The following is a 144,179-nucleotide window of genomic DNA, read 5'->3' on the forward strand; positions in this document are numbered from 1 at the left end:
AACTTCTTTCAGTTTTGGAGAATGAAAGGAGTTCAGTGAGAGAAAATACTCTGCCAGCTACCTCATTTCAATTAGGCAAGCTTTCAGCAATGAGTTGCTGTGGCTTATTGCACAGGGTTATTTATTCCTTCCTTATTAAGTAATCTGGAGAATGTGGTCTCAGGGTTGATGGGGCAGCTCTTCAAGGTCATTTCCATCTCTGCTTACATGTTGTCCTCATGTGTAGCTCTGTCACCATGATGACATGATGGCTCCAGGCATTAGGCTTTTACATCATTGTCCCAAGCAGAAAGGGCAGAAGGCACCAAAAGCCTGGCTCCTCCCAAGCCTCTACTTGTCTGGGAGGAGGTTATTTCAGAACCGCCCCCCCGCCCACCACTTCCCTACCATAGACTTCCTCCAACTGCTCATTGGCCATATCTATGTCTCACAGTCACCCTGAGCTACAGCAGGAGCTGGAAATGCAAGTATCACTTTTCCAGTCTCTACAGAGGGAGATAGATAAGAGAGAAGGGAGCTGCCAAGAGTGATTGCTGCAAATTTTTCTTTCCCCTTGATTTTCCCGTTAATTTAAGCAGCATTCTAGATGCCCCTTCTCTTTCCCTTGGGACACCCACTTTTGTCAGAAGTACATTAAATTGCCTTGGCTACTTTAGGGAAAAATGTTGAATTTGGTGTTGATTTCCACATGTGCTTACAGTTAATCTCCCTTTCTCAGCTGGATCAATCCTGATTCTTCTGGGCTGGATGTTGAAGTGTGAGCTGGTCCCACAGTGACTTGTGTACCACAGTGAGGTGAGATCACTCCCTGTACTCCCTGCCTTGGAAGAGAGCCAAAGTCTCATCATCCAAGGAAGGGTCAATTTCAGGCTGTTGAGTTCTTCACTTGTGCTTTCTTCCTCCTGTGACCCAACCCATGTGCTTGGGGAGAACAAGCCTAAGGATGTAATAAAACGAAAAGGTAATATGGGGCAGCAAGAATTTCTTTTTATGGTAATAAGGTAGGCCCTTGAATACTGACAGGACCAGCCTCTACCTCCTCCAGCCTAAAATGATTTGTGACAGAGCAAGGGCCCACTGCCCACTGTGCACAGAGGCCAGTACTATGACACTGGGATTTTGAGAAAAGAAAGAATTTTATTGCCAGGTCAACTAGCAAGGAGAGAGGAGGCAAGATGCAAATCTGGCTCACTGATCTGAGCACTAGGGAGATTTTATAGGAATGGGAAGTGAAAGATGGGGACATTAATGGGAGGTTTGACTTGGCATAGTCCACTTGGTTAATTTCAGAGTTGTCCATTTGTGGTAGAGTGGATTTTAGGCTGCATCATCCTTATTGAAGGAACCCTTGAATTTTATTTGCTTCTGATGTCTCTCTTTCATCATCTCTTGGTTCTATGGGAGATGACCTTTGTTCTTGATGTCCCAAAAGTCATCTAAAGGACAAGAGCTAGTGTTTCTGCTCAGGTTATATGACCTGCAGTTAAACAAGCTCAGAAGAAAAGGTTACAGGATTAGAGGACATCTCCATAAACTCGTTTGACCTGCCCATGATTTCAGATTGAGGGAGAGGTCCATTTTAGGGTCCTCTGACCTGGAAGATTGCTCAGTCTTCAGAGGATGCAGAGACTGAAGAACTGGGGTGCATCTTGATGGGAAACAAAGGGCAACTGGTGTAGAACAAAGTCATTTTCAGACATAACGAATGAATTAAAAAAATTTTAACTTGCTTGTGCTCCTTCTGAAGAAGCTATTGGATGATACACTTCAGCAAAATGAGGGAGTGAACCATAATAAAGAAAGATATGAAATCTTAAGAAAGAGGGTTCCAGGCCAGGAAAGTGGTAAGGGGAAGTTCAGGATGGCAGCTCAGCATTGGCCTAGAGGGTGCTGAACCTGCTGGGAGGTACAGCGTGATGTCTCCAGGGGGAAATGGATCTGATAGCAGGTCTGTAATTGTGTTTGGGGATATGAAAAAATTGATAAGTGTGGATGATAAGTCCCATGGAGCATTTTTTCAAAAAGGTAAGAAAGCTACAGGCAAATGAAAAAAAAAAGGTAGGACAAACAACTTAAAAAAAAAAAAAGACAATGTAATTATAATAATAGCCTACTTGGCTCAGTAGTGAAGACTAGTTATATAGTCATAATAATGCAAACATTAACTGGGATTTAATCCAAAATTGTAGTCTAAACTATATTGGCATGAAAGGAGAGTGGAAATGGGAAAGCTGTCTGTAAACTCACTAAATCCTGCACTATTACAATGTGAAGTTAAATGTGATATACAAAATTGATAATTCAAGAACCAGAAGCGTAAGCATGTTATTTATAAATACGGAGTAAATAGAAGAAATGGATTGACAGCAGGGCAGAGCGGTGGCTTCTCATTTTATATAAGTCTTTTAATACTATTTGATTTTAAAACTATGTGCAGGGGCAGGGAATGGGGAGTTATGCTTAAATGGTACAGAGTTTCTCTTCAGGGTGATGGAAAAGGTTTGGTAATGTATAGTGATGGGAGCACAATATTGTGAATAACACCACTGAATTATGTATTTGTGCTTAAAAGGTGAAAATTTAAGTTGTATATATTTTGCTAAAATAAAAATTTTAAAAAATCACAGTACTGTACAACACAATGAACCCTAATATAAACTATGCACTATAGTTAATAGTATAATTATAAAATTATTTCATCCATTATAACAAAGGGAACACCTAATGGCAAGTGCTAGTAATAGGGAAAACTGTGTAAGAAGGGGGTGGTATTTGGGAACTCTATTTTCTGCATGAGTTTTCTGTAAACTGACAACTTCCCTAATTAAAAAAAAAACCAAAAGCATATATATATATATACACACACACATATATATATAAAATCTAGGGAAAAAAATTTTTAATTGAAATTCATCCTTAAAACACATAAAAAGTTAGGCAAGTTTTTGTTTTTGTTTTAAGATTTATTTATTTTCCCCCCTTCCCCTCCTCCTGCCCTGCTATTTTTTTTTTTTTCTGTCTGTGTTGTCTTCTCATTTTCTTTCCTCTAGGATTCACCAGGATTCAATCCTGGAGACCCCTGATGTGGAGAGAGGTTCCATGTGAGCTGTGCCACCTCAGTTCCTGGTTTCTGCTCTGTGTCACCTCGACTCTCCCCTTGTCTCTCTTTGGATGAGTCATCATCTTGCTGCATGACTCATTTGCACCAGCACTGGCTCACCACGTGGGCACTTGTGCCCACATACGGGCACTCGCGTGGGCACTGGCTCACTGCCCGGGCACACTTTCTCTTTTTCTTTTTCACCAGGAGGGCCTAGAGTTTGAACCCGGGTCCTCCAATGTGGTAGGCGGAAGCTCTATCACTTGAACCACTTCTGCTTCTCAAGTTAGGCAAATTGTTGATTCACTTCCGAGGTGTATTCTGCTTCTTTGCTCTGAGGTGCCCACTCTCCCCCACCCTGTGGCCAGGCCTCACTAGAAAATTCCAATCCTTAATGAGCTGACCCAGCAGGCAGAAGTGAAGGAGCACGTCAGCATTTCAGGGCTTGTTTTGCCCTCTTGTTAAACAGAGCCAAGTTCTGAGGAGTTTTAATTAAACTCAAATTGGGAATGAAGGGGGGGGAAGGATGGGGAGAAGAGAGGAAAACCCCATTCCTTGTTACAGTCTGCCTTGTAGTACGCTATTGCTTACAAAGCAGGGACCTGTCCTACTCAGCCACCACTGGGGAAATTACCATATGTAAATACGAGGCTCGGGATTACAAAAGGTCCTTGAATGCTCCAAGTGATTAGTGTTCAATTTAATCTTCAGGGATTAGTATTTATGCCAAGTTAATAACTGAAAGGAATATTCTGTAGATGACTCATTCAGTCATAGAGTACATTTATGGTTTTACACAAATCATCCCTACAATTTATGGTGATTAGAGTATTAAGTTCAGTTTCCATGTATGTTTAGAGGCAGCTGTTTCTCTCAGGGTCCCTCAGGTTTAATACAGAAAGACTTATAGTGGATCATATGTTGTATCTGGGAAAGCTCCTCTGCCATTTATCTGAGAGAGACTCTATTGTGCTGATCGTGCAAAAGGATCTCTGGCTCCGAGTGGCACAAAACGCACCCGAGTCAGGGATTCTCCTACAGTCACAGAGCTCTTTCATTGGGAACTCGACTTTTAAATTTGGTCACAGGATGTTTATCCGTGACTAAATCAAGAAAACGTTTGAAAAAAGACTGAGAAAGACTTTCTGTTAAAATTGTGGTGATTTGTGAGAGGACTTAAAATCTTTTCTGAAAAGAGAAATCAACGAACCCACATTAAATTTTTTCAACGTTTTTGATACTTCTTTCTCTCATCAACACCAGGCTCATAAATGACAGGGAAAAATCAGCCATAGTGGAGAAGGGGGACAATGACGTTGAGTATACTGATTATAGGCATTTATGGCTGAGGGGAAACCATCCCTCCGCTTTCACCCCATGAGGAAGCCAGGTTTGAGGATCCTGACTTGTCCCAAATCAAACAGCAAGGCGGTGGCCAGGCAAGCCCAGAACCGGTCTAATTCCCAGGTCTCTACTATGCTCCCTCACACAGTCAGCTGTAATCGTCCCGTCTGCAGGCTTCCAGCAAAGCTCTTTTGATGACTGCAGCTCCTTCCCTACATTCTGGGGGTAATTTTCTTGAATGCTGATGTAAGTGAAGGCAGAATAGAATTGCGAATAATAAAAACTGGAGATTGTCATGTCAAGGTCATGTCAATGGATAGTCTGAACTTTTCTCCATTACTAGATTCTTTTCTTTTATCCTTTCCTCTTTTTCTTTATATAAACAAAAATTCCTTAAGAAAAAGATGGTTATTTACCAAGGAAAAGTTAAAGGAGCATATCCATGTGTTCTTGAAATAAGCTGGAGGAAAACAGTTCTGTGAGATGAAATGTCACATTTTTACAGATAATAAAATACCCTATTACTAACAGCCACCAGAATAAGGGAATTTGGAACAAAGGTGATAAAGGAAATCCTTTAAGAAACAAAATGTTTAATTCTTTGAAGTTCCATTTGCTTTTGTTTTGTTTTTCTAAGTGTAAAATAAGACATTTTTTTCCCAAATAAAGCATTGCCTCTATTTGAGTGGCGGCAAATTTCACTCTGTTTAATTTTGACGAAACTGCCTCTTGCTTAGCCATTGAACAGTCTGCTAAAATACAGCCTGCTTTAATGCTTTCCATTGTGGACCAACCACCTCCGCACTTGTCATCATGACAGGTTGTTATTTGTCTGGAATGGCAGCTTGTTCAGATCCTAAATGAAGCTGTAAGGAACAATTATAGCAACAATGTTCAAACATTTCAGGCAACAAAACTGGCTCAGGTACTAGTTTGTTTAGTCAAGGAAGAAAAGTAGATGCAGATTTCCTTTATTTTTTGACTTATCCACCTACCCAAGAGGACATGATTTCTGTTGATTTTAAGATAGTCACTTAAGTTAACAGCATGTAGCTTTAATGTGATTATTAGTATGGCTGTTACTGAGAAAAGCAGACTCATCTGATTCCTTCTGTGTGAGAATAAAATAAATTACTTCAAATCTAAAGTACCTTCCTGAAGTATTTTCATGGGCTGTGGTGGTTAATTTTATCTGTCAATTTGGCTAGGCTGTGGTGACCAGTTGTTTGGTCCAATACTGGCTTAGGTGCCACTTGGCGATATTTCATAGATGGGATTAACATCTACAGTCAGTTGATTTAAAAAAGATTACCCTTGATAATGTGGGTGGGCCTTGTCTAATCAGTTGGAGTTCTTCAGGGTAGGAACTGAGGGTTCCTGGGATCAGAAGTAATTCTTACTCAAGAATAGAGCCTCCATTCCTTCCTGAGTTTCCAGCCTAAGGAATTCAGAGCCAACACGTCAATCTCACTTAAACCCGAATTTCCAACCTCTGGCCTGTCCTATGGAATTTGGACTTGCCGGCCTCCACAACTGTGTGAGCAAATTTCTTATAAGAAAACTTTATATATATATATAATGTATTATTATAGAAATAATGTATTGAGTTGAATATTATATTAAACATATATATACACACACATAAAAATATACGTACATACGTGTACGTATATCCTGTTGGCTCTGTTTCTCTGGAGAAATCACGCTCATACTCCAGTCTTCTGTCACGTCCCGCTGGTAGACACGCGTCAGCTGGTAACTGGCCAGGTTAGGAGCACAGTCAGCAACCTCTGCTTCTATCTGCGTAAGTGAAAGAGTAAGTGAAGGTCAAGCCCATTTCACTGCTCGTAAACATCTAAGTATGAAGGTGACCCAGCTCCTTTGGTTTCCTGTTTCAGTGTCTGATCACTTAGTAGTGAAGGTGCTTTTATCACCCAAGTTTTCCAGGCACGTCTGTTCACAACTCTGAATCAAGTTTCTCAGAGGCAGGCAGAGACTGGGATTTGTTCCTCATAGATTGATGAACTTCCCATCATTTCTTTCTCTCAAGGGAGACAATACAACTTCCTGAAGCTTTCTCTTGTCCCTCAGATCACAAACGTTATTGAAGTGAAGAAAGACATATGGTTCATATGTATGTGCTGATTACTACTGTAGCAATTCTCTGAAAACGTAGTCACAATTTGTCCTCTTTTTGACAGTTATAAACTGATTGACGATGCCTGTGTCTTCCTGCCCTTGCTCACATCTTTCCTCAAATATTAGAGTCTTTGTCCCAACTACTTACAGGTTGTAGTAATCATAGGATATCAATTAAAAAGAAAAGAAAATTCTTAATTCTCTAAAAACAATTATTTTTGCAGACCTATACCATGGTTGGTTTTTATAAATATGCTGTAATGCCTATAAATGCATCATGTGAAGCCCCATTCATCTGATAAAACTATTTTTAAAAGTATTATAATTAAAAAGAAGCTATTTACAAAATGAGAGACACTTTTTAAAACCAATAAAATAATACATGCTTGTTGCAGAACCTTTTACAAAATGCAGAAAATTTAAATCACAGGTAATTCCCACCCTCCTACTGCAAGACTTTGTCCTCAAGATAAGCAGTCACCTTTGAAAGGAGAATCTCCCACGGTCATGCCTCCACCCTCACCTCCCCCTCCTTTCAACATTAGATTTTTAAATCACGAAGTGTACCCATTTTCATTAAAACCTGCCAAACGATTTCAGAAATACGTAAGGAAAAAAAAGGTGATTCTCTCTCCACCATCAGCTGCCCTTCCCGGGCTAACCATGTTTCTGAGTACCCTTCCCCTCCATTGTCATGGTCATATGCATGCCATATTTACATGGATAGGGGTTTTGTTTGCCTTAAAATTTTTTTTTGACCAAAATAGTATCATATGACTGCTCTTCAATGTCCTATTTATCATGTAGCAATTGATTACTGATCCATTGAGACCAATTTATATCAGTATAGCTCATTCCTTTAAAAACTACATAATTTACCATAATTAAATATCTTCCCTATTGATACACATTTTAATTAAAAAATTTTTTTTTGCCATTATAGTGTTTCAGGTAATATTTATTTATTTATTCCCACCCCCTTGTTGTTTTTCACTTGCTGAGTCTGTTCATCTTCCTTGCTTCTTTTGGAGGCACCGGAAGCCAAACACAGGACCTCTGCTATGGGAGAGAGGTGCCTAATCACTTGAGCCACATCTTCGTTGCGCCTCTCATGTTTTTCTTCCCCATGTCTCTTGTTGCGTCATCTTGTTGTGTCAGCTCTCCATGCCTGCCCGTCGTGCTGGCTCACTGTCTTCTATAGGAGGCACTGGGATCTGAATCAGCAACATCCCATGTGGTAGGTGGGAGCCCAGTTGCCTGAGCCACATCTGCTTCCCTCAAGTAACTTCTTGGTAACTGTGTCTTTACATATAGATGCTCTAATTCCTATAGATTCCCCAAACTGGGAATGCTGTGTTTTTAATAGATGGTACCAGATGACTTTCCCAAAATACTGTTGCAATGTATGCTCCCATGCCAGTATGAGAGCACCTGTATCCCTGCATCTTTTAGTTGCATTGGCAACTATTGCTCTTTTAAATTATTGTCATCCCCATGGGGAAAAACTTTCTCACTGTTGCTTTAAATGATATTTCCCTGAATGCTAGCAAGATTGGGAATGGCTTCACACATTTGGCGACTGTTTACATTTCCTTCTGTGAGAACTGCCCATTCCCAAGGCCAGCCAAACTTTGGGATGGGCTCTGGCTGTGCCTGAGATTGTACCTGGATTCATTGGACTGCATGGAGACGGAGATTGCAGGCCTCCAAATTTACTTCCAATCAAACTCGGGGCCAAACAATTGCTGGTTATTACTCTTGTTTCTCCTGTCCTCTGCCTGGGAGATTCCAAACCAGTCGGCATAGCTCACTGGCAAGGGGGACAATGACAAGGAACTGCCTGCCACTGGCAGTCTGGACACCTGCAGCATGCTGTGGTAATCATTCAAGAGTGGTGTTCTAAACCATCTCTCCCTACCACTTTTGGGACCAGGGATTGAACCCGGAACCTCGTATGTGCAAAGCCAGTGCTCACCCACTAGCCACATTGGCTCCCCTGAGTTGATTTTTCCGTTATTTACTTGTTGTTTGTTTTTAGGAGGCACCAGTAACTGAACCCAGGACCTCCCATGTGGGAAGCAGGTGCTCAACTGCTTGAGCCATATCTGCTCCCTTCTCACCAGCACTTTTAAATTATTTTCCTCAGGGCAGAAAATGTGGGTCCATGGGATATTTAATTATAAGTCTTTCAATCCATTGGACACCAGGAGGTTATAACCCTATTTTTTTTTTTAAACAGAAGAATAAAAGACTTGTCCTAAATTTTTAAATAAAGTGATTTTAAAACAGGGGTTTGCAGGTGGGAACGACTCTCCTCCCTGGCTGCAAATAAGAGGCTACTTTTCATAACAGGCACAGGGAATTGTCACACTTAACTTGGGAGCAATTGTTTCAGTCCATGAAGTCTGTTATCTTCTGCTATAAGAAGATGTTTTTCCATGGCCATACCCGGGTCTTACGTGCCCTAAGGCACATTTTTTTTTAATCCCATGAAACTTGTCTTAGTTTTGCTAGGCTGCTATCACAAACAACAGGAGGTTTTGTCTCATGTTTTCAAGGCTAGGAGAAGTCCAAAAGCGAGGCATCAGCAAGGCAGTGCTTTCTCCCTGAAGACAGTGGTGTGCTGATGCTGGCTGCCGGTGATCCTTGGGCTCCTTCGCTCTCCCGTTACACAGTGATGTCCTCTTCTTTCTCCCACAGGCTTCCAGCTTCTTGCTCCTCACCGTGGCTTTCTCTATAAGGCCTCCAGTATTGAATTAAGACCCATGCTGATTCAGTTGGCCATAGTTAATTAAAAATAACGCCTTTTATTTTTCACACGCACAGGAATGAGATTAAGAACATATTTTTCTGAGGTATGTAATTCAGCTTATCACAAAAGCCTTCCATAAAAGAACCTTTCCTGTTTACTATTGAGTTTTTATTTTTGTTATCCATTTGTCTTTGAATATTAGAGATACTATTATATGAGCTGGAACTTTTTTATTCCAAGTTTAACACTTGTCTTTTGTCTTTCCTCAAAATTATTACTTTTTATGCTATCTAATATGTTTGTATTTTCCTTAAGGATTCCTCTAATTCCTACCTGGCTGAAACATGTCATCACCCCTATCCCATGAATATTCTTTTATTAAGTCTCCTTTTGTTTATTTATTTATTTTTTTTATTTTGGTATTTAAACTTTTACTTTTATAATTTAGGTGGTGGAATAGAGGTATATTTTGCTTTTTGCCAGATGAATGACTACCTTTGCCAGAACCAGTTATTAAATCATTTCCCCATTGCCATTAGATATAAAATTAATATTCATAAGTATTTTAATCTATTTCAAATATATTTTTAATTTTTAAAGCAGTTTTATCAGGATAGAGTCACATACCAATGATCTACCCAAATTGTATAATCAATGACTTTTAGTATAATTACAATGTTGTGCACTCACCACTACAGAAAAATTCAGAACAATTTCATTACTGCCAAATGAAAAACTCTATTCCAAAAATAGATATTGGATTATGTTTGTAATCTGGTCTATTACTGGGCATTATTGAGTTATGATGAGGGTTTTGATTGGGCCACGTCATTAGGGCACTAATGGCACCACCAAGGGGTGGGGACTCACAGATAAATGGCATGGCAAAGAGAAGTTGAGGGTTTTTGGTGTTGGAGTTTTAATGTTTGAGTTTGATGCTGAAGCCTTAAGCTGGAGCCCTGGGAAGTAAGCTCACAGAGGAGACAGAAGCCAGCCCCAGAAAGAGAGAACACTTGAGCCCAGGAAAAAGAAGCCCGAGGAAGGGAGGAACCCAGGAAGCCCGAACCCTTGCAGATGTTGGCAGCCATCTTGCTCCAACATGTGGAAATAGACTTTGGTTCTGGAAGTAACTTATGTTTTATGGCCTAGTATCTGTAAGCCCCTACCCCAACTAAATACCTTTTATGAAAGCCAACCAATTTCTGTTATTTTGCATCAGCATCCCTTTGGCTGACTAATATACTTCCTTAGTCTTACACAAACACTAATCTAATTTTATTAATTGACTCATATTTTATATAAATGGAATCATACCAATAGGTAATATTTGTGTCTGACTTCTTTCCCTTACATCTTATAGTATTAACATACTCATAGATATTTTAATCCATTTTATTGCTATATTTGACTATTTCTGTACCTATAATATTATCTTTTGTATATAATAGTTATAAGCTTTATATCTCTCAAGGCAAATTCCTCTCCTCCTCCACTCAATATTCCTTTTAAAAATATCTTGGTGATTGGTATTAACTTTAAATAGATTATAAAAGATTAATGATGCATATGGTAATCCTTAGTAAAAAAAAAAAAAAAAAAAGCAAAGAGGCCCAATAATGAAGTTTACATGGAAGTCTAAACCTATTCAAATAATCTTAAATGAGGCAGGAAAGGGGAAGGAGAGGAACAAAACCCAGAAGGGACAAAGAGAAAACAAAAAATAAAATGGGAGATCTAAGTTCAATAATTATATTAAATTTTAAATAGTCTAGACACTCCAATTAAAAGGCAGAGATGATCAGAATGAATACAAACACAAGCAAGATCCAATTATACATTATGAATACAAAAGCAAGCAAGATCCAATTATACATTGTCTACAAGAGATATACTATAAAAATATAAAGACACAGTTAAAGGTAAGTGTGTGAGATGTAAAATGGTGAAGCAGGAAATTTTACAGATCATGTCCTCCACCAGAAAAATGAATGAGCTGGAAAAGAGATTGGTGGTGGCAGTCAGTGCCTAAATTCTGAAGCTTTAGAGGAGCCACAATGAAAATACCACCACTGTTTCCAGCATGCACAAGAAGGGTCGTCAGAGGCTTCTCAATTAAAAAAGATGATAGTACTGATAAACACTGCCCAGTGACAGTGAATCCTTGGCACATAAAGAGAGCTTGTAAACTTATGGACAATTAAGAAGTCAGAATTTGCTGTCTGATGTAACAATTGTGGCTGAAGACATGGAAATCTCTGTTCTTACAGAGTGGTGCTGGCTACCTATAGTTCTTATTTTCCCACCATGTTTGCAGGAGAGATGAGTGAGAGCCGAGCAGAGAGAGTTTGTATAAAAGAGGCAGAAGGCTGGCCCCTGAGGATGCTAATTGACTATGTTTTCACTGCAGAAATTCAGGTTACAGAAGAAAATGTATGGGTACTTCTCCCAGCAGGTGGTCTTGTTACAGTTAAAGGATGTGAAGAAGACTTGCTTTAAGTTTTTGGAATCCCAATTCACCCTGTCAACTGCTTAGGAAATCCGTGCTTCTGCTAATAAGCACACACGCACAGCTCTCCTAACCAAGGGCAACACCTTTGCAGAATAACATTCTGCAGATGTTGTACTAAGTGGAGAATTTCTCAATTTTGGCATAACACAAGTGTGCAGCTTAATCTCAAGTGATAAGCTTACCGATTCCTTAGAAGAGAAGCTGCAATAGCTTGGATGAACCATGACAAGGATGTAAGGCAAGTGTTTATGACCCTGCTGATGGAACATGTGTGGTTACCTTTGCTTTCTCAGGGGTATTTAGTTCAGCAGGTTGAAGAGCAAGCATTGGTAAAAAACCAGCAGTGCTTGCAAAGTTGTCCTCACTGAAGCTATCAAGTATCACTCGCTGTCAACAGATCAGCATATATTAATGAAGAGTGTCCAGACTTGACTGAGGACACCTATGAAACCTTCTCAGATTGGTGGTGGTGGTTGGCAGCTGAGCCCCAAAGGTATCTGCAGTGTGGAATGCCTCTGACTTTAAAGAAGAACGATGGCACCAAGTAGCAGGATTACCTCCCAGGAGGTCCAGAGCAGGGATGGTCTATGTGACAGAATTCGTGTTTGCAGTCGGTGGCCTTAAATGGCTCATCAAGAGTCCCACTGTAGATTCCTACAACCCTGTGAGGGATCAGAAGTCCAGCACCACTAACATGTGAGACTGGAGAGGCACTTTGGGAGGTGCTGTGTTAAATGGATTGTAATATGCTGTGGGAGGCTTTGCTGGGAGTACAGGTTTTTCTTCTGTGGAAGCATATAACATAAAGTCCAGTGAGTGGTTTCATCTAGTCCCAATGTACACAAGGAGCAGTGTTGGTGTAGGGGTTGTTGGATGTTTCTCTATGCTATAGGGGGTTATGATGGTGCTTCATGCCACTGTCTTAGCATGGTCAAATGCTACAAAAAATAAGTAGATCTGTATAGCAGAAATGAGCAGGGGTTTGTGCAGTTAATGGTCTGGAATATATAGTTGGAGGAGATGATGGTTCCTGTAACTTGGCATTGGTGGTGTATTATAACCCATCTCTAAAAGGACAATTGTGTCATCTTGTATGAGCACAGGGAGAAGTTATGCAGGGATCACAGTTATTGAAAAACCATTATGAGCCTGAAGAACATTTTTGGCACATTTATATATGAGAGACAGTCTTCAACCAGTATTTCTGAAGAAACTGAGTATCTAGCACTTCTCCACTTGTAGCTGCACTTTAAGTCTCAGCAGAAGATAAGATCATCTGCCTTTCTAGGCCTTGGATAATGAAGATTATTTTTGGTAGAAGAACCATGTAAGCTTTTTCTGCAATGAGCAGCAGCTGACTGAATTTTAATAAGAAGCCTGGACTGCAGTACATATTCTGCAGTCTTTTGACAGCAGTTGCTTTCATAAAGACTTTTATACAGCAAACTGGTTCTTATCAACTTTGAATGACTATGGATTATTTCTGGAAGGAGGATAAAGTAATGTGTGTTCTTGTAAAACTAAATTTATATCTATTCCTTCTGAAAATCTGTATACCCAGGAACTGAAAAATCTTTAAAGAGGTATTAAAATCTTTATTAAGTATAAAACTAGTTGAGGAAAAAACTACTTTTATAAAATATCTTTGATTACATGAGTATAATAAAATTGTGTATATGAATGTGTGTTTATAGGCTTTCCTTTAAATGTTTGAAAAGATGTTTGAAAGAATTATTCTATTTATAATTGGTACAGCACTTTGAATTATGCCAGTACTACATTGTAAGACAGAGTTGTATTTTTTGATATTTAAACAATGCTTAACACTTTAAAATGCCACTTCTGAGGAATGAACACAGTGTAACACACTTGAATATATACGATACCAAAATTTTAAAAGTAAAATATAAATTACACTTTAAAAAACCCAAAAAGTTTTAAAATCAGTGTTCTAAGTTTCCACTTTAAGAAGCTGGAAAAAGAGCAAAACATATCAAAAGTAAGTAGAAGGAAGAAATAATAAAGCTAAACATAAAAATCAATAAGATAGAAAACAGATAACAGAAAAAATTAACAGTAAAAAAAAAATTCAGCAAAACTGACAAACTCCCTAGATATAGTGATCAAGAGGAAAAAGAAAAAACACAAATCATTAATATCAAGGAAATGAAAGAGGGAAGCAGACTTGGCCCAGTGGTTAGGGCATCCGTTTACCACATGCGAGGTCTGCAGTTCAAACCCCGGGCCTCCATGACCCATGTGGAGCTGGCCCATGCGCAGTGCTGATGTGTGCAAGGAGTGTCGTGCCATGCAGGGGTGTTCCCACGTAGGGGAGCCTGACGCACAAGGAGTGTGCCCCGTAAGGAGAGCCGCCCAGTGTGAAAGAAGTTCAGCCTGCCCAAGAATGGTGCCACACACACAGAGAGCTGACACAACAAGATGATACAACAAAAAGAAACAGAGATTCCTGTGCTGCTGATAACAACAGAAGCGGACAAAGAAGAACACACAGCAAATAGACACAGAGAACAGACAACTGGGGTGGGTGGGAGAAGGGGAGAGAAAAAAAAAAGAATGAAAGAAAGGTTACCATTACAGATCCTACAGATATTAAGAGGATAAAACAAAAGATTATGAACAACTTTATGCCAATAAATGAGGCCTCACATGAAATTGACCAATTGCTTGAAAAATACAACCAAACAAAGTAGACGTAAGAAACTGAAAATGTGAATGGCTCTCTATCAATTATATTCACATAATGTAATCTGAAAGTTTCCCACAATGAAAACTCCAGGATTGTAGTGCTTTGGTGGTGAATTGTATCAAACATTCATGAAAAAAGAAAATCACCATGAACATAAATGTAAAAATGTTAGAATATAGAATCCAAAAACATATAAAAAGAACAATGGCTTATAACCAAGTAGGGTTAATCTCAGAAATGCAATGTTAGTCTAAATAAGAAAATCAATGTAATTAAATCATCATGTTAACAGAATAAAGGAGAAAAACTGAAGCAGGCTAGATAGGCAATCAATAGACAGATCTGGGACCTGGCAAAAAGTCCATGTGGACATCAATACCCCTGAGATGGCTGCCGGAAGACCCTTGTGAGAACTCCCACTCAGAACAAGATTTCCTCCAGAAGCCAGAAGAAGCCCCAGATATTCTCCAGGGGTCTTTTAACTGGGATCTTCTGGGGGATTGAGGGGTGGGGTAATCAATCAAAACAGCAAACAGCTGGAACTCTTCCCCCACCATTAGCAAAGGGGCGGAATAATTAATGGTTGAAAAGCTGAAAGCACAAAGAATTTTTCTCTCTTTTGCCTTCACCCTGTCCTGGTGCCTGTTCGTACCCTATTCTGGCCTTCTTTGCCTGCCTGGACCACTACGCAAGGGACCTATGATCTGTCATTTTCTCCCATTTCTCTTCTCACCATTCCTTAATAAGTTACTGGCCTAACTAAGCCGGCATGCTCTTGAAATTCATTTCTTGTAGTTTAGTCAAGAACCTAGACAAAATCCGGCTACAAAACACATCATTTCAGAAGTAGAATAAATATTTAACAAAATAAAAAGCCCATCCATGATACAATTTCAGTAAATTTGGGAGAGAAACCTTCCTCAATTGATGAAGGGCATCCATAAAATGCTACAGCAATCGTCATTTTTAATGGTGAATGACCAAATGTTTTCCTCCTGATTGGAGTAAGAAAGGTGTCACTCTCACCACTTCTGTTCAGCATTGTCCTGGAGGTCGAATCATCACTAGAATGTCAGAAAAAGTAGTAAAAGGCTTACAGGTAGAAAAGGAAGAAGTCAAGCTGTCTCTATAAATGACAAATACTTACAGAGAAAATCTCAAGGAATTTACAAAACAATATCATAAAATACTTGAATTTAGTAAGATCACAGGATTTAAGTTAATATACAAAAATCAACTGCATATCATATATTAGCAGAAAAACAGTTGGAAAATAAAATTAAACAATTCTATCCAAAATAATGTCTAAAGAAATAAAACATTTAGGAATAAAACAAAAGACATATGGGATCTACACTCTAAAAACCACAAAATATTGCTGAGATAAATGAAAGAGGCATAATAAACAAAGAAATTTAGCATGTTCATGGATTGGAAGACTTAGCATGGTTACGAGGTCAATTCTAAATTCCAAATAGGCATTTTTTTTGGTAGAAACTAAGAAGCTGTTACTAAAATTTAAATGGAAATTGCAAAAAAATAATTTTAAAAGGAAAGAACAAAGTTGGAGGACTTATACTACTTATTTTAAAATTTACTATAAAGCTACAATTTGATATTAGTGAAAAAATACATAGATTAACAAAAAAGAGTAGAAAATCTACAAAGATCTGATGTATAGATGTTACTTGCTTTAGACAAAGGTGTTAAGGCAATTCAACAAGGAAAGAAGTCTTTTTAACAAATGATGTTGGAACAACTGGATATTTGTATGGAAAGAAAATCAACATTGACCCCTACCTGACACCAAACACAATAATTAACTCATAATGGACCACAGACCTAAATATAAAAGCTAAAACTAAAAACTTCCAGAAGAAAACATTAGGAAAAATCTTTGTGACCTTGTGGTGATTTTTTTAGATAGGACGCAGAAAGTATGAACCAGAAAATAAAACAAACAAAAAACCCCAATAAATTGGACTTCATAAAAATTAAAAGCTTTTTCTTTTTGAAAAATATCAGAGAAAATGAGAAGGCAAGCCATGGACCAGGAGAAAAGATTCACAGCACAAATATCACATATATAACCATAACAAGAGTAAACAGACGTGTTATAACTCAATATTAAGAAGGTAAACAACCCAAATTTAAAAATAGTCAAAAAATTTTAAGAACTTTACAAAAGAAAATGAGTGGCTAATAAGCATGTAACAATGCTCAAAATCATTAATGATCAGAGAAATGTAAATTAAAAATTAGATACCACTTCACACTTATTAGAATGGCCCAAATTAAAAAGACTGACTGTACTAAATGTGAGCAAGGATATGGAGCAACTGAAATTGTCACACATTGCTGGTGGGAATGTTAAATGGTGGAAATTTGGCAGTGTCTTAAAACATTAAAGATACACCTACAATCCAGCTAACCTATTAAGTATTTACCAAAAAGAAATGAAAACGGGGGGTGGGAGGTGGGGAGTATACAGGAACCTCTAATATTTTTTCGTGTAACATTTTTTTGTGTGATGTATATATCTTAAAAAAAAATACAATTTACAAAAATGATGTGGTGGGGAGTGGGGAGTGGGTTATATGGGAATCTCTTATGTTTTTTATGTTTTTTAATGTAACATTCCTTTTGATCTATTTTAAAAAATTAAAAAAAAAGAAATGAAAACATGTTTACATGAAAACTTGCATGCAAATGTTCATAGCAGCTTTATTAGTAGTAGCTAAAATCTGGAAACAACCAAAAATATTGATCTACAGGTGAGTAGATTTTAAAAAATGTTATATCCACACAATGGAACATTGTTAAAAAAAAAAAAGAGGAACAAACTTTAACATATAAAACCACTTAGGTGAATATCAAAATCATTATGCTGAGTGAATTGTCAGTCAAAAAGACTACATATTGCAAAATAATGTAAAGAAAGTGTGAAATAAAAATAATAGTGAGAGAAAGTCAACTAGTGGTTGCCTGGGAATGGAGTGAAAGGATTTTTACCAAGGGGCACATGGAAACTTTTATGAGTGGGAGAAACTTTCAACATCTTGATTGTGGTGGTGGTTTCATAGGTGTGTACATGTATCTTGCAAAACTCATCAAATTGTGTACTTTTAAGTAAATTATACTAAACCTCAACTGTTCGGCATTTCTTTCCTAAGAACTTTAAGATCATTTTGTCCAGTTCAAATCAATCCCATTCCCAACCCAACTGGATTTCCAACTGAAATTACATTAAACAAATCTATGCACACATATATTTACATAGAAGTTTTACATTGTTGTTTTTTTTTTCCTAAGATTTATTTCTGCCTAGTCCCCTGGATTTAGGACTCGCTGTCTGCTTTTTCTGTCCATTTGCTGTGTGTTCTTCTGTGTCTGCGTATTTTCTCTTCAGGAGACACTGGAACTGATCCTGGGAACATCTGGAGAGGGAGAGAGAGGCTCAATCTCTTGAACCACCTCCTTGTCTCTTATTATCCTTTGTCTCTTTTTTTGTTGCGTCATCTTGCTGCTCTAGCTCACCACGCGGGCCAGCATGCCGTGCAGGTCAACATGCCACGTGGGCCAGCTCTTCACTCAGGCCAGCTCACTGTGCGGGCTAGCTTGACTCACCAGGAGCCCTGGGAATTGAAACCTGGATCTCCTATATGGTACATGAGAGCCCAATTACTTGAGCCACATCTACTTCCCATACATTGTTTTTTTAAATTTAGGAAAATGTTAAGTTTTACTGTTGTTCCGGTCTTATTACTAAGATTTCATAGGTTTCTTTGGCACTTTGTATTTCCTGTTAAATGTTTTCCTTGGTATTTTATAGTTTTATTGGTATTGTCAGTAGGACTTAAAAAACTTCATTTTTACTTCTGATTATTATGATAGAGAAAAGCTATGGACTTTGGCATATTTACATCAGATGCAGCCACTTTGTAAAATTTTCTTATTGTACTTAGTATTATGGGCTTTCTATATTCTACATCCTACAGATAAAGATAATATTGTTTCATAATTTCCAATGTTTACACTAATTATTCTATTGGGAGTGAACTTTTATCATGAGATAAAACATTCAGGAATGTTGAATGGTAGTGTGTCTCTGTCTTCAGATTATAATTAAAATGACAATTTTTCCTGTTTAATATGTTGTTGGTTTTTGGTGAGTGGTCTTTACCATTTGGGAAGTTCCATTTTAACCCTTCTATTTTATTTGTAAATATTATCAAAGGTCCTTTAGGCATTTATTGGCATAACTGTAGTTTCTCTTCTATAAATTAATATAATGAATTATGCTAATTTTACAAAAATGCTTCATTCCTGTTGGATGGCTTTTCACACCAATTATAGATCTATATCATATCTTTTATGAGATATATTGCATAGTTGTATTTATATATAATGATTTATTTAACCCTGATTAATGGCTATTTAGGTTTTTTTTTTTTTTTTTTGGCTCAATTCTGATACAGTATACTTGTAAAATGATTTCTGATTTCAACTTTATTTTCCATGCTCCCTCTATAGGGATGGGACTGATAGAAAAGGGTAAGTTCATATATTCAAAATCTGATTTTCTTATGTTCTGGTTTCCCTCCTAATACAAAGGCAGTTTGTTGGTTTTGCTCCCCCTCCTTTCCAGATCCCTTCATTGATCTAATATTTTGGGTTGCCTTTTCTTGGTTCTTGGAAGCTCTATCTCTGCATCTTTACTAATCTTAGCCCTAGACCCCCATGCCCTATCTTTTGTGGATCCTATGTTGGCAAGTTTTATCCTTTTCTGTTTTTAGCTTTCACAATATTAAATGGGTTAGGATATAGAAAATTTACAATCATAATACTCTATCTTCTCTATAGGGTAGGAAGTTCTCAAACTTGGCAGTGCCACAGAATTATTAGGTTGGTGCAAAAGTAATTGCGGGTTTGTTGACATTTGCTGTTTGATACTGGCATGCATTCTTTTTTTTTTTTTTTTCTAATACATTTACTTTGACTTCTTTTCAGGAATACATGGAGAGACCGACAATTGGTTATGTTAGTTTACAAGTTCCCTTGTTCTCAGTACATTAAACGTATCTGTAAGAAGGGTTTGCTTAGCATCCCCAGGGGGGAAAAAGTGTTCACATTCTTTAGGTCTGACCCCTGGTAAGGAAACATTAGAGAAAATCTACTACTGACCATATGGAAGTTTTGAACGATATAAATTCAGACTCAGACCAGCTGAATCAAAAGTAAAATGTACATGTAAAAAATGAGTTAGATAACGGGAGGGAGGACAGAGAGAGAGCCGGGAGAATGGGGAGTCGCGCTGAGGTGGGAGATGGTGGCATGTGGCATTCAGACTAGCATGTGGCGTTTCCTATGTAGGGCAAGATGGTCAGATCGGGAGAAGCTGCGGTCACAGTCCGGACACTGGAAAGGTTTGATTCCAGTATGTTTTCGGAAATGTCTTGTTAGTTCATCAGACCGAGCAAACTTCCATGTGCATCCTTCCCATGTACATTTGTAGGGTTTTTCTCCTGTGTGTGTTCTTCTGTGTGCTTTCAAGTGGGAGCTTTTAGTGTAGACTTTGTTGCATCCGTCATAATCGCATCTGTGTATCCTCCGTTTCCTTTGGGTATCTGGAGATTCCACAGGTAAAGGTCTCTTCCCAGGCTGTACAATGACTGAAGGGTGATTCTCTTGCAACAATGCTTGCGGGGGGGACACTGAGTTCATTAAAGGGGGTGACATTTCTTCAGGATAATAATCTGTCCTCTGTGGTTCGATCCCAGGTTCTATTTTAATTTTTTTCTGTAATATAGGCTTCAATTACAGGTACTTGCATGCTACTATTTGAATTCTCCATCTCCTCCGACAAGGAGACCATGAGGGGCTGCTGGAGGTGACTGGTGTACATAAATGGGACGGGCTGCACCACGACGGGCTGGATGACCGGCAGTATCCCTGGGCTCCGTATGCCGTGCCGGGAGAGCGCGGCAGCCACCACCGGGGGCAGCGGCACGCCGAAGGGCTGCACCCCAGGTGGAGGGGGAGAGTACTTCTTCATCGGGGGGCTGGAAGAGGGCATGCTCAGCCCCGGCGAGGCCCTCCGGTGCGATGACGGGAATTTCAGCGAGGAAGGGGGATTCCCAGCCGAAGGCGGTGAGCTCCACCGGCTCCATCTGTATTCCGTGCGAAAGGCCTTCCGAAGTCTGGAAGAACTTGTCCGGTAACGGCGTGGAGTAAATGACTCCCTATTTGTTGGGCTTCACCGGCTCCATGTAATTAGATGGGTATGACACCGAGACTGGGTCCATGGCCTCTTGCTTAACAGGGACTGGGTCAAACATGAGCATTCTTTTTAGTTAAACCTTCTAAGGTGCTCCGGTGTTTGGTTTTAAGAACCGCGGTGCTGAGCGCAGCAGCCAAGAAATAAAGGCCCGGCTCCGGGCTCTTCCTTGAACCCGGCGGATGCAGTAATGCCAGCGTTCCACTCGGGCGGCGGTGGCGGCCGCAGGGGACGGGAACGGGGACGGGCGCGCGCGCGACAGGCGCGGCACGGCTCGGCGGGCGCTCGCGCTGCGCTCCGGCTCGGGCCGACTCCGCGCGGCTCTGTTCCTGCTCCCCTCTGGCTCCTGGCACCAACTCCGGGCAGTCACATGACGCCGGCGCCGCTCGCTCTCTGGCATGCACTCTTAAATACGGTCATGTTATACATCACTTTAATGTGCATTTCTTGCTTTTTTTTAAAAAAAGATTTATTTTATTTATCGCCCCCCCCCACACACAGTTGTCTGTTCTCTGTGTCCATTTGCTGCCTGTTCTTGTTTTTGTCCTCCTCTGTTGTCAGTGGCACGGGAATCTGTTTCTTTTGGTTGCGTCATCTTACTGTGTCAACTCTCCTTGAGTGCGGCGCCATTCCTGGGCAGGCTGCACTTTCTTTCGCGCTGGGCGGCTCTCCTTACGGGCCGCACTCCTTGCGCGTGGGGCTCCCCTACGCGGGGGACACCACTGCATGGCACTCCTTGCCCGCATCAGCACTGCGCATGGGCCAGCTGCACACGGGCCAAGGAGGACTGGGGTTTGAACCGCCGACCTCCCATGTGGTAGACGGATGCCCTTACCACTGGGCCAAGTCCGCTTCTGCTTTATGTTTTTTTTTTTTTTTTTTTGCTAATGACTTATTACTGCTGTTTACTTTATATTTATTTTAGACTATGGAAATGATGTTAGACAAAAAGCAAATTTGAGCAATTTTATTTGAGTTCAAAATGGGTCATAAAGCAGTGTTAGAAACTCGCAACATCAACAATGCATTTGGCCCAGGAACTGCTAATGAACGTACAGTGCAGTGATGGCTCAAGAAGTTTTTGCAAAGGAGATAGAGCCTTGAAGGTGAGGAGCATAATGGCAAGCCATCAGAAGTTGACAATGACCAATTGAGGGCAATCATTTAAACTGATCCTCAGACTACACAAGAAGTTGCCGAAGAACTCAACATTGACCATTCTATGGTCATCTGGCATTTGAAGCAAATTGGAAAGGTGAAAAAGCTCCATGAGTGGGTGCCTCATGAGCTGACTAAAAATTTAAAAAATTGTCCTTTTGAAGTGTCGTCTTCTCTTATTCTACGCAACAACAATGAACCATTTCTTGATCGGATTGTGACATGTGATGGAAAGTCGATTTTATACAACTGGTGACAAGCTCATTGGTTGGACCAAGCAACAGCTCCAAAGCACTTCCCAAAGTCAAACTTGCACCAAAGACATGTCATGGTCACTGTTTGGTGGTCTGCTGCCGGTCTTATTCACTACAGCTTTCTGAATCCTGGCAAAACCATTACATGTGAGATGCTCAGCAAATCAATGAGATGCACTGAAAATTACAACACCTGCAGCCAGCATTGGTCAACGGAAAGGGCCCAATTCTCCACAACAATGCCCAACCACACATCACACAACCAACACTTCAAAAGTTGGATGAATTGGGCTACGAAGTTTTGCCTCATCCGCCATATTCACCTGAACTCTAACTCACTACCACTTCTTTGAGCATCTCAACAACTTTTTGAAGGGAAAATACTTGCACAACCAGCAGGATGCAGAAAATGCTTTTCAAGAGTTCGTTGAATCCCGAAGCACATATTTTTATGCTACAGGAATACACTAACTTATTTCTTGTTGACAAAAATGTGTTGGTTGTAATGGTTCCTATTTTGATTAATAAAGATGTGTTTGAGCCTAGTTATGAGAATTTAAAATTCATGGTCTGAAACCACAATTCCTTTTGCACCAACCTATTACTTGGGGAACTGCAAAAGAGTTTTATATTCCTGGGCTCTACTCTGCTATTGTCTTGAATTGGAATTTCTGAGATGGAGGCCAACAGAATTTTTAACAAAACAAATCTTTAAAGCCATAAAAATTTTCATCCATCTTCTTATCACCCTCTTAGTTTGCCGGGGCTGCTATGACAAACCACATACAATGAGTTGGCTTAAACAACAGAAATGTATTGTCTTCAAGTTTTGGAGACTAGAAGTCCAACATCAAGGTACTGGCAGGCCTTGCTTTCTTCCAGAGCCTGTTGTTTTCAGACATTCCATTATATGGAGATCGCTGTTTGCTCTGCTGATTTCCTCTGCTTATAAGGACTTCAGTCATATGGATTAAGGCCCACCCTGATTCAAGTTGGCCTCATCTAAATAAGATCTTTTAAGATCCTAAGTACAAATAAGTTTATTCTTTCATTAACAACATCCCCAAAGTTCCTATTTACAAATGGGTTCACACCTATGGGAACACAGATTAAGACTTACACATATTTTTATGGTGTGCATGATTCAATACTCGACACCCTCCTGCTGGGACTGTGCTTCAATACCATAAAATCCACTGGGTATCTTTGGAATACCCTATCAGGTCCTTCCCTAATTGCATGGATCCAGGGTGAAGGAGAACGTTCCTTCCATGGTTGGATGCTTGCTCCAACTGTTGATTCCAGGACAAAGGACACTTGGTTCCTGGCTTATCCAGCTGTCACATAGGATGCCTCTTTCCAAAGAAACATGACTAAAGTTTTCTCCCCTCCTGGTTTTTATTTTTAATGTACAAACAAAAAGAATTTCTAAAGGGAAAAATCACAATGCCAACATCTGAAGACATCAACCATTTTCATTTTTCTCTAATAGTCCTTCCTTTTTTGGAGTTGTTCCATTCAATGGAATTATTTTCCATTAGGTACTGACTGGGTTTTGTGAATAGGCTAAGAATTCTCACTCCCCACCTTTATTACATCTACAGGAAAATGAATTCCAAGTTCTAAATCAATTAAAATGAACTTTTTGTAGGGCCCAAGGCTCAGAAGACCTGGATTTGAAATGGAATTCACCATTTACTAGCTTAACACTGTTGAGCTTCTGAAATGGCTAACATTTAAGAAATGCCTGAAACTGTGTGTGTATGTGTATATAATTTTTTTAAGGTACTGGGGCTGGGGATTGAACACAGGATTTCCTATGTGGGAAGCCAGTGCTCAACCACTGAGCCACATTGGCTCCTGAGTTGGCTCATTTGTTTCCTTGCTGGTTTTGTGTTTTTAGAAGGTACTGAGGACTGAACCTAGGACCTCTCATGTGGGAGGCAGGCACTCAATCGCTTGAGCCTCATCTACTCTCTGAAACAGTATTCATTTAATAAATGTTATTTTTTCAATTATATTCTTTAAAATTTCACATTTCTAAGCATGATAAACATTTTTTTCTCTTTTTTGTTTTTTTCTTAATAGTTGAGATATCACAATGGGGGTGACTAAGGTCTGGTCAATGGATGTGAGCACAAGTGCATGCATGCATCTGTGGACTGTGCCTTATTAGGAAGTTGCGGGCACTGCCCTTACTCCTTTCCCCTTCCTCTGGCTAGAATGCAGAGTAGAATTGTCATATTACTTTGGACTTTTTTTTTACATGAGAAAGAAACAATTGTTACCATGTTTAAGCCATCATTTTGGGCAGCAACCAAACTTACATCCTAATTAATAGAAGGAGATCATGTACATTATCTGGAGAACTGAAACTATGGGTTTTTTTTTTTAAAGATTTATTTATTTCTCTCCCCTTCCCCCGCCCCCCCAGCCCCAGTTGTCTGTTCTCTGTCTATTTGCTGCGTTGTCTTTGTCCGCTTTTGTTGTTGTCAGCGGCACAGGAATCGGTGTTTCTTTTGGTTGTGTCATCTTGCTGGGTCAACTCTCCGTGTGTGCAGCACCATTCCTGGGCAGGCTGCACTTTCTTTCGCGCTGGGCGGCTCTCCTTACGGGGCACACTCCTTGCACATGGGGCTCCCCTACGCGGGTGACACCCCTGCGTGGCAGGGCACTCCCTGCGCGCATTAGCACTGCGCATAGGCCAGCTGCACACAGGTCAAGGAGGCCCGGGGTTTGAACAGCGGACTTCCCATGTGGTAGACGGACGCCCTAACCACTGGGCCAAGTCCACTTCCCTGGGATTTTCTGATAAGGATGAAAACAGAACTTTCAGTTTAAGCTAAGGAAATTTGTACCACTTTTTCAAGCCTCATATACATAAACTTTGGAATCAAGAATGGGAAGGTAACAATTATGTAATCAAATATGAGTTTTAATAAGAATTAAGATTGTTGTCTAATAATTTACCAATAGTATGAAGACTCAAATGTACAAAAATAGCTGTTTTTGTATGCATACAGATCCACCAATTTCATTTGTAGCTTCTAGAATAAAGGCAGGTTTCCAATCCTCAAAGAAATAAAATTTGTTTTAAAATTCTTATGGCACATGCAAAACAAACAAGAGTGGTACCAAGTTTTTCAAGTAAGACATGCATCACACTTTAGATGGTAATTAGACAAGGATGTTTGTAGCAAACTGATTAAAACCCAAAAGGTAGGTTCTAGGGAGTGATAAGGTAATGTCACCATTTATTCTTCAACCATAAAAGAACAGGTTTCTCTAGTTTGTAATCTGAATTTAGTAAATGAATCAAGGATTACCATAGTCATTTCTGGCATAACTAAAAAACAGCACCCGCAAATAAAAACAAGCAGTGAAAGATAACTTCACTTTGTAAATTTCCTTTGCTTTTCAGAAGATAAATATCCAGCATTTATTCTGTAATTTTCTGATGGTTTCAAAGCAATTATCCTGCTGCCATATGGCATCTATAAGATACCACTGACCATTAAATTACAGGATGAAGAATGCATTTTGCTATCTGCAAATTAAAAAGGACCATGAAACTCAAATAAAGGCAAATTTATGAGAAAAGCTTCATTGTTTTAAATGTTTTGGAAGGCCTAAGTTATTCATAAATTGTATCCTAATTAAAAAACAAAAAGCAGGACAAAGTAAAAAGCCAAAGCAAGCCTCACCATACCATTATTTGCATTTCCATTTTTGGCACACATCTTTCAGGTGAGGGGACAGTGGAATGAAGACACTCCATCTCCTCAATAAATGAATATGTGAAAGCTGAAGCACATCAGTACATGGTAAATATTTTAAAATACATTACAGTTCCTTAGTTTGCTAGGGTGGCTATAACAACCACAGACTGGTTGGCTTACATAACAAGAATTTGTCTTAGTTTTGTAGCTTACAAGTCCAAAATGAGACAGATCATGCTTTCTTCAGTATGTAGAATTCTGGTGGTGGCTCTTGGCAATCCATAACTCAGTCTCTGTCTCCATCAAGTGGTGATTTGTCTACTCTGTCCAAATTTCCTTTGTTTATGAGGACTCCTGTCCTGTCGGTGTAAGGCCCACGTTGATTCACTTTGGCTTTATCGCAATAGGTTCTTTGAAGATTCTATATACAAATGAGCTTATATTCACGGGACCTGGGGTCAGGACTTGAAAATGTCCCATGGGGGACACAATTCAACCCATAACAACAGCCAAGTTATTTAGAGCATAGACTTGGGTTTAGAAGACACACATGTGGGTCTCAATCTTGACACTGATGCCATTGAAAGAATGGCCACAGCCCAAATCTACTACCTACAAGCTACCTTATGTTCCCATTCCTTTGTTTGCCATACAATTTAAAGTTTTTCCTATTCATCTTCACATCATGGACTGACAGCAGTAAGAGTGCCCAGGCATGAGACTAGCCTATAATAGATGATGATGGAAAAGCAGATTCAGAAACAAGTCTCTTAACCTTTAGGAACCTGTTTTCCTATCTGTAAAATGGGAATACCACCTAACTACCATGTAAGTGAGATAGACTTGCAACTTGGCATCAGCAACACTATCACCTTGGCTTATGGTAGGGGTTCAATAAAAATCTGTTAAAGGAATGAGTAAATCAATAGATGATTTTACTAAAATGAAGAGAGTTCATACAAATGTATGTATATGTATAGTTGGTGAGGGGAGTAGGTTGATAAAGGAATGAAATACCTAATGTAACTTATAAATGTTAAAAGCATTTGATATAGAGAAAAATCAGTTTTCTATGTTAAGAGACACTTAGCCATGTATACAGTGTTGTATTTCATGCAACCCAGGCTTTGCTGAAACTGTGAATTTAAATTTAATGAAAATTTTAGAATTAGAGATGAGTCTCAACTGGCTGATCACCCAGCTACTCAAAAAGCATGATTATGGTATGACAGTGTTGAGTATTAGAAGAACACTAATATTTCAGTTTTTATTAGATACTGATAAGCACAATGCCTCTTGGCTTATTTATATATATAAATCATTCGCTGCTTTTATGTACAAACTTTGAAATACAATCTTAGTTTTATTAAAAACAAAATAAATCTAAAAAGCTTCCTTCAAGTACATGGTATACATAAGAATCTCTGCATTACATTATCTTACATTAAATGTTCTGAATGACATAGTAGAAACAGAACTTACTACATTTAAAGTGGAGAGAGGAGTTGACAGCTGAAAAACACACATGTACAGAAAGAAACAAGAATGCAGGTGAGGAGGGAAGGTCTGTGATCTCTGGTTTGAGGCTGAAGACTGAAACCAGGAATATGAAAGATACTTGATACTCTAAAATACTTCAGCAAAAATAAGCAAACAATTGTAAACAACTTTAAAACAATCTCTTCAATATGCTGAGTTGCTATAAGGTAAATAACTGTTCTTTTTTATTTGACTCAAAAAAAAATCTATTTTTATTGATGAGGAGTATTTCTCCCTAGATTAGTTAAAAGCTTTGTTCTCTTTCCCTGGAGACAAGAATAAAATGTACTTAAGGCTTGTTCAGGGACTGTTTGTGAATTTCTTAGATTTGGGCTCTTTAGACACTTGCTTGCCCGTTGCTATTTCCCTTCCAAAAGAGGTGTAGAGTAAATTATAAAACTAGAATTGATAATTAGATTGGCTCCTTGCTAACATCTTTATTTAAAGATGATGAAACTGATGAAACTGTCTGTGGCTTCTTCAATTATCCCTGGTATAATTTTCTCCCATCACAGTGAATCAGGATTTAAAGAGTATGAGGTTGGCAATGTAGCTACTTAAAAACAGAATGCAGTTGAGTTACACTCAATGGCAAGGACAAGTACAGTATGTAAAATTATAAGAACTTACTGTAAACAAACAAGCAACTGTTTAACAGCCTTTTTGCGTTTGGTATCATGACTTAAAACTACTATTTTCTTCCATTTACCTATTTTTATGAAGTAATTGCATGTAATAATAAAAATAACAAAATTCCCTTTTATGATACAGAATAAACACATTGATGACTAGAAAAAATCTGAAATCTATAAAGCTGAATCCTAACGAGAAGAATGTTAAGCCTTGGCAGCCAAGCCGGGATATCTCATGCTCTGAGATATTAGAAAACACTCTCAACACTGACTTAAGTCCCTTCTGGTGGAGTGCCACGTACATGCAGGAAAGCAATACTCTGGATGAGTTATGCTTTTTCTTAGTCTACAGTTATTTTCTGTGCCAATTTTATTTTACTATTAATATATTGAGCCCAATGTCAGTTTCAACTAGGTAATGAAATTATTTGGGAATAATAAAACTCCTTTGATTTAAATGAAGCAATGGAAGACATTTAGTTCCCAGAAGCTTTCTAATAACAGATTTTGAAGAAGCTAAAAATATTACAGTTTAATACAAACTGTCCTTTACCTTTATTGCTTGTATACACAAAGAGTACATTATAAAAACTCAGTGGGAGGAAGAAAAAATAATGGAAGAAAAAGTTACCTGCTTTAGCATTTTTAAGAAAGTTTTGGAACTTCTTAGACCAACTTACTTATCTGAAATAAAGCAAACTATAACACAATCATGATGTAATTCTAATAATCACAGCAACTATGCTTTCATTTTAAAATTTTCTTTTCATAAAACATTAATGCTGTAAAAACAAGATTGACGACATCCTTACTTAAAAGATAGCTTATACTGGTATCAAAATGTAATTTACTTTAATATCAACTGAAAAAATAGAGCTTATAATAAGTTCTATTATTTCAATGAAGTTTTATTACTTTTATTTTCAAGTTGGTAGCAAAGTTACTGTTAACAATATAAATTTTCTCTCTATATAAGTGCTGAAATGTTCTCTTACAAGTGGTGAAAGGCAGTAGGCAGTCTAGGATGGGCTTGCAAGTAATATCAATTATTCCAATATCTAGGATAAGTAGGATAATTGATGAATTTATATTTGATCTTTAACTTCCTTACTAGGTGTTTCTGATTCTCCACCTTTACTCCTCATTTGGTATTATGAGAAGAAATCTAAGCTCAAGCCTTTTAGCCAGACAATTAATTTTCCATTATTTCTCTTCAGTTTTCAAATATACGGTAAAACAATCCAATAATCATTACAGGAAGGAATGATCATTTAAGCTGGATCATGTTCATTTGCCTTTTAATTTCACTTAAGAGATATTAAAATTAAAGTCAAAAAAGCTTTATAGTTTCAACACACATACACACAATCACAGAATTAAAAATTTTTGCACCTTAAAAAAAAAAAGAGTTCCAATTTGTTTAATGTATCATAATTAAATTTTAGTCTAGTGAAACCAGGTAACATTACCTTCATTAAATACAGCAGCCACCACTTACCTTTAAATATTTTATGGATGGAAATGAGTTCAGTACTGATCTAAGATATTGGCATCAAGGCCCTCACAGAACTATCCCTACAGGTTCTATATTTCTGTGATGTACCACCAATTAGTCTAGAATTATAATACCCTGTCTTTCCTTGGTATATACCATATTTTGGAATAAAATTATTAATTTTTTGAGATGACATACAAGAATAAAATCATTCTTGAGGTTCCACCTCTAATATGGAAAAAATAAGGATGATGTTTGCACATAGCAGCTGGTTCGATACCCCATTTTTGTTAGCCTAGCCTTCACACAATGAGCATGCACACAGTTCACAGCATCTGTTCTAAAGTTGAGAACTGCTGCTTATTCAAGTCACAGATGACTCAATGTTATGCAATGAGACAGTTGAACTGCATGTTCATCATGAGAATAGGCAAATAAACGATGAAAAAAATGCAGCAAATACAGGCAGTTGGCATTCAGAACACGCCAAAAAGCTAACACTCATGAATTGTTATTAAAAGGGTTTTTCTTTCCTTAAAAAAAAAAAAAAGGTCTTTCTTTGCATATTTTAAAATTTAAAGGTCCAGAGAATCATGAAGTGCCCTGTCGTTTCTGCTGCTGACTTCTGATGACTTCTAGTTGTTTTTTGCATTGCTGGTAGTAAGTAGAAAGGCTTTTGTTTTCATCTAAAAGCTTTTTATGTTCCTGTACCAGACGAGATGTATTTTGCTGGTCCTTTTCATCCTGGTCCAGTTCGGCAACTAGTTCTTGCCTAAAAACAAATATCACATAATAAAATATTACATACAATGGATAAATTCTTACCTTATGAGCTGATGAGAAAAGCTCAATTAGTTAAAACTTTTATTCTGTATTTATCATTATGCATCTTAAGTACACTACTAAAATCTAATAATAGGCAGAATGAAAACTATATTCCACCCTTCTAGTATAATCACACAAATACCATAATCTTTTTATTAAGTGACTGTAATTTAGGTAATTAGTGACACAGATAAAATGATACAATGAAAGTTCCAGAAAATATCATTCTTGTAAACAGGTGGGGGAAATAAAGGGCTGGGGAAGGCTCTATTTGGCTACAGGAAAATAACACTTGAAGTTGTAATCATTTATATCTACTCTTTTTTTTTTTTTAAGATTTATTTTTATTTCTCCCCACTCCCTCCATTGTCTGCTCTCTTTGTCCATTTGCTGCGTGTTCTTCTGTGTTTGTTTGTATTCTCATTAGGTGGCTTTGGGAACTGATTCGGGGCCTTCCGGAGTGGGAGAGAGGCGATCATTCTCTTGCACCACCTCAGCTACCTGGTCTGCTGCATCTCCTATTGTCTCTCTTCTGTGTCTCTTTTTGTTGTGTCATCTTGCTATGTCAGCTCTCTGCATGGACCAGCACTCCTGTGAGGGGCAGCACTCTGCATGGGCCAGCTTGCCTTCACCAGGAGGCCCTGGGTATCGAACCCTGGACCTCCTATATTGTAGACGGGAGCCCGATTGTCTCAGTTTTCACATCCTACTCTCCACCCCAATATTTGTTTTTTTGCAGCATTGAAATCCTATTTTAAATGATTAGGATGAGAAAAAAGTTTAGATTAAGTACCATAAAATATGAAATACAGAGGTTTTTTTTTTTTTTTTTTTAAAACACAGTGTGCCAGCAGTTTTATACTTAAATTCTAAGTTTCCAGACCGTAGTATTTCATTATCCATCTAGCCTTACCTTTCTTACCTTTAATATACCAAGTTGAATTATTTAAACTTTAATATCAGTAAATTGTGTTGAAGCTATTTTCTCTAAATTTCTTTTTTTAAGCACAAACAAAACTTTTCATAAATTACTTCAGGAAGCAAGAATTTTCATTTAATTAGGTTAAAATTAATAGAAGCAATCCTCTTACCATACACACCTACAGTTTCTCTTATACCACTTCATTTTAGTTACCACCATAAGTCAGGTTTGTATGTATAAAATTTCATGAGGGTCAAGATTAAAAAAATTGAAAGGTATTTTCTAAGAAATGTGAATAAAGGAGGATGGGAAGGGGACTATATTTCTTTAAAGTGGGGGAGAGGAAGGTGGTTTCTAAAACTCTCAGAAAAACATTTATTGCTATAAAACCCCAGGAAAAGAGTCATACCAAATACAAAACAAAGCCCTCCAAGTAATTCTACTCTTCTAAACACATACCAGGTAGGATTATGTCTATAAAAATGCTTCTAAGATAAAGCACAAAAATCATTAGTAAATAAATCAAATTAGTTGACCTATCTCCAAGGAAACAATAAATCTTTAAAAAATAAATCTAAACAGATTTTAACTTAAAAATTCTAAGAAGATAAAACTCAAGGTTATAAATAACCAATTTATTTTCCTTAGTACTAACATAATATGATATAGTCAAAAGTGTTGGGTATTTGTGTGAATAACAGCCAAATGCTTAAAACTTAAATATACACATATAAAATCTCTAAGTTGGAAATATGCTTAACAACTAGTTCTAAATATTGTAAAGTTTTCATGTCTTCAAACAATGTTATATTGCACCATTAACTATTTTAATTGCAAAATACTGATGTTTTCATTTTAATTCATAAAGTATGACTTACTTTCTCTGTAATAACAATGCAATTTCTGTTTGAACTTTCATATATTCTTGTGCCATTTTACAATGTTGTTCAAACACTGCCATAGATTCTTTGGAGTTTGGGCACGGTGCTAGAGGCTGAAAATAAGTAAGGAATGTTAAAACATAATTAAATCCATTTTTAATATCTAGTTAAGATAACAGTTAAGACAGAGACTGTAACATTTTTTAGCACTGAAGTAGTGATCTTTTTAAAAATAAGTGGTAAACTATGTCCTAGAAAATCTCAGTGTCACCTTGTCAGAATTAACTAAGAACTTAAATTTACACACTTGCTGCCTTTAATTTTTTCTTTGCATACATTCATAACCTTCATCAATTTCCTGCAGTAATTTACACTATTATATCTCACTACTACCTCTACCAAATTTAGGTATCTTACCTCCTAGCTTGCAGAAATAATTATGTACGTATTGTGGTACGTTGTATTATTCATCCCATTCTTTCCTCTGATCCTGCTATAGGAGAATAACTCCACGTTCAAAAAAATTTTTTTATTAGAGAAGCTGTGGATTTATAGAAAACTCATATATAAACTACAGGGTTCCCATATATCACTTTATTATTAACACCTGGCATTGGTGTGGAACATTTGTTACTAACTGATGAAAGGAGATTTTAATAATTCTACAATTAACTATACTCCATGGTTTAATTTAGGGTTTACTATTTGTGTTGTGCAGTTCCGTAGATATATTAAAAAACTTATTCTAGTAAGATATACACAATCTAAAACTTCTCCTTTAACCACATTCAAATATATAATTCAGTGCTGTTAATTATGTTCATAATGTTTGTGCTACCATCTACACTTGCTGTTTTAATATTTCAGCTGTAACAGAATAATGACTAGAGTGCTCTTAGCCTATAATGGTATATTTTGGATTGCTAAATTGTTTGTATTATAGCAAAAGATGTTTACAGTTTTCATACTTCTGAGGCACTGAAGTGTATTAGTTACATTTCAGTCTATATGAAAGAGAATAACTCAAAATACATTAAACAGGAATGAATTTATATGAGTTTCTATTCTAATGCACTAAAAATGAACTTAAGAGTTTCTATTTTAATATATTAAAATTAAAGAGTGAAATGCTAGGGTTAGCAGTTTTGAATAATGTAAGCACTATAAAATGACTTAGGACTTCTGGGAGGATGGAGGATTAGAGAGACAGGACTTACTTCTCTCCCAGAAAAATAGCTAAAGCACAGGAAAAAACTGTCCGGAAAACTGTTCTAGGGCTTAAGACACCAGGGGAAGGTGGGATACCATCCAGAAGAGAGAAGGGCAAAGAAAAGGAGCTATGCCAGGTAAGGTCTTTGAGTAAAAGCTGCAGTTGCAGCTGTAGCTGCTGGAGCCTATCCCCTCACCCTCGGAGCAGAAAGCATTTGAGTCCGTCTGCCCCTGGTTGGCAGCTATATATGGAGTGGGTCACAGGGGTCCATTTTCCCAGGAAAGGGAGAGAGAGACACGAAGCCTATGACTGATTCAGCTTCTGACCAACAAATTTGGTCTGTTAAGTTCCAGGAGTCACAAGCCTTCCAGGCAGGGTAGGGACCCACCATTGTTTGCCCTGGGAATTGGCAAGGACTAAAGAGATCTTACCTTCTCAAACACCTCCCTACTGACAATGACCTGGAATGGTTACGATGATGCAGAGGAGAGTGGAATTTATTTCCTCCCAGGGAAAAAGTGAGGGGGCAGCTAGCCAAGGGAGGAGAGCAGCTTCTGAGAAAGTTTGAATTGCAAGGCTTGGTTCCCAATAGCTTGTCTTGAGGGAGAATGCTCTGTCACATTGTAGCAATGTGTCTGTCTGGTTGGGGTTACAATGAACACATTCCCACCAGGTCTGAGCAAAGAGGGCTGCCAAAGAGTGCCATCTGCTGGCAGATCAAGAAAACGCATGCAGGGAAAAGATGTGACTCAAGTCACTGAGTACTTGTTTCCCACATAGGAGGTCCCAGTTAGTTCCCAGTGCCTCCTAGGAAAAAAACAAACAACAAGTAAAACCAAATGAAAAAACCAATGCAGAGGAGCTGATGTAGCTCAGTGGTTGAGCACCAGCTTCTAGTACCTCAAAAAACAAAACAAAACAAAACAAAACAATGTATGCAACAAAGATGAAAGTAAAATAGATGAAAAGGCTCTTTTGGTCCACTCCCCCAAGGTCCCTGAAAACTGGACTGTAACCCATGACTGGGTCCATGGCCCTGATTTGAGCAACTAAAGAAGGAAAATCTCAAAGACCTAAAATGAGCTGAAAAAGGAATCAAAGAACAGTGGTAACACACAGCCACCTGCCACTAAATCCTTACTCATGAGAAAGAAACTGAGCAAAGTAAACTCACTATCATAATCAAATGCCTACAATCAGCAAAAAATTACAAGGAATCCTAAGAAAAAGGAAAATATGGCTCAGGCAAAGTAACAAATCAAATCCCCAGAGGAGAAAAAGGATATGAGACAATAATCAATGATGTTCAAACACATCTTCTAAATCACCATCAAGGAGTTGAAAGACAATATGGCTAAAGAGGTAAAGGACATTAAGAAGAAACTGGATGAACACAAAGAGGACTCTAAAAACTTGAATAGAAAAATAACAGCACTTATGGGAATGAAAGACATAATAGGTGAGATTAAAAACACATAGAGGTATATAACAGCAGATCTGAAATCAGAAGAATCAGTGATGCAGAAGACAGAACAAATGAATTTAAAGAGAGAGAAAAGAATGGAAAAAATTGAGCAGGGGCTCAGGGAGTTAAATATCATGAAGTGCAACAACATGTGTCATGGGAGTTCCAGAAGGAGAAGAAAAGGGAAAAAGGGACAGAAAGAGTATATGAGGAAAGAATGGCCAAACATTTTTTGACTTTTACAACGGATATGAATTTCCATGTCCTAGAAGCGCCGGGTACTCTAATCAGAATAAATCCAAACAGACTTACTCTAAGACACATATTACTCAGAATGTCAAATGCCAAAGATAAAGACAAAATTCTGAAAGCAGCAAGGGAGAAGCAAACCATCACATACAAGGAACAACCAGTAAGACTTATATAGATTTCTCATCAGAAACCATGGAGACGAGAACACAGTGGTAAGATATAATTAAGAGGGAAGCGGACTTGGCCCAATGGATAGGGTGTCCACCTACCACATGGGAGGTCCATGGTTCAAACCCCAGGCCTCCTTGACCTGTGTGGAGCTGGCCCATGTGCAGCACTAATGCGCGCAATGAGTGCCCTGCCACACAGGGGTGTCCCCCGTGTAGGGGAGCCCCACGCGCAAGGAGTGCGCCCCATAAGGAGAGCCACCCAGCGTGAAAGAAAATGCAGCCTGCCCAAGAGTGGTGCCGCATGCACAGAGAGCTGACACAACAAGATGATGCAACAAAAAGAAACACAGATTCCCGGTGCCGCTGATAAGGATAGATGCGGTCACAAAAGAACACACGGCGAATGGACACAGAGAGCAGACAACGGGGGGTGGAGGGGGGTTGGGGGTGGGGTTAGGAAGATATAATTAAGATATTGAAAGAGAAAAATTGCCAACTAAAAATTCTTTATCTAACAAAATTGTCCTTTGAATATGAAAGTGAGTTAAAAATATTCACAACCAGCAGAAACTATGAGAGTTTGTAAACAAAAATCCGGCTCTGCAGGAAGCAGTATAGAGTTCTGCAGTCTGAAAAGGAAAGTAGAGAGAAAGGCTTGGAGGAGAGCAAAGAAGTGAAACTATTAGAAAGGATAACCAAAAGGCTAAAAGGACAGATGAAATAAGATATGACATGAAACCAAAGGATCAAATGAAGTAAATAATGCACTTAAATAATACTGAATGTGCATTAGACTTCCCAATCAAAATATACAGGCTGACAGAATGGATTAAAAAAAACCAAAAGCCATCCATATGCTGTCTACAAGAGATTCACCTTAGACCCAACAATACAAATGGGCTGAAAATGAAGTGTTGGAAAAGGATATTTCAAGCAAACGGTAACCAAAAAAGAACAGGGGTAGCTAGACAAATATTGGATAAAACAAACTTTAAATGTAAACAAGTTGTAAGAGATGCAGGTGATTTTATGTACATTAATAAAAAGGAAAATCCACCAGGAAGGAGTAATAGTCATAAATATCTATGCACCTATCTAGGATGCCTCAAATACATGAGGCAATTTCTGATAAAACTGAAAGAAATAGACGACTCTACAATAAAAGTTGAAGACTTCAACATACTACCAACATCAATAGATAGAACAACTAGACAGAAGATCAGTAAGGAAAAAGAACTTGAACAATATGAATAAAAACCTAGACAGGGGAGCAGATGTGGCTCAAGCAGTTGAGTGCCCACCTCCCACATGGGAAGTCCCAGGTTTGCTTCCCCATGCCTCCTAAAGAAAAAAACAGACAATGAGCAAAAAACAAAAAATAACAAAACAAAAAATGAGCAGACAATGAGCAAAAAAACCTGAGCAGATAACAAGCAAGCAGATGAGGGAGGCATCTTGGGGGGGAAAAAAAGAATGAAATATAATAAAAAACAACAACTAGACCTAACAGACATATACAGAACACTGCACTCAAAATCAATAGGCTATACATTCTTCTTGAGTGCTCATGGTTAGTTCTCTAGGATAGACCACATGGGTCACAAAGCATGTCTCAATAAATTAAAAAGACTGAAATTCCACAAAGCAACTTCTTGGATCATAATGAAATGAAGCTGGAAATCAGTAATTGGTGGGAAAGTGGAAAATGAGAAAATACATGGAGGCTAAACAACACACTCCTAAACAATCTGTAGGTCAAAGGAGAAACTGTAAGAGAAACTAGTAAATATCTTGAGAAAAATGAAAACAAAAATACAACTTATCAAAACTTATGGGAGGGAAGCAGATGTCGTTCAGGCGACTGAGCTCCCACCTACCACATGGGAGGTCCGTGGTTTTGTTCCTAGTGCCTCCTAAAGAAGACAGTGAGCTGATGGCATGGGAGCGTGCGGCGAGCTGACTCAAGGGGATGATGCAACAAGAGACACAAGAAGGATATAATGAGTACACAGCTGAGCAGGGAGCCGAGGTTCCTAGTGCCTCCTGAAGAAAATGAGCAAGACAGCGAGCTGATGTGATAGGTGGGCGTGGCAAGCTGATGCAACAAGAGACACATGAAGAGAAAACATAATGAGAGACATAACAAAGCAGGGAACGGAGTTGGCTTGGGTGACTGGGCCCCTCCCTTCCACATCAGAAGTCCTGGGTTTGATTCCTGGTGCCCCCTAAAGACACAGCAAGTGCAAACAACGAGAGGGTGGGGAAAAATAAATTAAAAATGAAAAATAAAACACCCAAAAATGTATGGAATACTGTGAAGGCAGTGCTGAGAGGGAAATTTGTAGCTCTAAATGCCTATATTAAGAAAAAAGAGTTAAAATCAAAGACGTAACTGAACACACTTCAAGAAACTAGAAAAAGATCGGCAAACCAATCCCAAAGCAAGCAGAAGGAAAAAAATAATAAAGATCAGAGCAGAAATCAATAAAATTGCTAACAAAAAAATAGAGAAAAATCAACAAAATCAAAAGCTGATACTTTGAAATCAATAAAATTGACAACCCCTTAACTAGGCTGACAAAATAGGAGAAAAGATGTAAATAAATAAAAGCAGAAATGAAAGGGGGGACATTACAACTGATTCCACAGAAAAAGGATCATAAGAGGATTTTATGAGAAACTGTATGCAAACAAAACAGATAACCTAGATGAAACGGACAAATTCCTAGAAATGCACAATTATCCTACAAAGACTCTACAAGAAATAGAAGAACTCAACTAACCAATCACATTTAAAGAGATTGAATCAGTCATCAAAAATCTCCCAACAAAGAAAAGTCCAGGACCAAATGGCTTCACAGGTGAATTTAACCAAGCATTTTGAGAAGAATTAACACCAATTCCGTTAAAACCTTGCAAAAAATTGAAAAGGAAGGAAAATTACTCAACACATTTTATGAAGCCAATATCATCCTAACACCAAAGCTAGATAAAGATACAAGAAAATTATAGACCAATTTTCTCTAATGAACATAGATGCAAAAATTCTCAACAATATACCTCCAAATAGAATTCAACAGCATATTAAAAGAATTAAATACTATGATCAGGGCAGCGGACTTGGCCCAGTGGTTAGGGCGTCCGTCTACCACATGGGAGGTCTGCGGTTCAAACCCCGGGCCTCCTTGACCCGTGTGGAGCTGGCCCATGCGCAGTGCTGATGTGTGCAAGGAGTGCCCTGCCATGCAGGGGTGTCCCCCGCGAAGGGGAGCCCCACGCGCAAGGAGTGTGCCTGTGAGGAGAGCTGCCCAGCATGAAGGAGGGAGCAGCCTGCCAAGGAATGGTGCTGTACACACGGAGAACTGACAGAAGATCATGCAACAAAAAGAAACACAGATTCCCGTGCCGCTGACAACAACAGAAGCAGACAAAGAAGACACAGCAAATAAACACAGAGAACAGACAACCGGGGTGGGGAGAGAAATATAAATAAATAAATCTTTAAAAAAAAAATACTATGATCAGGTGGGTTTTATTCCTGGTATGCATGGTTGGTTCAACACAAGGAAATGAACTAATGTAATATACCACATTAACAAATGAAGGAAAAAAACCCACATGATCATCTTGATTGATGCAGAAAAGGCATTTGACAAAATCTAGCATCCTTTCTTGATAAAAACACTTCAAAAGATAGGAATAGAAGGAAAGTTCCTCAACATGATAAAGGGCATAGATGAAAAACCCACAGTCAGTACCATACTCCATATGGAGAGGTTGAAAAGCTTGCCCTCTAGGAGCAGGAACAAGGCTAGGAAGCCCACTGTCACCACTGTTATTCAACACTGAGTCAGATGTTCTACCTAGAGCAATTAGACTAGAAAAGGGAATAAAACGCATCCAAATTGGAAAAGAGGAAGTAAAACTCTCACTATATGCAGATGACAAGATCTTATACTTAGAAAATACTGATAATATCTATTATAAAGAAATCAGAACTAATAAACAAGTTCAGCAAAGTGGCAGGATACAAGAGCAACACAAAAATGTTTCTATACACTAGTAATGAATAATCGAGAAGGGAATAAAATTCCATTTACAAGAAAAAGAGTTAAGTATATAGGAATTAACTTAACCAGATATATAAAGGATGTATATTCAGAAAACAACAAAACACTCCTAAAAGAAATCAAAGAAGTCCTAAACAAATAGAAAGACATTCCATGTTCATGAAGTAGAAGACAAAATATAGCAAAGACATCAATCCCACCCAAACAGATTTATAAATTCAATGCAACCCCAATCAAAATTCCAACAGCCTACTTTACAGAAATAGAAATGTCATCTACCAATTTGTTTGGACGGGAAAGGGGAACTGAATAGCCAAAACATCCTAAAAAAGAAGAGCAAAGTAAGAGGACTCACATTTTCTGACCTTGAAACATATTATAAAGCTACAGTGGTCAAAACAGCACGGTGCTGACTTAAAGATAGACACACTCATCAATGGAATAGAATTCAGAGATCATAAACTGACCCTCACACCTCTATGGTCAGCTGGTTTTTGACAAATCTACCAAGTCTACTTCACTGGGACAAAACAGTCTCTTCAACAAATGGTGCTGGGAAAACTGGATATCCATATCCAAAAGAATGAAAGAGGACCTCTATCTCATCCCCGATAAAAGAATCAACTCAAAATGGATCAAAGACCTAAATATAAAAGCCATCACAAAACTTCTAAACAACAACGTAGGGAAACATCTTCAAGATGTTGTGGTAGGTGGAGGTCTCTTAAACTTTACACCCAAAGCATGAGCAACTGAAGAACATATAGGTAAATAGACCTCCTCAAAATTAAACACTTTTGCACCTCAAATAAATGTCAAGAGGGTGAAAAAGCAGCAGATGCAATGGGAGAAAATACTTGGTAATCACACATCCAATAAAAGTTTAATATCCATGATACATAAAGGGACCCACAACTCAACAAAAAAAAGACAAATGACCTGATTAAAAAATGGGCAAAAGACTTGTGTAGCAGCTTGGTATTATTTATGAATTCCAAAAAGGACAGTGATTATGTTTGTAAACTGGTCTGTTCCTCTGGGTGTGAGATTCTTTGAATGCATTAAGATTCAGCTGACATTGTCTTGTCTTAAGCTACCTGTTAAGATTAGTACTTTGATTTGACCACATCAGTACAGCCCTGCCCCCTGGTCGGCTGATATAAACCAACACTCATGCAAGAAAACACACAGGAAGAGAGAACGCTCCATACACATGGACGAGAAGAGAACTTGGTCATTTTGGTCCTGCCAAGTGACAGAAAGGGGATGGCTCAAACAGCTAAAGCCCTGGGAAGTGAGACGAGCTCTATGCCAGCCTATAGCTGAGATTGGAAGAAGCTAAACTCACAGAAACTTAAGAGAAAGAAGGAAGGAGAGATCAGGCAGAGATCACCCATCATCTTGCTTCAACACTTGGCAACAGACTCTGTGAGAAAGTACTCTTATTGTACACTGTACTCTTTATTGTATATTGTACTCTTTAGGACCCTGTAACTGTAAGTTTTTACCACAAATAAATACCCTTTATAAAAGCAAACAGATTTCTGGTAATTTACATTGGCGCCCTTTTGGCTGACTAATACAACCTGAATAGACATTTGTCTAAAGAAGAAATATATATAGAGGAAATCACATGAAAAAATGTTCAATATCACTAGTGATCAGAGAAATTCAATTCAAAGCTACGAGATGTCATTTTACATCTATTAGAATGGATAATATTAAAAAAACTGGAAAACTACAAGTGTTGGAAAGGGGAAAGATAGAAATGCTTATTCACTGTTAGTGGGAATGTAGAATGGTATAGGAACTGTGGAAGACTGTTTGGCAGTTCCTAAGGAAGTTAAATATAGATCTGCCAAGGGACCCAGCAATATCACTAGTAGGTATATACCCCGAAGAACTGCGAGCAGTGACACAAACAGACATCTGCACACCGATGTCCATGGTAATTTATCCTTGCCAAAAGATGGCAACAACCCAGGTGTCCATCAACCAATGAATGGATAAAGAAATTGTGGTAAAAATATGCGACATTCAGCTGTAAGAAGAAATAAAGTTGTGACGCGTATGACAACATGATGAACCTGGAGGACATTATGCTGAGAGATGCAAGCCAGATACAAAAGGACAAATATAGTGTGATTTCACTATTATGAAATATAATGAGCAAACTGATGGGGTTAATAACTATGATACAGGTCACCAGAAAACAGAATGAGTTTAGAGAATGGAAAGCTGAGGTTTTAATCTGTACAGAATTGGTAAAAAGGTTGTTTCATAAATCTTCGGAAATGAACAGAAATGGTGAAAGCAGTGCTAGTTATAGACATTATGGATAGTGGTTGAAAGGGAAGTCTAAGCATTCATCACTAGAAGGAAAGCTAAAAAATGAAACTTTGGACTGTATAGCATAATGAACCCTTATGTGAAAAATGACAATGGGTCACAAGCATATATAAAATTATTTTTCTCTGAAACAGAAAAAAATGTATGTTAATGTTCCAAGATGTTGGTATTTGGGCAAAAATACAACCAAAACAAACTATGGATAGTAGTGTATTAATAAATTAATAATATTCCATCAACGGTTAAAAAAAAGGAAATATGCTAAGTGAAAGAAACTACACAAAAGGTACTACATACTGTTTGACTCCATCTATACAAAATATAAATATAAATAAATTACAGAGATAGAAACAGAATAGCGGTTATGTATGGCAGGGAAAGAGAGAGAGATTGAGAGGTGACTACTAAGGGGTAGAGCTTTTTGTCTAATTATTATTAGTATTGTAGTAATGAAAACACTCTAATATTGATTGAAGTGATGACTGCACAGCTCTGTGATTATACCAAATACCACTGATTGGACTTTGGGTGGATTGTATGCTTTATGAATACATTTTAATAAAAGATTTTTTAAAAAAGATGACAGTTTTTTGTCAAATTTAAACCTGATTAACCTAATTTAAAGAATCATTTATTTTACCATGATTTAAAAAGTTTAAAGAGGTCCATTACAAACATAAATGAATATACCATGATAGAGAAGAACAGAGTATTCAGCTTCAAAGATAAATTCTCTAAGATGGAAAAAGTAAACAATCACTGACGAAGTACTTCTTTACCTGTAATTGGTGATCCAGTGTGAGATAAGCCATTGGGATAGAGTTATCCGATCCATTGGTATCTGGAATTCAAGCATGTATTTTATTTATTCTCTGTCATAAATACTTACAAACATAGTAAGCATGCATAAGGAATTGGTATATAATTTTTTCTAAGGCAAATAATTTGTGAAATAAAAGTAATTATTACTAATAATGAAAAAGATTAAAGCTTTAGGCGATAAGTCTTTTTTATTTTTATTTTTTGAGGTACCAGGGCTGGGGATTGAACCCGGGACCTCATATGTAGGAGGCTAGTGCTCAACCACTGAGCTACATTGGCTCTTCGAATTGGTTTTTTCATTTGTTTTCTTGTTGTTTTTTGTTTATTTGTTTTTAGAAGGCACTGGGGACCAAACCCAGGACTTCCCATGTGGGAAGCAGGCGCTTAACCGCTTGAGCCACATCTGCTCCCCAAGCAAAGTCTATTTTTGAAGTCTAAAGGTAAACAGTGGATGGCTAGTTACCAGAAATTAGAATACAATCATATTCTCATACTTACAATTTAAGTTGGCTATAAAATGAACAGAATCTAATATATTAGCACTTATAAACCCTTGTTTAATTAAAAACAAATATAGTGACATGGGAATAAGGTGTCTAAAGTTCTGTCTTAACTGATCCTGCCTAAAGAAACCCCATTTTCCTTTATCATGCAAGGCTTCCTATCAAGCTATGTCAACTGTGTCAACAGCAGTGTTTCTTAATGGGGACGAGGAGAAAGTAAGAGACACATTCTCTTCCAGTGGACCATTTTCAATTGCTATACAATCTAATGTGATCCTCACACCCTGATCCTGCCCCTTCCAATGAGAATCACTGCATAAAATGAGAGATGTCATTGATGGAAGTATATTACACATATGAAGAGTATGGAAACAAAGAAATTACACTGGCTCAATGTAATGTCAAAAAATAGTTAAATTGATTAATTCAAATAATCAGTCAACCATATAAACTATTTGGACAGTGGTTCTGTTTGTATATCCAAAGAAGTACAAGAGACAAAGCTACCTGTATCAAGAGCAAGGGATGGTCTCATCCCAACAGTAACATTTAGGTAGAAGAGTTTCAGAAGTAGCTGCTTTCCATTGTGAGTAGAGAATAAATGACTTATATGAGTGAGTTGTTTAGTCTTTTTCTGACAAATAATTCCTTTAGGGAGTGGTACAGATAAAGGCAAGGTCAGGATGGGAGCCGGGGCAGTATATTCAATCCAATAAAAAACTAAGGACAGTCTGATGGTTCAGTAACCTCCTAATTTATTGCTGACTGATACTCCAGTTTTACGTGTTTAAAAATCATTGGGAATGTGCTTTCAAATAACTCCAAAAGCCAAAAACAGACCAAATGAGATAATTTATGTAAGAAAAAGCACCAGTGCTGACACATGGTAAGAACTCATTATATGATCATATGGTCATGACGGCTATCATTATTATTATTACTAATATTAAATGGTGAATTATAAAGGAAGGTAATTTAAGATAATCAAGTTTGTATTTCTGATAGAAAAAGTAATGTTTATGAGACACTAAAGTGGAACAGAGAAAGTATTGCCAAGTAAAGCTTTAGGGTACTTACCCTAAAATCACATGAATTAACACAAATGTTTTCTGGAAGTGACTAAACAAGAAATACTTAATTTGTTATCTCTTTGACCAAACTTCTTCCCACCTAACAGTAATTACAATATGCTCCCAAGGAACATTGCTTTCCACAAAACTAAAATTGATTAAAAATTATTTCCTGCTGACTTTATAGGAAAAATGAATTAAATACCTTGAATGATTTTCCTCAATTTAACATTTCCACTCCTATTACTCTTTCCGAAATCTTTGCTATATCTTATATCACACTCTGTATCTGATATGTATTTTAGAATTAAGTAAAATATATCAATGTTTCACAGTATTCTGGGGATGGGAAAAAAATCCAAGGATTCTGCTGTTCAAAGTCCTTTCATAGTGAGGAACTTAAGGGCACACTGAATTTCATCTTTCTCTAAAACCAAGAAGTAGGATTTTACTTTTTCAGCGATACCTAAATTGAAGTCTAGTTTTTAGTATCTAATATCAGTAATTGGCCCCAAGATAGCAAGGTTATTCTATGAAAGTTTGTTTTTGTAAAGTTTCAATGCTGATCAAATCTAATCTCTTGCCCTGAATGTCAAGGAACATGCTTATTTAAGTTAGGTGAAAGCTCTTCTGGCCCTCTAAACACAATTCTTATTACCATCTCATAATCTTTAAGTATGCATTCCCTTCACATGGAATGCCTTCTTTTCCCCCTCTACTTTATGACTAAAGACCAAGTCTATTGTTTTGTAGAAGTCATGGATTATCCCTGGTCTTCTATTACTGATTTCTCTTTTAATGATCAGAACATTCAGTTTGTACTGCAAATGTATTACTTTATTACAAAAAGCATGATGAGCTTATTTTTAATGTAATCTAATTTGACTGCAAGCAATGGGCTATGCTTTATACTTCTGTATCTTTGTAAAGTACTAAGCATGGCAAAAATGCCTTTGTGACGTTTTTCTTCCCTCTGTGGCTCCCTCTACTGGGTCTAAATATCTTCCTCACTATATTCTTTTAGGTATATATGTCTTTCCTTAACACCACTGTATTATAAATTAAAATGGAGGAGCACTCATTATTTGCTATAATAATTAAATTAAATCTTTGTCTACTTTTCCTGAAAATACACAGAAAGTGCTTCTCTTTTATATTTAAAAAATTAATCTAATTAGGTTGTTTTTAACTTATGTATATTTATTCTTAATTTAATCCTGGACCAGTGAGCCTTCAAAGAAAAGTCTTTACCTATCTCTTCCCAGTGATTTATTATATTAGCTTGATTACCAATACTTTTCTTAGAAATAGTGCAAAGCTGGACCTAATTGTAAAGTCATATCAAAGTCTCAATTATTACAATTTGTATTCAAAATTGCATTTGCAATATATTTCAAGGCAGAGACAAAATCCATTTGACATTACTGCAAGGGCCTAGGTAAAATTTCTGATTATTGGTATTTTGTGACATTTTAGGTGCCAGAAAGAAAAAAAATAAGATGGGGTGGGAAGGTTGGAGAATACATGAAGTGGAAATACAGCAGGGTATAGTTACTCTAACCTTAGTGAGAGGTATTTAGGAGGATTTTGATTTTGCCCTCATGAATTCACAACCTGTCACACGATAACCAGCATATCTAGATTAGTCTAGACATAAGCTAGGAGGCTCTGCCATGTTGAATGCCAGATCTGGACAAATGTTGTTTTGTCATGGAAAGTATTCCCTCATAAGAGGGTTCAGGAACCAAAAAAGAGTGATATCTGAATGTTAATGATAAAAATCTGGCAAGGGCATTTCCCTTTCTAACACAGGAGTGAAACATGTCTCTGAGGAATTCTGCACATGTGCAGAGTGGTGAATGTCCTGAACAAGCCCAGGTTGGGTTGTCCTAGGGGAGAAACTTGAGTTTTTGTCATCACTAAATTTGAACTTTCTAAAACTGGAGAGTACACACTGGCTAAACATAGTTCTATCTTACATAACCCAGAGAAAAACCATCCAGTTAATTTTAAAAATTAAATTATTAACTTGATTAAACCATGCCAAATATCTATAAATACATTTAAGCAGTACTTTAGTCGGGTAAAGACACAAAGCTGACTTTGGAATTTCAATTTAATTGCCACTATTAATAACACAGTTGAACTTATATGAAATCACAAATGGTTATATTTCCAAGGTCTAAGAAAACACTTTTCTCAAATCTGACTTAAAAACACAGGAATAATAAGTTTTCCAGGAGTATACTACTGAGCATATATCAAGGTATTTTCTTAATGATATGGAAATTTAAATGACTTAAACATATGATTTCCTGCTTGTCTATACTAAAACTATCCCCTCACTATCTTTGGACAGATAGATTTTAATACTAATACTGTGACCAGTTACGTTATTAATGTTGGGGAGTTTTAATAACTCTTACAAACTTCTTTAGATCTATTTGATAGAATTTTTTTTTTTGGGGGGGGATACCAAGGATTGAACATGGTAACTCGTACAAGGGAAGTAAGCACTCAACCACTAAGCTAACTCTACTCCCGTTTTTATAATTGAAATGAAGTCCCCCGTCAGTTAAAAAGGATTCAAAGCACTCAACTCTCAGCATTTTATTTTCCTCTCTAAGGAACATAATTAAAAAAAATAAGACTGAGATGATGATAATAGTGATGATGACTTTTACCATTTTGCTTATTTTAGTTACTTAAAAAAAAGAATGACCTTTTACTATCATCCAGAAGGATGAATCATAACAGAAAAATCACAGATGGAATTATCAAGAACACAATATGCTTCCTAACTAGGAAAAAATTCAAAACAAACTATCTTCAAAATGCATGCTTAAAATTCATAGAGTCAGCAACCAGACACAGACCAGCAGGGCTCAGGATGGAGGTAGGGATTGCACAGTTAATGGTTAATTGGTACAGAATTTCTCTTTGGGTTTATTGAAAAATTTTGGTAAAGGAAAGGGGTGATGGTAGTACAAGGTTTTGAATGCCATTAACACCATGAATTATAGTGAACACTAATATAAACTATGGACTATAGTTAATAGTACAATTACATAATGCTCTTTCATCAATTACAAGAGTACCATGCTAATGCAAAGTGTTATTAATGGGGGTGGAAAGAGTTTAGGAACTCTGTATAGTCTGTACTATTTTTCCACACAACTTCTCTAATTAAAAAAAATTATAAAAATACATGTTCAGTATCTGGTGAAAAAATGCAGAGGGCAGGAAAGTGGATGTGGCTCAACTGATAAGAGCGTCCATCTACCACGTAGAGTGTCCAGGGTTTGATCCCCAGGGCGTCCTGACCCGTGTGGTATGCTGGCCCATGCGCAGTGCTGATGTGTGCAAGGAGTGTTGTGCCACACAGGGGCACCCCTAAACGGGGGTGCCCCATGTGAAAGGTGTGCACCCCGCAAGGAGAGCTGCCCCATGTGAAAAAAGCATAGCTGGCCCTGGAGTGGTGCTGCACACACGGGCAGGTGATGCAGCAAAATGAAGCAACAAAGAAGAGATGCAGTTTCCCAGTGCCACCTGATAATGCAAGCAGGTACAGAAAAACACACAGCGAATGGACACAGAGAGCAGACAACGGGGGTGGGGAAGGGGAGAGAAATAAATCTTAAAGTCATAACTTAATGCTAAATATTTTGGCTTATTAATATTAAAATACAAATTAAGGTATACTTGCCTCTGTAATGACTAAGTGAACATAAATACGATGAAATTCAAACTTTGTAATTATAATGAGTAATAAACTGGTCACCTGTGGAATCATCAGGGGTCCATGGATGACTTCGAGTTGGCTTTTCTGAGGTTGGTCCTGAGGTAGTGATCATTCTAATGCTAGGACTGGATGACCTACTGCTCACCTATTAGAAAAAGTGAGAGGAGAAAAAAAATATATGATTTTTGATTAAAAAAAAAAGAGAAAATTTCCACTGAAAGTAGAGAACAGACTTCCATTTCTAGGAAAAAAGGTTCTGAAATACTCTTGCAAAAAAACAAATCCTCTAAAAATTAGATTAACATATGTATATAAATACACACACTAAAAAAATTTATGTGCATGAACATACACAAAACCTCTTAAAACTTGATGAGCTTTCAAGAAAGTGAAAGAAATACTATGAGATCAGAAATAAAGCAGGATCAGGAGTCCAGCAAGTATTTAATTTGCTACTCCCAGGGCTACCCTAGAGCTTTTCTTCTGACCACTTGCTGCCCTCAGAGAAGCAGGAGATAGGGCCTTGGGCCTTTGTAGGATAGGAAGATTGGAGAATGACCCAGCTTCAGGGAAAGAGTAAACTGGGGGAAAAATACCCTACAGAAGCAGAGAGCAATCTATTTGTCTCTCTTGGTACTGGTTCTGGGTGAAGGGAGAAAAATATTTCTCCTATGAAACTATGAAAAATTTTCAGAATGGATGGAAGATACAACAAATCCCAACCAAAGCAAATCTCAAGCAGGACAGAAAAGACAGAATTCACATTCTGAGATTAACATGGGATATATTATATAGAAAACAAAGACAAGTAGAAGAAGTAAAAGCAGCCAGAGGGAAAAGACAGTTTAGTTACAAATGAATACCAATTGAAGTCTAAATAGCAACAAGGAAGCCAGAAAAAAGTGGAAAAATATCTTCAAAGTGCTGAAAGAATTAACTTCCAAATAAGAATTCTTTAGTTAACAAAATTCTGAAGAATTAGGTCACAATAACATTTTCAGGTGAGTTTACTACTAAACTGAGTTTACTATTATCCATAGATTCTCTATAGGAATTTCTAAAGTACATACTATTAGGAAGAAGAAAACATTTCCCTGATGGAAGGACCAAGATACAATTAGGAATACTAGTAGACATGGGTGTAATCTACACATTGACAGTATAAAATAATGTAAACAATAACTAATTTATGGAAATACATGACAAAGATGGTACAGAAATGTTGAATAGTAGCTGTAAATAAGAAGAGCACGTCCGTATTGTTCAAGATGAAGGTAAAGATACTAACTTTGAATTTTTTGAAGTTGAGCATGAGTGTTAAAATTTCAAAGGTAATACTAGAAGAACGGAAGTAGAATATATAACTCCCAAGCCAGAATAAAATAATAGAATGAGAAATATATTAATTCAATTCAAAAGAAGGCAAGATATAAGGAAAATTTTTTAAAAAAGAGAAAAAATGAAAAGCAAAAAGTAAAGAGTATACATTTATCAATAATCATGTAAATGGTTTAAACTCTCCAGTTAAATGTTCTGTCAGATTTTCAGATGAATTAAATATTTTTATAAGTGATATATTTAATTTAAAAAACTTCTAAAGAAAAGTTAAAGGAAGAAAAAACATAATCAGACAAAAACGATCTCAAATTCATTAGTACCAGAGAGAATAGACTTTAGGGCAAAAGAGTTTACTCAAGAAAAAAAGACATAAAAGAAAGTGGTTCAGGGCGGTGGACTTGGCCCAGTGGTTAGGGCGTCCATCTACCACATGGAGGTCCGCGGTTCAAACCCCAGGCCTCCTTGACCGGTGTGGAGCTGGCCCATGTGCAGTGCTGATGCGCACAAGGAGTGCCCTGCCACGCAGGGGTGACCCCGTGTAGGGGAGCCCCACGCACAAAGAGTACGCCCCGTAAGGAGAGTTGCTTAGCGCGAAAGAAAGTGCAGCCTGCCTAAGAATGGTGCTGCACACACGGAGAGCTGACATAACAAGATGACACAACAAAAAGAGACAGATTCTCGTGCCGCTGACAACAACAGAAGCGGACAAAGAAACAAGACACAGCAAAATAGACACAGAGAACAGACAACTGGGGTGGGGAGGGGAGAGAAACAAATAAATCTTTAGGAAAAAAAAAAAGAAAGTGGTTCAATTCACAATAGAACAACTGAGAGAATTTTGAGGCCAATATATATTTAAAAAAAAAGGAGAAATGTATGTAAATTACCAAAATTAACTAAACATGCAACAGCGTTATACATTATAGAAAACAGCAAGTCCAGAAGGCTCTTAGGAGTTGTATTAAACATTCAGAAAAAGACATTTTCAGTCTTCAATAAATTATTCTAGGAAAGAGAAAAAGAAGAAACTCTTCCCAACTCCTTTTGTGATGACAGTAAAACCTGAATTATAAAAAAAGAGTACATCAGAATGGAAAATTACTAAACCACTTCATTTATGAAAATAAAAGCAAAATACTAAAAATTATATTAGCATATGGAATTGAACACTATAAAAAACATTAAATACCATTTAAAAAGTTGAGCTTCTCCTAAGAATACAAGGGTTGCTAAATATTAGGAATTCTATTAATGCAAACTTACAATAAAAGACTAAAGGAGAAAAACCTCAATAGATGCAAAGAGAGCATTTAACAAAATTTATCATCCATTTATGAAAAATACATTTAGCAAACTTAAATTCCATTTAAGAGAAGTGAATTTCTTAACCTGATAAAGGGTATTAGTGAGAAGTCTGGAAATGTCATCTATGACAGAAGATGGTACAGTGGCTTGGAGAATGACAGGGAGACCTCAGTGGAGGAACACACAAGGAGCCTCATTGAGATTGGCAGTATTTCTTAAGCTGTTAGTGAGTTCATGAGTGTTAAGTTTTACTATCAAGTTTCATAACTTTTATAAAATATATTTTGTCTAGGTATTAATACTTTACATATCAAAATCTCTCAAAGGATACATAACTAAAATGAACTTCACAAGTTTTTTTTAAAAATGAACACCTTGTTTCTTGAAGTGGAGCTGAATAACAAATTGAAGACTCAGAATATGGAGTTGTATGAAGTAAAAAGACAAAAAAAGATAAAATTCATAAGGACTCTTACATATAGTGTTAGTATATGAACATAGAAATGCTTAAAAAGCCTGTGTATCAAATCAAATATACATGAAGTGCCTGACAAGAAAATGTTCACTAAATGATGAATAAAGTTGTTGTAAATATAAAATATAAAGTGGGAATATATGAAGAGACTTGTAGCATCTGATAGTTTTCTTCCTAGTTCAAAATTTCAGTTCTTATGAAAAGCATATTCACTGATTAAACACTATCACAAAGATCTTTTTCTTCTTTGAATTGTGGTTGCATTTATTGTCAGTTCCTAAACGAACTTGAATCTGAAATGCTTTACATTAGTCTCAAAGTTTGTGATTCCTCCACGTTATTATAATCGCCTTAGGGCAGAGACCATGTATACTTTCATACTGCATTCCCCAGGATCTAGGAAATTGTTGAATATACAATAGCCACATATTTAATTCTCACCAAGTAAACTGACAACACAAGCTACAAGTTTTAGCATTCAGACTGATACTTAAGTTTATTCACTTTTGGAATATAAGAATAAATATAAACTAAAAAAATCAGTGATGGAATGTATGATTTTTACTTTTAAGATACTGTTATCTGTGGTAAAGCAAGTATAAATATTATGTAATTATGTCTGAGTTCTTTTAAGCTTCTTTGACTGAAAGCAAGTCTTGATGATTAAGAAGGGTACACTGATTTGACTAATAATTTCTACTGTAAATCAAGAGTAATTTTTCTTGAAAATGCTGACTCAGGACACTCAAAACAACTGCTTAAGGATTCCAGTCAATCTAATTTTAAGTTAATATATATTTTTTAATATTTGAAAAGGAGAAATAAATACAAGTATTTAACATGTAAGAATCAGAACCACTTATGAAAAATCAAACCAAAGTATAACTAAGAATGAGGTTTATAAAATATAACAATGGATTTTGTATACTAAAAAAAAAAAGGTCACTGAATATTTATGATATTAAAACTAAGAGGTCTATTTCAAACTACTATGAATTATAGTAGTCCTATAATTGGTCAAGTTAACAAAATGAGTCTTTAGATTTCAAGGGATGTGTATCCCAGAGAATGATGCAAATATGCTAACATGTTTGTATAAATAAATACTTAAAAATAAGACATAACTGTATTTTTTTAATTCCTGAAAAATGCAAGATATAAATAAAAGAAACAGGTAGTTTATTTTTTGTTTATTTGAAAAAATATCAATCTAGTTTATGGCTTAAATTCATGTTACAGCTTGCAACCAACCATGGAAGAAGCCTTATTTTATAACAGCTGTTTTTTTTTTTTTTTTAAATCACGTAAAACTTCCGGTGCTTCAAATGCTCTCAAAGTATTAAAACCCATTAGGTTGATTCTTCTCCTTCAAAACTCCCATATTAACTGCCAAGTTTAAGAGACATATACATTCATTTGACTTACCACCAGGACTGGATGTGGAAGTGGTTATGAGAGTACAGAAACACCACCACCAAGTTAAGGCAGAAAAAGAATACTAACTGAGTCAAATTTAAACCACAGGGGCAAATTAACACCGGTAGGCATGAACTAGTAATGGACGTTGACCAGAATTTTATCTCTATATTTATAAAAAGGTAGGAATTATTTTACAGGCAAAAGTAAGCTTTGGAAAATACTTTCACAAGTCAAGAACTGATAGCCAGTGTTACTATTTAGATTGACATTTAAAAGCTATTTAAAACACCCAGAAATCCTCCTCATTGCTAAAATTATACAAGCATAAAACACAGAGATTAAATACTCTTTTACAGTGATATTATTGCTGAAATAACATTTAAATAATATAAATATCTTTTTGAAAAGGGTGTAGTTGGTAATGTGGATTTACATGGGTACTTTCTCTGGGACAGTAGTTAGTCGTAGTCATAGATAATTCAGTTAAATTTTTACATGTCAGGGTCTATCTAAAACATTTTTTAATCCAAAGGCATAAATTCAATCTAATCCTCGCCTCTACAGTTCTTTACAAGGAAATTTTAGAATTTTATTCTTTATATGTGGTCTTCACATTCTCCAATAGAAATTATTTAAAATCAGGAATTATATAAAACAATTACATAAGTTTCAACAGGAAATTATTTTTACACTAAAGGAGATTGAGGGTGGACAGAAACAGTGTAATAAATCACATCCCTTAAATAAATAATATAATATATAATTAATAATAATGCTTTCTTGATATGTCATAAAAAGCTTTTAAAGCAAATAATTTCCATGATACCTGACAGAGTTTTTCTTATGATACAGGAAGAAGAGAATGCAATTGGGTTTACATCTTTCCAAGGGTTATTTTCATTTTATTTCCAGACAGTAATGCAATATAGTGAGAGCCAGGAAGGGGTAACAAGAGCCCTGGGAGGCACATTACAGGGATGCAGACATACAACATGTATCCACTCTGTGTCTGATACTTTCACATGTTGTAAGAACCCTTAGAGGGGGATGTTATAGTTCCCCTTGCAGATAAGACTGCTAAAGCTCAAAGAAATTAAGGAACTTGTCCAAAGTCATACATCTGACTGGTAAAAATACATTCTAAAGTCCACATAAAAAAGTAGTGTCCCCCATAATTGCATCATCTTATAGTTCTAATTCTCACTGCAGTTCCTTGTAAGAGAAATCTTTAAAACTGATCCATATTTGATCCAATTTCAGAAGGAATATACAGGCATGTAGGAGAGAATATATAATTTTAGTGAAACACAGAAAGGCTCACCCAGATACATAAAAAATAAATTTGTACAGTCATTTGTAGAAACTTACTATCAAGGCAGGTTAGCCTTGCTTAATGATAAGATGCAGCTAAAACTCATCATCACAGAAAGCCATTTAAATAATTAATGACAATGAAGATTATCAGAAGCCAAAACACTTAATATCTAGATGATTTAGGATTACCTTAACATGCATAATATCCAGTTTTCTATGCAAGATGAAATGATAGAGTGGAGAGTTTGAATGTTTTGGAATTAGATAGATATGGATTCAAATCTGACTATAATGATAACTGGTATTGTAAGGGAAGTAAGTGACTTAAGCAAGTTTCTTCTTACCCTCAATTTACTCATCTGCAAAATGAGGAAAATAAAAAGTACCAAACTTATACTGTTAAAATTTAAATAATGTACATCAAGGGCCTGCCTGGCACAAAACTGGCACACAATAAATGGCAGCTTTCTATTACTGAAGTTCTCTAATTGATCTGGATATAAATCTATTCTGTCCAAATAAGCTCCTAGAGGACTGAGACTTATTAGTACTTCAATGCCCTCCAGCCAAAGACACCAGGAACACACGTGTAATGGAACAAGTTGGGTTACTTGTAGTGAGAGGCGGCTCACCATGGGAAACCATGGGATGTCTCAGGTAAGAGGGTTTTAGAAAGAACCATTTGAGGATTTGGGTCTTGGTGGAGTGATTTTTGGGGACGGTCCAAGGAAGAAGAGGTTCAGTCTAGACTGGCTGCTATCAGAAAGTGAAGGCAGTTCTGTAAGGAGGACAGACTAGATTGAGGATAAGGTTGCAACTGCTAAAGGAGTAGCAGTTCCTCAGGTGAGCCAAGAGAGGGCAACGCCTGGTATTTTGTAGGTGGTAAAGTGATCTTGTTTTTGTCTGGTTAGACAAATTATTAAATGATCTTGTTTATTGTGGTCTCAGTGTGACCATTTCAGATGGTGGTATCGGGTGGGTTTGTTTATGTCCAACAGGAAAATTATATGGCCTGTGAGTATCAGGCCAGCTTCAAACAACACTGAGGACTCAGTGTCAGCATCTGTTTCTGAATCAGGGGCTGCACCTTTCCTTCTCAGTATCTTTTAAAGCCCCTAGAAGGTAAGGTATATTATGAACACTTAATAAACTTTCTGAATTAAAAAATATTTTTAAAATTGAGTTGTATATTGTGAAGCTGCAATCTTTTACAATCCTAATTATTAGTTAAGGTGATGGCCATAATATGGACTTCTGGATTTTTATTAATGACTACAAAGAAGCTTCAAAATTTAAAATATGGTATAAAATTTTAAAAATAAAAAAACATCTTTCTGGATGAGAAATACTTCTTTTAATTAAGAAGTTTGCTTCATTAGCTATTCTCAATAAAAATGGCAACCAATTTAATTTTAGTTTTCAGGTGGAAAGTTTCAGTGATTTTATTAAGACAATGTCTTGGGTTAAGAGCCAAAGTGTACATTTCAATTAGTTCACTTTCCTCTATGAGATGTAATGCTAAATTTTAGCAGTGAATTCTCTTTTTCTCTCTGATGATTACATTGGGTAGGCCAAATTCTTTTCTTTGTGTCTCTATCCACTTCTATGGTCAAAAAAGAAAAAAGTCCTAAATCAGACTTCAAAAAGATCTGTATCTTCAAATTCTGAAATTCCATATTGTGAATACCTTTTTTCTTCAAATAAGAAATGTTATCTTCATGAATAATTAGAAAGATTTAATGGTCATTTATCATGAAATTTTTAGTGGAAAGGTAAGATTAGTTTTTCATTATTACCCCAAACTGAATATTCAGCATTTTAGGGTATAATACTCAAGTAATTTTGAAAAAGTAGATCAATTTTTTAAATTGGCTATACAGTGGCTATGTATCATCTGGTTTAGAACAGATTATGCTACCATATCAAATTCTCTCTGCCCTCAACTCTTTTGAAGGTGTTTATAACAATTCTTTCTCCTATAACCAAAGTCTGTCTCAGGTACTGTGTTTTACTACATGAAGGTATTGTAAATTAAAAAGGTAATATTCATGATGCCAAGTAATTTGGAATTGTAAGGAAATAGGTAAGGCTTGGTGTGGGGCAATGGATATCAGTTCTGAATGACAGCAAGACCTTATTGTACATTATAGAGAAAAGCACATGCAGTAGCAGACATTTCTAAAGTGTATTAGGGCAAGTTCCTCATTCCTAGTCAAAGGGAGAACATTTGGCTAAAGGTTCTCATAACTGGAATATCAGTAGCAATAGTAAACAAATTAATAGGCTGAGCTCGTCAAGTCTCTAAGGAATCAAAGCAAATGCCAGATGTTGGACTATTCATTACTAAATGGGCTGATTAAAACAAGTATTTGAGGGGGAGAAAATGGGTGAAACCTCAGTCAAAAATTATGCAGTCTCACAAGAGCAGATACACTGAAAAACAAACTGCTAAATAAGTAAAATCAAGACAGAGTCACTAATATGTAACAAAATATAACAAATTAATGTGTACATATACACGGATAATGTATATAGGCATTATGGGTTGTGAAATAAAAATATTTCCAGATGTAAATGAAGAACAAGGATATTTATTACTTAAATATCCTCGGATTTAAAGTCCATTTATAATGGATTTTTAATAATGACTACAAAGAAGCTTCAAAATTTAAAGTATGATATAAAAATATAAAAACACCTTTCTGGATAAAAAGTACTAGTATATGTTACCATAAATGAAACCACATTGTTTATAATATATAATGCTAAAATTTTACATGAAAATGGACCAATGATATGATATTTCTATTACTTTAGATGCAAGCTGCATTTATAAAACTTATTTCAGTACAAATACAAAAAAACAAAACAAAACAAACCCCTTCATAATTAGTCCTCATTAATTTTACATAACAGGATATAAATCATATATGTCAAGCCTATTAATCTGAATAAAGAAGAAAAATCAATTGACAGCTATTTTTATATACCAGGTTGGTTAAATCCTCCAAACTCTGTACTAGTTTGTAATGGTATAAGTTATAGTACTGTCTGAATTATCTACAAAGAAGCAGTGGTAAAGAGATAACGGGAGTTGAGAAAAGCATGCAGAAATACAGAGATAAGGAATGAAAACCATAAAAACTGGGACAGAAGCCTTTTTAGAGTTCATCTATCTGTTGCTTAGTAAACACCATTTTAAGGATATTACACAAAAATATAATTACAGTGACTGTACCAAATTCAAAGATGTTAGAATTCTACAGGTATGGCAATGCCTATGTGACTCCAGGGAAGTGGCATCTTAATGGAGAAATATTAATTCTGCTCATTAGTAAAAAGGAGACAATGTTAATGATTCCTTTTATAGGACAACGAAAATGACAGTTTCATTATAAAGTTGAAACCTCCTTATTAAAACATTTATAAAAACCTCATAAGATACAGAGAACACTGTAGAGAGAACTTATCTTCCCATGTAGTTCAACCAACCTATCTTCATAGAGTACCCATCTAAATTAATAATGGCATTCATATACATATTTTCTAAATATATAAGTTCAAGTGTTAATGAAACTTTTTGATCACATTTTTAGGTCATAGTAGTAACTCATAAAGGTAATTTTGTAGATTATATTATAGCTAATTATCAGTTTTTACCCATTATTATTCTTTTAAGACAGAGAATTTGAATGTTAGGTCTTACCTGACCGGGTTCTGTTCCAGTAACAGTCAAGTCTTGGATGGATCTACGTCTTGGTTGTCCGTTGCCTTTAAAAAAATTAAAAAAAAGTAAAACACTGAAATCTATTCAGACAGACAATAATGATGTAACTGCTACAGTAGGAAGTTGGAATTTGTTGCTCCTTGGACTATATAAAATGTTTGTGGGAAAAAGAATAAGTGAGTTTGTTGAGAAAAAAAAAAAGAAGAGAAAGATGTAAGGAAAGGAAGAGAGACAGCTGCAATGTTTTAACTCAAAAATTGCTGGCTTACAACGAAGTATGCCCTAATACAATAACCACTCCTACCACATGAATAGCTGCTGAACTCTCTTCCACCATCTTCTGTCATGTGTTTAAATAGATGAATGCTTGGAGGCTGTGGCTGATGATGGCATCTATTTCAAGGGCCTTACGTTATAATTGCTACAACAAGACAGCTAGGAGGCTGTAAGACATTACTGATTTTAACCAGTAGCAGTACTTACACATTTCAGGGCCTAAAAGGATGTTTAGGCTTAAAATTTATTATACCCAGTCACAACTCACTTAATCCCATTAGCCTTTGTCAAAATCTAGTAATTTCATTTTCTACTGGAGATGAATGACTCTCATTCTTTTCTCAAAAATACAGCTTGTTGAAATGGTTAGTGTGTTAATCTGTTTTAAGAACTTCTATGCTAATAATAATTGAATAAAAAATGAGTTTATGAAAGAATTCTACAGACTGAATTACGGCACTTTTGTTTGGGAGTAGAGCTGTTTATACAGTTTCTTCTAAGATGAGAGATCAGCTGTCTAAAAGGAAACACCAAAATACTATGAGCAACAGCTGACACAAAGCTCAAAATTCTTTTGACTTTGAAAGCTATATTATGTAATTTCTCAACAGTGGGCATGCGAACATGCACTCTATAGTAGTGGCCTTACTGGCACACAGAATTCATTCTTAGAATTTTATATTGCCATAAGCCTGAGTAAATCTTATTTTAAACCAATCAGCAACATAAATTAGCATCTTAATCCATGTGACCCCATTATTATTGAGTATATACAATAGAAAAAGAAAGCTTAATGCAATAATAAGTGTAAATAAAAAACTCAAATTACAACTACCCTTGAAAATGTAAGACACCTCATCACTCTTTTTAATTTTAGGCTGTGTTTTAGAATTCTTTTGCATAACCTTAATCTGAACTCACTTCAAATTTCATTTTACTTTAAAAAGTTCCAACTTTCCATTACAGATGAACATAACAAACTGCATTTATTGAACCAGGTACACTAATGATATTTTTGTTAATACCTTTAACTAGCTCTGTTTTCTGGAGACAAGGAGAAGCCCCACCGCCATGACTAATAAGCAATTTTAGGCACATTTCATTCAACACACTCATTCTAAAATTAGCTTCCATGAGACGGCTTGTAAAAGTGTCTGGAATTCTCTTTTCAGATTAGCAACATTTGTGAATTTGAAGAACCACCCAGTACATGTGTCTAAAACCGTTATATCACCATTGAAGTAACAATAAAAACAAACTTGAATGTAGGTAGTAGACAGGAGGTAAGGGGAGTAAAAACTTTTTTAGGAAGGAGGGTAAAGAAGAGCTGACAGTTAACGAATGCTATAGAATGAGAGATCTTCAAGCTATTGCATGAATCAAAGCAAGCAATATTAGGCAATGCATTTTAATTAGCATAACTATGGCATAAACCATCTGGCAAACAGTTCAGACAAAGGAAAAAAGGATTGCAATCAACAAATACTTGTTGCTCCAATATTAAGTTTTAAATCATAATTTAGAAATATGAATGTAAAGAAAATCAATCTCCTATTATTGTAAATGAAAATTACCAGTTGTGTTCCCAGTAAATTTGGATTCATTCTGAATTTTTTGTGTGTGTGACAGAAAAATAATTTAGAAACTCACTCATTTTACATTTTTGCATGGTTCTTTGAGATGTGCATACCCATATTACACATAGTAGTGTAAACAAAAAAGTAGGAAACAAGAGGCAAAAAGATGTAAATGGATGTCTGATCAAGGACTCTGAAACCTTCAAACAATGTTCTAAGTATTGAATTCTGCAATGAATTCTCGGACTTTCATGACTTACCTATAGATAACAAATGAAAAATTTTAGAATGACTTTCTAAGAGCAACAACCACATCCCCAGGCCATCCCGCCAAAAGAGAAAGGGAAGGAATATCAGGGTATAGGTCAATTTAGTTCTTCTTACAATAGCATCATAAAGACAGAATCTACCTCTTTAAAAAAAGCTGCTCTTTTAAGTACAGCTGATTTCCTGAGCTGACATTTGAAAGTCATCACAGAGCTCCTCTAGAGACTGCTGGTTTAGATCTTAAACACTCATTCCTATGGTTTTCCTTAGCAGTTCAAATAAGCTCATAGCTTTCCTTAACTCAATGAATACTCCTATTTTTCTACTTTCCAATCACCCTGAAGACTCTCTCTACTGTAAAAATCAAATATTGCATTTTCCTAGAGATACTTCTATCCAAAATATGGGAAATTTTGAGATTCAGAGGTTCTGAATATTAATTTGCTGGTCATTGTATTCTTCACATGTAAAATATGCAAGATAAAAAAAATTTCATAGCACTATACACTGCACTGTTATATTACAGCTTCATGGTCAACATATTTTTAAATATATGTTCTCATTTAGGCTGCCATAAATTACAGGTTCCTTTACTAATTTCAACAAACTCGAGTTCTTCCTTTAGAAAGGTCCTTCAAGTGGGTTTAAAAAATCCTATCCAAAGAAAGAAATATTACAGATGAGAGTTTTTCTTTCTAGTAAATCAGTTTCATTAAATTTTTTCTTTTTTTAATGTGCTTGGGCCAGGAATTGAACCTGGGACCCAGTATGTGGGAAGCCGGTACTCAACCATGGAGCCACATAGGTTCTCGAGTTGGCATCTTCATTTGATTGCTGGTTTTACTTTTTTGTTGTTGTTATTGTTTTTAGGGGGCACTGGGAGCTGAACCTAGGACATACCCATGTGGGAAGCAGGTGCTCACAAAGTTTCTCACATGGAAACTGCTCCCCAGTTTCATCATTTTAAGATGAAAAAACGTTTTGGGTAAGCTACAATATGATGGAAAGAGACTCTCTAAATATTCACTGTTAGGTTAGCTTAACTTTCCTATTAAATTAGCCATGAATACAGAATTTTACTGAAAGTGAGGTAGCTACATATGGAAGAAGCAGATAAAGTATATCTTAATATAGCTTGCCTAGGGTTCTGGTATACCCTAATCAGAGGTTTGCAGATACTAATGACACTGTATATGCAAGGTGGAAACTTTTCAGATCTTAAAAGCTCAATTCCTTTTATCTCACTGTTTCTTCTTATTGGGGCTGATACCACTATTTTGGGGGAAAAAACTACACTAATAATTGACATATTTCCAGTTAAGAGAATTTTAATTTAAGGATTAATATCTTCTGTTCTTGGACCAAATACAATACTAGAAAGGTTACATTCTAATCCCGGTGGAAAAAGCAAATTAGTGCCCAGGCATCCCTGACGGTCTCTCTGCCCCCACTGAATGTCTAACATTCTGTAAAATCTCACCCCCACTTAAGATAAAATATATCTACCTGCTTATGAATTATCTAACATATTTTGAAATGAAGGAATATGATATATTGATATTAGAAACCTAACCACCCATTTATTGTTCTGTTAAATATGTTGGACTTTGCACATTCTACTTTACTACTTATCATACTCTTGGTAAATATACAATAAAACTAAATGTCCTTGACTGAAATTAAAAGTGAAGATTCATTAAAATTTTCTCAGCTGTGAGGTCTAAGTGTACCTGAAAATCAGAAAAACATTCTTTTCAGCTTTAAAAATGATTTTACAAACAATAAATAACAGCTAAATCTAGGCTCTTCAGGGAACTGGGGAAAAGTATTTTACATATTTCAGTGAGGCTGACTAAAAAACCTTTGTATAGTCAATCTTCTTTATCATATCCTTAAGAACAGTACCTAAAATGGAAAATCCTCTTCTTTGGTTAGGGTATTCTGTCACTCTAAAATGTTATGTCATGTTATTTTAAGCTTAGAAATAACAAAAAGTATGCTAAAGTGTCACTGCTCAAGATTTTTAACCAGAAGAGCTTAAAGATGATTATCTATAGAATGGGTTGGAAAATTTTCAAGTTGTAAAAATGAAATTAAGCATCACAATTTAGTCTGAAATTACAAATTCAGAATAACCAGTTATGATATCACCATAGCATTAGTAAAAACTGTTAAATAAAAATACTCTATAAAAACTTCCAATTTAGTTAGAAAATGTTATACTCTATTGATGATTTGTTCTTAATTGTGTGCCTTGCTTGGTAATAAGGAACCGGACTGATGTATAGCTAATGTTTTCAGGGCAGGTGGAGGGTGGGAAGTACAATAAGGGAGGGTTATCTATATCAGAATTTGCCATTACTTCCTCAGAGACAGGATAATCTAGAAGAAATATAAAAATTTGTACAGTTTGATTCATGGAGTCCTTAGGTGTGAAAGGGCAATTTTTGTATGACCTAAGAGATTACTGAATTGATTAGTATTATTGGAAGCCATTGATTGCTTTCTCTTCCTCATTTGGTTGATGGCATAATATACAATAGTGTTCACTAGCAAACAAAAAACAAAATTAGAAGATTAGGGTATTTGCATCTGTTTACCCATGACTGCACAAAACATTTTTGGTAAGCTTTTTTTTCCCCTCAGATAAACACTTTAGGAAAGACAACCTTGTAAACTACCAATAAATAGCATAAACTTTTTTGGAATGCTTAAAGGAATGATCTTATCAAGAGAGTCAGTTCTCCCAAGAAATATATTAGACTCAATATATTGCACTTGGCCAAAGGAAAAGTAGTATAGAAACTACTTACCCATAACATATACAAAAAATACGGATATATTAAAAAAAAAAAAAGCTTACAACTGGGTTCCAGTGCTAATTAATACCAGTTTGGATGTAACAAGAAGTATGTGGTAATGTCAAAAAAACTAGTAGGATAACCACTTTGACCAAAAAATTACTAGGAGATTTTAAAAATTTTGGGAAACTAAATATTATCCTCCTTTATAATGAAAATGACCATAGGACCCTTGAGATATTTGCAGGTTAGATTTTTGTATTTAACTTGAAATTACAATCCAGGAACACATGAGTCTTTGGCTTTTATGTCCATAGGATTTTATTGCTTGCATTCTTTGTCAAAGAAAGTGAAACCGATTAGGTTATTATTTGGGTATCTGAAAACATAACCAATGAGAGTAATACAATGTATTACGGGATAATATTTTTATTTGAAGAGCATTGTTGCACCTGCAATTAGGAGCAGAATTAAAGTCTACTGACAACGCTAGGACCCCAGTGGGTCACCTGGCTGATGAGCTCTCCTTAATTTGAATACTAGGGAAGAGTGGGGCAAAAAGAAGTGTGTTATCTTCTATAACACAAAATGTAATTTGAAGTCAGAAGATCTGACACATGCTGGCTGTGTGACCCTGGGTAAACCATTCAATGTTATCATATCTAAGGTCTCTATCTTGTAAAATGGCTGTAGTTTCTCTGATAGCTTAGCTATGGGGCTGTCATGAATGTCAATTAAGATGATATACTTCAAATTACTTTGTAGGCCACAGAAACCTAACCAGAGTTTCTCAGCCTCAGCAATGCTGACATTTTAGACAGGATAATCCTTTATTTTGTGGGGAGCACTGATATGTTGTAGAATGACTGACAGCATTCCTGACCTCAGCCCAGTAGATGTCAGTGGCACTGCCCTATCATGACAACCAAAAATGTTTCCAGACATGACCAAATGTTCCCTGAGGGCCAAATTCATGCCTGGTTGAGAACCATTGATCCAGATCATTATTCTTCTGTCCTCCCTCATTCTTGAGTACAGTACTGGTTGTATCACCCATTATACAAACTACTTTGTGGGAAGCAGTTGTGGCTCAACTAATAGAGCATCTGCTTACCATATGGAGGGTCCAGAGTTCTATAACCAGGGCCTCCTGGCCCATGTGGTGAGCTGGCCCATGCGCAGTGCTGCCACAAGCAAGAAGCGCCATGCTACGCAGGGGTGTCCCCTGCATAGGGGAGCCCCATGCGCAAGGAGTGCACCCTGCAAGGAGAGCCGCCCCATGTGAAAAAAGTGCAGCCCACCCAGGAGTGGTGCCGCACACATGGAGGCTGACGCAGCAAGATGATGCAACAAAAAAGATACACTGATTCCTGGTGCTGCATGGCAAGAATGCAAGCAGACATAGAAGAATACACAATGAATGGACACAGAGAGAAGACAACGGAGTGGGGGAAAGGGAGAGAAATTTGAAAAAAAAAATCTTTAAACAAAACCAAAAACTACTTTGTGGGTTTTCTTTTTTCAGGAGTTACCAGGGATTGAACCCAGGGAAGTAGATGGCCAACCGAGGTACATCTGCTTTCATTTTTTTTTTTAATCCCCCCCCACTTGCCCACAGCTTGCTTGTTGTCTGCTCTATGTCCATTCACTACACCCTCTTCTGTGTTTTTACTTGTCTCCCTTTTTGTTGCATCACCTTGCTGAGTTGGCTCTTTGCAGTGTGCGGGCGAGCCTGCCTTCACAAGGAGGCCCTCGGATGCGAATCCAGGGTCTCCCATATGGTAGACAGGAGCCCAACTGAGTGAGCCACAGCTGCTTCCCACTTTCATTTGTTTTTAATGATAGTTAAGTACTGCATTTAGGTTATACTGCCATTTGTTTAAAATTTCCTGATTCCTTCCAACATTTAAGTAATCACAGTTCTGCAGTACTTAAGTTTAAATGTTGTAACTTTAGTCAGAATAGTATTCCTTTTCAGCATGGAGGAAGAATGATCTCAGGTACAGGCATACCTTGGAGACACTGTGGGCCTGGTTCCAGACCACTGCAATAAAGCAAATATCCCAATAACGCTAGTCACATGTTTTTGGTTTCCTAGTGCATATAAAAATTATGTTTACACTATACTGTAGTCTATTAAGTGTGCAATAGCATAATATCCAAAAAACAATGTACATACCTTAATTAAACAAAACTTTGTTGCTAAAAATGCTAACCACCATGTGAGCCTTCAGCAAGTTGTAACCTTTTTGCTAGTGGAGGGTCTTGCCTTGATGTTGACAGCTGCTCAGTAATCAGGGTGGTGGCTGAAGGTTGGATTGACTGTTGTAATTTCTTAAAATAAGACAACAATGAAATTTGCAGCCTCAATGGACTCTTCCTTTCATGAAAGATTTCTGTGGCATGCAATGCTATTTGACAGCATTTTATCCACAGAACCTCCTTCAAAAGTGGAATCAATCTTCTCAAAACTGTCGCTGCTTTATCAACTAAGTTTATGTAAGTCTAAATCTTTTGCTGTCATTTCGACAATGTTCACAGCATTTTCACCAGAAATAGATTCCATTTTAAGAAATCACTTTCTTTGCTCATTCATAAGAAGCAACCGTTCATCTGTTAAAGTTTAATCATGAGATTGCAGCAGTTCAGTCACATCTTCAGATTCCACTCTAATTCTAGTTCAAATTTGCAATTACTTCCTCCTCTGAAGTCTTGAACCCCTCAAAGTCATCCATAATGGTTGGAATCAACGTCTTCCTAACTCTTCTTAATGTTAATATTTTGACCTCCTTCCATAAATCACCAATGTTCTTAACGGCATCTAGAATGGTGAATCCTTTCTAGGTTTTCAATTGATTTTGCCCAGATTCATCAGAGGAATCACTACTTATGGCAGGTACAGCATTACAAAATGGATTTCTTAAATAATACAGTTTGAAAGTTGAAATGGCTCCTTGATCCATGGGCTGCAGAATGGATGTTCAGTTAGCAGGCATGAAAATATTAATTTCATTTTACATTTCCATCATAACTCTTGAGTGACCAGATGCATGCCAATGAATAAACACTATTTTGAAAGAAATACTTTTTTTGAGCAGCAAGTCTCAACAGTGGGCTTAAAATATTCAGTAAACCACGTTGTAAATAGATGTGTCATCACCCAGGTTTTGTTGTTTCACTTAAAAGAATAGAGACAGAGTAGATTTAGCATAATTCTTAAGGATCTTAGAGTTTTGGAATGGTAAATAAACATTGGTTTCAGCTTAAAGTCATCAGTTGTATTAGCCCCTAATAACAGAGTTAGCCTGTCCTTTGAAGCTTTGTAGCCTGGTATTGACTTCTCTCTAGCTATCAAAGTCCTAGATGGCATTTTCTTCCAATAGATGGTTCTTTGCCTACACTGAAAACCCACTGTTTAGTGTAGCCACCTTCCTCAATCCTCTTACCTAGATCTGGATGACTTGCTGTAGCTTCTATATCAGCACTTGCTGCTTTAACTTGCACTTTTATGTTTTGGAGATGCCTTCTTTCCTTAAACCTCATGAACCAATTTCTGCTAGCTTCAAACTTTTCTTCTGCAACTTACTCACCTCTTTCAGCCTTCAAAGAATTGAATAGATAACGCCTTGCTCTGGATTAGGCTTGGCTTAAGGTAATACTGTGGATGGTTTGATCTTTAATGATTCAGACCATTAAAACTTTATGAGCAATAAGGCTGCTTCACTTTCTTATCATTTGTGCATTCCCTGGAATAACATCTTCAATTTCTTTAAAGAACATTCACAACTTGGCTAACTGTTTAGAGCAAGAGGCCTAGCTTTCAGGCTATCTCAGCTTTTGACATGCCTTCCTCTATTAAGCTTAATTATTTCTAGCTTTTGATTTAAAGTGAGAGACCCATGACTACTCCTTCCATGTGAACTCTTAGAAGCCATTGTAGGGTTATTCATTGGCCTAATTTCAATATTGTTGTGTCTCAGGGAATAAGGATGCTGAGGAGCAGGAAAGAATTGGGGGAATGGTTGGTTGGTGGAACAGTCAGAACACCCACAACATTTATCCATGAAGTTTGCTGTTTAAATGGGCATGGTTCGTGGCGTCCCAAAACAACTAAAATAGTAACATCAAAGATCACTGATCACTATAACAGATATAATAATGAAAAAGTCTGAACTATTATGAGAATTACCAAAACGTGACAAAGAAACATGTACTGAGCACATGATGTTGGAAAAATGATAAACTTGCTCAAGGTAGGGTTGCAACAAACCTTATTAATTTGCAAAAAAAAAAAAAAAAAAACAAAAAAAAAACCCCACAGTATCTATGAAGTGCAATAAAGTGAAGTGCAATAAAATGATTTATGTCTGCACATGTTGATTTCTAAAGCAGCCCATGACTTAATAAAGTCACTATGTAAAAGATGGCTTATATTTTGAACAGTAGTGACAATGTTATAAAATAAGATATACTACTTCAATAATCAGCCTAAAAACTAATTAGTGTAATATAAAATGGTTTTGTATAGACAAAATGGACTCTAAGAACTGTAAAATTTTTAGGTTTGTATCATAGTTCCTAGCCACAGATGTTCAATAATGTTCATTTATTAAATAGCCACATATTTACTGAAGAATTTATCCAAATCACACACCCACAAATGCATGGAGAAAAAAACTGTATACTTCCTTATCAAAATTTAGAAGAAGTAGAGTAAAATTGAAAGCAGACCAATATATCCATTGATGGGCCCTTGATGTTGATAGTGTGCTAATGAGCCTTTACTCTTGAAATTGAAACTTAGCCTGGTATTATAGGGTGCCTATGAGTTACCTCCTGAGAGTCTCCTTGTTCCTTAAATGTGGCTTCTCTCTAAACCAAACTCAGCATATAAATACATTATCTTCCCCCCAGGGTGGGACATGACTCCCAGAGATGAGCCTCCCTGGCACCAAGGGATTACTACCAAGCACCAACTAGCAATGCAATTGGGAAAAAACCTTGACCAAGAGAGGGAAGAGGTAAAGACAAATGAGTTTATGTGGCTAAGAGAATTCAAAGTGAGTTGGGAGGTTATCCCAGAGGTTATGCTTAAGTATGTCTCAGCAGGATCTCATTGAATGTCAAAGTAGATACTACCCAAATAGCAGGGCTCCTGAGGGCTCTGGAGACATCCAGACACAAAAGTCAGTGCAGATTGCTCAGGAGATAGGTGCCTTGCCAGTGCACCCTATTTGGAATTTATGCTCCCCAGTGTGACAGAGTTGGACTTATTTGAGGTTTCCCTACACATGGCTCTTCTGTCCTTCTGTTTGAACCTATAATTAATGCTAGAGTTGGTAGGTGTTTGTCCAAGAGACTTAAATCTTTGGGTTGTCCATGTGCCAGCTAGGCCCCAAATCTCAAAAGATTTGCAACACCTACTCTCCAGTTCATTGGACTTACCCAGGACAACTAACAAGGAGGTGATGATGGACAACCACCATACCAAGGAACCAAGAGAGCCTACAACTGCAAGCAAGAGAATACCATTCATCAGCCCTATGGGATCGAAGTCCCCTCTCAATTAGAGGTAGGCTAGACATTACCATCCCAGAATCCTCAGGATTGGGGAATAAACTATGGACTAAAGTAGACTTACTGGTATTCTATAGACTCACTGTGATTCTAGCAATGGAAGAAACAATATCACTGACGTGGAGGCAGTGGCCACTGGACGTTCTGAGAGCAGGGAGAGGGAAAAACCAGTGTAATAGTGGGTCATTTTTAGGACTTGGGACTTTGTCCTGAATGACACTGCAATGACAGATACAAGCCATTATATATCTTGTCATAACTTACAAAATTGTGTGGGAGAAATTCATGCTTAGAGGCAATGTTCCAAAATGTGTTCATCAATCGCAATGAATGTACCATACTAATGAGGGATGTTGTTAATGTGGAAAAGTGTGGGAGATATGGGGAGTGGGGCATATGGGAATCCTCTATATTTTTTATGTAACATTTATGTAATCCAAATAAAAAATAAAAGTAGACTAATACATGATAATTTTGGTAATGTATACTACCCAGTATCAAAGGTAAATATACCATTTACATTTGTATAAAAATTTGTAGTTTAGATTCATCTATTAAATAATCACCAATTTGAGACACCGAAGTACCATGTTTGAGTTAGGTATAAAAAGAGTTAATAACTTTACTTTGCAAAAAGATTTTTCCGGACAATATAAAAAAACCAGAATTGATCACTTATTTTACATGATTCTTTAGCAAGATACCCTACAAATGAGCAAATTTCATTTAGTTGTACTTTTTCTTCCTAGGTAAAGGCAAAATACTATTTGGAGCTCTGTTTTCTCAAGTTCATATTTTACTTGCTACCAAGAGAAAGAGGCTAGAATAGAAAGGTTTAGAGCGAGTCCAAAAGCAGTAACGGAGGAAGGAAAGGCACGAAGGACAACAAAAAAAAATTTTATTTTTTCTTTCTGCTGGGTGCAAAAAAGGTCTGGGTTCAGCTCATTTGTTCATTTAAATAAGAGGAAACTGGGAAAATTCTGGACTGGCATTCTCCCTTCTGTGAAAAGGTTGCTTTCTCTTCTATTTTATCCTCATTATTAAAGATCTGAAGTATCTTTTCATACTCTTCAGAGTAGATAAATGAATATCTTCTAAATTATTGAATACAAGGTGTGTATTTTCATTTCCTATAAAAACTGGAGCAAGAAGCATTTTAAAAGTACCAGGGATCATTATTCTGGTTTCAGAGCTAATACACCAGCTCAGGTGGTCTATGATACCTGATATGACGATCTCAGGGACATCCAGAATGTTGCCAAATGAAGCGGTTTTACGGTGGCCCCGTTTAGGCTTGGAATAGGCTGCAAAAACATATATATACAGTATACATGCAAACAACCACACATAGTAACACAGAAAACAATAAACTACAAAAATAGAATGATTTTCAAATAGTTATGTTAATAATATTTCATGCAGAATGGCATGCAGAACTATCTAACTTTTCATCCATGCTTAGAGATGGGATGATTAAAGAGCAAACAACTATTACAAATACAAGACATTTGGAATACTGGTTTAATTAGCTAAATAAATAAATAAACAGGACAGAGACAGACAAAGCTGCAGGGTAATGAGAAAGCTAAATTTCAAATGTGTTCAAAACAACAATATACCTAAGTGAAATCACTGATATGCTATAGGGGGCTGGGATTAAGGAGGGAAGGAAGAGAGGAATTAAAAAAGAAACACGCTGACATTTCTGTTTCAAGTACTCAAACACAGGAATATATGTTAAAATTAGGTGTTTCTTGAAAAGTGCTATAAAGTAAAATTCAGTGATTAAATGGTAATTATTGAATCAAAATAAGAAATGTGTATGCTTTCCTAATTATAAATACCTATAAATACTTACTTCTAGAAAACTGAATATCCATTATAGTTTCTAAAATTTAGGGTGCCTTCCTGCTAGGCAGGACTGATGTTGAAAGGCTGGAGAGTATGAACCTTTCAAAGAAAATTCACTAAAAAATATGAATTGTGTAAAATTCAAAGGATACATAAAACCATTTGTTCTACACTTAGAAAAATGACAGTGTGATTTTAATTTGTGACGATATCCTTATACTAGTGAAATAACAATCCTGTAAAGAATAATAAAACAGTGCTTGACTAGAAAAATGACATAAAAGTACTATTATAACACCACTTCCTGTTTTTAGGTAGCAATCAATATTTGTCAGGTCTATCTTGAATGACAGCCTTGAAGTTAAAAAAGTTTCCCAAAGTAAATGTGTATTTATTTGCTTGGATCAACTCACCTGACACTACCCTGAGATGATCCAGTTACACATAAAATACTGGTGACTCATGGAAAATGAGGTTGGTGATCTATACCCAACTTGGTTGGTTCTGAAGATCCATCTGTGTGGCAGAGACTGCTAGGTCCCTACCAATCTCTATTCTTCCCTTCTTTCTTAGCAACAAAACCCTAACTTTACTCTGGACAGCAGTGTTCCCAGATAAAAGGCTACAAATCCTTCTTTTTCTTGGAGTTACATGTGGCCATTTGACCATATTATCCTGGCCAATGACATCTATGTCGAAGTTGTTAGGTAGGACTTCTGGGAAATTCCTTGACAAAGCTTGGATATATGTGTCCTTCTGCCTTTCTCCTACTTCTTCCTGCTGCCTGGAATGTGGATAGGATGAATGGAACTATAATGGCTATCTTGGACCATAAGATAACCTTAAGGATGGAAGCTACAAATAGGATTGTGGCACAATGAGAGAGAAGGAGTACAGTTTCCCGAAGATCATGGAACCTACCTCCAGACTAGTTTATATGTGAAAAATGACCCTCATGTGTTCAGGTACTGTTATTTTATTTTGGATGTTCTAGTACACTGTACTGGTTCTAATGCTAACTGTTGACAAAATCAGTGATCATGATTAGTTGAGGACAAGTATAGTATGATGGTCTATGATATCATACAGGATAGCATTAGATTTCCAAGTGTAATTTATTTAAAACAATATTTTCAATGAGAGGTTTTCATTAAAAATAAAAGATAAAACACAGAAATAGCCAAGCTTGGACAAGTTCTTTCTTAAAAGAGCTCCACAAGAAATGAGAATATTTTATTTAGAAAAAATAAATGAGAAAAAAAACCTGAAAAAAATAAAATTTGGTTAGCTAAGTTAAAAAACATAAATGCAAATACACATGGAAATATACATGTATACACAAACACAGCTAAAAGACTAGAGGTAAATATACAAAAATGTTAAGAGTTTATTTCTGGGTGGGACAGTTATGGAAGACTGTTATCCTTTGTTTGGTTCTGTTATGTTTATATTTCCACATTTTCTGTAACAGAAACTTTTATAACCAGCTCCCTATCATCCCTGGGAGAGAACCAAAAAGAAATCAAATTAAGCTAGTATTACTGAAATGAAACCAGTTAAAAAAGGTTGCCAGTTCACTCAGATAAAAAAATATGTAATTAATTGTTTCTGTGCTGAACAGTTCTTCCATGAGTAGTCATTGTGAGAACTGACAAAATGGAATTTAAATGCTTTTTCAAGATCTAGTAAAATTACCATGATCTCTTATTTTGCAATTAAAAGAACTAACCACAACCAACTTAACTCTCTGTGCCACTGAAAGGAAGGAGGGGAAAAGAGCAATACATTTTTCTGCTAACTTCAAAACAAGGTATCTGTTAATATTTGAGTTCAGCACAAAATCCTTCAAAGGTAACCAACATTCTGTTTTTGGCAAAATTTCAATTTTGTACTTAGACTTTCAGCTTACATTTAAGCTGAAATAATTACATTTCATAAACTCGGTGATTAGGAAAGTATATTGTATGATCCAAATATCTACAAATCACCTTCCTTATTTGGTAACTGGCATAGATGTATAAACTATTGCTAGAACCTTAGGAAGTACACTGTAAACCTGCTTTCTGCTTTAAAAAATGGAAGATACGAAAAATACCTGACATCCCCACCACTGAAACAACCACATCAAAAAGACAGCAGGATTATATACATTTTCACTTCTATCCAGATTTTCAGCACTTTTGTTTTTACCTGAAGTTGCAGCTATCCTTGCTTCTATTTCAGACATGTCAGCACTCATCCTCTTGCCCTCTGAGGTTGGGGGCAAGCTCTCCATGCTGCTCCCACGGGAGGTACCCAAGCTTAAACGTCCAGATTCATTCTGTAAAAATACGGTCAATTTGAATTACTGAAATTCGTTAGACTTAGCAATCCTGAGCATCCTAGAAGGAGGAATTCTTATGGCTCTTATTCTGCTCTGAAAGAAAAGAGAAGTTTGGAGAGAGAGGGAACTACAGAGATAGGAGAGTAAGTTGCAGATACTACCATTAGAAAAGGGCAATGACTTAAGTGGGAGTTAAATGCCCTAATTATTAAAATGCCCCAAGCAAGATGGATAAAAATCATTCCTTAAGATATTTTAAAATTAATAACAACAAAAATATAATGAGACTGATCAGTATGAAATGACAGATTTAGGACAACTCCTCTAACTGGACAGTATAGCCAAAAAATATCCATTTTACATTTTTAACCAACAACCATTAAAGTTGGGGATAATCATAGGGAAGGATTTAGACAGTTGGCAAAGGCAGCAATGATTGGAAGGGAAAAGAATTTGATTGGTAATAAACGGTAGAAGCTTATTATTTATGTCTCTCTACCTAAGCTCATCTGTCTACTTAAGAAGAATCAGGATCTGTATAGTGGAATACAGCAAAAAATTAATTTCAGTTAGTATAATATTATTACCAGAAGGTTATCATACAACTTTGCTTTTAAGAACATAACAAACCTGTTGCTTTGCCTGATTTTTCAACAATTTTGATTCTAAGCGTTTAATAGTATCATTTGTGGCAGGAACTTGCTCCATATTTGTGTCACTTTTATTACTGGTATTTGTAGAAGTGATGTCCATGAATGAGCCTAGGGAAGCAGAAACATTTTATGTCTAACACATTGAGAATACAAAATGCTTCATTTTGTTCAATACACAACGCAAATTCTTTTCTAAATGTGGCAAGATAGGAATAGAAATAAGATTTTTCAAGATAGGCAAGAAATTACAGTATTACAATATTTGTAAAAGTCAATGAAGATACCCAAATAATCCCATTTTAAATAAAATTTAGATGGCACAAAAAGGGAACCAATATGCCTAGTCATCTATGAAATCTTCTCTGTGTAAGATTAAAAAGTAAGAGCTACTGTGGTTAACAGAAGAGAGGTTAAGAACTTTAAGTTAATCCAGTTCTCATCTTTACAACTTAGAGGGTAGCACTGTCAAACATTTTCCTGCCTGACACATTACCCATGGCCTAGCCAAACACCATCAACTTAAGTCAATGAGCAAAACTGACTGCTAAAAAACACAGATTTTTTAGTGTTCAAGGGGACTTTATAGGTCAACCAAAGGAGTTTTTCTATTGCAGAATGGATTTACAGTGTGATAAGGGTAAACTGAAATTTATTGGAAAGAATCTACTTTATAGGAACACCACTGGTACACAGAATAAAAGTTATTTCCAACTGAATATTTGGCTCAAGTAGCTTTGTGTTTTGAGTACCAGTGGATAATAAAGGTAATGAAAATAATTAAGAAACCATGAGTAACCTAAAGCTTCCTTGAAAATAATGTGAAAAAAATATGACACTAGGGAAACATACAGAAGAAACTGTCACTGTATATAACAGGTAACAAAGCTTACAGGGATGAGAGAGACAATGCAAAAAAAGGGATGAAAGACATAATGCAAAGAATTTATTTTATTTTTTGAGTACCAGGGCTAGGGACTGAACCTGGGACTCTGTATGTGCAAAGCTGACACTCAACCACTGAGCTACACTGGCTCCCCTATTTTTTTGTTGTTTTTGTATTTCTTGAAAATTTTTATTTACTTACTTACTTATTTATTTATTTTTGACTTTGTTTTTTGGGGAAGTTTTGGATTGCAGAAGAGTTGCAACTATGGCAGGGGAGATCACTGGTGTGGGATGCTGGTGTTGGTGGTTTGTGTGGGAAGAAATGCACCTGGGGCCATGCCTCTATGGAATATGAATGTGTTCAAGTGGCCATGGGGTGCTGTCTCTGGGTGGAGAACCACAGAATAACCAATGCAACATTGAATTCCCATTCTGGGGAGTCCTGCTACATTCTCTCACAGAGTGGGAAGAAACTCTAGATAGAGTACACAGCAGTGCCTAGTAAAGGAGGACAGACCAACATGCCAGGCCATTGATACGGATGCTTGTACTTATGAACCTTGTTCTTGTGAAATCATAGCCTAGTAATATCTATTGCTTAAGAGTTACCGCATGAAAGCCTCCTTGTTGCTCAAATGTGGTCTCTCTGAGCCTAACTCAGGATAAAAACTTACTATAATACTTTCGCCCAGGCATGGGGCATGACCCCCAGGGATAAGCCACCCTAGTACCGAGCGCTTATTACCAAGAACAAGTTAGTGTTCATTTGGAAAAATTCCTTGATTGAAAGGGGGATATATTAAAAACAAATGAGCTTTATGGCTAAGAGATTTCAAAGTGAGTTGGAAGGTAATTTGTCTTAGGAGGATCTCACCGACTGCTGCAGTAAACAGTGCCTCAAGCAGGGGGGCTCCTGAGGGCTCTAGACACATCTGGACACTACAGACAGGGCAGACAACACAGGAATTTGGCACCCTGTCAGTGGGCCTTACCTTGGAAAATATGATAACTGATTGCCCCCAAAGTATTGAGAAAGACTCATTTATAATTTCCTACACATTATTTTTATGCCCCTTTTATTTGAACCTATAATGAGCACTATACTTGTGAAATATGTGTCCCAGAGACTTAAATCTTCCAGTTGTTCATATGCTGGGTGAGCCCTGAATCTCAGCAGTTGCAGCCAACACCTACTCTTTGGTTCACTGGACTTGCCCAGGACAACTAACTAAAGGACAATGAGGGACATCACCCATCCCCAAAAAAGAGAGTACCTACAACTGCAAGAAGACAGTTCCATCCATCCGCCCCATGGGATTTAAGCCCCTTCTTAATCAGAAGCAGACAGGGGATCACTATCCCCAAATCCTCGGGACTGAAGAATGAACAAACATAAGGGGGAATGTAACTATGCACTAAAGTAGACTTGTTATTATTCTGTAATGGAAGAACTTGTAACACTGATATAAAGGCAGTGGTCACCAGAAGTTCTGAGGGGAGACAGAGTTAAAAATAGGTATAAGAGGGGACATTATTGGGACACTGGAACTGTTCTGTATAACACTGCAATGATGGATACAGCCCACTATACATTTTGTCAAAACCTATAAAATTGTGTGGTGCAAAGTGTAAACCATAAAGTAACTATAGCACATGGTTAGTAATACCTTAATATGTGCTCATCAATGGTAACAAATGTACCACACTAATGAAAGATGATAATGGGGAAAAGTGTGGGCGAGGGATGGAATGAGGTATATGGGAATTCCCTATATTTTCGACGTAATATTTATGTAATCTAAAGCCTCTTTAAAAATAAAATTAAAAATGGAAAACAGAAATCTTGATTTAGTGATGGTGTTGGAGAGCACAAGCCAGGTATAATCAAATTTCGGGATATTCTCATTTTTGTTTATATTTAAGAGCTAAATACTTAGAGCTCTTTATATTTAAGAAAAAAAATCTTTTTGGAAAAAAATAACTTCATTGCTCTGTATGTGGAACACTTTAAAAAAAAATTCTTCTGAACTTCCGCTTCCCATTGAAATAGTTTGTTTCTGTAACTTGCTTTTTGAAACTCAAGCTTTCTGAGAAATGTTAAGTATCATGTCATAATAGAATTAGAATCCAAAGTTTATGATATGTAGATGAAAAAATGAGGCCCAGAGATGTTAAAAAATTGTCCAAGGGGAGTGCCTGCTTCCCACGTGGAGGTCCTGGGTTTGATCCCTGGTATCTCCTTAAAACAAACAAACAAATGAAAAAACCAAACTCTCACTGGGGAGTGGATATAGCTCAGTATGAGGTATTGGGTTCAAATCCCCAGTACCTCCTAAAAAAAAATTTTTAAAAATTTGTCTGAGAACTTTCAGTAGAGGTGAGACTAGAAATTAAGTCTTGACTTAGTCTAATGATTTATCCATAAGAGTACACTTGAATAAGATGGAAAAGAAACATAACAAAAAATTAAATTAAAAGAACCAAAAGGAATGGCCAAATAAATTGCAAATCTTCAGGAAAAGAGTAGACTTCCAATTAAGTGAACCAGCAAATTCAGGTAAGCATATTTTAGTTCTATTTTGTTGAATAAAAGAATGAATGAACCTACAAATCACAGAGGACTGATAAGGGATGAGCAGGGTTTTAGGTTAGACACTAAAATAGAAAAAAACCCAAATAATAAGATCTGAGAGAGATGGCAACCCCCCTGACTAAGTAGAAGAACTGAATGGCTATTAAATGAAATGGCGATAACTATGGGAGGAATATTTGAAGGATATATCAAGAACTCAGTTTGGAAAATATTAAATTGAGACTCCTATTAGATATAAGGTACGCAGGTAGATACATGAATGTGGAGATTGGGTCTAGGATAGAGAAAAAAATACTCAGCAAATAGATGGTATATAAAGCCATGATATTAGATGAGATCACCAAGAAAATGAGTTAGACAAGAGGTCAGAGTACTGATCCCTGTGCACTCCAGCATTTACAGGTTAGGGAGATGAGGAATAACCAGCAAAGAAAACTGAGAATACTGGCCAGAGGTTTAAGATGAAATCCAGGCTAATATGGTATCCACAAAATTCTGTAAGGAGAGAGAATGAACTAGGTCAAATGCTCCTCAAAGTCAAATAAGATGAAAACTGAAAATCATCCATGAGATTCAGTAATGTGGAGATGACTGGTGACCTTGATAAAAGCAATTCTGGAGTGGTGGTGTAACAAAAGCCTGAATGGAGTAAGCTCAAGAGAGAATGGAGAGGAGGTGGAGAATGTACATACAGACTACATGATGTGGGATGATTCCAGTATAAAAATTCAAACTGATGATGCAGGAGAGTGGAGACTTGCTGGATAGAGCAGAGGAGTATAATGCACAGACTGAAGGGTTGGTGTTTGCCTTGGAGCATGGTTATCCCAGTCATAGTTAACAGAATATAAGATGGGCAGACAAGCGGGAAGCTTGTAGAAGTACTCTTCTGATTACTCCTAGTTACTCAGAGACGTAACAAACAAGGTAAGCTGAGAGTGACAAAAGGGGAAGAGATGCTTGAAGATTGAGGAGAGAGCCTAAGGTATAAAATAAGTCATCTAGGAGAGGGGAGGGTATATGGACTAAAATATAGTACAATTGTTCAGCAGTACTAAATACCCACTTGAAGAAAAGTGAGCATAAATTTTCTCCAGTCACATTTTGCTGCAGTGATACTGGCAGGGAGAAAGCTGAGCGCTGGGTTTAAACAGGCTTCTGGTTTTGCAAAGCAAGTTAAAGTGAGGGATTAGAAAACTGAGGATTAGTTCCAAAGGAATTTTAATATCTGACTGTGGAATTATTTGACTATGGAATTAAATGGAGTAAGGAAGGAAGGACAGACCTAAGAAGGTCAATGAGATGGCGGAAGATCAAAAGTCTGAAGGTCACAGTATGAAAATAGGGAGATTTAAAAGAGAGGTAGAGGGAAGCGGACTTGGCCCAGTGGTTAGAGCGTTTGCCTACCACATGGGAGGTCCGCGGTTCAAACCCCGGGCCTCCTTGACCCGTGTGGAGCTGGCCCATGCGCAGTGCTGATGAGTGCAAGGAGTGCCATGCCACACAGGGGTGTCCCCGCGTAGGGGAGCCCCACGTGCAAGGAGTGCGCCTTGTAAGGAGAGCCGCCCAGCGCGAAAGAAAATGCAGTCTGCCCAGGAGTGGTGCCGCACACACAGATGATGCACCAAAAAGAAACACAGATTCCCTGTGCCGCTGATAAGGATAGAAGCGGTCACAGAAGAACACACAGCGAATGGACACAGAAAGCAGACAACTGGGGGGGGGGGGAAATAAACAAAAAATAAATCTTAAAAATAAATAAATAAATAAATAAATAAAAGAGAGGTAGAAGCAAATGATGGCATTTTAGAGAAGTTTACTTTAGAATTCAGAGCAAGTTCAAAAGATTTCCAGTAAAACTGCAATTCTAGAATAACTATCCAAATAATAAACCAGCTTAAAAAATACATTTTCTCGAGGTGGGGGGAAATAGCCAGTGTACTAAATTTGCCAGTGAAAATAAAATTTTTAAGTGCAAGGTAAATATTTGTGTGTTATATACAGTTTTAAATTAATATAATAATGAAATACTACAAAAATGAAAAGCTATTATGAGAAGTACAATTTTTCTAAGTTAAAATATTACTCTTACTATTTTTTGGTGACCACAAACTAGATTCCATCACTATTTCATATTTTTTTAAAACAGTAAGTTTTAATTAAAATGAGTTTCTTAAGAGTCTCAGTAGAAGAGAACCAAAAAGTGGAATATTCATGATAAAGAAATGTGTTTAGTTATATATTTATAATAATTTTTAATATTACGTGATCTAGGAGTATACATATAAAACTATTTTTTCAAATTTACAATGAAGTTCATGATAATACAATATTTAATTTTTTTATACATTAACTACACAGAAATTTCAAGACTTGGAAGCAGGTCTACAAAAACTCTTTAATCTGGATAGCTCATGAAGTATGATGCACCTGGAAACTCAAATTGTAGTCAATCATATGAAATGAAGGAATTAAAATGCAAATGGGGACATCATTCATTGCTTCTTGATTATAATTTTATAGGAATAGAGACAAAAAAAAAATCAGGTTATTACTCTTCTGATCTATCCATTTACCTGTACTGGTCGCAGAGTTGCTCTGTCCTTCATCTGAATACTGACAAGGATATTGTAATGGCTCATCTGCTCCTGGAAAGTACTATATATAAAAAAGTAAATCACAATTTAAAATTTCTTTACTATAATCAAATCCTTTTAATATAAAATTGAAAAGCACACCTAAATTATTTCCTTGTTGTGGAGTTTGTAGCAAAGATGCTACTTTAATTTCCTACATATTGAATTTGCAGGTAATCAAAGTTGATTTTAAAATCAAAAACTTTTGATTTTACAAAGATGACAATAATGATTTTTTTTGAACTTCAACTGTGACCAGTGTCATGTACCTACTTAAGTATCTAGTTTACATGGAGCCTAGGTAGTCTTGAAGAAAAGAGCAAATACTTCTATAGAGGAACATATGAAATAGCATAGTATCACTCCTCATAATTTTATGAAACGTATTTATGTTACCATAGCAATAATGGAAACCTCCAAACTGTTGAAATGATTGTTATAGTCTTATAAGTGACACTGGTATACCACATCATAAACACCACAGAATAAGTGTTAGAAATAATTTTTTTTAAAATATCAAGAGGATAGATTATGAATGTTACTCCATGACTTAAGAGACATAATATTAGAAATATTTGCTGGACAAAAAGTTAGGAATTTAGGGGGAAAAAAAGAAGTCATTTTTCTCTAATTAGACAAAGCACATGTAAGTGCAATGAAAATTTCAACAATTTATATATACCAAAATTTTAAGTTACCTGACTACAGAGACTAAGTTGTTTTCTTATACACATATCTTGAGGGCCTAGGGTTCTATATATAATTGGTGCCCAAAGATGAGAGTAAGCTTTAACCCAGATTAATTCAAGCTGGTATGCCACAGCTATTTTCAATAAACTAAACTGAATAAAACTAAATCTTTGGCCATAAGAGAAATCACAGCGACAGTGTATCTTAAGATCCATGAGCTAACCCCTCAATAGTCTATATTTAAGGCAATTTCAAGATTCTGCCAATGAACAAATTATTCTGAAATTCAGGCACCTTCATATGTATGTGAAATTTTTAAAGGCAAGGTACCACATAACAGATTTTGTTAGTGTACCAAAAACTAGAGGGTTAAAATATTTCAAATAATTCTAAAAGTGCTTGATTTACAGAGTAGGGAATTCTGATAATCATTCAAAAAGACTGTTCTAAATTAAAAATTCTATAAACCCTAGAATAAAGTCTAACTTGTTAATAGCAAAATAAAAGTTGAAAATATGCAATGAAAAACATTTTTCCAAAAAGTAAAAATCACCATACATAAGTGACTGAATGTTTGATAAAGATGGGTAGAAAATAAAAGTTTAAATTTAGTTAGGTATGTATTAGAATCACAAAATACTCAAGTCCTATAAAGGCTTTAAAAAGCACCTTATTCAGCGTCTCACATTACAGATAAAGCAACAGGCCCAGAGACAAGCATACTTATCTACTAATGGAAGGAGGAAAGAGCAAGCCCAGAAATCTAGTCATCTTTTCATTACAAAGAACTAGATTCCCCCATCAATGTTTCATCATCTAATTGTATGAGTATCATGTGCCCATTATAACTTGAAAAATACAGAAAAATGTAAATCAGAAAATAACAATAATGTTCCCATTAAAACTCAGTACATATCGAATCCCCCTAAACCCAAAGCCCCTCAAAAGAAGGATTATACCCGCATCAAGTGAGTCATTATTTTCACAATTTCTTCCATAGAAGGGCGCTGAGAAGGATCTTTAGACCAACAACGAGTCATCAGGCTTTCAATGGGCTTAGGTAAATTTTTAATCAGTGGTGGTCGAGTACCTATAATTGAAAATTATGGGGAAAGAGGGGAGGAAAGAATATATTTACCCCAAAAACAGTATCAACTTTTTATATGTACTTCCAAAACAGTATTTTATAGATCTTGCCATTTAAGATCTACTTTCTAGAGTAATAAAAGTTCTTACTTTATCCTTTAGGTTAACAGATAGAACTATATTTTTAAAATTCAAAAAAAATTTTATACTGCATTTTGGTAATAGGAAGACTAACATTTAATTAACAATATTTCATTTGTTATAAGCTTTCTTTTAAAAAATAATAATGGTTTAAAGTGTACTTTATTAAGAAAAATACAGGCGGCAGACTTGGCCCCACTGGGCGTCCATCCACCACACGGGAGGTCTGCGGTTCAAACCCCGGGCCTCCTTGACCCGTGTGGAGCTGGCCCAGGTGCAGTGCTGATGCGTGCAAGGAGTGCCGTGCCACGCAGGGGTGTCCCGCACCTAGGGGAGCCCCATGCGAAGGAGTGCGCCCTGTAAGGAGAGCCACCCGGTGAGAAACAAAGTGCAGCCTGCCCAGGAATGGTGCTGCACACACGGAGAGCTGACACAAGATGACGCGACAAAAAGAAACACAGATTCCTGTGCCACTGACAACAACAGAAGTGGACAAAGAAGACGACACAGTGAATAGACACAGAGAACAGACAACCGGGGCCGGGGGGGGGGGGGCGGGAAGGGGAGAGAAATAAATAAATAAATCTTTTTTTAAAAAAAAGAAAAATACAGTAGTGGCTTGAAGAAATTTTACCTGAACCACATATTCAGATGCATTGCAAAAATTTCAAATGTGTTTGAAAAATCATATCTAGAAAGTGGTCAACTGTGGTGTTATAGTTGCTGATCTCCAAATGATCCTGTTTGCTGCTCTAAATCAACTGTTTCACAAGCTGAAAACTGTCAATTTTTGTGTAATTAACAAGACTGCACTATTACCAGTAAGTTTCTATTTAAAGAAGGCTCCAAATGTAATGAGATCTTTGTGATTTTATCAATTATCAAGTTAGTTCTTTTATTCCTTACTTCAATGACATTCAATCATTTACTGACATTGGACAGAGAAAAAAAAGCAAGCAAACTGTCTTGGTGAATGCTCTAACATTTCTTAAAGTGACAAAAAAATAGTAACATTAAAGATTGTACAGGAGAGTGGTAAAAACAGCTAGGATTCTTCAGCTGGGTGGTACTGTTGGAGAAATCTATGGAATAGCGTATAAAAATGCCCTACATTATATCAGAATGGTTACAATTAGGTGATAAAAATTTAATAACAGTGAAGTTAAAATTAGGAAGATTAAATAGTTTTCCTTCATGAAGAGTTTATTTTTCCAGAGCAAATGTGAAGTAACTTAATTAATGAAGGAAGACAATGTATTCCAACATGTATGGTGAGAAACATCATTACTACAGGTATAAAAGGAACAGGAGGAATGCAAGGACATTGAGTCAATAAGTCATCATAACTTTAAAAATATGGACAACAAAGCCAGGAAGGTCTGGCTTTGAATCCTAGCTCTCCCACTTCCTAATCTTGTGACCCTATGCAAGTTACTGAACCTAAAAAAGGTATGTAAAGGGGAGTGGGTATAGCTCAGTGGCTGAGAGCCTGCTTCACATGTACAAGATCCTGGGTTCAATCCTGGTACCTCTTAAAAAGAAAAAGGTATGTGAAGAACTCTGTGTTACACATTTATGAGCTTAAACAGCAATTCATGAAATTCATGATTATAGTTTGTTTTCTTTTCTGGGTGAGACCCTTGGTTCCTATATTTCCTCATGAGAAAAGGCTATTGTTCCCCAATTATCTTAGCCATGTGAGAAAGAAAGGGCTTTTGCTTTTCTATTTTTTATACACAGCACAGTTCAATGCTTCTCTATCCCTCAGAGAGGGCCAGCCCAGGCAGATGGCTCTGGCTGTCGACTAATCGGTATAGCCAGCACTGCCTCATCAGCCCCACATGTTGACTCTGTAACAGAGGCCAGGACCACTATTAGCCCTGCCATACCCAGCCTGACTTTGTTTAAAATGGGTAGGGGGAGACTGGTTAACAGAAAAGAATTATGGTAACAAAGAATTATGTGTTTTAATGTTAGATATGAATGGTCTTCTTTGGGGGAGGAGAAAGAAACTGTTTTTCAAATAGGATAACTACAAACTATATTAAAGAAAATTTTATTTTCACAAACCGTTATGAACAGCCCACATGATACGGAATGCTGGACCACCAATCTCATCAAAAGGTTTCCGACGTGTTATCACTTCCCAAAGGATAATACCCCAGCTGAAGACGTCACATTTTTCGCTGTAATTGCTACCTAGAAAAAAAAAAGACAGTATAATTTCAAGTCTTCCTTTCCACATGAATTATACATGTAAAGTTGAAGTACCTTAAATCTTTTCAACAAAACCATATTTCAATGCACTAAGTATCAACAGTGCACTAAAAAATCCACTTTACTAAAGTTGGCCAGTTCTACCTTCTCATCAAGAGCGACAGGCCTTGTCTTTTATTTATTTAGACTGATACTTTCTCTGGATAGAGTATGAAACATTTGTACATTCCTATCTGTAATTTTTTAATCTTAAATTTTCTTCCCCTATTTTCTTGAGGGGTAGCAATAATAATCTACTATGAAGGCAGAAGAAATTCCAAATTTTGTGTTAAGATTTTTATTTCATCTTAGTATCTGGTGAGATAAAATTCTTAATTTGTAAACTAAAAAACAGCAAAAAAAGAGAACAATTACCATAGTGATAGCTATACACGTTGAACAGTGCACTGTAATACAGCAGTATAAGATATTACAATTTAATATGGATTACAGGGGCTGTCAGTTGACATCTTTCAGGAATGAAGAAAAGTATATAGCGTAATCGCCTGAGCTTTGTTGCTCTAAATAATTAACAGCAACTTTACTTTCTGGGTTCTTTGTATAAACAGATTGTTTTGCTCTCTATTCTAAAAAAACACTCTGCTATTTTAACTCATAGAAAGGTAAACCAAATAAGTAATTTAAAACAATGCCAAATATATGTAATCATATATGAACTTGAAAACAGAAGGTTATTATTTAATTGTGAATAATTTAACACTCACTTGTTCACTATTTATGTTAATTTTAAGGCAAAATGGCTCCACTCAAATCACTAGCTGTATAGCAGTTTTTCTTTCTCTGCGGTGGCTAAATCCAAAAAGAGGCACAAAAAATCCAAACTATAAATTCATCAAAAAAGAAAGAAAGGAAGAAGGAAAGACGCTATTAACCATCATCTGATTACTGAATGCAGTGGCATTTCGTGGGGATTCATACTCCTAACATATAAAACACACATCTTTGGTTCAACTTTCTCATTTAAAAGGTAATTTTATAATTTTATTATTTTATATAGAAACCTTATATAAAAGGTTTTAAGAACTTGAGTGACACTGAAGTGTAAAAGAAGGTAAATATAAACTTTTTCTTTATTTATATTTCTGAGAATCATATTCAACCCAAATACTTTATTACTCTTTCTAAGTCATGTTCATTTAAACACTAGGGCTGTCATATATATTTTTTAATTGCTAGGAAACTAACACAAAACTACATCACGCTTGAACTTATATATAAGGTGTTAGAGAACTTGAGTTTTGCTTTAAGTTTTAGGATCTAAGGTTATATTTATTTAATATATCCTTAAAATGCCACTATATACCTTGTAATTATATACTATGTAGAAATAAAATAGTAAAAACAGGACAAAACTATAAACACTTATTGGATTGAGCTAGAATGAGGTAGATTATCAGTCACATCAAGCTTTTGTCATTTTACCTTCAAACACTTCAGGTGCCATCCAAGCAGCACTCCCTTTGTTATTGGTCATGTGTGTCTGAATGTCACAGGCTGTACCAAAATCACAGATTTTTAGAACTGTCCCTCCTGCAACCAGCAGTAAACTGTTCAAAGAAAGAAAAAAATAAAAGCAAAGGTTACAAGGCCATTATTTGATTCTACGACAAAAGAGACATTTGTGGAAACAGAAAGGGTTAAGCAAAATATTAGCATTTAGCATTTGTGAAATGCTACTTAGTCACTTTAACAGTCTAGTAATTCAGGGACATATTATCAAAAGTTAACTGACCTTCCCCTAGCTCTCCTGGGGCCACTGCTAAGCAGACAAACATTTTGATGTCTCTATCTCTACCTCCATAATCTCTCCTGCACACTTCTCTCTGGATCAACATAAAACACAGGATTTTTCCAATAGACAAACATTATGGTATCCTAAAATGGGAATGGATGGGTATCACATAAATCCCTGCCCCCATACTTAATCCATCTATCAAGTGTACGACCAGTAAGTGTCCACACTCTTTCGTGTACACGTGAATATGCCCATGGATGTGCTGGATTCAGTTATTTTTTACTTGGATTGTGGTAGAGAAGTTGGCAAACCTACTTTGGTCTTATTAACCATATGATTAATGGAAATGGGCTTTAGTTTAGCCTAATGTAATTCGTCAACCCCATTTTCTCTCCCTCCTGGACACACAACTAGACTTTATTTCCCAGCCTCCTGCAAAAGATGTGCTATAGGACTGTTCCGGTCAACAACATACTTCACAGCAATATATTTCACTTCGAAGCCTGGCCCATAAAAATGTGAAACTCTTTTTTGTTTCCCCATATGTCAGATGAATGCAGAGGATTATGAGCTACAAAGTATAAGTCTGGAACCCTGAACAACCATGTGAAAAGATGCCTACCAATAAGGAACATCCATTTTGGACTTCATATGAGTGAAAAATAAACTTGTACTCTGTTCAGTCATTGAGGTACCAGGGCTTATCTACTATAGCAGTTTTATTCTAACCAAGAAAAGAAACTGGTAAAAAGTGGCTGCTGTTATAAAAAAAAATCTAATATATTTGGTATTGGTTTAGCAGCAGGCAGCAAGCAAATGGAGGCTGGAGAATGGAAAGATGGAGACGCATACAATGATATGGCAAAACACCTAGTAAAACTTGATTCCTGTGATAATTTGTGGCTTTAAAGGACTGGAAAAGCAGACTGCTTCAAATTGCAAGTATTAGGAAATAAAACTGACAAAGGCCAATTCTTACTCAGGAAACAAAAAAGAGATTAGAGAAGGTACTTTCCATCTAAATTTGATGGCCTCCAGGCATCTTTTACCAATTATCCTGCCTCTCTTATGCCATCAAGTTTCTCTATGTACTGGGGCCTGGGGCAGGGCAGATAATTTGTCTTTTTAGTTTATGCAAATTATGAGGAGCTACATCCAGACCTGTTGGAGAGGACTGTACATCATACTGAGATGGATGGTGACTGGAAGAGCCTTTGGGATGTTTCCCTGGCAACGGGGGTGAATGACTTTTACCTGAAGTAAGAATAGTAAAGATTTTGGTGACCAGAAAGACAGAATGTGGCTGTGATTGGCTCACCAAACCCATTATCTCTTACTCTTGAGCATACAAGACTAGATTTCCCAACCTCTCTTGTAGTTACGTGAGGTCATAATTAAGCTGTGGCCAGTGGAAAGTGGTTGGAAATGATGTGTGTCACTCTAGGTCTGGCTCAAGTTTCCCATAAATGATCTCCATTTTCTTTCCTCATTTGCTGGCTGAACGGAGAGGTCTCAAAAGTTCTAGGGAATGGCAGAACAAGTTGGAGGGAGCCTAATTAGGTCATTAAAATGATCATATGGAATGTTAACTGCGAAAAAGGAACAACTGTTTTGGATTTCACATTAGTGAGAAATAAATTCCTATTGTGTTATGTTACTGAGTTATTGATTAGGATTCTTGTACAAAACTGATATTCATAGTCTTAACGTTTTTCATATCCCAACATAACTTGTTACTATTATAAGAACTGAAATGTATAAAGAATTTTGAAAGTGTATAAGGAACTATGAAAGAAAATATTGTTCTATCAGATTATAGTTAAAAAGTTAATCATGTATTTTAAAATGTAAATTAATCTCTACATCATTACCTAAAAGGTTTCTAGGCTTTTCAATTGTTCTGCAAATGTGTATAATTCTTTACTTTGAATTCCCTCTATCCTGTCTTCATGCAAAAATATATTGTTTCATATAGTCAATATTCATTTTTATGTATGCTTGATTTTTTTACAATTCCTTTTTGAATCTTGGACTTGCCTTCTATAATCATTTCCTTTTTTTCTGAAGTACATGTTTTAGTAATGTCTTTAATGAAGGTCTGTGTGAATTCTCTCAGATTTTGTTTCACCAAAATGTCTTTATTTTGCCTTTTTAATTTGAATGATAATTTAGGACAGGCACAGAATTCTAGGTAGACAACTATTTTCTCTCAGCTCTGTGAAGTTATGATTCTAGCCTTCTGGCTTCCACTGTTGGTGTTGTAAAGTCTACCTCAGTCAAACTGTAAATCCTTTCTAGGCTTTCTATCTTTTCTCATTAGCTTCTTTTTAAATCTTCCCCTTTGTTTTTGCTGTTCTGAAGCCTCATTATGGTATGTTGCAAAGTGGATTTATCCTGCTTGGAATTCACTATGGTTTCTGACTCATAAGTTTATCTGGAAAATTCTCAGCTGATTCCTCTGTATTATAACCTCTCTCATTTCCATTTCTTTCCACTGGAATGCTAATGATATGTTATTAGTCTTTCCTTTCCCTATCCCTTGGTATTTAACCTTTCTTAAAATTTTCATTTATTTGCCTGTGCTGTAACTTCAGATAGATCTTAAGTTCACTAATTCTTTTATCAACTGCTTCTTACCTATTATAAGATTTTAATTACTTTCATATGTCTTACTTAGTTCTTTTGGTCATTTTTGATAATTTTCATCCATTGCTAATGTTTTAATTCCCTCTTTTATTTCAATAAATAATTTAAATGTATATATTTTATACTCTATATCTGATAATTCCTCGAAGTTCTTGAGGGTTTAATTCTGTTTTCTGTTACTTCTGCTGACTTTTAATCATGGTAACTTTGGCAATGTAGCTTCATCGCTGATCTTAATATGTAGGAATCCTAAAGGGCCTGGGTTGAGGGTTTATGACTTCAAAATGGGGTTGCATTTACTCACAGATACCCTGAGACACTACCAACCCCAAAGGACTTTTAACCTGTCTGGTTGTGGTTTCCTAAACTGTATAAGTAGTATAAATTCAAAGCTACAATAATATGAGAGGATATTCTCAGGAAAGGAATGTCAGCTGGCCTGTTCAGAAAACTGATTTATTTTCTAGGCCACCTTTCTTTAAGTTGTTCCTTCTAAGAGCATTGAATTTATGCAGAGGTCTCAGTTCTGCTACCTCATCTTATGCAAAATAAAGGACCCCTCTCCAATAATACAGGAGTCATTAAATCCCAGAGCTCTACATTCTTGGTATTAGCAGAGACTCATAGTAGAGCCCTTGCCTTCCATGCTTGCTTCCCAATCAGGGTTCAGTTTTCTCCAACTTTTGCTCTAATGATTTATTTCCCTTATTTTAGTGTAAGATCACCTATGCAGGAAAAAGAATGCTTGCTGTAACAGGCAGCATTTCTGGGTATCTGTTGTGGGAGGTTTTCTAGTTTATCTGGTTTGCCCTATTACTGGAGTTCTAAAATTCTTGTTATCATCTGCCCATAAGAATCAATGCCCACATTTCTATTCACCCTCATGAGCATACACAGGATGTTAAAATGTAAACTGTATTACTATTGTGGCTTAAATTTTACTGTGCTTGAACTAAGGTATGAAACCTTGCCAGCAGACAATTGCATGCTGGGATAAATGGCAGGGTGCCTACAAAGCCCCAGTTACAGCATCTTTCTGGACTATCATTTTTACTCAGTTGTAAGTATTTTAATATCCTATTGCATATTTTAAAACAAATTGCATATTACATGAATTTGAATACAAAATTCTAATGCAACTGTCCTTAAAAGGGCTTCTTTTTACTCTGTCCCTATTCTCAGGCCAACTAAGGTTATATCATATAACTTTATTTTGAGGGAATGGGGGAGTTTGAAAAGTACCAGTTTAGGGCATTAAAAATTTTATAGAATTTCAAAATGTCAAATGATTCATTATAAAACATTATACTTTCTAAAAACAGGACTACAAATCAAGTCATCCAAGACTAAGACTGCTCATAAGGCAAAAAATAGTTTCTATTTCAAGGACTCACTTTATTTAAGAAGCAATAAAGGAATGTTATTTTTCATTAAAAATAAATAGGTAAATATCTATATGGACTGATATGAAAAGATGGTCACATAAGTGAAAAAAGCAAAATTATCTATCATAAAATTCATGCATGCTTAACAAAACAATGCTTATCTTTCTAGAATGCAAGAGAGACTTATTTTATATTTTTCTATATTATTTGAATTTTTTAATCATGAGTTTGCATTCTTGTAAAATAATGAGTAATAATAATTAATAAAATAAAGCATTATAGAAGAAAAAAGCAACTTTTATTTGAAATGTTCTAGAAATGTTCAATCCCAGGATAATATCAAATCTGTTTACATGTATAAACCCCTCCCCCCCCCGCCCTTTTTTTGGTGTTTAGAGTATGTGTGTAGAGGAGGAAGGTACAAATCTATTATGGTTAAAGTGACCAAATGAAAAATTTCCAGAAAATTTTCTGACCTTAATATTATGATTTTTCCTAGGTGCTCTATCACCCAAGTACAAGCACCATACAGCACACTCCTACTTAGTAAGTTTTTGCTTTTGATGACAAACAGAAATAGAGATGAGTAATAAAATCTGCATCATAAAATTGTAGTAATAGAAACTCAATAGCAATAAATGAGGATTCATTTTAATTACAAATTTTATAAATTTCTGGTGTATAGTTTTGTACCTAAATACTAACTGGAGACATTATTTAGGAAATTAATTCTCTTTCACCCAAATGAACCAAGATAAGCCAAATAAACTCATATCCACATTTATAAACTGGGAAAAAAAAACTTCCACAATAATTCAAATGGAAAGAAACATGCCAAATGCAACTTATTTCTATATATACTTCAACAAAAAAAATTTTTCCCCACTCTCACTTTTCTTTTCAAGCTCTTACTACCTGATACCAAGGTGACTATAAGAACTCCATAAATGATTTCCTTGTCTCATACTGGTGCATTAAAGATAGCTTAGTAATTTTTCTGAATTATGACATTTATGCCAGTACTCCTCTACTCATTAAGGCTTCAACCTTCGCCACTCTTGGCATGACATACAAGGCTCACTGAAATCTGAACCTAGGTTATCTTTCAACCTTACTTTTACACTGCTCAACTAAAATCATGCATTTGTTTCTGATATACATGTGAATAAACTTGCAATGATAAATAAATTGGGGGCACAAGTACGGTTTGTTATTGTATAAATCACCTCACCAAATCATTAGATGCCTTTGTATATCATTCTGAGGGACCCTTTCTGACCACAGACTACATCAGTAAGATGTAGCATGTAGACGTATGTATAAAATTGTATATGAAACCATAGCCATTCCAAAGAATTTCTTTTTTCCCCAGTCTCTTCTAAAAAATCAATTCTAATTCTAGAGCCAAAATGTACAGAGTGCCACAATGATCTATAATACTACAGGGTAAGTTCGACAATCAGAGTGCCCAAGAGGAATAAATCACCCAGACCAGACCTCATGTAAATATGTTAATGGCATTTATTAGCAAAAGGAGAGTTCCTATCTACAAAATTTTAGTTGGATATACCTAATCTAATCTTGAGTTGGTTAATCTAAAATTTATGGCTTTATGGAACAGGGTTGGATGGAGAATGGGGATAGTTACTTAAGCTGTGTAATGAATAGACTATAAAATGGAAATGTTAAAAACTGAAATGACTTTCTTTTGTGGACAGTTGTTTCAGTTATATTGTTCAATAACTAGTCAGTTATTCCAAAACTAAAACACATCCTAGTGTGAAAGAAAAGTTAGGAATACTCTTGGGAGTTGCATCTGATGGTTTCAGGCTCATCCAGGACAAAAATGCTTTGTTTGTGTCTGATGCTTGCCTGTATCCTTTGAATCAGGCAAAGGGGACAATTTGGTGCTGGGAAAGATCTATGATTCTCATGAATTTGCTTTGATAGTTCAATTCTGTATAAATTACGAGGGAAAAAGGAGGACTGAATCCCCATAACCAGGAAAAACATGGTTAAGTGGTTTCTTCTTCTCTAGTCAAGACAGGTAGTTAAGACAATAGCCTCAGGAATCAAGTTAAAGAAATAAACTGCCATGAACTCTGAGTTTAAACATTATTTTACTAGAAATCTAGGGAAACAGAAGAGAAATGAGATTAAGCCTGGGAGTAGAAATGACACACACCAGCAAAAACAGCGATTCTGAAAATTGGAACCTATGTAAGAGTGTATCAAATTAGACAAGGGAGTGGTAGAATATCACCCAGAAGGTGTAACTTAATGTTTTAAAACAGTATCAAAGAGTGAAATAACTTGAGACCATCCTATGACTGATGTAGTTTTACTAGAGGAAACTTCTCATCTAAAGTGGTGGTGGTGGTGCTGGGAAGGCACTTAAGAAGGCAATTTTACTTTTATGGGTGGATAAAGAAGGAAAAAAAAACAGAGGAAAAGGGACATTCATATTACATACGTTTTCTGTAATTGAGTGCCTATATACACAAATAAAAGTTTGAGCCTTCAATATTCATTTAAGGACTTTTCAGGTTCTTTCAACTCCCAGATTCTCAATAGGGGGCAGAATAGTTTAAATTTCTACCTAGATACCAGAAATGCCCTTTGGCCTTCTTCTGAAATGGCAAGCAATAATCACTTTGCAAATTTTCGTAGAATCCCTGCTACACGTGGACACCGTGTTATTGTTGGGGATACAGTAGGGAACACGAGAGACTTGCACCTGCTTTCGTGAACCAAAGTCTAGGAGCAATATTATATACTGCCGGAACAAAATGAAATTTGCAGGCGAACAGATTCTAGAAGTATGCTAAGCTAATGTAGAAGTTATTAAAAATAAAAATCCACTAACATAAAAAATTCTGCAAAAGACAACATTGTAAAATGCAAGCTTAAAGAAAGGACTAAGTGATAACAGTGAGTTAAAAATGAATACTCTTAAGCAAGTCAAAAGGGAAGAGAAAAGAGAAACTAATTTCCAATGATCAACTTGAATTAAGGAATGAGGGCTATATGCGGCAAAGGAGAGATTACACCATTAGAACTTACTTGGGTGGTTTCAGGTCCCTGTGAATTAAAGCTTTGGGTTGCATGCTATGAAGATAAGCCACTCCTTGGGAACATTGTAAACACCAACTCATTGCGTGGGCAGCAGTGTAATATGGCAATGGTTCAGCACCATGCAGCACTGCAAAAGAAAGGCACAAACTAAAAAGAACTTTATTGCCTATAACAAAAAACAAGGTGAATGCAAACACAATCAGAACATATATCTATTTTTTTAGACCTGCTCTCATCAGTCCTGCTTTAAATTCTTTTCTAGATAAAAAAAGATAGAAATATCCAATAATTTTGAGTGGATAACTGCCATACAAGTGCCCAGAATCATACTTTATCATACTTTGTCAAACTGATAGCCTGTCTCATAGTATTAATATAAAATAAAAGCAATTTGATGGCACACTACCATAAGAGATGCAGAGAAATATTACAGAAGGAAACAATTTGTATCAAGATGTTTACAACTGAGTTTGCTATAACTGCCAAAAACTATCAATAGTCCAACCAAATAAAATAACAGCATATTAGAAACCCATTAATAATGATGAACACATGAGTAGTCAATATAAATAAAGATTTATAAAAATAATGCTAATTTTAAAAGGTAAAATGCAACAATTTATTTTATATAATGTGATAGACAGAAGAGACAATTCATTTATGTATATGGTTGGTGTTTTTAGAGAGAGTTAGCTTTGTTCCATGAAGATATAACAAAACGATAAATGTTTTCTTTCATTGCTAAAATTAAAATGTTCTGTGATGTAAGTTTTCACAATTTTGTTTTTGAAAAGAAAGCACAACAAAACAGATAAATGGAAGTAGTTAAGGAGTTCTAAAATGAGGAGGCTTAAAGCAGAGAGAGGATAAAAGGAAAAAAACGTAAAGTCTGAACATACTTTAAAATCTGTTTCAAAAGCAAAATTTTACTTTACCTAAACGCTTTTAACATTATGAAAAGCACCATCAATTTAAAAAATTTATATACTTAGATTTTTATATTTCACATGCTAATGTTATAACTTCATTTTTAATCTTTAGCAAAAAAAAAAAAAGATTACCTCCTGGTTCTCTAATGGCAAATTGTGAAGTATATAAAAAAATAACAGTTTATGTTAAAATCTTTTCAATTATTTTAATTTGCTAGATAATGATAGGTTTAATGGCACTCACCATTATATAAAGAGCCTCCTTCAGCATATTCCATCACGAGACATACCTAAAGGAAACATGCCAGAAGAATTAACCACTGAAAATATAACATGTTAGATGATGTGAGAGATAATTTTATTTTTATATGTGTTCAAAATACATTCATTTATTCACTACTATGTGTATGGCCCTAGAGAGAAAAAAAGATACCTAAGATCCAAGACCTTATCTTCCAGGAGCCCGTTATCTTAAGAGTGGAGAAGTATGTAAAAACATAATCACAAGATCTTTTGGTGACTTTCTCCTGTGTCAATTGGTACTGTTATGAGATATATAAAGCCTCATAAGATGAGGTTATTGGCTAAGACCACCTAAGCACTCCTCTAATATATTGTGTTGCTAAAGGACTAGAAACAAATTAAACACTTTTTCAGAAATATATCTAAAATAGCATTAAATAGGTGTTCTACACTACTGACCTACACATATCTGCCATTTCATTTCTTATAGACAGCTGACAAGAAAAAAGTGACAAACTTACTGGATTCAAACAGGCTCCATATAGCTTTACAATGTTAGGATGGTTCACACGGGATAACTGACGAAGCTGCAACAAATTAAAGATTCTTTTAAAAAGTGATAATTTTTGAGAGACTAATTTCATAGAACCATTAAACTTTTATGGTTGTACAAAACATTTATTCAATCATTCAACAATCACCATCTACAATATAGCAGGCACTGTGGTCATAGGGAACGCCAAGATGAATGGCTCAGAATCCCTGTCCTCCAGGTCTCATAGTTCAAATGGGGGCACAGACCTCTGACTAAATAATTAGGGAAATGTACAAAGTGCTATACCAGGAGTTTTGAGCAAGAAATGACACGTACGAAGAAGAATAAATGACTCTGTTAAGAAATGCTAGAAAACCATTTCATAGATGGCACTGAGCTCACTTAACCAAGTCAGAGGAAGCCTTGTCTTGGTTGTCATCACTATCTCCAAAGCTATTTTGAGTAGTGTTGAGTAATGTGCCTAATCTGTGTCAGACCCCCTGTTGGGCACTTAATAGATGTTACATAATTCTCACAACTCTGCAAGGTAGGTATTATCTGACCTGATAATCAGACAGAGTTAAGCAAGGTGGGAAACACCCTTCAGCTAGGAAGTGGAACAGACAAGGTTTGAACTTTGGTCTGATTTAAAAATCTGTACTTTTTCCTTAAAATTTTACTCTTCCTCTACTCCACCTCCCACTTCTTCAATCAATTCCCTCCTCTCCATTCCTACTACCACTGCTTTAGTAATTCCAAACAGAACGGCTTGAGCAATTACAGTACCTCCAGTTTTAATCTTCCCCAATCCAATGTTTCATACTGAGGTCACTGAGGGGTTTCATGATACTCACTTCCCTTGTTCTACATGTCAAACTTCTATTAATGCACCCCCCAAGACTGCTTCTTGCTCTCTTTCTTCCCTCCTTCTCCTGTCTTTTCTACCCTTTCTCTCTTCTTCACTATTACCTATATCACATTGCTATTTATATGAAGTCCACAAAGATCTCTATATCTTTTACAGTATGCTACTAGAAAGCTGTATCACACTTCTGCCAAAAAATCCAATATTTCTCGATTTTTGACCTAATAGAAGAATAAATATCACTACTATATTTTACCTTGTTAAGATTCAGCACTGAGTTCAGACAGCAGATTAAACTCTGCTCCTTTGCCAAATATTACTAAAGCAGCAAAAGGATTTTTATAAAGGCATAAACTCAGTAGGATGAAGTAAATGTGAAATGAGAAAAAAACAAATTTTTGGAAGTTGCAAAGTAAAAAACTAGCAATAAATAATATAGCAGACCTAAAAAAGCTGAACCCTAAACTGACAAATGATAAAAACTGAGAAGCAACCAGATTTACCTTATAAAACCTCCAAAAATTTGGGGAATGATGTTGGTCCCAGGTAGCTCTGCAAGTGAGCTAATAAAAGAGGAGAGAGGGATTGGTGGAAAGACTGACCTAAAGATCCCTTCCTCAACTTCAGAAATTAAATGACTATACCTCTTCATCATCTCAGCAGAAGACTAAATGTTTTATTCTTTAAGAGAACACATAACAGAGAGTCTCTGGATCAGAGGACACCAAACACAGCTGAAAGGATGGGCACAAAAATTCCCTCAAATAAAACTGAGGGAATGAGTATACAAATAAAAATAGAGAAAATTAATCCAAGTTTATATACTTAATGTTGGGATTTCCTGCCACCTTCTCCTACTTGGCTCTCAAAATACAGAGATGTATGCTCTCTAGTCAGAAAATGGGGATTCAATCAGTCCAAGAGAAAAGACTTACAGATGTGGACACTGAAGCTCCTCCAAAGAAACATCCAGTCATATTACCCCTCAAGTAAGGGTGAATATGTGTATTCATACAAACAAACATACTCCCTCCAATCAGTGGGTAAATGTCTCTTTCTTAAATATGACTAGAAAATTAAGTATTACCAGACATTTGAGTAAAGTTTCTAATAGGAATGAGATTCTAAAACAAAATAAATGAGGCAATTTAGTAGACACAGATATGAACCAAAAGAAAGAAAACAAATCTGCTATTTTCAAAGACAGAAGATAATATATCCATGAAATAACAGACTGTCATAAATAAGTAATTAAGAATACAGAAATTTAAAATATAAGAATAGACTTAAAACTCTTTTTTAAAAAGAAACTCATTTGAAGGGAACAAGAAAATCTCACTGGAATACAAAAACAAAGAGACAGAAAAGAGAGCAAATAAAGTAAGAAAATTAGGGAAGCGGACTTGGCCCAGTGGTTAGGGCATCCGCCTACCACATGGGAGGTCCGCGGTTCAAACCTTGGGCCTCCTTGACCCGTGTGGAGCTGGCCCATGCACAGTGTTGATGTGTGCAATGAGTGCCGTGCAGGGGTGTCCCTGCGTAGGGGAGCCCCACGTGCAAGGAGTGCGCCCTGTAAGGAGCCACCTAGTGCGAAAGAAAAGTTCAGCCTGCTCAGGAATGGTGCCGCATACATGGAGAGCTGACACAAGATGAAGCAACAAAAAGACACAGAGTCCTGTGCTGCTGACAACAACAGAAGCGGACAAAGAACACGCAGATGGACACAGAGAACAGACAACTGGGGCGGGGGGGTGAGGGGAGAAGGGGAGAGAAATAAAATAAATAAATAAATCTTAAAAAAAAAAAAAAGTAAGAAAATTATAGAATCAGCCCAGGAAGTCCAATATCCAAACAGCAGTTCCTAACAAGAAAATGAATAGAGAAAACAGAGCAAGAAATCAAACAAATGAAGTGAATTTCCTGGAAACAAAGGACATACATTTCCAGATTGAAAGAGCCCACTGAGTGAATGTTCAACTTAATGGATGAAAATAAACTCATATCAAAACACACATCATTCATAATTCAGGAATCATTAAAATACCAGAGGGAGGTATCAGGGACAAGCAAAGAGTAAAAAGTTTACAGAGAGGATAGAACAGATTTTATACAAGATCAAGAATCATGACACTGTACGTCACAAAAATACTGGAAAATATAAAAATGAAGCAATACCTTCAAACTTCTGAGGGAAAAATCACCTGTAGCCTAGAATTCTATATTCATTCAAAGTATTTATTAAGAGAATAGAATCTTCTCTTCCTATAAGGGTATTTCCTACGTTCAAGAACTCAAAACAAATAAAAAGTTTTGTAGCCTTTCTCAAGAAACTATAAAGTATATGTTCCATCAAATGGAAGTGGTAAACCAAGAAAAAGGAAGATGGTGAAAACGGGAATATAGAACAAAAAAGAATGTGAGGAATACTCTTGATTTGGTAAAGGGAGACCCTAAAACAACTGTACAAGAGACCTAGACAGACATTAATTAAAACTAAAGCTGGTCAGATAATTCCAGGAGAAATTTCAAGATAATTGCTAATAAACTTACTGTGTTTGAACGTACTGAGATAAACTTGTACACAGGAAACAAAGCAACAAAACAAAACAACAATAAAAACACAAGACAGTGATTAATTCCAAGGAAAATGAAAGGTTGTATTGGAAAAAAATCATAGTATATTACATGGCTCACATGTGACTAGCATTTTGACATAATTTAAAAAATGAAAAATGATCAAATTAAAATTACAACTTAACCATCATGATTAGAGTTACAAGCTTATATGGAGGATGGGACAGATGTAGGAGCAAGGGTAGGACATTAAAGAGATAAATTTCATCTTTCCTACTGGAAAGCCAATAGACAGTGCCCAAGCTGAAAATTCAAGAAATAATATTGTTTAAAGATAAGGTAAATAACAACAACAACAAAAAAGCATCAGCTATAAGAGCCAAAAGAAATTATCCCTGGGAAGCAGAAAATTTGGTGAAAGGAGGAATAGGGGACTAAAGTTTTTCCCTAAGCTATTCTGATCTTTTGACTGCTGATTCCTTGCATCTAATACATATGCTATTTCACCCTGCTTTGTGAAACTGCCAATACAACAGTACATAACTAATAACTTATTTAAATCAAATAAAAATCTTGAATAAGGCAAGGCTGTTACCAGATTCCTGGAACATACTACTAAAGATCATATTTCTTCATAATGAATGAGTAAAACTATTCATTAGCATTTCTTAACTCTTTCAACCAATTACAAATCCATCTAAATATATCATAATTCAGTTCTCATTTCCCCAGATCGCACATCTTTAAAAAACGTGAAATATTTAGAAATTATGATTAAATAAAACAAATTCATAAGATTTATAACATAAAGTCAATTATTTATTGGCCAATGGGATTAGTGATAAAAACATTGCTTTAATCATATGCTGTGATTTAATATACAAAATAACAGCTAATAAAATGAAGAATAAATCTGATAAAACAATAATCTCATGACTGAATTTTCTTTCCTCATCAAATTTTTAAGAATAGTTGTAAATTTTCATGCTAAATGAGAAAAACAAAATTTGAAATTATTTTTCCTAAAAATCTCATTTGAATTTCTAAAACATTCAGTTAAAATGAATACATAAAATTTCCCTTCTTAATTTTAGATAATGGGAGAGAAACACCATTTCTTTTCTATTTTAAAGTTAAAATTCTATGCCTTGAAATAGAACTGAATTAAATGGGTGAGACTGCATTTTAATTCAGGGATGAATTCATTTATATAGTTAAATCTCTTTTTCTCTAATTTTTAATCAGGATTAAAAAGTGTGAATGAGGATATGTCCCTAAGGCATTACCTTTGGCTCAATCGCACTGCTGATGTTCAAGTACATAGAGAAATGACAACTAAAAACAACTTTCACATAATGTTAAATTCACAGAATGTCTTCAGTAAAGAACTACAAACAAATGACATCGCAGCTTACCTCTACAATAAAAGCTTTCCTCTCAGATTCACTTTCTATTTGTTTAATAGCAACATCTTTTGCTCGCCATTTAGCTTTGCAGACTACTCCAAAGGCTCCTCTTCCAACAACCTGAGTTTAAAAACAAAAAAATATGGGACTGAGAAACAAATAGATACAGCTCCACACTGAACCCAGTTTGAAAGATTTGCCAAAGAAAATTATAGAAATCATCACTATCTGGATTTGCCACTAATCAACTATGAATGATCACTAAAGTGAGGCGATAATAAAATGCACACTAGTCTCTATCTTTGAAAGTTTATGCCTAGACACTTTATCCTCAACGAATTCCCAAAACCATGAACAAAAAAGACACCTGTTAAGTGCGAAAATTTAAATCAGCAAGATGAAAGAGAAGACAGAAGATGGTTAGGAAAAAGAAAAAAACAGGAAAATATAATGTTTTAAGCTATCATATTTAAGAAATTAAAAATGGCTTTTGAATAATTCAGTAGGGGTAGGGCATGGAAGGGAAAGGAAAAAAAAGTAAGATAAAAAAAGACTGGCCATGGTAAAGGATAGACAAAATGTGATATATCTACAAAATGGAATATTCATGGAAAAGAAAAGAACTATGAAACATGCTAAAATATGAATGTACCTCAAAAACATGCTAATGAAAGAAGCCAGACACAAGAGACCACATATTATATAATTTCATTTATATGAAATGTTCAGAAAAGGCAAATCTATAGAACAGAAAGCAGATCAGAAGTTGTCTGGGCCTAAGGGTGGGAATTAGCAGTAACGGTAAATGAGTAGAAGGGGTCCAAGGTGATAAAAATGTTTGAAAACTGACTTAGGGTGATGGCAGCACAACTTCGTACATTTGTTAAAAATCACTGAATTGTATACTTTAAACAGGTGAATTTTATGATACATAAAATAGACCTCTATAAAGTTATGTTAAAAAAAAAGATTGACCATGTAGTATGTATTGACACTGACAGGTACATGTAGGTTTGTTATGCTCTACTCTGTACTGTTACAAATGTTTGAAATGTTCCACAATACAAAAACAACCACAAAAAAAAACAAAACAAAAGAGCTTTTGATATCTATGAGAACAAAATTATTAGATTTTATTATTGAAAAGGATGTTCATTAGTGCTATCTACTCCAATCTCTCAACTTCCAGTGTAATCTGTAATGATTAATTTTAAGTGTCAACTTGACCATGCTAGGGCACTCAGTTGTTTGGTCAAATAGAAGTTGAGCTGTTGTGAAGGTATTTCATAGGTGTGATTAACATCTACAACCTGTTGACTTTAGGTAAAGGAGATAATCCTTGATAATAATGGTGGATCTCATCAAATTAAGAGCAAAAATTGAAGTTTCCCAGAGAGGAAGAAATTCTGCCTCAAGGCTGAAAGTCAAGTCTTGTGTTTCTAGCCTGCCAGACTGCCTTCCAGATTTCAGACTTGCTAGCCTCCACAATTACTTGAATTATACCTTTAAAATAAATCATATACATACACCTAATATTATGTATACATACATAAAAAGAAATGTATATATACACATTCACATACATATATATCCATATATTTGAATCTGCTTCTCTGGATCAGCATCTAAGCACTCTGTCAAGACTTTTCTTAAATGAAAAACTACCTTCCTACACAGCTCTCATTTGTAGCAGGCACAGAACTAAGTGCATTATACATATTACCTGATTTACACAAACTTTTGGAGGTAGGAACTAAAACTACACTCATTTATGGACAAGCACTTAGGTTTAAAGAAGTAAACTAACCTGTCCAAGGCCATAAAGTTTGTAAGTGGTGGAGAGAGGTTTAATGTCAGGCAGTTGAATGCCAGAATGTTAGTGATTCTAATTTGTAACATATAAAGCCCTTCCTAATATCAGAAAGTATCAGTTTATGCCTTCCCTTGGAAGAGTTTTCACTTTGGACAAACTTACATGAACAAATCCCTGGGCACAAACTCTTCTCTAACAAAGTTGGCTATAGGTAGGGTGATCAAATAATTTATTATCTAATTTGGGACATTTTGGAGGGTAAGAAGGATGTCAAAATAAAACCAAGATGAACAGCAAACGCGTCCTAAAACAAATTACAATTCATGGTAACATTAGGATAAAAGGATGGGCTCTAGTCTATCTACTGATACTACTATTAACTATGAAATAGATTATGAAGCAATTTGAATATATTTTTTAACCACATATTTACAAATAGATCAAAGCAAGTGGTACTTAGTAGACTCCCATTGTTTCATTTTCCTATTCTCAGGTATATTGATTCTCACCTGTCCATGCAGGGATTCCAAATATTATTTATATTTGTAGATCATGCATTTGTTACAAAAACTGTGTATGACTGTTCATGAAGCACAAGTGCCACCTAGTGATGAGATGACAGCTGACTCTGAGTTTTCTACTTACCAGAGGCTGAGGGATGGTGGACTGCCCAAAAACAGGGGGCTGAATAGAGAGCACAAGCCGAGTTTCAGGGATCAAGGAAAGCTAAGGGGAGCTTCTAGTCAGCAAGCAGGGAAAAATGAGTAAGGTTTTCTGCCTTCAACAAGCAAAAGTGAGGCTTATGCCAAGAGAATGGGTCAGAAACATCAGTATCACCTGGGAACTCCAATCCTGAATTACCGAGTCACAATCTGTATTTCAGCAAGCTTTCCAGGTGATTCTGATGTTTTAGAACCACTGTAATGGGCCAATATATTTAAATTATTAAATGTATTAAAACCATAATAATAAGACATTTCAATGGAAGCCATCACACAGACCAAAGAGCCCTCCACTGCTAGTGAGGTCATTTATGGATGTTTTCCCCAGCGCTCAGATTCCACCAAGGGCAGAGAGAGCAGGGAAAAGGAAAATCCTTGAGAAGGAAGACTGAACTTCAAAGTAACTTGAAATCTTGAATTTACTGAGTAAAAATTACCTGAAGGAGATAGATAAGTTTTACAGTGAAATTAATCAAGTCATCCTTGATGTGTGATTTTCTCTACTGAGTTGAAAGGAGGGAAGTCTCAGAGGCAAGTTGCAATGAGTTACAGGAAAATGAAGTTGCTTCTCTGAACTTCCAAAAACAGAGAAATACAGAGTTACATGAATAAATCAAGATATATATGTATAAGCATATATCCATAAGGGATTGGGTAGATGATAGGTATACTGGTCGGAGTTATTTCATGCTTTAATGCACTCCGTCCCCGCCCCAATTCTGATAGAAGAGAACATTTCTGAATGGGAATTAGGAGCTGCAGACAGTACTGAACAGAACGAAAATAGCTCCCGGGGCATTTCAATATACTCTTCATCTTTCTTCATGAAATTACATTTTAAAGAAGTACAACTTTTACTATTGGTATGTAATAATGATACAATCTTACATTTGTTTAACAATCTGTTACAACTTACAAAGCCTTATTACAAATATGATAAAAGTTAAAATCTCATCATAATCCTGTGAATATACAGCATTTTTTAAACCTCCATCTTAGAGGAGAAAACTAGGGCTCCAAGAAGTTATCTACCCAAGATCATGTAGCTAGTAAATCAGAATTAGGTGCCAACAAAAAATAAAGGTCCTAGTAGGCCTGTTTTAATAAGATACACAGCCTTTTACATTGGAAGCATTAGAAATGCTACTCAGAGTTAGCATGTATGATAAAACTACCAACAAGTATTTTTTCAAAATGTTATATTCAATGTAGATTTTTAATTTTTAACTGTTTAGAAAGGGTTTTTATTTTTTTTAAAGATATATAGATCACAAAAAATGTTACATTAAAAAATATAACAGGTTCCCATATACCCCACTCACTCCCCCCCCCCCACTCCTTCCACAACAATAATCTCTTTCATCGGTGTGGCAGGTTCATTGCCATTTGATGAATACATTTTGGAGCACTGGCATACTGTATGGATTATAGTTTACATTGTAGTTTATACTCTCCCCCAAGAAAGGGTTTTAAAAAAGGCTTACTCTGCTTTAAGAAATATAAGAGAATGGATTGTATAAAACATAGAACTGTATAACACAGGTAGTCCAGTGATGGATAATGGATGATCGATCACCTGTGGTTGACAGGACAAATGGGAAAACGTTCTCTCACAAATGATTACAAATATATAATACTGATATAAAAGTTAATGATTGGGTGGATTGGGGGAAAAGTGCACCAAAAGTAAGATATGGGCTGTGGAGTAGTGGTGTTTGATGATGATCTTTCATTGTTTGCAGCAAATGTTTCCCAATAATGCAGATTGCTGGTGGTGGGGATATGTACAGGAGCCTTGTATGATGATATGCATGTTTGTTTTGTGAATTCACAAATTTTACTATACACTTATTATTTAAGTATGTTTATGTATGAATATTTCAATAAAATTTTATTTAAAAAATAAAAAGAAATACGAGTAATTTGGGGTCAGCAAAGGTTTGTATATAAAGAACTTATGGTAGATAGTCTCCAAAGATGACCCATCATCACTTTTTCCCCACCCTGTCTGTGCATGCCACTCCCTCATTGGGAAGTAGAGTTTATTTCTCCTTCCCTTGAATCAAAGTTGCTCTGTAGTTCTTTGATCAAGAGTGCAGTGGACATGATGTTTTGGGGACCTTCAAAACCAGGTCAAGAGGTCCAGCAGCTTATGCCTTGCTCCTTAGAACCCAGCCACCACGGCGTTAGAAGCCCAATCACCAGAAAGGCCACAAGGAAGAGAATCTGAGTGCTTGGTTGAGAGCTTCAGTGAACTCCCAGCAGACAGTCAGTGCCAGTTTGCTAAACATTAATGAGCCACTTTGGATGTGCCAGCCCACTTTGAGCCCCAAGTGACTGCAATCCCACTGACACCATGTAGATACCAAGTAGAACTGAAGAACCATTCAGCTCAAGCTAGAGTCACTTCAAAACAGAATGGGATAGAAGGATATTTATTTAATAAAAGATGTTGGAGAAAATGACTATTTGAGGAAAACAAAACAAAAAGTTATTTCTTTACCTTACACAGACAAATATCAAGTGACCTGTTTAAACACAATAACTGAAACTGAAAATTCAATAACAATGATGACTTGTTATAACCAGGAGTAGGAATGTACTTTCTTAAGCCTTACACAACAGACAGAAAATTAAAGGAAAAAGAGTTCGTATTTTGTTATAGAAAAATGTAAAACTTTTCTATGAAACCCTTATCTCAAATCAAAATGACAAGCAGTGAAAAATATTTTCAATATGTAGAGTTACTGCATAAAGAGCTCTAATAAACCAATAACACCATCCTCCACCCCCCCGCCAAAAATCCAAAACAGAAGAAAAAGACTATTCATATAAGAAACACAAATGGCTAACAGGCATATGAAAAGGCACTGTACTCCCTATAATCAGAGAAATGACAATTAAAATTACCATAGCTTCCCAATGAGATTAATGAAAATTTTAAATTCTAGTGTAATTTGGCATTTTCTATAAAGATAACTCTTAAAAATGTGCATTTGTTTTGACCCAGAAATTCTACTTCCAGTAATTTATTGTAAACAATAATCAGACAGGTATGAAAATGACTGCTCACATCAGTTTACATTAACAAAAAGTAAGAAACAACCCCAATCTCATCAACAGAGGATTAATTACAAAACAATTCCTTCTAGGCTTCCTTGACTGGCTCGTCTTCCTCTGCCCAAACATTAGAGGTTGATGCTGTCCAAGGTTTCTTTCCTTGTTCCTCTTCTTTCCCCATCTTTTCTCTAATCTCATGCCTTTATACTATCAAGTCTTTCTCCCATCCAGATCTTGATCCCCAGCTCAAGACATATTTAATATTGCCTTTGGGCATTTTCCCCTTGGAACCATTGCCTGTTTTCTACCAGCATCTAACGTTCAGCATGTATTCCTACTTCAAGCATACTGCAATTTGACCTTTGTTAAGTAGATTTACAGATTATATGATAGCAATCCTCACATTAAGAAAAGCAGCATGAAAAGATTTTTAGGAAGAAACTGTATATTAAAGATAATCGTAATAATTCAAGCACAAGTGAACATGAAAATAGCAAGTCTGACTCTTCTACTCCCAGCACTACTCTTTGTCCGCAGCCACACCGAGTTAAAAAAACTTGCTAATCTGATCTAAAATACCAAAAAAAAAAATCAAAATTATCAAGAAAGAAAATTTAAAATATGGTTTCATTCATTAACAATGAACCCAGACTTAAGTATTTACTGCACCTCAAGCAACGATCAAATGATAGTATGGAGCCATAACTTAAATTAGCTCATTTTTATTTCACACCCAATTATTTTAAAATAATTACTTTTATATGTTTTATCATGTACATAATATCACATGTGCATACACACATTTCAAACAAACCCAAAACTACGCATATACAAAACAGTAAGTATTTTACTGATGGGAGATAGATGATCAAAAAAAATTTTGGAGACAACTGCCCTATAGGATTTACTGGCTAAGAAACTACACTATTGTCTGCCTTTTACCTCTCTTAGGCTGATAGAATAAGCATTCTGCTGATGGGGGAAAATATTACTAGATGATATATATACTTTTAAGAAACTGTTTCAAATACCAAATAACTAGGTAAATTTCCTTGATGCATTAATCAAGAATTTAAAATGGTAGGGAACACTGGGAGTAATTTAGCATGTAACTAGTGGTCTGTGTACATTATCAGATGAATAAGCCCAACGTTACAAGCTACAGTTAGCAACCCAATTTTTTCTTGACACATGGTAACGTAAATCAGTAGAGAGAGATGTAAACTGGTAAATTGAGACACAGTGGCAACTAAACAATGAAAACTCTAATATCCAAACTATACAACACTGAGAGAATAATCACTGTTTACCTAATATTGCTAATTCAAGTTCACAAATATATACTTTTTGGATTGTACTCACAGTTGAATAATCTAATGTAGTTCTGTTGACACATTATGATATAACAAAGACTATTTTCCCCTAAAGTCAATATTCAGTTAAAAGGCATACATTCAAGCTACATGTATCCTTCTTCTCCATAAAATAACACTCACCCAAAACAGTGAACCCAGAAACATACATTTCAGATATTCTTCCCAATCCCTCATCTGTAAAAATGGATGAATAAAGGGATGAAAAGGAGGAATTAGCGTTAAAAGGAAAAAATAAGTCAATTTAAGAAATAGTTCCTTTTGAGTGTTTTTTAAATTAAAATGCTTTTAGATTAGTTCTCTTATGATATCAAATTTCCCCTATCACTTTAACATTATTTCTCCCCCAAATGAATTAGTCTTCTCGGTTTTGGGCCTACAACTTTGCCTTTTATACAATAAAACAGATTAAAATTTAATTTCATAATTTAAAAAAACAGGAAAATATGGGGGATGGTATGTAGAATATTTCCATGAAATCAGTGTTGAATGGCACAAAAACCAAAATCAAAATTTTTCTTTGTTTATGTGTTTTTTTAAAAAGTAAAACAATTCTTTTAAAAACTAATTTCTTTAGTTTAGAAGAAACTTAGGTCTTTAGTTTAGACCACTCCATTCCTTCATCCAGGTCATATTATTAAAAAAAGCAAAAAACAAAAACCAAAAACTAAACAAATTGGAAAATGATGTATACTCTTGTACTCTCAATTTATTATGAAATGATTCTTAATTGTCCCCAATTCATGTTATTTTTAGTTTAATGACTAGAGCAGTCAGTTTGGTTTGGCCCTGTTCTGTGGACTATGTGAATGGATCCTGGCTATGCGGCCATCGCTCTGGCTAGAAGTTTGGAACATGATAGAACAAGCATAGATCTTATATTTATTAGTAGGAGTTGGGGCCTCCAACTATTTGAGAACTTCAATATCTATTAATAAACTGTGGCAGAGTGTAACTGCCATCTGCTGACAAGACAGACTTTATAACATAAAAGTTAAGCTTTGATTAGTCAAACTTTCTTTTGAATTTTTCATATAGTCTCTTAAAGCTTGCCATTAGATATCTGATCTGTTTAACAGACTTTTCTTTAAATCATATTCTTTTGTTATCTTTTAAGCTATACAACAACAACAAAAAATCTATAGTGGCTAATTCTTCACTGTAAAAACCATTTCAGATTTCTTAAATCTTACCCTTAAGAAACTTAACTTTTACCCTTAAGAAACTTAAATTTCTTAAATAAGTTTATTGATAATTCTGAATATCCATAATTAAATACTAACAAATCTATAGGCTCAGTTTACTCAGACCACCATAAATTAGGTTTTTCCTTAAGTTGTCCACGTATTCACACTGTAAATCTAAAAATACAGATCACTGCCAAAGTTTGTATCCTTATTTCCATTTCCTAGTGTAGTTTAGCCTCTAAAACAAAACCTCTGCATGTCTCTTTTATAAATACTGCAATACTTAAATGTGTTCAATATTGTAGCCTTGTGGGTCTCCCTTTAAAAAGCAATCATGCCAGGTAGGGTCTTTGTAGCACTTTAGGAAAGGTTCTCTAATTCTTGGCTTACTCACAGCACCTGGCCCTTTCCAGCATCTTTCACCCCTGCTAAATAAAAGTATTTCCTAAGTATAATGGAGTAAAATGGAATCAACATTGGAATGAGACTCAGGTCTTGTTTCTAGTGTAAATGCTGCCCTAACAAAATTACATAATTTATCTTAACCTCTGTTTTATCATCTGTAATATAAGACAACCAAATGGGCACTAAATTCTCATGATAAGCTGTGATTACATTATTTACGCATTTAACAAGTATTTAGATAAGTACAACTGAGGATTAGCAAAGTGACAAGAATCTAGGTTGCTCAGGGAAAGCTTCTCTAAAGAGATGATATTTGATGTAGGACTTGAAATAGGAAAAAAGGAGTCAGCCATGTTAAGTTCAGCAGAATTGCACTCTAGGCAGAGGAGCAATTATTCATCGTAGTGCCTTCCAAATTTATGATGCTCACTTAATTTAAATTTGTATTAAAGTTTTTATCCAAAATCTAGTTTAATAGTGCTCCTCCTCAAAAAAGAAAACTTTTCTCCACCCAATAGAACCCTCTGTCAAATTATGACATAAATATTCAGTTTATACTGTATTCATACTTGTAAATTTGTGGTTCTGAAATTGTAACTATTAACTGTTCTGTGTTTGTTCTAGTACCACAGTAAGTTCAAAATCTTAAATGAGAGAATCCCAGGATTCTTCTATTTATTTTCAATACTACCTTAAAAGTATTGTGTATAAAGAAGAATGATCATTAAATGCTGCAGACCAAATACTATAAAGGAAATCTATTTTGTTTCCCTATTCCTAGAATAAGGTTTGGTTATACAGTACTTCAGAAAGAATTATAAATCCAGTGGAACATTATAAATCCAGTGGAAAGAACAAGTGACTCAAGAGTATGAAATATCAAATTCAATTCCCAGCTTCCATCTGCCTTCTGGCAAGCAATTCGAACTCTATGACAACATGTCCATATCTGTAAAATGGGATTATCATTTGCCCTGTCTACTCAGGATTAGGTGGTTACCACCTACATTCTGTGGGAGATCATGACCACTGTCCTCAAAAAATTTCTAAGCTTACTGTGGAAACAGAGCATTAGCACTGGAAACAATGAACCATGTTTTCATTTCAGAACTGGAAGAGAGCTTAAATGATCTTGGTTCAATCCCTCATTTTACATGAGACATAGGAGGCCCAGAAAATAAGGTGACTTCATCAAAGCCACAGAAATATATTGTGGCAGAATTAGCATAGCACTAAATTTTCTAAATACCCAGGCCAACGCTGGTTCATTTTTTACTACACCACACTGCCTTTACCACATCTTACAATGTAGTCCACAGTGTATATATCTCACAATTTATTCTAACATTCTCTATAACCAGATCCAGAATGGTAAAATCTAAATGATTACAAGTACCTAAGTAGATTTCTAAGGCTCAGATACATAATTTCTTAACAGAACTGAATTTAAGAAGTGCCTGAATGATGTCACTGAGACACACTATTCAGAATGTAAAGATTAAAATCAGCTGAAGTCTTAGAAATATGCTTCTATAAAATGCATATCTGGTCTATGGTTGAGGTATATATTACAGTTTCTAATTATATTCACTTACGACTGATTCAATTATATTGTTATTTGAGAACCATGGAATACCATTTTCTTTATTTAAAAAGCAATATACTGGTACGGTATAAAATATTGAGAGCAATGTAAAATACCTTTGTTTTTGGTTTTCTGTCTCTGTTCTATGATATGTAATTATAATCTAAAAGTGAAATCTAAACTAAGAAATAGTTATGAGTGCCCATAGTGCACTTTGGATTATAAAATACTGCTTTAAATATAGGCAAATGAATAATATGATGAAATTATGTCATGGTTTCAACATTAGAAAAGCCCAAATTCAATCTTTAATGTGAAAATAAAACGAGTATTAGAAAATGAAAACAAAACCAAAATAAAACTAAATGCTTAATATTAGAGAGAACTTCTCCTAAAAAGCCAGAAATATACTAAATCCACCAAAAAAAGGTTTGAACATTATCCAAACTGAAGGAAGGTTCTTTGGAAACAAAAACTTAATCAAATGTGAAATAAATGGGTTTGGGGGGAAAGCAGTAAAATATTAAGTCTCCTTACTAAGTTATTAACTTCGATTCTTCCATGAAGCAAGAAAGCAAGTTTTAGAAATTAGTGTGCAAACTAAAGTTGTTGTAAGAATCAACTGAAGTTTAAGTCTGCAAAAACACTGGAAGACCATGAAGTACAATTTATTATATAACAATTTGTAGTCTACAAGCATAGCAGTTCACGACAGAGTAGACGTAAAGGCTTATTTAAAAACTGCAATTCTTGTATACTGACTCACTGAATTTTTATTCTTAAAAAAGAAAGAATGCTAGTCATGAAAGTTGGATCAACTACCACTTCTGGAAAAGGAATTTATTATAGCCTTAATAGAAAAAAACATGCACACACACACACAAATTTCTCCTCCCTTTTTCTTTTTTTCTTCCAAAATATGGATCTTCTTTTAGCCATGTGACCTTAAAGCAGGTCACTGTTCTTTCTAGGTCTCAGTTTCCTAATAACATGTTTCAGGCAGTGTGCTGGGTATTTTGCATACATTGCCTAATAGGATCTGTTATACAGACAAAACAAAATAGAAATGATCTGCATTGTTAAGAAAACTGAAGTTCAAAGGTGTTGGTTAGGAAATTACCCCAACCATACAGCTAATAAGCGGCATGTCTGCTATACTGCACCTTCTTCTTAACTCCAAAGACCCAGTTTTTCCTACAACGTTTCCTTGTAAAATAAGACTGGTCTCAACGATCTCTAACATTATGCAACAAAAAGTATGATTCTGTAATCCATTATTCTCCCAAAATCAAATATGAAAAAAACATATATTGGTTAATGTTAATTATCTTACTACTTTCAGCTTACTGTGACCTAAAAGGAATTTTAAATTTTAAAGTAGAGATAACCATTCTTGAATAGGATATACCGCAATCTTTACGGAATATGTAATGCAAGTGCTTTAAAAATTAAAAAATGGTAACTGTTTTGATAGATTATATTTTCACTCAAAGTTTTTAACGTTTTTAAAATGTCTTCAAAAAGTATATTCATACAGTTTTATCTTTTCTAAATTTATAGACCTTATCATCAATGGCCCCTCCGTGAATTTGAGAAGAAGCAATGTACTATTAAAGGCACACTGGAATACCTCCTAAAGTAACTTAAATTATTGCAGAATAAAGAACGGATTCGGATTTTCCAACAGTGGTTTCTAACTAGTCTTACATTTTAGATGTCACAGAGATAATTAGTTATCTCTTCAGAATATGGTACTTGAAACATCCTTCCATCCTAACAGACCAGCCTACATTACTAATGGTGAAATTTATACTAACTAGCTCAACTGAAGGCAAGAACATTTAATATTAGGAGTACTGTTCTATGGAATCAGCGAAATTGAGAATCATTCGGCTACCATGGGAGACAGTGTGTTAGACATCATCTATCAATTTAGCAAACATTTATCGAGCGCCCATTACGTACCAGGCCTTTAAGCTAATTAAAACTCCCGAATGGCTGCAGTCTTTCTGAATTTACTATTTACAGAAACGAGAACTGGTGGACCACACTATTACCAGTACAACCTATTTGAGGTGACCCAAATCCGAGAACCGGATTATCAAATCCAAACTCAAAGAGTACAGAAGTGAGGAAAAAGCTATTTCGGCGCAGATGAGCGCCGGTGTCAGCAAGGTTGTGGGGACTCCCAGGTGGACCCTGCGGACTCCCGCGTATCCGAGGGGTCGGGGAGGAGCCTTCAGAGCCGGGACCAAGCAGAGGCGGGGAAGACACAGGATCGGTGCCTCTTTGCCGGTCCTCGCTCACCTCTTCCACCTCGATCTCCTTGTAGTCGATCTCTTCAAAGTTGAGGACCTGGGAGGGGGTTTCGATCATCTCACCAGCCGAAGACGAGGAGGAGGAGGAGGCGGCGGAGGCTGTAGACATGATCCCTTGCGGCGCCCGGGGAGGGTGCCACCCGGACACTCCGGGGGAGACCCGCGCCCACCCGCCTCTGGACCGACCTTCAGCCTGGAGCCGCGCAGCACAGCCAGCCTGCGAACCGTGGTGGGGGCAGGGGCCGCAGCCACAGCCTTGTCCCGGCTCGGGCTCCACTGAGCTTTCTACCGCTGGGCCCCGCCCACCACACTTCCGGTTCCGGTCTGAAATCGGAAACTGGGAGAGGGTTGCGGCTGGAGGGATGGAGGGCGGAATTTAGGGCCTGGGAAAGAGAAAGGAAGGACAGGTTCGGGGGTGGGGCAGAGGAGTGAAAGGCTGGCTTGGACTTGTAGAACAAATTTCGCGAGATCTTCGTTAGAAGGACTTCCAACCGGATGATACCGCGAGAGCTCTTGCGCCAACGCAATTAAAGTGCGCGAGCGGAAGTGGCGTGACACATCGGAATGTCAGTGCGGTTGGTCCTATAAGAATCGGCGGGAAAAATAAAAGCTATGATTTCTTCTCCGCTTGGTGAACTATGTCGTGGCTCCTCTCACTTGTCTCTGAACAACCTGCAGAGGGGGGCGGGATTGTGTTGGACTAATCTTTTGTGACCCAGCTCACTTTTTAGGTTCAGCCCTAAAGTAAACTTAGCTGTTTTTAAGAAACCTCGTAAAATTTGTTTTCTTCAGTATATATAGAAGGAAACAATCGCTAATGTTATTTTAGAACAAGACGGTATCAGATTCCAAAGAAGCTAGTAATCCAGGAGCCGGTCGGCACATGCAACCTGGGTAGTGCTATGGAGGCTGAGTGTTCACAAAGAAGTCAATGTTTTGTTGTTAGAATATTTACAGAGATTACTTAGATAAGGGGGATACTTATAATTTCGCGTAATTTCTCATGTCCCTCTCAAGTTATAAATTAGCACATGTCGATTGCAGAGCACTTTGCTAGAAGCTTTACATTTATAATTTAATCATGAATATATTTAGTCTTGCAAATAAAATATTTTTGTTGCCATTTTCAGGACGTGAGACAATAACCTCAGATCAAAACAATTTCGGTCCTCACAAGCTGGTAGATATGTCTCCAAGGTGTCTAAGTTGTATTCCAACACAATTTTTAGTTTTAAATTAGCTGCTAAACCTTATTTCGTCTGTATGACCTGAGGCCTAGCTTTGGAAAGACTGGAATTAGAGATGAAGACTGAGGAATGATAAGAATGGATGGTGGTTGGAACAGTGGGTTTGGATGAACTCACCTAGGAACACTGCATGGAAGAATCAAGGACGGAACCCTGTAAATGCCGAATTTTAAGTCTCAGTAGGAGACTGCAAAGGAATGGTCTGAAAGACGGAAAATGAGAGTGATGAACTGAATGTCATGGAAGGAGAGCATTTCAATGAAGGAGCAGTCAGTCAAATGGGGTACAGAAGTAAGTTAAACACATTTGGGATTGCAAATAGGTCATGGGATTTGGCAATCAGAATGTTATTAAGAACTTCTGGAGAGAAGCAGATGTGACTCAAGCATTTGGGCACCCGCTTACCACATAGGAGGTCCTGGGTTCAGTTTCTGGTGCCTCCTAGAGAAGCTGAGCAAGACATGGAGCTGACCTGACAAGATGATGCAACAAGGAGACATAATGAGGAAACATAATGAGATAAAACAGCAGGGAGTGGAGGTGGCCCAAACGATTGAGTGATTCTCCCACATGGGAGGTCCTGGGTTTGGTTCCCCATGCCTCCTAAAGAGAAGACAAGCAGACACAGAGTGCACAATGAACAGACACAGAGCAGAGAGCACACTGAGTGCAAACATTGGTGGGGGGAGAGGGGAGTAGAGATAAATCTTTTAAAAAAACTTCTGGAGAATGTTTTTGTTTTTTATTCATAGTTCTAGTAACAATGATAGTTGGGTAAATGAAAGAATGAAAGAATAATTTCTTCTCACTATTCACAATCTCTCTGGATGTTCTCAGCCAAGATCTTGATTTACCATACTGTTAATGACTTCCAATCTCTGCTAATGCTCAGAGTTTTCATGAATTCTGGACCTATTGGATAAATTTACTTAGAGGTAACACACACCTACACTCCAAGATGCCAAAAGAATATTCAAAATTTGTTCCCCACCACAAATATGTTCCTCCCTGAGAATTTACTATCTCAGGGAAGACTCATCACCTGGTCAGTTGTCAAAGTGAGATACCAGGGCAACATTTCTACATGTGAAATGATAGTGCACTAATAAGCAAGTAGAAGGAGATTAAATCGACAGAATAATTTTTCACTTATAATTCCTCTACTTGCATTACCAAACTAGGATTGCCTCTTACATGTACTGTTATTCTGCAGGTCTGTATTTTTTTAAATCTTTTTTATTTCTTTTTTAAATTCTTTTTGTTTTGTTTTGTTTTGTTTTTAGACCTTTTGTCCTATGCAGGTCTTTGACCTTATTTCTCTTTGACACCCTGGTCTTGTACAATTGATGCTACAAGGTGGAAACTGAAAATATTTGTTATGTGTTCTGAATGAAAGAATAGCTTTTGCATTCCCTTTCTCTGGAATGCAAGATCTGTTTTTTATTCCTTTAGGACTGGTATCCTGCTAATAACCAACTAATCACTACAGTCATTACAGTTCTCCTGCTTGATTTTCTTCCCAACATTTTCTTAGGAAGAATTGCAAGACAAAAAAGCTGAAAGAATTTCATGCTACACTGTCCAGTACAGCCACAGAGAGCATCTCTTTTAGTACTGATCTCAGAAGAGCAGGGGACTTTGTTTTCAAAATCCCTTGACAGATGTACCCTTGAGAGAGGGGTGAGGGAGAGAAGGTTTGAAGACGCAAATAACTTGTTTAGCTTAGATCCAGGGCTCATAGAAGCATGAAGTCTTTTTTTATATTAAGCAAATCAATTTTATTGATATGTATTAATAAAGCATACAATTCATCCAAATGTACAGTCAATGGTATTTGGTATCACATACCTGTGTGCTTGTCACTTCAATCATTATTAGTGCATTTCACTGTTTCAATAATAAGAATAATAAACAAAAAACAGATAAACAAGAAAATTCCTCACCTCTCAATCTCTATGCTTTCCCCATTGTACATAGCTGCTATTTCTGGCTCTTCTATCTAAAGTGAATAATCAATGGCTTTTAGTATAATCACAATTGTACATTCATCATCTCAAAAATTTTAGAACAATTTCATTATTCCGAAAAGAAAGACTCCACACCCCTTACCATTCCTTCCTCAAACCTACATAACTGCTAATCTCAGTTCATCTTTATACATTGATTTATATTTACATTTTATATAAATGGAATCATACAATATGTAGTTACTCTGTGTCTGGTCTTCACATAGTATTTTTTTTGGTCTGATATTAACATTTAGTAATATTAACTTACATTTGTTCAGCTTCAAAGAAAAATGGTCTTAAATATGCAATTCTATCCATCTTCATATTTCACATAATATATTTAGCTCATAATAGGACAATCATACAGTATTTGTCATTTTGTGTCTGGCTGGCTTCATGCAACATTATGTCCTCCAGGTTCACCCATGTTGTCATATGTTTCACAACTTCATTTCTTCTTACTGCTACATAATACTCCATTGTGTGTATACTCCACAATTTGTTTATCTCTTCATCAGTTGATAGACACCTGGGTTGTTTCCAACTTTTGGCTATGGTGAATAATACTGCTATGAACATCTGTGTGCAGATGTCTGTTCATGTCACTGTTCTCAAATCTTCTGGGTATAAACCAGCAATGGTATTGCCAGGTCCCAAGGCAAGTCTATGTTCAACTTCCTTAGGAAATGCCAGTCTTCCACAGTGGTTGTACCATTCTGCATTCCCACCAACAGTGAATAAGCATTCCTATCTCTTCATATCCTCTCCACCATTTACAGTTTTCCAGCTTAGAGAATGAGGAGGAGGAGCTGCTAACCAATGGAAAACTCTGAATACTCTTAGAAGGTCCAAAGCAGGGAGTAATCACTAGGTATGCAATCAACAAATGTTCACTATTCATATATTGATCCAGATTGAACTCCATTCCTAGAAAGGGCTGCCTACCCCAGAACAAACAAGCTCAAGGCAATGAAATATTCTTTCCAGGAAGTTGAGAAATTTTATTCTGTTGTACTATATTCAAATCTGGGATACTCAGAGGATACACTGGAGAGCATAAACACCACATTAGGGCCCCCTGGCAAGGGGCCAAACTCCTGAACCATCTGCCCTGACTACAGTCTCTGGGTGTCATCATATCCCTGAGGAGTTTTGCTATTTAAGGTAGTATCAATTTTGGCTGTCAATGAGACCCTGTTGAGATATGCATAAGTGCTACCTCTGGGATGGCCTCCCAACTCACTTTGAAGTCTCTTAGCCAAACTCATTTATCTTTAGCTTTTCCCCCTTTTGTTCAAGGTTTTTGTTTTTTTTTCCCCAAATGCATTGCTTGCTGGTATTTAGTAGCAATCCAGCAGTCCCAGGGAGGCTCATCCCCTGGAATCATGTCCCATGTGGGGAGGAAATTATTGCTTTTATATGCTGAGTTCAACTTAGAGAGAGGTCACATTTGAGCAACAAGGAGGCTCTCAGTGGCTAACTCTTAGGCACCCTATGTCACTAGGCTAAATTTCAATTTCAAGAGCAAAAGCCCATAAGCATAGTCATCAACATCAAGGGTCCTTCAATGGGCCATCCTCCTTCACAAGTCATTCATTGTTCCTGTTCTTGGGACATTCTTCTTCCATTAGAGAATGTGGCAGAACTCCCCTGGATGGGAATCTGATATTCCTTTGGTTATTGTGTGAATCTCCACCCACTGTGACAATGTCCCATGAGCATTTGAACAGATTTATATACCTTATTTGTATACCCAGGTGAACTTCCTCCCATGTATCCCCTCATTGACACCCCACACCAATGATCCTCCTCTGCCACAGTTGTAACCCTTCTGTGATCTAAAACATTTTCAAAAACGAAGGTAATAAAATAGCCACATAATTAGTAAGAAAATGAAATAATGATAGTTTTATACACAAGAAGTTAAATACAGAAAAAAGTAATAAAAAGTAAAAATAAAATATTTTTAAAAATTGGCGTAGTAAAAAATAATGAAAAAATATTTAAAGAAAAAAAACTGGTTTTTGGGCATTTTGCCTTTCATCACTCTAAGACTGTTGTCCTGTATGTACAGTGTCATTTTCTTCCATTTATTCCCCCAGCATCTTACTTTTCTTCCCTTCCCCCCCCCCCCATTTTTTCTTCAAAGAAGTTTTAGGTTGCAGTAGAGTCACATACAGAATGCAGGGGATTCCTATATACCCTACATCCCCCCCTTTTCTCCTTTCTGCCATCAATAACATTTTATATGTGGATGGTACATTTGTTACAACTGATGCACAAATATTGAAACATCGCTACTAACCATCGTCAATGATTCACCTTATGGTTTACATTTTGGACCATATACTTTTATAAAATCATATAAAATTTAACATTGCTTGTATCCATTGTTGCAAGGTCATGCAGAACACTTCCATCTTCCCCAAAAGGCCCCTGTTCCATCTATTTTATTCCTCCCTCCCCCTCCCCTTCGGGCCCATGGTGACCACCAGGCTTCACTTCTTGAAGGACAAAATTCATAGTTACTTGCATCTTCACTGAGGGCTTGACACATTGGTCTGTCCTCCCCTATTAGGCACTGCCAATACTCTCAAGTGACTCCTGTCCCTCTGTTTGAGAACATAGTGGGCCTCCCTAGGATGGGAGTCCAACACCTTCCCACTCATTATGTGGGTCTCTACCCACTGATGCAACACACTATGCCAAAATGATCACTCACACACTCCCTAGAAGCCTGCTCCAGGTGTGCCATGGCCCGAATATCCCCCGTCCAACACCCTAACCAGTAACCTTTCCTTGTCATATAGCCAAATGAACATTACCAACATTGTAATTTTAACCTCGTACCTGCCAATCCTCAGTGTTCAACTTCTCGTCCCCCCAAGCCTACTCCCAGTTCCATGGACTATCCCACCTTCCCTACCCTAATCCCCTGTCAAACCTGCACCACCCAACCCAATATTATCACTATACTCTTGTCATATCCCTTCACTGCACAACTACACACTTACACCTTATAGATTTTGCCTGTATGGGCATTGGTTCACAACCTTCTTCTCCCTTTCTTTTCCTGTAAACCTATCTTCCAGACTCTAGCTCTGTGAGTCTGCTCAGTTTGCTTAATTTATGTCAATAAATTTATGTCAATAAATTAAGTGTTAATATTTATCCTTCAATGCCTGGGTTACTTCACTCAACATAAGGGCCTCAAGGTTCATCCATGTTATTCTGTGTGTTGGTACTGTGTTCCTTCTTACAGCTGAGTAATATTCCAGTGTGTGGATAGACCACATTTTGTTTATCCATTCATCATTTGATGGGGCTTTTCGCTTGGTTCCAACTTTTTGCAATAGTGAATAACGCTGTTATGAACATTGATGTGCATGTATCTGTTTGTGTCCTTGCTTTCAGTTCTTCTCTGTATATACCCAGCAGTGGAATTACTGGATCATATGGCAGATCTATAGATAGCATTTTGAGGAACTGCCAAACTGTCCTTCACAATGGCAGCACCATTCTACATTTCCACCAGCAGTGGATGAGGGTTCCCATTCCTCCATATCCTCTCCAACACTTGTAGTCCTCTGTTTTTTAAATTTCTGCCAGTCTAGTGGGTGTAAGATGGTATATCATGGTAGTTTTGATTTGCATTTCCTTAATAGCTAGTGATGTTGAGCATCTTTTCATGTGCTTTTTAGCCATTTGTATTTCTTCTGTGGAGAAGTGTCTATTCAAATCACTTGCCCATTTTTCAAATGGGTTGTTTGTCTTTTTATTTTTGAGTTTAGGATTTCTTTATATATGATAGATAATAGACTCCTATCAGATTTATAGTTACCAAATATTTTCTCCCATTGAGTAGGCTTTCTTGACAAACTCCTTTGAGGTGCAAAAGTTGTAGTTTTCAGGAGTTTCCATTAATCTATTTTTTCTTTCACTGCCCCTGTTTTGGATATGAAGTTCATGAAATCATTTCCTGTTACAAGCTCCTGTAGATGCTTCTGAGTTTATCTTCCAAGGTCTTTATAGTTTTGGCTCTTATATTTAAATCTCTGATCTACCTTGAGTTGTATTTTGTATAAGGTGTGAGATGGTGTTCCTCTCACATTATTTTGTATTTGGATATCCATTGCTCCAAGCACTATTTGTTGAAGAAGCCATTTTCTCCCAATTGAGTGGATTTGGTGGCCTTGTTGAATATCAGATGACTGTATATGTGAGGATCTGTATCAGACCTCTTGACTTGGTTCCATTGGTCGGCATGTCTAACATGCCAATACCATGCAGTTTTGACCACTGTAGCTTTGTAGTATGTTTTAAAGCCAGGTAGTGTGATTCCTCCAATTTCATCTTTCTTTTTCAATATGTCTTTGGCTATTGGGGGCCTCTTGCCCTTCCAAATAAATTTCATAGTTAGTTTTTCCAATGCAGTAAAAAATCCTGTGTTGATTTTTATTGGGATTGCATTAAATCTGTATATCAAGTTGGGTAGGCTAGACATCTTTATGATGTTTAGTCTTCCTAACCATGAACAGGGAATATTCCTCCATGTATTTAAGACTTCTTTGATTTCCTTTAACAGTGTTGTGTAGTTTTCTGCATATAAGTCATTTACATCTTTAGTTAAATTAATTTCTAGGTATTTGATTCTTTTAGTTGCTATTGTAAATGGTATTTTACCCTGATTTCCTTCTTAGATAGATTATTATTGTTTTTTTTAAAATGCACATTGATCTTTTTGCACATTGATCTTCAAATGTACAACTTTACTGAACTTATTTATAAGCTCTAGAAACTTTGTTATAGATTTCTTAGGGCTTTCTATGTATGTGATCATATCATCTGTAAATAGTGAAGTTCTTACTTCTTCCTTTTCAATTTGGATGCCTTTTATATCTTTTTATTGCCTAAGTGCTCAAGCAAGTACTTCTATCACAATGTTAAATAGGAGCAGTGATAGTGGGCATCCTTGTTTAGTTCTCGATCTTAGAGGGTAAACTTTTAAGATTTCACCATTGTATATGATGTTCACTGTGGGCTTTTCATAAATACCCTTTATAATGTTGAGGAAGTTTCCTTCTATCCCTATCTTTTGTAATGTTTTCAGGAAAGGGTGCTGTATTTTGTTGAATGCTTTTTCTGCATCTATAGAGATGATTATGTGATTTTTTCTTTCAGTCTGTTTATGTGGTGTATAACATTGATTGATTTTCTCATATTGAACCATCCTTGCATACCAGGAATGAAGCCCACTTGGTTTGATGTGTTGTTGAATACAATTAGCAAGTATTTTGTTGAGGATTTTTGCATCTAGTTTCATTAGGGAGGTTGGTCTATAGTTTTCCTTTCTTGTGGTGTCTTTGTTTGGGTTTGGTATTAGGGTGAAGTTGGCATCATAGAATGAGTTAGGCAATGTCCCTTCCACTTCTGTATTTTGGAAGAGTTTAAGTAGGATTGGTGTTGGTTCTTACTGGAATGTTTGATAGAATTCACCTGTGAAGCCGTCTGCTCCTGGGCTTTTCTTAGTTGGGAGATTTTTGATGACTGATTCTATCTCACTACTTGTGATTGGTCTGCTGAGCTCATCAATTTCTTCTTTCATCAATGTAGACTGCTTATGTGTTTCTAGGAATTTGTCTATTTTCTCTAAATTATCCATCTTTTTGGCATATAATTTTTCAAAGTACCCTCTTATGATACTTGATACTTTTTATTTCTGTGGGTTCAATAGTGATATCTCCTTCCTCATTTCTCAAGTTTAAAGTTTTACATTAAAAGGTTATATTCATGAAGATGCTTATTAAAATTTTTATTAAAATTTTGAAAAAACATTTGTAGTTTTATACGTATTCAGTGTTTAACATTTTCTCTAATATTTCTTTTACTTAAAATTAAATAATGTGAAAAAAAGCAATGATTTTAAAAGTTGAGTCCCAGATTGATACTTCCAAATCCATTCCAATTCACCCCAGAGTATCTTATAATATTATCATTTTTTTAAATTAAAAAATGTATTTTAAGTTTTTTTATTTTTATATTTTTATTTTAAAGAAGCTTTAGATTACATAAATGTTACATAAAAAACATAGGGGATTCCCTTATATCCCACCATCTCCCCATTCCACACTATCCCACATTAACAACATCTTTTTGTTACACTTTTTGTAACATTAACATTTGTTACAATTGATGGACACCTAATGAAGTCTTGCTACCAACCATGGGCTATAGTTTACATTATAGTTTACACTTTTTCCTGGACAATTTTATAGGTTTTGACAAAATATATAAAGACCTGTATCCATTGCTATAATGTTATGCAAGACAATTCCAATGTCCTGAAAATGCCCCTCATTTTTACACCTATTCTTCCTTCTCCCTCCCCTCACAACCTCTGGTGGCCACTGCCTTTATATCAATGATACCAGTTCTTTCATTGCTAAAATAATAAAAAGTCTATAATAAAATAATTATAAGTTTACTTTAGTCTATTGTTCGTTCCTCAATCTTGAGGAGTTGGGGATGGTGATACCCACTCTATTTCTAATTGAGAGGGAGTTTAGATCCCATATGGCAGATGGGTGGAACTGTCTTGCTTGCAATTGTGGATGCTCTCTGTTTTTTGGGGATGGATGTTGTACATCAACATCCTTCTGTTAGTTGTTCTGGGCGAGTCCAGTGAGCTGGAGAGTAAGTGTTGCGACTCTGCTGAGATTCAGGGTTCAACCGGTGTGGCAGTTTGAAATTATTTATGAACCCCCAAAAGAGAGATTATGTTTGTAAACTAGTCTGTTCCTCTGGGTGTGATCCCCTTTAATTGTATTAGATTTACCTGAGATGTTTTGATTAAATTATCTGTTAAGATTATGGCTTTGATTTGACCATGTCAGTAGGATGTGACTCAGGGTTGAGTCCCTGCCGCCTTGGTGGGCTGATATAAATGGACACTCACTCAAGAAGAAGAGAGAGAACTTTATCAGTTTTGATCTTGGAATCCTGAAGAGAGATGAGCCATTCACCTGAGAGTTTGCAGTTAAGCAGCTGAGCAGCTGAGCAGCTGAGGAAGCACTGAGAGATGAGCCAGAAGAGGCTGGACTCACAGAAGAGGCTGGACTCACAGAACCTGGAAGAAGGAAGGAGAGACCAGGCAGAAATTGCCTGCCATTTTGCTCAACATGTGGCAGCTGCCTTTGGTGAGAAAGCAGCCTTGATTTGGACTCTTTAGGGCCTTGTAATTGTAAGCTTTTACCCCAAATAAATATACTTTATAAAAGCCAACAGATTTCTGGTACTTTGCATCAACACCCCTTTGGCTGACTAATACAATCAGCATATGAACAGACCAAAAATTTAAGTCTCTGGGACATATATTTAACAAATAGTACTAATTATAGATTTAAATAAAAGGGGCAGAAGAACCAAATGTTGGGAAACTATAAATGAGTCTAACTCTGTTAAATTGAGGTGCATAAATTCCACATTAAGTCCCACTGACAGGGTGTTGAATTCCTGAGATTGTTGGCCCTGCTTATAGCATCTGGATGTCTCTAAGGCTCTCAGGAGCCTCGCTGTTTGAAGCATTGTTTACTGTGGCTATCAATGAGATCCTGCTGAGATGTGTATAAGTGTAACCTCTGGAATGAACTCCCAACTCACTTTGATATCTCTTAGCTATAAAAACTCACTTGTATTTAATATTTCCCCCTTTTAGTTAAGGTCTTTTTCCAGATGTATTGCTAGCTGGCACTTGATAATAATTGTTTGGTGGCAGGGAGCCTCATCCCCAGGAGTCATGTCCTACACTAAGGGGAACATAGTAAGTTTACATGCTGAATTCAGTTTAGAGAGAGCCCTCATTTGAGCAAAAAGGAGGCTTTCAGGAGATTACTCTTAGGTATTATATAATAATAATCTTAGTTTCAATTACACACAAAAAGGTTTATAAGTGCAACCATCAATATCAAGGGCCTGGTGTAATGGTCTATCCTCCTTCACTAGTCACTGCCCATGTACTTGGGGGATTCTTATTGCTCTATTAGCAGGACTTCAAAGGATGGGAATTCAATATTTTTTGGGTTATTGTGTGGGTTTCCACTCTGACACAGTGCCCTATGAACACTAGAACAAATTCATATGCCTTAGAGGCATGTCCCATGTGCGCCTCTCCCCATAAATTCCCCATCATCCATACCCCGCACCAAAGATTCTCCCCTGCCACAACTGGACCCTTCTGCAATTCAAAGACTCTCCAAAAACAAAGCCAAAAAAATTAATAATAATAATGAAATAACAAATAAAGTACAAAAATAAAAAATGAATATTTTTAATACACTGTGTCTTTCATCACTGTAAGATCTGTTATCTCTTAAGCACAGTGCCAATTTCTTCTGTATGTTCTCCCAGTATCTTTTTCCCCCACTTTATCTTTAAAGAAGCTTTAGATTACAGAAAAGCCACATAGAAAATATAGGGGATTCCCATACACGCAACACCCTCCCCTCTCCTATTCTTCCCTATTAATAATATTTTACATGTCGGCAGTACATTTGTTACAACTGATGTGCAAATATTGAAGCATTGCTGCTAACCATTGTCAATGATTTACATTATAGTTTAAATTTTCACCAAATACTTTTATAAGTTTTGACAAAATTTAAAATGGCTTGTATCTGTCATTGCAAGATTATGCAGGACAATGTGTGCCATGACGTGAAAAAGTTGGGAAGAACCAAGTTTGGAGGTTGTTGAAGTAGTCAAGAGGTAAGAGAGGTTTGAACAACATGGATAGTAGCCATAGGGGTTATAGATATGGGTAGAATTGAGAGATGCTAAGAAAATGAAATTGGTGGGACTTGGTGATTGACCACATGTGGAGGTAGGAGGGCATTGGCAAGAATGTAGTTGAAGTGATAGGCTGTGGGAAATAACCTGAAGAGAGGAAGAAGAGATAATTGGAGGGTCTGATGAATAGGTTGAAGGGTTGGTCGGTTGGAATTTCCATGTGGTTGAAGAACAGGTATGATGGAAGTTTCCTGGGTAAACTGGGTAGATCTGGGTTTGTGATTAGAGAGGGAGATGTTCAAATTTGTGATTCCAGATGTGGTGCAATTTTATGTGAGGGCAACACCTGAGTGAAATATGATTGGGAGAAGTGAAGGGATTGTTCTCCAGACTGCCAAATCTGCCCAAGATTTCTGGCCCGAACTGCAGAGGGTTGGGGTTCAACTACAAAGTTATAAGGAAGAGTCCGCACAAGATCCTCCTCACTGCTGATATCAAGTTCAGGGGTTTTCCAAATCCACTCTCAGGCTTATTTACTTCATTAGAAAAAATACACAGAACTCACTGTGACCTATTATACTCATGGTTATAGTTATAACAGAGAAAGAATATGTTGACATCAGTCAAAGAAAGTGCCGCATAGGACAGGTCTGAGAGTGGTCCAAAGGAATAGCTTCCAGTTGTTCTCTCCCTTAAGAGTCATGGATGGCTTCACCTCTTCTTAGATGCTGTGTGTGACAATTGCACAGATTAGTGCCAACAGGAAAACTCACCTGATTTCAATGTCCAGAGTTTTTATTGAGGTTTCATTAAGTAGGCATAATTGAATCATTACCTACATGGTTGAACTCAATCTGCAACAATTCCCCCACTCCCAGTTGGGTTGGATGACATCTGGTGGCCCTAGGAGCTCACCATGAGCCACCTCATTATATAAACTAGCAGGTGTGGTCCATGGACACACCATGAATAACAAAGACACTCCTATCACTTGGGAAGTTCCTGGGGCTTAGAGGAAACACCCCTACCTCCAGAAGCTGAGGACAAAGGGCAGATCTCACTCATTTTGGTGAGGCCAAATTTGTTAGTACACACTTTTTTTTTCTATTATAATATCCCTGAGATAAAATCCTTGTATTTAAGTATAATGGTTTTTAGGATATCTTCATACAAAAGCTATTGTTTCCCTAGTTGTCTAATTTTCCAAAATGTTTCTGGTAAACTTTTGCTTTAAAGAAAGGTGGTATACAGATTTCAGTCAGGATTTCTGTCTTCATCTCCAAAGTGCAGGTTTTGGAGTTGTAAAGACTGGAGTTCTTATCTTGGTTATGCCATGTACTTTACATAAATTACTTAAGCTTTCGACTTTATCTACCACTTACATTAAAGGTATTCATGTAGATTAAAAGAGAGATTGGTTTATAGATATTAAATTCTAAATAATTTTTACTTTTTTTCCCCCTCCCTGAGGGATGTTGATGGTAAAAACAGTTCTCCATCACAGCCACCAGGGAGTTCTCTTGTCCCCATATAGATAAGTTGATGACTGGTATAAACTTGAAAGGAGAAGAGATACTGGCTTGGGTAGATTTGTGGAAAGGGAGGAAGCATTCTACTTATTCTTCATTTATAGTACTGCTCCAAGCCTGGGCACTGCTCCAAGCCTGGGCAGGAGGGGTTTCTGCTTTGAGGCTTCTTTAAAATGTCCTTTTCTTGGTTTCCTATAGCATGCCCTTCCTCATGGGATGAGGAAATTGTTCTCCAGGTACTCAGAACCCTGAAGTATCTACCCAAGCAGCCCTAAAGCCTGAACAAGTCTTTTCTCTGGGTCTGTCCTCCTGTGGGCTAGTCAATGGGTAGCTCTTTGTGGGCATGTATGAATGGAGTTTGAACAGATACATTGGCGTGTTCACATGTGGGTATATAACCCCTTGCAATGCAGGACTAAGCCCATTGTTGGAAGTGAGAGGGACAAGTAGAGGCTGGAGGCTAGCTTTGGTCATACCATTAAATTCGGGTAAGGTGTATTGTCAAGATAGGAGAATGGAATATATTACTTTTAAATATTTTGACATATAGTTTCTGGGCTTCCATTTTTACCCTTGCCATGGGCCCTGCCAATGTTAGAAGATATCTGTTTTTATATGTTATATTTTTGTTCCTATACTAGAGATTTGTGGGTAAGATGTTCCCAATTTAGATTTGCTATTTCCCAAATTTCCCACAAATGTTTCCATCTTATCACTTAGGTCTCAGCTCAGTGCCACCTCTTCCATGCTGGTGATATTACCTGTCTTTCAGCTTCTCACCCCTTCTCTTTCCATCCCATTACCCAGGTTTCTTTTATTTCTAACCCTTTACCTATCTGGCATTATCATTTTAAATCATTTATTCCCTCCTTTATTTTCTGTCCTTCCACCCACCTCTCAACCACAGCCTGTAGGATATAAACTCCACTGAGGCAGGGATCTTAAGGGTTTTATTCACCACTGTCTACTCAGTATTTAGAGTAGCACCTAAAATATGGTAGACAAATTTATAAAAAGTAATTGAGTATCTACATTTCTAAGTAAATGCTGCTTAATTACTTCAGGTAAAAGAAATGAATTAACCAAATATTTTCTATTATAATTTCATTGGAAAAATATTTTATGGGTAGCTAAATTGATGTACAATTAGCATAGCAACTATTTGTAATGGAAATTTCTTTTTTTCTCTATCTTACTTTATTTTATTTTTTCCTTCTTTATTTTTAAAAAAAATGTTACATTCAAAAAAATATGAGGTCCCCCTATACCCCCATATCCCCCCTTACCCCACTCCTGCCATATCAACATCTTTCATCATCATGGCACATTCACTGCATTTGGTGAATATATTTTGGAGCACTGCTGCACCACATGGATAGTTTTTTACACTGTAGTTTACACTCTCCTCCAGTCCACCCAGTGGGCCATGGCAGGACATACAATGTCCAGCATCTGTCCCTGCAGTACCACCCAGGACAACTCCAAGTCCAGAAAATGCCCCCACATCATATCGCTTCTTCCCACTCCCTACCCTCAACAGCTACTGTTGCCACTTTCTCCACATCAATGCTACAACTTCTTCCATGTAATGGAGATTTCTTAAATTAGTATTTGTGGGTTTTGAAAATGTTTCCTTCTGGCTAATTTAAATCTCTCTCCGATCTTTTTTTCCCCTCCAATCTTAATATTAATTTTTAGGATACTTTCTCATCTGAGATTTTTTAAGGGAATACGTTTCTTTCCAAATACCCTCTACTATTTAATCTTTTGAGGTACTTGTTTGTTGAATTTTAATAATAAAGTTTTATCATGATACTAATGATTGCTTTCAGGAAACAATTGATATTTTAACCAATAATTAGTAAATTAAGACAGAATAGACAGATTCTTATTTTCAGGGCTTCTGAGGCAAATTGAAACATTATTGATTTATCTCAGCATCTGTTTTCTTATTTATTTTATTTTTTATTTAAGGAATTGTTAGTTTAAAAAACAATCATGCATAACACGGAGGATTTCCATACATTACTCTGCCACTAACATCTTGCATTGTTGTGGACCATTTGTTACAAATGATGAAAGAACATCATCAAAATATTACTGCTAAATATAGTCCATAGCTTCCGTTTGGTGTATTCTCCCCATAAACCACCCTATGGTAGCACCATATATTAGTACTGTATATTTGTTATAGTGTTCATGAGAAAACGTTCTCATATGTACTGTTAACCACAGCCCATCATCCACTATGGGGTTCACTTGTGTTATGCATGCCTTGTACAATCCATCCAAAGTGTATACTCAGTGGTTTTTTGTTTCATTACAGTGTTGTGCTGTCATCACCCTAGTCAATTCTAGAATGTTTTCATTACTGCAAAAGGAAAAATCCCATGCTCCCTTATACCTTCCTATTTTTGACCCTTAGCATTGCATAGGACATTCTTTGCCATTGATACAAAAATATTACAATATTACTGTTAACTATAGTTCACAAGTTACAGTAGCTGCATTTCCCTCCTATATCACCACATTCTTAACACCTGGTAATAGTGATGTACATTAGTTCTAGTTCATAGAAGAACATGCTTGTTTTTGTGCTAACTACAATTCTCATCCACCGCCAAATTCACTATGTTATACAGCCCCTAGATTATCCTCTAGCTTTCTTTCTATTGACATTTATGTTTCTAGACTACTCCTTTCATACACAATCATATTTACAAATCAGTAGTGTTAGTTATATTCATAAAGTATTACCATCAACTCTATCCATTTCCACACATTTACAATCAACCTTATTAAAAATTCTACATACATTAGGTATCCGCTCCCCTGTCTCAATCATCATTCTATCTCCTAGTAACCTATACTCTAGAGTTTAACTCCATGAGTTTACTCATTGTGTTTATTTCATATTAGAAACCATACAATACTAGTCTTTTGTGTCAGGCTTTTTTTACTCAACATAATGTTCTCAAGGTTCTTCCATGTTGTCATACGGATCCCAAGTTCATTACTTCTCAGAACTGAATAGTAGTCCATTACATGTATATACAAGATTTTGTTTATCTTTTCATTGGTTGATGGACACTTGGGTCTTTTTCATCTGTTTTGGTTTGCCAGAGGGTTGCTGATGCAAAGTACCAGACATGGGTTGGCCTTTATAATGGGAAATTTATTTGGGAAGAAAGCTTACAGTTCTGAGGCCATGAAATGTCCAAATCAAGGCACCATCAGAGACGCTTTATCACCAGAGTCAGCTGCCACATGGTGAAACAAGATGGTCACCCATCTCCGCCAAGGTCTCTGCTTCCCCTCTCCAGAATCTACCATCTCCTGGAGCTCAGTTCTGGGCAACCGGGCATAGGGTTTGTCTCTTTCTGGGCCTCCTCTCTGTCTCTTGGAGCTTCTCTGCCTTTCTGCAGCCGTAGGGAACAGAGTCCTCTCTAGTATGGCCTGATCAGAAATGGCAAAGCTCTGTTTTCCTGTGTGTGTTTGTCTCTCTGCGTCTGTTTATATCAGACCCAGCAAGAGGGTAGAGACTCAACTACACACGGATGTAGTCAAATAAAAAAATTCTCACACCCACAGGAATAGATTAGTTAAAAAATATAATCTTTTTCTTTATGGGATTCATAAAAGAATTTCAATCTATCACACCATCTTTTAGCAACAGTTAATAACGCCACTGTTAACATCAATGTGCAAATATCTGTGTGTCCCTACTTTCAGTCCTTAGTATATTCCTAGTAATGGGATTGCTGGATCATATGGCAGATCTATATTTGGCTTCCTGATAAACTGCCAAACTGTCTTCCACAGAGGCTGCACCATTCTACATTCCTACCAAACAGTGAAGGAGTGTACCCATTTCACCACATCCTCTCTAGCACTTGCAGTTTTCTGTTTTTGTTTTTTTTTTAATAATGGCCATTCAATAAGGTATGAAATGATATCTCACTGTAGTTTTATCTGCATTTCCCTAACAGCTAGTGATGTTGAACATCTTTTCATGTGTTTTCTTGGCCATTTGTATTTCCTCTTTAGAAAAATGTCTATTCAAGTCTTTTGCTCATTTTTAAATTGGATTGCTTGTCTTTTTATCAATGAGTTGTTTGATCTCATATATAATGTGGAAATCAAACCCTTATTGAATATATGGTTTCCAAATGTATTTTTTCATTAAGTAAGCTACCTTTTCACCTTCTTGACCAAGTCATTTGAAGTTCAGAATGCTTAATTTCGAGTAGGTCCCGTTTATCTACTTTTTTTCCTCATAAGTATAAGGTTTAAGAAATCACCACCTACCAAGAAATCTTGAAGATTTTTCCCTACACTTTCTTGTAGGAGTTTTATGGTTCTAGTTTTTATATTGAGATCTTTGATCCATTTTAAGCTAATTTTTGTTTAAGGTGTGAGAAAGGGATCATCTTTTTCCTTTGACTGTAGTTATCCAGTTCTCCTAGTACCATTGGTTGAATAGACTGTTCTGATCCAGCAGGGTGGATTTGATGGCCTTGTCAAAAATCACTTTACCATAGATGTGAGGGTCTATTTCTGAACTCTCAGTTTGATTCCATTTGTCAATATGTCTATTTGTATATCAGTTCTATGCTGTTTTATCAATGTACCTAATTAATATGCTTTGAAGTCAAGAAGTGAGAGTCTTCCAACTTCTTTCCTCCTTTTTAAGACATTTTTGGCCACGTGGGGCTACTTACTCTTCCAAATAAATTTGATAATTGGTTTTTCCATTTCTACAAAAAGGCTGTTGCAAATTTTACTGGGATTGCATTGAATCTGTAAATCATATTGGATAGAATTGACTTATTAACCATATATAGTCTTCCAATCCATGAACATGGAATGTCCTCCCATTTATTTAGATCTTCTTTGGTTTCTTTTAGCAGTGTTTTGTAGATTTCTGGGTACAATTACTTTATGCCCTGGGTTAAATTTATTCCTAAATGTTTGATTCTTTTAGTTTATATTGTAAATGGAATTTTTTCCCCTGACTTTCTCCTCAGACTTCCTATTTGTAGTGTCTAGAAATGCTACTGATTTTTGTGTATAAATCTTGAGCTCTGCCACTTTGCTGAATTTGTTTATTAGCTCCAGTATATTTGTGTGTTTTTTTTTTTCTTTTGGGATTTTCTAGATATAGAATCTTATCATCAGTGAAGAGTGAAAGTTTTACTCTTCCTTTCCTTTTTGGGTGTCATTTATTTCTTTTACTTGCCTAATTGCTCTAAATAGGACTTCTGGCATAACAGTGATGACAGTGGTATCCTTGTCTCACCAGTCTCAGTGGGAAAGCTTTCATCATTGAGTACAACGTTAGCTATGGGTTTTTCAGAAATGAACCACCCTGGCATACCTGGAATAAAACCCACTTGATCATGGTGTATAATTCTTCTAATTTTAAAAAAAAATTTGGTTTGCAATTATTTTGTTGAGGATCTTTGCATCTATATTCATTAAAAGAATTGGTCTGTAATTTTCTGTTTTTGTAGCATCTTTTTCTGGCTTTGGTGTTAAGGTCTTGTTGGCTTCATAGCATGAGTTTAGTATTAAATTTTTTGGAAGAGTTTGAGCAAGAGTGATATTAGATCTTCTTTGAATAATTGGTAGAATTCATCTGTGAAGCCATCTGGTCCTAGGCTTTTAATTTTGGGGAGGTTTTTGATGACTGTTTCAATCTTATTAACTTGGCATTGGTGTGTTGAGGTCTTCTATTTCTTCTAGGGTCAGCGTAGGTTGTTTGTGTGTTTCTAGGATTTGTCTATTTTGTCTACTTTGTTTGGTTCATTGGTGTACAGTAGTTCACAGTATGCTTTTATGATCTCTTATATTTCTGCAAGGCCAGTGGAATGTTACCCCTATCATTTCTGATTTTATTTATTTGCTTCTTGTCAAAGAAAATGTCAGTCTAGCCAAGGGTTTGTCAATTTTGTTGATCTTTTTGGAGAACCAACTTTTCCTTTTGTTGATTCTTCCTATTGTTTTTTGTTCTCAGTGTCATTTATATCTGCTTTAATCTTTATTTATTTTCTTCTGCTTGCTTTGGGATTAGTTTGCTGTTCTTTTCCTAGTTTCTCAGGTGTGCAATTAGGTCTTTGATTTTAGTTCTTTCTTATTTTTTATTATAAGCATTGAAGGCTATAAATTTCCCTCTCAGTATTGTCTTTGCTATGTCTCATAGGTTTTGATATATTGTGTTCCCATTTTCACTCATCTTGAGATGTTTACTTATCTCTCTTGCAATTTCTTTTTTGACCTACTGATTGTTTCAGAGTGTGTTTAACCACTATATATTTGTGAATTTTCTCCCCCCCGCCTTTATTGATTTCTAGCTTCATTCCGTTATGACCAGAGAAAGTGCTTTGTATAATTTCAATCTTTTAAAATTTATCGAGACCTGTCTTGTGATGCAACATATGGTCTATCCTGGGGAAATATCCTGGAGCACTTGAGAAGAATGTACATCTGCTTTTTTGGGGTGTAATGCACTCTAACCATTTGTTAGGTAAAGTTCATTCATCATATTGTTCAAGCTCTCCATTTCTCTTATTTCTCATCTGTTAAGACATTCTATGCAAATGCTGAGAGTGTTGTATTGAAGTCTCCAACTATGATTGTAGCAATATCTGTTTTTCCTTTCAGTTTTGCCAGTGTGTGTCTCATATATTTTGGGGAATTATGTTAGGTGCTTAATAATTTATGATTGTTATTTTTTTCTTGGTGAATTGTTCCTTTATTAATATGTAATGACCTTCTTTGTCTCTTATAACAGTTTTACATTTAAAATCTATTATATCTAATATTAGTGTAGCTACTCCAGCTCTTTTTTGGTTTCTATTTGCACTGAATAACTTTTTCCAACCTTTCACTTTCAGCCTATTTGTGTGCTTCCATCTGAGGTGAGTCTCCTGTAGAGACCATAGACATGGCTCATATTTTTTTTTTATCCCGTCTGCCATTCTTTGTCTTTTGATTGGGGAGTTCAATCAATTAGCATTTAATGTTATTACTATAATGGCATCACTTACTTCTTCCATTTTATCCTTTCACTTTCCATTGTTGTATCTTACTATTGTCATTTTACCCTTTTAGTTACCCTTACTGATAATCTTCATTTTCCACTCTTTTCCACGCCTCTCTCTCCTGTTTTTTCCTTTCAGATTGCAGCACTCCCTGTAGAATTTTTTTGTAATTCCTGTCTCTTTTTTGTAACTCTTTCAATTTCTGTTTAACTGTGAATACTTTAAAATTTCCCTCAGTTTCAGAGGACGTTTTATGGATAAAGAATTCTTTGCTGGCAGTTCCTCCCCCGCTAGCCCCCAGTATCTAAAATATATCATATCACAGTCTTCATCTCCATGTTTCTGTTGAGAAATTGGAACTTAGTCTTATTAAGTGTCCCTTGTATGTGATGAATTGCTTCTCTCTTGCTACTTTCAGAATCCTCTTTTTATCTTTAGCATTTGAGATTCTGAAGAGTAGGAGTCTCAGAGTAGGCCTATTCAGATTTATTTATTTATTTTTGAGTGTCCTGTCCTTCTTAGGTATTGATATTTATGTCTTTCATAAGGGTTAGTAAGTTTTCAGTCATTATTTACTCAAATATTCTTTCTGTCCCTTTTCCATTCTCTTCTTCTTCTGGGGCATCCATAATGTGTATGCTTGTGCATTTCGTGTTGTCATTTAATTCCCTGAGATGCTATTCCATTTTTCCCATTCTTTTTTCTGTTTTCTTGTACTTTCAATTTCAGATTCTCTGTCCTCCATTTAATTTATTAGTTTTTCTACCATTTTAAATCTGCTTTTATATGGCTCTAATGTATTTTTTAAAAAGATTTGTTATTCTCCTTCCAAGATGGCTCCATCATCTGCTCATTGTTTCCACTCATTTTCTGCTTGTATTTGTTTGTATGCTTATTGTCTGCTCATTGTGTCCATTTGTCTTTTTTAGGAGGCACCAGGAACTGAACTGGGACCTCCCATGTGGGTGGCAGGTGCCCAGCTGCTTGAGCCACATCTGCTTCCTGCTCACTGTGTCTGCTTATTGCGTCAACTTGTTGTGTCAGTTCGTCTTCTTTAGGAGGCACTGGGAACTGCACCCGGGACCTCCCATGTGGGCAGTGGGAACCCAACTTCTTGGGTCACATCTCTTCCCCTCTAATGTATTTTTAGTCTCATCCATTGTGTCTTTCATTCCCATGAGATTTGTTACTTTTTTTGGTAAGCTTTCAAATTTTTCTTCGTGCTCACCAAGGGCCTTCTTAATGTCCTTTATGTCTTTAGCCATATTTTCCTTCAACTCCTTGAACTGATTTTGGAGATTTGTTTGAACGTCATTGATAGTTGTCTCAAATCTTGTGTCAGATTAGGATTTTTAATTTTTTCCTTTGGCTGGGCCATATCTTCCTGTTTCTTAATATGGCTTGTAATATTTTTTGCTTATGTCTAGGTGTCTGACTATGTTGGTGAAGGTACTACAATGTCAATTTTTCTCTTTTGCCTTGTGGTTTTATTTCAGGGCTTTTCTTTGATGATTGGTCCAACTTACTCTAAATCTTAAAATTGCCCTGCTTAGGTTATCAAAATAGGGCCAGAAACCCACTCACTAATGGGTTGCAGATCAGATCCAAGGGTACCTGGAGATAGGGACAATGAGAGACTCCAAAAAGCTTTCTTTTATCTTTCACCTTCCTAGCCTACCAGCAGATGGTGCTCTTCAGCAGACCTTTCCACAGAGGTGACAATTTCAGTTTCCACTGGCTTGTGTTTCTGGGTCTGCCAGAGCCATGATTCAAAGCAGGGCACTGTATCAAATCCCATTGAAGGGAAATCACTCTCAGCCCTCTGTCATACCCTCCACCCCCATCCTCCCCACTCAGGGAGGAAAATGCCTATTCCCTTCTCATTCCCTTCCCTCTCAGTTGTCCATGCCAGGCATGGGTTTTATTGAGGCTGTTTGCCTTGAGGATGAGGGATGGGTACTGTTCTCAGCCACAGGGGTGAGTAACTCATGTCTTTCATTTCCACCTCTTCTTCTCTCTGCTGCCCTCCCTTCTGGACCTTGTGCATGGCACTCTCCTGGCCTGCAGATCCCCAAAGCAGCTCCCTTGGACAGTTTTTGCTCTCCTTCCTTTGTTTCTGTAATAGAGTTTAGCCCAGTTGCCTACTCTGATGTCATCTTCTCAGATCTGCATCAGTTTTTAAAAGCAGAAATTAATTGGATAAGAACATGCTTCAGAAATAAAAATAATTTTCATAGAATTAGTGCTCTTCACTTCAAAAGCACATTCATTAAATGTTTTACTTCAGAGACTAATATGTCAAATCAGTATTCTTAGACAATCTTTCTCAGAAGAAATTCTAGAAGCAATTTGGCTTCATTTATGGGAATAAATAAGGGTGTTTCATTTCACACAGCCTCAGGGAATCACAAATTAAAACTTTCCACTAAAATGGATGCCATCTACTATTCATTATTCCAACAAACAAACCACTCCACTCTGCTGAAGTTGCAATCAGGGTAAGGGATTTGTAGTGCCTGAAACCTGCAATTCTGAGAGGGTCTACTTTGCATTCTTTCTGGTAAGCAGCCCATTTCACATCTTCTTCTGAGTTCCCCAGCACCCCACAGAGCTACTCTGGGTGGTGCAAAGCTTCATTAAATAAATAGAGATTCTGTATTTAGAAGCCATCCTGGGAATTCAAAGTGCTCCAAGAGGGAAATTGGTGCTATCAAGATTAAGGTATTAATGAAAGGTTCTGTTAAATTTCTGTTGGGATGCTAATTAATCTTGTAAAAATTGTTAATCAATTCAATTATGTAACACACTAAACTTTAACACATGGTACAGGAAAAAGTAACGGGGTCTTTTAATTATGCCCAAAGGCATTCAGAAGGTTAGCAGAAAGAGTCTAAACAGAAAATCATCCCTAATCAGTGTTCTGACTTGATCTTTACTATTCACCTGTTCTATCACATTTCTAAGTTTGGGAGATCAATACTGAGTACTCAGATATTTGAAGTATTAGAAGAAACTGAGGAATTAGAATGATCACAACTATTTCTTTATGGAATCTCCTGCCTGAAGTGCCAAGGAAATCTCAGCATGAATTATTAAACCATGCTGGTAGCTTTAGTCTGAATTGTTAAATGAAAAAATAATCCTTATAAACTTTTCATCTCCGAAGCCTGACTAACCATGCTAACTGTAAGTACTTAGCTAAATGAGCTATGCTGTATTCCTATCAATATTAAAATATTTTGTTTGTGGTAATTGGACTTGGATTTATTATCAGTTTTGTCTAATTTCCAAATGTTAATCCATTTCTCAGTAATTTAAAGGTTAAATGAGTTAATGTATATGAAAACAGTATGTAAAAATATTTAGTATTATGCCTAGAAAATACTTGATGTTCGAAAATGTTAGTAGGAATGAAATACTACATAGAATCAAGGATATAGGTGACATGATGCAACCACAAAAGTTAGCTGCAGCCTGTTTATCAGTCAGTGACTATTACCCCTGGAGAGTCTGATCCATTGGGTCTCTGATGTGACTTGGAAAGCTTTAGTTTCTATTTCACAGTGCAGTCCAAGGTGAGAACCATTAAGTACTCCTATGGGCAGCAGAATTTATTTTAATAAAGATTTTAATGATTCATTTTGAAGAACTAAAAATTATTGGTTGCATTTTAATTTGGGGCCTATTTTCCTTTTTTTTTTTTTTAAAGAAGAAAGCTGCTATATATTGAGTCTGTTGTGTTTTGTAATATGTTTCTTAACAACTTAAAGACTTTCTAGTAGGGTCCCAGGATTATAACTGGTAGGGATCCCCCAATCTTGGTTGCAATTTTTGGTTTTGTAAGTTCAGCAACTCAGTTTTATTGATCCACCCAAGGGTTATTAGGTTTTTGGCAATTGATTCCTGCTTACCAAAACCACAGGTGCCTATATGAAAAACAAATTTTTTATATTAGTCTTTCTGAGGGGCTGGGGGGGACGGAAACCAGTTAAGCAGAGGACAATTATAATAGAGTAGATGATCAAAAGGAGGCTTGAAAGGAGTGGTATATATGAAAGATATTGGTATCATTATGACAAACCCAAATCCTAAGAAATTATTTTTTTATCAGCTCTGAACATTGTTTGAAAAGACTGCAAATAGCTTGTAATCATAGGAAGACATTTAATTTTAATGGGACCTAGAGGCGCCTTGTAAAGTCACCAGAGCCTACTTGCCTGAAGTTTAGAGCTGGATTTCTAGTTCTAGGCTTCTACTGATTTAGTAAGGTAGAGTCTAGTACTAGCTCTAGCTGCTAGGTTTCTATTGAGCTATCAGATGATCAAGTTTCTTTGGGACAAATTAAGACCAGTTTGTCTTTCCCTTAAGACAAATGATTAGTTGTACTTTGAAGAACTTTTGAAAAATATGGGTTTCCTTGCATAAATATGAGGTCTTTTCCATTTGTTCATTTGATGAGCTAATTATACTGTAGGTGGTTATCACTATGGTTTTCCTAATAGCCTTCCCTTTCTCTTTTTTAATGTCATCACTTACTACTGGTTTAAGACCAACTATGCTTAACAGTTGGTGCAGGGGTGGTGGTAGGGGGGTGGGGGTTGGCTGGTTTCAGGGAGAAGAAATTTAAGTTGAAATTAAAGTTGAGTAAAACATTTTAAAGCGTGCAAAGTCAATTAATCCTTAGGAATTAATCCTCAAGGGTGTTTGGGAATGTGGTCAGTACTGTAATGAGTGCATCAAATGTAATGTTGTTATACTGCATGGATAATTAAGTAGAAATAGTTAAATTTGGAAGGATGAAAAATAGCAATTATCATTCAGTTAATGTTAGGGTTTTAAATCTCTAAATTTCTTATAACTTTTCTAGTTAATACTTCTGTTTCCTTATAAGTTGCAATTGCTTGAGATTAGTATGTCATTATCTTGATCCAAACCAGATGAAATTTACAGCCTAAAGGGAAATTTCATTCTAAGATCAAATTAAGCAATTCTGATCAATCTAAATGAGAGTAAATTCTACACCTCCTCATAAATCCAGACAACTCAAAAGTTTATTAATCAATATTAATCATCTTCATTAAAAGAAAAGCAATAGTATATTTTAATTGGCATATGGTGTTTATTAAACTGATGAAAATGGAGTCAGTTTGGTTTCAATTTCATGTACTATTGCTTACCTTAACTCTTCTGCTCAGAATTGATTAGTACCTTTTTCTAAAGGACTCATTATGAACTTTAATAAGCCTCAGATTGATCCCCTTTGGAAAACAAAGAATACATTATTTCCTAGGTCTTTAGCTTAATTTATAAAAAAATAGATATTATCAGAATTGATAAATCACCTCCAATTGAAGCATACAGAGCTGGCATATAAATGATCCTCTGAAAACAACAAAATTTAGCTACAGGACTGTAATAAGATAAGAAATCTGGATAAAAAATTTAGCCTCGAGATGCCAATAGATCTTGAGAAAGAAAGTGGGAGATTGATATGTAGAGAACAAGAAGAAAAATGAGTGGAATTCAAAATGCTTTCTTATTTTACATTTTCATTGACTACATAATTGTGTTTATATTAGGGAAAAATATTGAGATTTAATACATTATTTTAATTTTTGACTCTTTATGGCTAATACCAGAGTATGTGACAGAAGAGAAAGCCTTACATCAAAGCTATCCCTCTTAGCTAGGTTGCCCTAAATAAATAAATAAAAGTTCAGAGCTTAGCTCAAGTGGCTGTATGACTGTGCATTGCATTCTGGTGTATCTGTACCTTGACAGCCCAGTCCTAAATCATTTATTCACTACTTTTTCAAGCAACAATGACTTATGAGGGTAGACTGTGCTAGCCACTATCTATGGTGCCCTTAAAGGTAGTTGTGTTTTATTTGAATGTTCTCTCTTATTACTCTAGGGCCTCTTCTGCTTATGTAGCAATGGCTTTTATTTGGTGTAGCAGAGGCTATGGGTGCCCCACTCCTATCTCCTCAGAGTCTTTTACCTGTGCCTGCTTGACTTCCAAGGGGCAGCAACTAAATTTTGTTGGGGACTACCTTGGGCTGCCAGAACCCACTCTGCCCACATGCATAGGTAGGCTGGAAGGGCCTGGGAATTAATATTCCAGAGGGTAACCCTTAACCTAGTGTCTGGTGATCTATAATGCAGGAGTATAAGTACCCTGACTATTCACCCCCTTGCTGGAATAATTCTAGAGCTTCCCCTGTATTATCTACTGCAGTAGCTGTCTTAATAATTTACACTGTTGCTTTTCCTTCTCTGTATCAGCTTTCCTCTCCTCTGTTTGGCAGGACCCAAATAAAACATGGACATTCAGTCCTTGTCAGGGTTTGCTTCTGGGGGAAGACACTAAGAACTTTGTATTCTCCAACCAATTTAACTAGAATATTGGTTGTGGCAGTGGAATTTTACAAAACACAGATAATGGGTAGGATTTTTGTTTGTTTTTCAGGCCTGAAAACTTATTTACCCCAAAATAAGACTGGCAGAATCTTATTGGGTATATTTGATTGCACATTCACATTGGCTATAAATGCTATATTGAATTTGTTGGTTTCACTTTAAGATTACCAAATGATGCACGAAATTGTTCAAATTAAATAATGTAATTAACTGGGTAGAGTGATTATATATGTCATTCTTTCATTGAACAAAATTTATTGAGTATCTACTATATGCCAGGTACTATACTTTGGAGATATGGTAGTGATTAAGCTAAGGACTGTTGTCTTCATGGAAGCTTAAAGTGGAGCTTATTTTGTTGTTTGCAGATATATTTAGGATAATATATACTGTTTGAAAATCTTAATAGTTGCTAATATGAGGTTATTGATATTATTCAATGTATTTAATTCTTTTCCCTAGTTTTTACATTGCAAGATGCAGATGTAATGTATTTCCTGTTGTTATGTTCTTCAAAATTGAGATTAGCATTTCTTGAAGTTCTCATATTTGGTTCAGTCATATTTATACTTGAAATATTTTAGGCTTTTGGCTAAGTATAAAAATTCTCAAAACTAAATACATTTTTGATTAAGTAAATAAGTGGTTCAAAGTACAAATGATTCTTAATATTACACAGAATAGCCTATGTAAGTTTGAAAGTGTTAACATTTAGATTTATACATTGTGGCAACTTTCAGTTTAATTTTAAAAATATTAATTTAATACCTTATTAGAAATGCCTACAATTCTTATAAACAGTTATTGCCTTCCTGACAAATGTCAGGGTAAACATTTATAAATTAATATCTATGAGTTTCTTATGGTCAATGGATTCCAGTGCATGCATGAATTGAAGCACTCATGTGAAATTTGTACCCAGCTGAATCTTGAGGAAACAGCAGAACGTCTGTATACACAGAGTCCATTATTTTAAGGTTTGGACTCATATAATATCTGTATTCCTTTGAAAAATAGTTTATTAGTCAGTCTCTGCCTTTAATATTCTTTGAACGCAGGAAGGATACACTCTGTGGTTGACTTTCTATTTGTCTATCTAACATTCACCTCCCCTTCTTTTGGCATTAATATCTTGATTTTCCTATAGAGAATGACCCCTCTCAGTATATGGATTTCAGGAGAAGTTGACTGTCCCCCCACTTTAGTGGTAGGACACTATCTAGGTGTGGCACAAAGTAGTACACTGCTTTGGCCACAGCGATTGGTTCAGGGGAGAGATGTAAATCAAGTTAGGCCAATAGGATCCAATAGACTTTGACTAGAGCTGATGGGAAAGAGGCATTCTCTTTCTGCTAGGATTGCTAGGCTGATAGTCTATATGCTTGAAACTGCTAGTAGCCATCATTGTGATTACTTGGGAGAAGCTTGCTTGAGAATAAAACGTGTAAATGAAAGTGGAGCATGGATGGAGTGAGTCAGAATCCTAATGAGCCTGAGCATCTGGATCCAGTGGTATCTGTAGATGCACCCCTGAACTCTTGCTGACATGAACCATTACGTTACAACTGCTCTACCAACAGTCTTCTGCCACCAATTCATCATTTACATTTTTTTCTTACTTGTGACTGAAGTTTTCCAATACTACATGAAATCATTTTTCTCCCTGTACTCTGAGACTTTCCTGATCAACATACCAAATAAATAAGCTTATATTTTTAAGAGTCTTTTGGCTCTTGAAGTGTATGCTAGGTTATTAAGCTTTCCTTCCTTGTGGAGCAATAAGTAGTGCGAATGGTGTTAAATCCACAGTTAGATGATTGAAGGAGAGCAGAGCCATTGAAACACTGAGTATGATCTAAATCTACATCATAAAGAAGGCCTACTGTCCTTAGAGATGTGTTGTTTATTCAACAACTGTTTTTTGAGCTCCTGCTATGTTAGGCATCAGGGATAGAGCAGTGAATAATGCTCTTACATCAGTTCAGCAGACTTGGTATCCAGAACTAGACCATTTCTGGAAAGGTGGCACTCAGGAAGACTTAATTCCCCATGGTTCTTAAATATACTCCAAAGGCCTTAACATAGTTCATTTGTTTAAAACCTTATTGTGTGACTTGTACCCCTTTACTTGTGCTGCTGCAGCCATGCCATCTGTCTTTCCTTTCCTTTAACATTAATCTGTCTCAGAACCCTCTGCATCTTCTCCTTTGCATCTTGACTATCTCTTCCCCTGGCACTTCACATGGTCGCAGCTTAAATGGCACATCTTCATAGAGACCTTCCTTACTCACCCAGTCTAAAATGGGTCCCCTTAATATTCTCTTAAAAACCCTGTTTTGTTTTTGTATAGTACTTATAACAAATTGTAATTTGAACGTGTATATTTATTTATATTTGTGTGTTTAGTATTTATTCACTGCCTCTCCCACCACTGTAAGCTCCATGAGGTCAGACACTATATCTGGTTTGTTCACCACAGAATTACTCAGTGCCTGGCATAGTGCCTAATACATTGTAAGGACTTAAATTATTTGTTAAATAACTATGTGGCTTGACCTCAGCCTCTTTAGAGGTAACCTTTACTGTCTCAATGCTTTTTTGAGCCTTTTGCCTTCCAAGTCAAGGGTCCCCTTTAGCTGTCTTCTTTAGCTGCCTTTCTCAGGGGTCATTCTGGTACAGCAGTCATCATCTATTTATGTCATAGCTGGGCCTCAGGCACCAAACTGGGAGAGTGACCACAGAAACTTGATGAGATAGCAAGAACCAAAACAGAAACTCAGACTTTATGACTAGAGCTCCCCAGAGATGGAATTGAAAGGGGTGGGGTAATCCCAGGAGCGCCCTGATCACCACCCAGGCACTGAATTCCAAGTCTGACTGTGGGTAGAAGAGGCTCAAGGAGCAACATGGACATCAGTGATGAGTGTGAGGTTATGGGCAAGTGCCAACTTTTTCCAGTTGGAGAGGGAGGTGGCATCTTTTCTGTACTTATTGCTTACATGTGGAAGGCTGGATACCCAGGAAAGGACTGACTCTCTAGGTAGAAAAGTCAATATAACCAACTATGGAATGCTGGAGGAGTCAGAGGTAGGGGAAATGAGATGACCTAATGGTCTGAGCTTGCCTATTCTCGTGATTCTGGTTCTTTGCTGGTTTTAGATGTTTAGAAACAGATCATGTCTTAGCCTACTCTGATCCCTTTTAGGATTCAAGGCTTCTTAGATATAAAGCATTAATTTTTCTCCTCAGTATTTTATTATGAAAAATTTCAAACACACGGCAAGGTGGAAATAATTTTACTGTGAACACCCAAATACCTACCACCTAGATTCTATCATTTACATTTTACTCTGCTTGTTTTATCACACATCTATCCATCTGCTCATCCCCCTAACCCCCTTAAATACATCTTTTTAAAAAAAAATTATTTCTCTCCCCTTCTCCCCCACCCCACCCCACCCCACCCCACCCCACCCCGGTTGTCTGTTCTCTGTGTCTATTTGCTGTGTGTTCTTCTTTGTCTGCTTCTGTTGTTGTCAGCAGCACGGGAATCTGTGTTTCTTTTTGTTGTGTCAGCTCTCTTTGTGGGCAGCGCCATTCCTGGGCAGGCTGCACTATCTTTCGCGCTGGGTGGCTCTTCTTACGGGCGCACTCCTTGCGTGTGGGGCTCCCCTACGCGGGGGACACCCCTGCATGGCAGGGCACTCCTTGTGCACATCAGCGCTGCGCATGGGCCAGCTCCACACAGGTAAAGGAGGCCCGGGATTTGAACCATGGACCTCCCATGTGGTACACGGACGCCCTAACCACTGGGCCAAGCTGGCTTCCCAATACATCTTACTTTTTGATCCATTTCAAAGTAAATTGCAAAAATTGGTACCTTTCCCCCTAAATATTTCAGCATTCATTTAATTATCAAGAGTTCAAATTTTTTTTTTTTACAGCTTTTTCTTTTGAGGTAAATTCCATGTACAATATATGCACAAACCTTTGGTATACATTCACTGAGTTTTGACAAATGAATATATCTGTGTTATCCAAACTCTGTCAAAATATAAAATATTGCCATCATCCCAGAAATTTCCCTCATACCCTTTCCCACTCAATTCTTGCCCTAACCACTCAGAGGCCAGTGCTATTCTTTTTTTCCCCAACCATAGTTTCAAGACATTTATTTATACCCATAAGTGCCACTAATGAGTCCTAGAACAAACTTCCTCAGTAGTTATCTGTTCTTCTCTTAATTTAAATAGAAAAGAACCCTGCGTCCAAAATTAAAACTCAACTAAAACTTGAAAGAAAGAACTTGGCACAACATTGCCATTACCAGCTTCACAATGATTTTCTCCAGTTAGGGTCTAGTGGTACTTTATCTAACTCATATTTCCTCAAGGTGCAGCAGCTACAGAATAAAAATAGGAGCACTGAGTTACTAGGTCACACTAACAGAAGCAAAACTGTACTTCTCTGGCTATCACCTCTTCCTGTATCCTGCTAGGGTAATTCTGACCCCTTAAATTCTTACCAGGTGGGGGTGGTGGAGCATATGATAATCCCCTATATATATATATATATTTTTTTTTTTTCTCACAGTCAGCATAAGGAAAGAATTTATTGGTCAGAAGCTTAAAAGGCATAGGAAATGCACAGCATCTCTGTAAGACCAGAAGCAAAATAAATAAGATAATCAAAGAAGAAACACTTTCATCAAAATCTAACATTATTGCACACACTGAGATGGACTGAAGGATGGACTGCCCAGCCATTCACTGGATATAAGTGAAGCTGTGTGTTTTTCAAAAAAATTAATTTATTGACGTATATCACTTATACATAAACATAAACAATAAGTGTATAATAATAGTTGGGAACTTACAAAACAAACATACATAACATCATACAGGACTCTCATAACTGACTCTACCACCAATAACTTGCATTGTTGTTAAACCTTTTAAACTAATGATTAAAGGGCATTGTCAAAATATTACTACTAACCAAAGTATTTTTCCCCCAACCAACCCTATAATTATTATCTTTATATCATTTATATATGAACATACATAAACAATTAAGTGCATTGTAAAAGTTATGAACTTACAAACATGCATAACATCATACAGAGGTACCATACATCAACCCTCCACCAACACCTTGCATTGTTGTGAGACGTTTGTTACAAATCATAAAAGAGTATTGTCAAGATCTTACTACTAATCATAGTGCTTGTCTTACATTTGGTCTATTTTCCCCCCAACCTATTATTATATTTTAAATATATTTTTTTATGACAGAAGTTGTAAACTTATAAATCATGCACGTGTGCAGAATTCCCAAACAACACCCCTCTATCAAAACACCACACTGTGGTGAAACATTTGTTACAGATAAGATAATATCATGTGATTGTTACCATGTCCATAGTGTACATTTAGCTCACATTTTCCATACTGCCTCATTATCAACACAGTACATCTTTTGCATAGATGCAAGAGTATTATATTATTACTACTAACCACAGTCCATAGGTCACTCTAGCTGTATTTTTCCTATGCTTCTCCACATTCCCCAAACACTACAGTAGTGATGTATCCCTTATATTTTTTATGTAGCATTCATGTAATCTAAAATTACTTTAAAAAAAATTAAAAAAAATTTCTTACCAGTGTTTTCAAGAAATCTCCATATAGGTCTCATATAAGCTTGTTAAGGCAGCCAAAGTCATCTCTTCTTGCTGACACTAGCTCATTAGCCGTCCTTGGGCCAAACTGGTACTCCTAAACTCTCTGATAACCTGGAAATGAATTATTCCCCGGGAGCATTGTTGTTCCCTTTTAAAAATAGACCCTTGGTGGCCAAATTTCACTTGTCCTCTAGAGATGCTCAGACATGTCTGAATTTTCTGTGGATTCACAGCTTTGGTTGGAGCGAAGGGATCCCATTACTACTATTATAACTGATGTGCTTGAAAATGAAACCATTGATAAGGGCCACACCTTTCTTTTAGCCCTTACTCCTTCAATACAATGAAAAATAGTTTATATTTTGTGTTGGCTGTTAGCTTTCATACATTTATTTTCATGGGTTAAAGTGGAGGCTTTAATAAATTATACAGTGACACACCTAAACTACCTTCTCTATTATCTAGACTATTCTAAACCATCTTAACAATAA

The 144,179-nt window shown here is 36.4% G+C and overlaps 1 protein-coding gene and 2 pseudogenes across 2 annotated transcripts; 1 reads left to right on the top strand and 2 right to left on the bottom strand.

Annotated features, from left to right (window-relative positions):
• Positions 1–11,389: 11,389 nt before the first annotated feature.
• Positions 11,390–12,991, top strand: LOC101425613 (kelch-like protein 2 pseudogene; annotated as a pseudogene).
• A 6,544-nt stretch (positions 12,992–19,535) lies between these two features.
• Positions 19,536–21,018, bottom strand: LOC101415659 (Krueppel-like factor 3 pseudogene; annotated as a pseudogene).
• A 4,136-nt stretch (positions 21,019–25,154) lies between these two features.
• On the bottom strand, positions 25,155–111,455 carry MAP3K7 (mitogen-activated protein kinase kinase kinase 7). Of its 2 annotated transcripts, XM_004454533.5 has the most exons (17): positions 110,963–111,447; positions 98,520–98,630; positions 93,652–93,717; positions 93,132–93,177; positions 91,947–92,085; positions 84,540–84,664; positions 82,911–83,039; positions 80,573–80,703; positions 78,864–78,945; positions 72,787–72,917; positions 72,024–72,153; positions 69,206–69,286; positions 57,464–57,528; positions 47,946–48,051; positions 42,549–42,610; positions 32,251–32,366; positions 25,155–30,397 (listed from the first exon to the last, which is right to left on the bottom strand). In XM_004454533.5, exons 1-17 carry the CDS (start codon positions 111,080–111,082, stop codon positions 30,217–30,219), a joined length of 1,821 nt encoding a protein of 606 aa, XP_004454590.2. In that variant the 5' UTR covers positions 111,083–111,447; the 3' UTR covers positions 25,155–30,216. The 2 variants fall into 2 exon arrangements, with proteins under 2 accessions (XP_004454590.2, XP_004454592.2); XM_004454535.5 differs by lacking the exon at positions 69,206–69,286 and having other exon boundaries at positions 110,963–111,455.
• Positions 111,456–144,179: the final 32,724 nt, after the last annotated feature.

Source organism: Dasypus novemcinctus, chromosome 11 (assembly GCF_030445035.2).
Source record: "Dasypus novemcinctus isolate mDasNov1 chromosome 11, mDasNov1.1.hap2, whole genome shotgun sequence".
In the NCBI taxonomy this organism is placed as follows: Eukaryota; Metazoa; Chordata; class Mammalia; order Cingulata; family Dasypodidae; genus Dasypus; species Dasypus novemcinctus.

Excerpts from the sequence above, each read along its gene's own strand:
- MAP3K7 (XM_004454533.5), bottom strand. The coding sequence starts at position 111,082 with ATGTCTACAGCCTCCGCCGCCTCCTCCTCCTCCTCGTCTTCGGCTGGT. Across the intron at positions 92,086-93,131 it reads AGGAGGCTCTTTATATAATG|TGCTGCATGGTGCTGAACCA; the intron begins GTGAGTGCCATT and ends TTTCTTTTGCAG. Across the intron at positions 80,704-82,910 it reads CATGTGGGCTGTTCATAACG|GTACTCGACCACCACTGATT; the intron begins GTTTGTGAAAAT and ends TTTCAATTATAG.